The sequence below is a fragment of the Mirounga angustirostris genome, unplaced genomic scaffold, assembly GCF_029215605.1.
Source record: "Mirounga angustirostris isolate CCGP_5_RB_7025 unplaced genomic scaffold, mMirAng1.0.hap1 SCAF_10, whole genome shotgun sequence".
Lineage (NCBI taxonomy): Eukaryota > Metazoa > Chordata > Mammalia > Carnivora > Phocidae > Mirounga > Mirounga angustirostris.
Genome location: NW_026991718.1, coordinates 30,178,043 through 30,300,384, shown reverse-complemented (window position 1 = coordinate 30,300,384; position 122,342 = coordinate 30,178,043). Strand labels below are relative to the sequence as shown.

The 122,342-nt window shown below is 44.8% G+C and overlaps 1 long non-coding RNA gene across 6 annotated transcripts; it reads right to left on the bottom strand.

The window, feature by feature from the left end:
* Positions 1–32,767: 32,767 nt before the first annotated feature.
* On the bottom strand, positions 32,768–117,562 carry LOC123850993 (uncharacterized). 6 transcript variants are annotated; one of them, XR_010405521.1, is made up of 10 exons: positions 116,366–117,562; positions 115,942–116,001; positions 109,356–109,555; positions 65,674–65,793; positions 50,208–50,262; positions 49,572–49,695; positions 48,274–49,370; positions 46,142–46,400; positions 43,790–43,899; positions 32,768–35,175 (listed from the first exon to the last, which is right to left on the bottom strand). It is a non-coding gene; the product is annotated as an uncharacterized LOC123850993 (long non-coding RNA). The 6 variants fall into 6 exon arrangements; XR_010405524.1 differs by lacking the exons at positions 49,572–49,695; positions 50,208–50,262; XR_010405519.1 differs by lacking the exons at positions 48,274–49,370; positions 49,572–49,695; positions 50,208–50,262 and adding an exon at positions 46,749–46,919 and having other exon boundaries at positions 116,366–117,561.
* Between the last annotated feature and the right edge of the window lie 4,780 nt (positions 117,563–122,342).

Genomic DNA, 122,342 nt, shown 5'->3' with positions numbered 1-122,342 from the left:
GAGAACTTAGTCTTGATTACTAAATTCCCCACCAATGTACTGAATGGGATTAAAAACGGATCACTCCTATTTATCAAAAAAAAAAAAAAAAATCTTGCTCTACGAAAAATTAAAAAGCTTATTTTATCATCTATACAATGCTATTTGCTGATGGGGATTCTATAGGATCCTTGAGACTATAAGATGTTTTTGAGTTTTAAGCAAGCTGCATTAAAGAATTAAGCCTAGCCATAGCGACAGTCATTTTATTAAAACAAAGTTATATTTTGGAAGACAGCAGGCTAACACTTCTAAGATTTGAAACTAGCTAGAAGAGCACCCCATTCCAAAAACCACTTTGACTCTTATTTTACGGTTTGCAAGGATATTACAATATAATGCTAATATTTGTTTTGTTTGACCAGGATACAATCTACTGTAAACGTGTTATGCAGGGTGATCATAGGGTTTTTTGTTTTTGTTTTTTTAAATAAGATTTGGATACAAATATGATTTGGATACTGTCTCTTCTATAATACTTAAAAAGCTTAAAGCACCTTGCGATTAAAGCTTTTCCAGAAGCAGCCCACTGAGTTGTTCACTGCTATGTCCTCAGTGCACAGCACAGAAGAGATCCTCAATAAAAATAGGGAGTGTGAGCTAAGAACAAGGCCTTACCAACTCTTTGCTCCAAAAGGAAGATGGCAGCTGGTACTGACTTGTTCTTCAAGTCCAGGAAGTAGGGTAAGATAGCCGGACTCCTGTACGCCTACATAACATCGGTCCCTCTCCCTGCTGCCAGTATTGTTGATTCTGTTCCTTGCTCAGTAAAAATTATCTGAGAGGTAGAAACTGAGATAGTGGTAGCCATTGACGTTTGGTAAAGTTAAAACTAAACAGCCCAGAGAGGAGCAACCCTTGCCAGGTACTGTTGTAGGGCTAACCTAAAAAAGAAGAAATGACTCCCCCACCCTTGCTCGAGTGTAGCATCAAAGGAACTACTAAAGGGGGGGGCGTGGAAAACAACCATTAGGAGTTTCAAAGTTTCTGTTTGCCATAGACAAATGTTTGTGTTCCTCCAAAGTTCATATACTTAAACCCTAATCCCCAAAGTGATGCAATTTGGAGGCAGGGCCTTTGGCAGATAATTTGGTTACAAGGTTGGAGCCCTGTGAATAGGATTATTGCTCTTATAAGAAGACTAAGAGGCCAGAGCTGTCTTTTTCTACCATGTGAGGATACAGTGAGAAGCCAGCTGTCTGCAACCTGGAGAAGGACTCTTACCAGAACCCAACTACCCTGGCACCACGATCTTGGATTTCCAGCCTCCAGGGCTGTGAGAAATAAGTGTCATTTAAGCCCCCCAGCCTATGGGAATTTGTTATGGCAGCTGGAACTGATTAAGACACTTTTCTCCAACACAACTAGCACAGTGCTACAATGATCTGGCCCTTCACAATTTGTCCTCACCTGCTTCTCCAGCTTTTCCCTACTAGGCATCATCCTATACTTCAGCTATAGCCAAACTGCCTTATCATCTTTCCATAAGCCATAAGCTCTTCAGGCTGCTCTCTGTGCCTAGAATGCCCTACTGTTTACCGCTTGTCAAAAACCAATTCATCCAGTTTCATCTGCTTCCCTTGAGAAGCTACTCTGTACTCTCCTCCCCAAAAGATGTATCCATCCATGCCCCCATCAAAACTTTTGTGGAAAGATAATGATTAAACAAACACAAAACCCCTCCCTTCTGCCTTGCAGACGCCTCTCTCTTGTACATTGTGTTATTACTGCTTGGTCAGTGACTATCGGGTCTTTGAGATTGGGACCCTCTTCAAGGCAAGGATGTATCTAGCTTGGTATCCTCAGTGCGTGGCACAGTGCACATACTCAATGTTAAATAAATATTTTGAAAAAAAATGTTTTGAAAGTAATATGTATAGTCAAGAGAAAAGCATTAAGAACTTTGTAGTCCTTCCTGTGGTAAAGCATGTGTTATGGGTTTATCAGGGTTTTTTTGTTTTGTTTTGTTTTATTTTTTCATTTCTTGGGTTTTATCTAAGTGGTTTTGTTTCCAGGAAGCAACTGAATGACCAAGTTGGTTTTAGCCCTGTAACAGTTATCAATCTACTCTATAGTTAACTATTCTTATATTTCCTTGTATAATTATTTCCAAATCTTTTTATCACCTATCAACTTACTCAGGGAACAGACCATTAAAGGCAAAGAAACTGTTTAGTTAGAAGGCAATCAAGGGTTTTGTCTCCATTTCCTTGAGAAGCTATACTCTTATTTTGTTCTAGAAATTTCATCTGGATTTTACTTTAAGGCTCAGGAATTGGTGATGGTCAGATATTGCCATTTACATTCCAATCTATTATATTTTTGCTCTTGGAGTGTTCTAATTTACAACCTGAATTTCTGTGAACTGTAGGTTGAGCTGTAAATATAATAAGTGCCACCATGTCACCACCAACTCCTACCTCAAAACAGCAACACCTACCTTCTTCTCCAGGCCGGAGTCAAGGAAGTATTTTGTTGCTAAATAACTGAAGACATTATTTTAAAATTAAGAACACACCCACCATGAAGAGAGAGAGGGGTCCATGGCTGGCTGCACAAAGAGCAACATGGAGGAGCCAGTCAGCACAACTGAAGCTCCAAGTTTCCCAAATCAGACCTGGAGACCAGAGGAGAGCCAACAGCAACAACGGCCACAGCAAAAGTACTGATTGCGTCTTACACTCCATTCCTGCTTCCTTCTTCAGATGTGAATCCTCTTATTCCATTGTCCCAGCAGTCCAGCGAGACAAGTAATGTTTCGGGTAGGGAAGCGGACGCTTGCCGAGGTGAAGAAACTTGGCCCCAGTCACATAGTCAGTTTTAGAGGCAATAATCAAACCTAGCTTTGTCTGCGAGCTTTTCCTCTCAACCACACCCTGTGAGGCCGGCCATCCTGATGCGTGATAGAACATTCGAAGGAGGCTCATCAGAACACCTCTCATAAGCACATCCCAGAAGTCTGCAGGTGATATTGTCCTGTCTGCATCTCCCAAGTCAGTTAATAATGGGGTTCAGCCTTGACTGCTCCTCTTACAAGAGGGCCTGAATATCCAGATCAGAGTACTCTACCCCATGGGGAGCGTCTCTCGAGGGGTTAACCATTATCTTTAAGCCACAAGGTACATACAGAATTATGGTGGATCTAGCATGTTCAGGTTAGGCTAGGAATAGACTTGGGGAAAAGAGGAAAAGTAATACTGTGTCTAATGCAAGTGGGGTGTTTGGGGGGCATTTTTACTTTTAGGGGACCCCCAGAACATAAGAAAATTACCCCCCCAAATTATGAAATTACTCTGAGATTACTATGACTAAATTGGACCTTCCGAGGGAAAAATGCTTTCTTTGGAAAAGGCATAAGAGTAAGTTTATTAACTGTTTCCACAAGAGTAAGTAATTAGTGAATAAGCTATTAATCACTTAAATACAATACAATAGTTGATCCAGTATTCCTGTGCTGAATAAAACTTAAATGGTGTTTTAGAAAAATACATAGGAAAGAAAAATTAGCAACAATATTTATGTAATACTACTTAGCAATCCAATGTTGAAACCATTTATTAAAAATATGATGACATCATTGAAATATGGAATTCTTATTAGAAACTTCCTGTTTGGCTAGAAAAATTAAGTTTTTGTTCAGTGAAGAAACAGTCATTTTCAGAAAGGCATATACTTTGCCTGATTGATACCAACCTTGCTTGATGATCAGCAGTTTTTCTGGGACACTTGAAGATAGGAATGAAATTTCTTCAGTAATTGCAGAAGGCTTTTTAAGTCACATTCTTACTCTGGTTTCCTGTAGACAGCCTGTTCAAAGCACAGCCTTGGATAAACTTGAAAATGGAACTCAACAGATTCAGAGTAAAGAGGAATCTTGCCCCTCCCTTCTGCATGTTTTCTTCATCTTGAGAGAAAATGTTCAGGGACATTCTTGATGATTTGTATGTCAACTTCACAAGCCAAGGTCAGTTTCCTTGTGGCAGTTCAAAATAAAGTCAAATGTTCATCAGTTAGGCAAAATATTGTTACAATACATGTATGTACAAATTAGGTAAAATACCAGGATAGTTTCAATTATACATAAGTAGAACAAAAGATTTCATTTTGAACTTGGGTAGTAACTCAATTTTGTAAAAGGTTCTGCTGGGGAAAATTTAGGTTAGCAGTTTCCCAGACCCACTATCCTCAGACTACATAAAGACAAGTTATTTTCTCCTTCGGAGCAGATCTCTTTCAAAAAATTGTTCAGTAGAGACAGCCTCTTGTATGCAAATAAATCTATAGGAAGAATCCCCTCTTGTGCCCCAACAGAGACACATTAATTCACCAACCATTGTTACAACTTTTTCCATTTTATAAACTTTAGACTCCCATCATTACACTTAAGACACATAGAAAAGTGAATCTAGAAAAAGAAGAAAATTGAAACTCACCACTGTAATGATTTTAGAAGAAAGCTTGCCTCATAAAGCAAGTGACTAACCCAGAGGTATTAGGATCCAAAATAATTATAGTTTGTTTGGAACTTGGAATATATCTTATGAAAATCATGCTATAAATTGTGATTTGTTTTCTAGGTAACCCCATAAAATCCTTCATAATCTATACGAAAACATACTATATGTTTCAGCTGAATTCTCACTCAGAACTGTTGATTTCAGGATATCACCTATCTATATAGCTTTGGCCTTAGCCGTTTCCACTTAGGAAAAAAAAAAGTGGACTTATCCCAGCTGGTTGCAGCAGCTAATAGCTGTCCAATGAAAAGAGAGACCCCATCTTCCAGCTATGGTATCTGATTACCAACTAATTAAAAAAAAAAAAAATTCATCCTACCTCCAACCACAGCCTCTGCTGAGTTTTCTAGCAAGGAAAGAACTATCCGTTCAGCCACGGGGCTCTTTGATTTCTCAACTGAGGCAAAACAACTGTTCCATGCTCCTTAAAAATAATGATAATAATAATAATAAAAGACAATTCCAATAGTAATGACATTTACTCTCTCTTTCTCTCTCTCTCTCTGTAATGGCAAACTCCCATTTCTCAAACAGAAGGACACTGGGAGGAACTTTTCTTCTAGATGTAATGACTGGCTAGTCACTCATGGTGTAAGAAGTATAACTCAAGGGGTGTCTGTATTTAATAAATGAAAGACTGTTAAACTAATTTTAATCCTGTAGATATTCACATAGAAAAATGCAATACAACTTTATAGGGCGACAGTAATTTCAAAAAAAATAATTAATTATGAGAATCCAACTTTCAACATAAAGGCACTTCTTTTCCTTTGCTAAATATTTGCGATTGTGAAGACATGACCAAAAATAAGTAGCATTATTTTCTCCCCTTTTTAATGTGTAAAAACTGTAAAGATCTTTCAACAACATGGCATCATTGCCACCGTGGCTTAGGTTAGGGCTTCAAAGGCATCAAATGTCTAAAGGAAAATGAAAATTTCAATTGATCCAAATATTTTTAAATACTACCACCAATTATCCTTCCTAAAAAAACTTCTTAACCCTGCCTCCCCTCTGGTGTTTCTCCCTTATCTCACACCAGACACTACCAGAAACTGTAAGAGAAAATTTCCCACTGAAAGACTTCGCTTCCTGCTTCTCCAGCCATTTATCAGCCCAGGGCAGAAACCACTCAAACTGCTCTCACGAAGGGGACAAAGGTCTCCTGATTTCCCAAATTATCGCCTTTGAAGCTCTTTGGAACAGGGTTTTCCAACTTCAGTCCTGTCGACTTTGACTTTTGGCACTAGAGAATTATTTGTTGTAGGATGTTTAACATATTCATGGCTTCCCTCCCCCCCGGCCCCCGCCCCCACCAGGTGCTGGTAGATCTAGAAGTTACATGTCACATCATGGAATCTAAGCCCTTAATTAACAGTGAGTAGCCAGTCAAACACACGTACATTTTTCTAAAGAATTAAATACTCCGCGGGCAGGCTTGTTAAGCAATGCCCAAACATCAAACGAATGTGATATGAGTTCTTAATTTCTAAGTTTAGATAATTTTTCTTAAAAGCATGGGCCATGTCTTATTTGTTTTCTATCCTCAATACTTGACATTCACTAATATATATCTTGAATGAATAAATAGATCGATGGATAAGTTAAAATGCCTTGGCATCTGAATTCTTTACTTTTCAACCTGAAGTTTTGACAAGTTTACACATACGTAACCAGCCTACGTGACTGTTTAAAAAAATTTTTTTTAATTGGTTAATGCCAGGTAAGGTAGGTTACAGAAGAGAAAGGCCCATTTGGTCATGGAATATGGAATTGGAGGGAAGCTGAGAAAGGAGAACTCAAGTTTCCAAAATTAAATGGAATTTTTTGACCTCACCTCAGAGACCTAAATTTTGCCTAAAGCTCACTCTGTTTATCAAACTACTTTTCTCATCAGAATTATACTACCCAGTGTTTGTAATTCTTTCTAAATATGCATATACTTCAATAAGGTTTACTGTCACTGGTTTCTGCTTTGCAAAGCCCACTAAATCTTTTAGGTAGCATTTATAATTAAAATGGTAAACTGAAAGATTGGGATATTTATGTGCATATACATCATCTGGGTTGCTTGCTTATTTTATAGATTCTCTGACCACAAAGACTTCAGATTCTTAGCTCTGAGATGGGGCCCAGAAATTTGCATTTCACAATATTATTCTGACTTGATGTCGCACGGACCACACTTTGAGAAACTTTGCTTGTAGCAGTAGGGATGGTGATCTGCTGAATTTCTAAAGTAAAAATGAGGTCAGGCAACCTTATACTGGAGGAACCACTGTTAAATCTGTTCTTTATTTATTTTTGGTATTTTATGCAAAAGAAACCAAATGAAATTCAGATTTGGGAAATCGAGTGCTTCATTAGAGGTTCTTCTCGCAATTTCTCCTGTGAGTGAGAAAAAGAGAAAGAGAGAGGGAGCACAAAGATAAGAAAGGATAAAAAAAATGGCCCACATTTGTTACCATTCTCAAGATTCCAACTCGAAGGGACTATGCCTCTTGGTACTTTTTGTTTATCCTGTACAGTATGGTTTAAGGCACTTATTAGACTACTTTTTGAGATCATCAATTAGATCATTAAAGGGAATACACAGGGAATATCTTTAAGAGTTGTGGAAGGAAGAAGAAAACAAAGAATGAAAATCTACGTGGTGACGGGGTCACAAAAAATAGTAGAGAAGCTCTCTACTCTGTGCTCATGTGTGTTTACAATATCCAAATATCCAGGATAAGAAGGAAGTCATTTATTTGGTCTGTCATGGTACTATGCAAGAGCCATCTAAAAGCACTGCAAACAGAGCTCTGGAGAAACCTCTACCAGGAACAGATCCAGAATGGGACGCAAGGCACTGAGGGGATTGGTACTGAGAGGACAGGGGAGCTGGGAGTCAGGCTTGTGGACCCCCAGAGAGAATGAAGCATTTACCTCTGGAGAATGGGATGGAGGGGAAAGGGAAGAGGACTCTAACACTAAATCCAGAGAATCACAGCAGGAAAATTAGAGCACAAACTAAAATATTTTTATTCTATTTTCACAGCTTATGGAAATTAGTTCTCTTTCCTATGACTTTTAATTACTGCTTGGCTGCAAGTAATAGAAAACCAACTTGACGTGTCTTAAACATGTAAGGTTTTTCTTATCTCACATCTCAAAAAGTCTGGAGGCCTGATTGAGTCAGCATCTCAACAGTATCATTAGGAGCCAGACACTTCCCATATTTCCAGGCTGCAACCCACAGCATATTGACATTCAACCTAGGCCTGCATCCTCATGTAGCAAGATGGCTGCCACAGCTCCAGGAATCATACCCTCTCACAAGTGCTTCTAAAGGCAGGAGGGAAGAAGGAGACTATCCTCCTGCATCTCTTTCTTTTTATGATTAAGGAAAATTTCCCCCAGATATTCCTTACGTCTCCATGGCCATAGCTGCTCATACCCATGCCATCGTGAAAGGGAGCTGTTTTAAAAAGACAAGTAACGTCATTTGCGCCTCTGCTGTAGCAGGTAGACTCTGTCAAACAGCCAGAATAGGGAGGCTATTGTGCAAAGAGACTTGTGGGTGAGCAAACAAAATTGCTTCATGAACAGATCTGGTGTCTCTCTTTAGATGTTTCAATACAAGTGAGTCAGATTTCTAAACCTGGCTTCGTATTAGAATAGCTCAGGCCCAGATATTTCCTCTCTCCTGAGAGTAATGCTGGCCAATTAACTCTCTTTAGGGAACAGGGCGCCTGATCATGAGCCTGCTCTCCTGCTAACGTGCTTTCGCACTTGAAGGAGCAATGCCTGTATGGAAAAGGAGAATGTGTTCCAACATATTATGTTGCCAAAAACATAATTAACAGAGGTCTAAAAATATAGCAGGTCAAGAAGGAGCTGTGTTTTGTATAAATCACATCTGTATTCATACAAAACCAGCTTTTGCTGTTTTTCCTCTGTACACATATAAACAAATTTCCGGTTTGAGGTGCTCCATGTCTAATGGCACTTTAAAAAAAGAGAAAAAAGATTCTGGCTTTTACCTTCACAAACTGTGTGGGAGTTAGGGAGTCAGTGCATTCTTATACAGATGACATCCTTTAGTAAAACAAAATATTGCTATAGAGCAGATAAGACTTTCAGTTGTAAGATTCAAACATGCAGAAATGTCACTTGCTCTACTAATCTGTAATTGAACTCAGTGGAGGATCTTTCCATCCTGGCTAGCATTGCAATGGAAGAGATCAAAACCACCTACTCAAGGTAACTCAGCTACTTCTAGATTTTAAGTCTGGGAATCTTCCACCATGATGCACCTTCTCTCCTTCTCCCTGAGGGTGCGCTAAGCTCTTGGGGAGGCTCATGTATCATCCTGGCACCTTGCCAGTGTGGCCATTCGCTTCTCATGCCAGGGAGCTTGTTTCTGCCCCCCCCCCCCCCCAGCCCCAACCCCTACCTCCACTCCGTCCTTGGGTTTAGGCTCTGCCTTCAGCTGCTGGTGTCCCTGGCCTTTGGTTTCAAGGTCTAGCATTTTGTTTCTTTTGGGTCCCAACCATAAGCTTTTTCTGCTCTCTGGCCCTCCCAGCACTCTGCTCCCCACCTCCATCCCTAGGGGTTTCAGAAACTCTTGCCCACTCTCCTACCTGGGTGGGGTCGCAGAACTTTCTGGGACAAGCCAGCCTATTCATAAAAATAATGGTGACACAATAAAGCACAGATATCTAAAGAGAGACTTCCTGACCATGAGATTTTCCAAATCGCTGCTTTCTCTTAATACAGTTGCGTGCCAGTTGTGATTATCATAGAGGGAAATTAGAAATCAGCCTTGCTTCCAACAGCGCAAGCACTGCCCTGGGAAAGCAGGAAGAATTCGATCCTCTCTTCTTAGATAAGGGAACAAAGTCTGAGATAAGATAATGTTGCCTTGGGGAAAAAAAAATGTTTGCTTTCAGTGGTTTTCCTCCCGGGAGCCTGACTGGTCTGTGGGGATTCAATCCTCCGCTGAGTCAGGGTGGGGTTTTGTGCCAGGGAGCTGTGCCTATAAAGCATTCAGCTTCTGAAACAAATACTGAGTCTCCCCACGAATCAGCACCCGCCAGGCCCCGAGTGGCGTGGGGGCTGTGTATTGAAACTGAAGTTTTTGTGTTTTAAAAGACAAAGCATGGAAAGAAAAAGCTGATGGATATAGTTTCACAATTTCTTTTTTTTTTTTTTTTAATTTATTTGACAGAGAGAGAGACAGCGAGAGCAGGAACACAAGCAGGGCGAGTGGGAGAGGGAGAAGCAGGCTTCCCCGCGGAGCAGGGAGCCTGATGCGGGGCTCGATCCCAGGACCCTGGGATCATGACCTGAGCTGAAGGCAGACGCCCAACGACTGAGCCACCCAGGCGCCCTATAGTTTCACACTTTCTAAATGTTCTTTCATGCAGGTTAAAGGAAGAGTTTTGCATGGTGATCATCTATGTTAAATAACACACCATCCTGAAGGTTAAAATTTAAGTTAGAAAGGAGTTTTTGCATGGATGTAGAGCTAGGAGGAAGTTTTCTGGGGGTGGTAGTGGCAGTGGTGTCCATCATCTTGGGCCGGCTTGGTGGAATAAGGGTGGGAGGGAGAGCTGAGAGGCTGTTCTGCTCTGACATCGACTTACTTTGTGGCTTTAAGCAAGTCACCTAAAGGATCGATGTCATCGGTGAGTCAAGGCCCTAGCCTTGACGTCGTATGGAGCACCAAAGCAGACAGACCCCTCCGTCCGGATGCCTGGAGCGTCGCAGAAGGACGGTGCTCCAGAAAGAGCAGGTGGGACTACCTTGTGCCTTGGTGAACCTGCTGGTGACCCATCAGAGCTGGAAGAGGCCGCTGAGATCATCCAGCCCACCCCCTTCATCTGTCAGATGAACCCAGAGAGGGGAAAGTAACTTAGCAGGGTCACCTAGCCGGTAAGTGCAGAGCTGGGCCCATAACTCAGGTCACATAGTTGCCAGGAGGGTTCCGGTGTCCTCTAGGTCTAACAACGAACAGGGAGTCTATTTTGTGGTTAGAAGCAAGGCGAGTGTGCTCACGGTGTTCTCAGTAACATGCCAGGCTCTGTGTCCTAGAGAACAGAGGGATGACTTAAGGAAATATCCCCAGTGAGCCAGGCGGTGGCTGCTTCGGGTGTGCGTTCTGGTCAATTCCGTCATCCCTAGGAACGGGCCATCTCACAGGCCTGGACTGCCACCTTCAAGTAGGAGCAGCCCAAGGAGGCTCCGTGCTCCTCACCCCAGAGATTTGGCTGGGAGGGCAGGAGGAAGAGAGCACTGAGTGAGCAAGGCGGGGTGGAGGGTCGGAGCGGAGGTCGGCTGGGCGTGCAGACGTGGGCGCACGCAGAGGGCTTCACAGCTGAGCGTTATCAAGCACATCACATGTTTTTTGCTTCTTTGTCTGTTTTGTTCCCCTGGGGTGCTTTGAAGAGCTGCTTTGAGGGAGTCAACTGTTGCATCTGAAGCTTGTAACGATGCGACACCGGATTAGGAAGCACAGTGTTCTCTAGATCGGGAAGCCTCAGTCCCCAGACTCTGAGTGACAACAGATGAATGTGGGGAAAACTGTATCTGGTCAAAGTGTTGGTGAGGCAAAGGCCAGAAGGGGAGGGAGCAGGCCAGAGGGAGAGCACACAGAAGGAGGGCTCCCTCTCCTGATGGAGCAGGTCTGTGGCCTACCTGACTGACAGACAGGAAGGGTGGGTGATCCCTGGGCTGAGGGTTCGAATCCAGCTGCTGGGCCAGGGCCCTGACGGGGTTTGGAGAAAACAGGAAGGATGGAGTCACACTGGACCCTTTTCCAGGCCGTTGCAAGAGGAGTCTTTGGGCAATGGATGCTTCCGAGGACTCCAAACGACTCTGCCCCTAAGATACAGCCCATTGAGTCCTAACAGGCCCTGGACTTCATAATAAATAATAACAAATATATTTTTTACGTACTTCCATGTGTATGAAACGTGATAAGCATTTTTTTCATGCTCTCATTCGATAATCACAACAAACTCGAGTTAAATATAGTCCTCATTAAACAGGGGAGGAAATTGAGGTTTAGAAATGTTAAAACAATGTCCTAAGACTACCAAGCATATAAGCAGGCAGAGATTATAATCCAATTCCTATTCTAAATTCGTTTTTAATTATTATATTATACCACCTTCCATTGGGCAGGCTATTGGCTCCTGGGGGTGAAGCAAGAACTTATTCACTCAAGAGGGGTCGATGACCATGTACAGCAAACTCAGGATCCTAACGGGGTCTAATCTGGGGACAGAGATGGGGCAAAGTGAGCGGGGACCCTACATACTTGGATTCTGCCCCTGGGGTCTGGTCCAGGCTCTTCCTTTGAGTGACACCAATTCTATGATGTTTCTGAATGAACTTGCCTGTTCCAAGCTTTACATCAGGAATCAGAAACTCCGACCGACTGAGGAAGAGAAGGATGGGGGAAGGCGAAGTAGCAAGACACTGAGGGTGTTCAAGCAGCCTCAGAGCATTCATCTGCCTCAGGGCTGCATTTCTCTGCAGCTTTTGATTCTTACCCTCTTAATAGCTCTGGCCTTGTGGAAGCCAAAGGGCAGGAGAGAATGGTGCAGGAGAGCCCAGGATCAGGGAGGGGTCTAGTTAGACCAGATGTTTGTTCAGGCAGAAAAGGAGACCCAGTAATTTGGGCAGGTGTGTGCAGATGGTGAGACCAGGTGGGGAGGCAGGATACAGAGTCGGGCATCTCCACGGGCAGGGAGAACCAAGCTGCAAGAGGGTCTGGAGCAGGTAGGTGGGGTCTTTGGGTCCATGAGATCATCTCTGTCAGGAGGAGCATGGATTACGTTATAGGCAAGTAAGCCGGGCTAGAGCACTAGGACTTCAGATAGAAATACTAGACAATCTGGTGGGCCCTAGATACTGTGTTTTGGCATCTAGTTCAATTGTACAAGTCCTTAGAGCTGCCACCAAGCCTGGACAGACCACTGATCCCAAGACAAGTCTGCACTCTTGCCCATCTGGGCTGGTTTACTCTGCTCAGTTTGGTTGGGAAAACTGGCCACGAGAGGGCAGTAGGGAGCCACTCCTGAGGTTGAGTAAGGCGGGGGACTGGGTGCTCCCAAACCTCCGCGGGACATTCTGATTCAGTAGCAGGGGGGTAGGGAGGTGGGGGGTAGGCTGGCAGACTGTAGTTTTAACCCCCGGCCCGCCTGACTCTGATGAGACAGCTCCACAGCTGATGAGACAGCTCCACAACTATTCTGAATCTTCTCATCTTCAGCGACCTTAACCCAGGACGACAAATATGATTGTCGGAGCATCGTACCTGTTCAAATGTTTTATTGAGAAAATAGATCACGTAACAATGACTATCTAAAACATATGTTCATTTCAACGAAGAAGAATAAAGGGAAGAGCTGTGCCCACACCTGCTAGGTTGAAACGTAGAGTGTCGCCAGCCCCTTAGAAGCCCCTGCGTGCAGGTCTCACCTCGCATCCCCTCCCTCCAGAGGTAACCATGATCCTGAGGTTTGTAGGAATCGTCCCCTTCCTTCTCTTTAGAGCTTGACACCTCTGGGTTTCTGGTATTCTTTTTAATCCCCAAATAATAATGGGCTGATTTTGAATTTTTAATAAAATCATTTTTTTTTTTTCAGTTAACTGTAGTTTTTTGAGACAAATCCATATGGACACATGGGTTTGTAGTTCATTGCTGTGTAGGGACATGCCCACCTGGATTCATTGCCTCTCTGTTTCTTGTTTTTGTTCAAGTAAACCCTACCCCTAGTGTGGGGCTCAAACTCACGACCCCCAGATCAAGAGTCACATGCTCTACTGACAGCCAGCCAGGCACCCCCCAACTCCTCTCTCGATGGACACTTACAGAGCTTCTACGTTTCTCCCTCTACATTTCTGTGAATATTCCTGTACCTGGAGAATTGTGCAAGAGTTTTTCTAGGGCATACATCCAGAAGTAGAATTGCTGGGTTTTAGTATGCATAATAAGCACTAACCATAAAAAATAAAAAAAGACTGATAAATCTTTAAAGATAGTGAAAAGGCAAGCCACATCCTGGGATAAGATGTTTGTAATACAGAGTACTGATAAAGCTAATATCCAGAGTATACAAAGAATCATGAATCAGTAAGGAAAGGGGAGACAACCTGGTAGAAAAATGGGCAAAAGTCAGACGTGCTTCAGAAACAAGGGGATCCAGAAGGCCGCTAAAAATACGGAAAGATGCCCAACCTCATTAGTTATCAGAGAAATGCAAAGTAAAGCCACAAGGAGATATCAGCACATAGCTTATGGATTGTTCAAAATGAATCAGCCTGTATTAAGTGTTGTTGAGGTTGTGGGACAATAGAAAAACCCATTCATTGCAGAAGAAGTGGTAGAATCACTTAGAGAAACACCAGCATTATTGAACTAGTCCTCTCAAGGCTCTGGCCTTACGGGATAGGTAGGAGAATGCAATGGAATCTGAAAAGCCAGATGTACATGCTGAAGTAGGGCCATGAAGGGAAACTCGTAGGGGGGATCTCTAGGAAGCTCTCGCCTCCATGTAGCTATGGCCTCTGTGGGTTCGCAGCCGAGCATATGATGGGGGGCCTGGGGCTGCGATGGCTCTTCCTGTCGTCTGGAAGAGCTAGACACCTAGCGCAGGGGAGAGAAGCCTACCTGGATGGACGCTACAGGGCACCTTATCAAAAAGACTGTCAGAGAGAAATGGCTCTTGCTTTGCTTACTCCCACTTCCCACATCTTGTCCAAGTTTGTCTTTTGGCCAGCTCTAACCAGGACACACAGGAAAGGGGATTCTGGGAGATGTGGTTTCTACTGTATTAGTTTTCTATTACTGCTAAACTTGGTGGCTAACAATGCAAACTTAGTAGCTTGCAATTCTTGAGGTCAGAAATCCAAAATATGTTCCACATGGTTAAAATCAAGGTATTGGTGGTGCCCCACTCCCTCTGGAGACTCTAAGGGAGAGTCTACTTCCTTACCTTTTCTAGCCTCCAGAAGTGACCTGCATTCTTGGCTTGTGGTCCCTTCCTCCATCTTCAAAATGTGTCACTCCAACCTCTGTTTCTGTTGCCCTATCTCCTTTCTGTGATCCTCCTGCCTTCCTCCTATAAGGACCCTTGTGATTATATTGTGCCCACCTGGATACCCTGGGATAACCTCCCCATCTCAAGACCCTTAGCTTAATTACATTTACTAAGTCCCTCTCGCCATGTAAGGAAACACATTCGCAGGTTCCAGGAACTAGAACATGGGTGTGTCTGCGGGGTTGTGATCCAGACCACCACGGCCGCACAGCCCGGCCGCCATCTTACCGACTGGAGCCTTTTTTACTGGATGATTTTCAATTTGCTCACCGAGGTTCTCCTAGCATGGCTGTCTTCTTTCTGGGCTGTGTTAGTCTGGTAATTTATAGATCCTCTGGCTCATAGATCTGTCCCATGTTTCTTTCCTCTCTCAAGCCCTGCTGCTGTCTCACATTTTGGCACACCCAGCCATATCCTGAATGTATGGAATCCTGGGACTTCCTTTTCACCTCGTTTTGTTGAAGGTGTCCTCCACATTTTTTCTTTCGTCATCCTTGTAGCTACGTCTGCTTTTTATGATCTGGGGATTAAATAAAATTCTACTGCCACCAATTCTTGCTCTCGGAATGGTCTGCATTCGTGCCATGGTTTTGAACCCCTGGGTAGAATACTATTTTTTTTTAATGAAGTTAGAAGATAGGTATGATGATAAAGATTAATGAAGGTTTTGAAAAGACCTTTTCTAAGGATGGATTTCTAGCCACTATCTTCCCAAACCATCCCCTAAAATACGGCTCAGCACTAAACTTCAGAGCTGAATAGCTACTTATACTACTAGAAATAAAATTGGATATGAGGGTTATGTGGCCAAGAGATCCCTCCATTATGGTCAGAAATGAAATCACAAAGGTCTAGGGTCAAGATATTTTTTCAATTGAAGTATCAGTTTCAAATACCGATTTTAAAGATTCTCAAACAAAGTGGTTTGATTTCTTGGTGTCTTATAAGTGTCTGGCTTCACTTCATCCCAAGTGAGATTTTAGACTATGAACCACATTGTAAGAATCCCTTGGACCACCCACCTCGAAACTTCTGCTTGCAACCACGGAACACACACACACACACACACACACACACACACACACACACCACCCCCACCACAACCACGCCATTTGAAGTGTCTGCTTAGCATGTGACCGTCTTTGTGGTTATAATCATCAAATAACTATTTCTGTACCCTTTTTATGGAGAGTCCAAATCTCTAGCAGAAAATACTCTTCGAGCAAAACCTACTCATTGCATTTGGGCAACCACAGACCACCTGGAGGGCCTTCAAAGACCAGAGTTTCAGAAACTACAATTTAGAGCATAAAAAGAATCATGGTGCCTTGAGTTGAGGAGAACCAAAAAGATACCTGGTACTGGCTCAGCCCAAATTTGAACACAAGCAAGGCACACAATGGGTACTGGTTTAGATATTTAAAAAAAAAATGTCTTAAAGGGATGAACTATGGAACCCAGCTGTCAGCTAGGACCAGCTGTGCCTTGGGGATTTAGGCTGAGCTCCTACATTCACAAATGGTGCTCTGTTTTGTCTCCCCCTCAACGTGGAAACTCAGACCCTTGGAGACTTCTGTAACTAGTCCTTCTATTCAATTATCTCTAGAAGTTAATAGTGTCTGGGAGGAGTCAAAGGGGTCATCGGATGCCACACCCCACACCCTGACATCTCCTATATCTTCTCTTCTCCTCCTCCACCCCCACTTCCTAACTCTACCTCCCTCCCTCCATGGGGAGCAGACAACCCCTTCTCCTTGCACTGCCCGCCCATCCCCAGTGGCCTCGTGGCCTCAGCACCAGTCCCCCCCCAAACCCGCCCCAGACTGATCTGCTCTGAGTGGCCCCATTGAGTATTTCCCCAACGAGGATGGGCCTCCCGAGAAGAGGAATTCACCTGCCAGCCGCGGAAAGAACAGAAATGTCTTCACCTCCTGACACATATGGCAGGCAAAGCAGTCATAAAACCAGGAAACTACATGAAAAGTTACTCAGTCTCTTCTTCCACAGAGGAAAATCCACACAGAAAACCCAGACAAGTGAGGACAAATGTGAGAATGCCTGAAGGCTTTTCCTAATTCCTTCCCTTAGCAGGCTGAGCAAACTTGCATCGCCCGAATTTGTCGCCTCTCCCAGCGGGCTTCCATCAGAGTGCGCTGTTCTTCTGCATTCTTTCCAACTCCTGGGAAATCTTCCCCGTGAACTAAATCTGTCATCCTATTCTTTCTCCTTGCTTATGGGTATACATCCAACGAGTGAATTTTCTACTGCTGGGTTTTGTGTTTATTTCACTTGCTGTTGAAAAGGCAACATTGCAATGAACTGTACTTACCCGTTGAGAAATCAGTAAGTTCTTACAACAAAAGAAGGATGGGTTCCTGTATGTTTTATTAGGCGTTTCACGCGTCTATGTATCATTTTACTGACAAGACAGCAAGCGCCTGAGACTCTGTCTTACATTTCCTTGCAAACTCCACCTCATCTAGCTGTCTCAGAAAGGAACAGACAGGGACGCCTGGGTGGCCCAGTGCATTAAGCATCTGCTCTCGGCTTAGGTCATGATCCTAGGGTCCTGGGTTCGAGTCCCACACCAGGCTCCCTGCTCAGCAGGGAGTCTGCTTCTCCCTCTGCTGGCTACTTCCCCTGCTTGTGCTTGTTCTCTCTCTCTCTGACAAATAAATAAATAAAAATCTTAAAAAAAAAGAAAGAAATGAACAGACATCACTAAGCTTCACAGGGCTGCTTCCCACTAAGTCAAACAAAAGAGGGCCCTGTCTTTGTTCAAAGGACTTTAAGAAACAACATAATATAATAGGAAACATTGGATTTAAAGTCTGAGGGTCTGACTTCAGAGGGAGTGCGGGCAGGTAATTGCAACTCTCTGAGATTCTTTGGTTTCCTTGTTTGTAAAGTGAGTAATAATCATTACTGCCCAGTGTGTGGTTGTTGTGAGAAGTGAATACAGTTGTGCCCCTGAGAGTCCCGTGCAGACTGCTAAGCACTGTACAACACTAAGATATCAAGCCAGGGTTCAGCCATCAGTACAAGTACCAAAGAGGATGTAAAAGGAAGGAAAAGTGGATCCAGTTAATTCTCTGAGTCTTCAGGTACATTTCTGTGGACTTGAGCTTCAAATCCCTTCCTGCAGCTTGAATTTTGATACAAACCTTTCCTTTATCTCCAGTCGTAGCCTTGAGTTTGCAATGCATTGGCCACGGCCTGGGTCAACTGTGAGCAAGCAGCTTAAACTCAGCCCTCAGAGAGGAACACCCCACTGAGCCATGGATTGTCCAGCTCAGATGTGTTCGCCTCTCCTCGGCTGCAGACTGCAAGCCTGTCCCTGTGGCTCGTGCCTTTTCCTGCTTTCCCAGGCCTTGCCTGAGCAGCATACCGGTGCAGAGATGGAGACACAGTCTGGGCAGCCAGCTGGGAAATTTCAGGCCTCAGCAAGTCTTTATCTTCGCAACCAGCCAAACCCTCCGAGGAGGGTCACCTCCATATTCCACTGTGGACTCAAGGAGGTTGGATTGCTGATTACGGCAGGGGCCTGAGCAGGGTGGGCATGGCAGGGACTTACCAAGTCTACAGGGCTGGGTTGGGTCTGGCAGTCCCCTGCTGAGTCAGTCCCCTTTGTTGCCATATCTGGGAGATCCAGGAGGAATGAGAAAGGACAGAAGGGTCTGGACAGTGAGGTGGCAGGGGAGCCCTTCAGGGAAGTATGCGAGCAGCCATCTACCCACCAGTAGGAAAGTATTTCAGTTAAGGCCTGGAATACTCTTGCAGGGACACACAGGCTGAATACCAGTCCAGGGATTGAGATATCATCTAGTCCGTCCCCTTGGCTTCACCCATGAGCAAATTGAGTAACTAGGCCAGGTCACTTTCCCAGCAATGGTCTTTTTGCTACATTCTCTCCAGCCAATTGTCCTCAATCTTCTGGACTTCAAAACATGGAGGACTGCAGAGCGCCAGGTTTCTGTGGCAACCAGAAAACAGATGCTATGCTGGGACAACCCTTTAATCAATTAAAGTCTTGTTACTGGTGCCTTTGATTTGATTTCCTGACACTTCCTCTTGTTCCTTCATCAGTAATTCACATCAACACAACTTCGGGAAGCAGCTACTGGGTAGAGTGGGCTAGATTCTACAGGAGCTTCGGAGGACCAGAGAGCCTCTGGCTTTAGGGAGGCTACAGGTGGGAGTAGACAGTGGTGTTGTCTGAGGGCGCCCAGGAATTCCTAAGGAGCTGAGCCTGGAGAGGGGAGGAGCATTCGGTCAGGAGCACCCACAGCAGGGAGCCCCAGTCTGAAATGAAGACAAACAAATGGAGCCTGGCAAAGACATGCTCCTTGAAGAAAAGATGTGTCTGTAGATTCACAGGTGGAATTAGGTGAAACCAGGGAACTCAGCACTGAGAGCAGATACAAATGATAGCAGGTGGGTAAGGCAGTAGTTTTCCAACTTTTCTTAGGAGCAAACCTTATGCCAAAGCTGAAAATATGCAATAGATTAAGGCAGAACTGTCTGTGTGTGTGTGTGGGGGGGTAGGATGGAGAATATCGGGGGAGGGCAGGGCCGTGGGAGCACAGTTTGGAAACCACTCATTTAAAAGAAGGCCTTTAGGGGCTGGCAGATCATGCATCGCTCATGGACAGGTCACCTCATTCCAGGATCCCCGCAAGGAAGGCTTGATTCCTCCAGCTCTGAGAGATTAACACAGGTTGGAGACTGGCGTCAGGAGACTGGAGTAAACAGCAAAATGTCAGCAACTGGGTTTTCAATGGACTGGACTCTTTACCTATTGTCCCTGTCGTTAAGCTACATGGCAAACTAAATCATAATCAGAAAGCACTTTACTACCTCAGTGTAAGAAATCATGGTCACTCACTGGTCTAGAAATATTTGGTCTGTATCTTCAGCATTCTCTTTCTATATAGATACACATCTGTGGCAGGATATAACCACAAGGAATCAGTACAAGGGGGAAGTAAAGAAATCAAATCTTTAATTGCATCAAGCTAAAATATCCTGATATTTTTATCTTGTAATCCAGTGGACTCCAAACGTTATGGAATGTACAGCCCAATCAGCAAAAACTGTTGGAGCGCATATCCCCAGTATATGTATATTTATTTATGAATTATATGTACCTTCAACTGATATTTTGAATATTAAATAAGAATACATTTAATTAAAAATGAAAAAATTCTAGTATTTTCTTTCTTCATAACTGTGGAATAATTAAAAGCTCTTTGATGACAGAAATGGAGTCCATATCCATGGATTTCCTATGTATGAACCTCTTCTCGGTGGAAAAATTCAAAACATTCTACCGAACACATAAAGTGTGTTAGCTTTTCTTTGGCGGGCCATATCAGGATCATCATCTACCTCACTTATAATTATTGTCACCACAGTACGAAGAAACTGTGATCCAAAGCTCCTAACTTGTGCATGTGCCCTTCGATCTTATCTAACATTGAAGAACTTGCTGTCTTCCTTCTTTGCATGGAAGTGCTACGATTGTTAAAAATACTGAGGACGTCAAACAAATAAGCAAGTTGGCTGTCCAGTTCACATCTACAAAAGCTGGGACTAACTAATGTGGTTTCTTACCTTGCAGAAACATTATGAGCTCCTGTCACATTTCAAACATTCCGGAGTCGATAGAGTTTTTCCCCTCGACCACCATCATACCTCATCAAGAAACAGTTGTTTTTGGTATGGACCAGCCTCCATATAAACACATAAGAAAGAGAATGATTTGGACTGAACATACTGGCCTCAATGTCATTCCGTTTTTACTGTATCAGTAAGCACGTTGCGTAGTTCAGCCAAATTTTTAAGGATTTTGAAGATTATCCTGATGAATAAAGCAGTGAACTGATTCACCGTCACTGGTGCAAGCTTCTTGGTACCAAGCGAGTATGAAGAAGCTTGTCTAACCTAATCGATCAGCTTCTTTCCCTTTCCTACCGGTGCCTGGGTCTACAGGCAAAGACTTTCACCTCTTTTTTATTTCCTATGTGGACTTTTATGGTCTATACGGGTTTTCACATGTCAAAGAAGGAGATAAAAGAATGTGGAACAACTTTCTCTCTCTCTCTGAATTAAGCCTGGGTTTTAAGCTTAGTGTGTTGCTATAAAATCCTATTTTGAGTAACAAAAGCTATTATTCAAAATATCAGATTTTTCCCCACTTTGTGTTTCTGCTGTAACAATCTTAATCCTAGAGACAGATGCTACCTCAGGCTGTCCAGGGAAAAAGGACACGTACCCCCAAAACGTAGAGAGAGAAGCACAGCATCATTTTCAGACTTCTGTACAGAGCCCCGTCAGTTGGCCAGAGTTTTTGCCGTGTACTCTGCAGACCCCGTTTTGCTGGCCTTTCGTGGTGACACCAGTGACCACGTCACGCTGTGGCTGGCTGCCTTCCGAGGACTTTATATCTGGGGTCTCTGTCGTAAGGAGTGTTTCCCCCTAATGCTGCAGTTGCCGTGGTTCTGGGCTTTGTTCTTGAACCTCTTCCTGCCCATTGCCACCAGGGACGCTCTCACCCACCCCGGGGGGAGTCTCCGATTCATGAATGGTCTGTGTGTGGAATGTCTGTGAGCCTAGCATTTGAAACCCAGAACTCCTTTTTCTGTAGAGAGAATGTTGTAAGTGTTTGTGGGTCTCCAGGTCAACCCACAAAGACTCACCCAACCCTCAGTACAGGTAATGAATTTTCCCTTTGCTCCTTTTATATATCATAGAATTATAGACCATCAGAGCTGAAATGGAATTTAGAACCTTGTGTTATGCACTGCTAACAGAGTTGTTTTCCACTGGATTCTATTACAAACGCCCCACATTTCACCCACCTTAGACGTTAAGTAGGGTCCTGAGGTCTAGCCTGGAAGCCCAGTCATCCTTTACAACATCACATAATCACGAAGCAGGAAGGGTCTTGCCACAGAGAACTTCACCTTGGCCACTTTTCTCTATAGCCTTGGAGGCTACACCACGAGGGCCAGGTCTGTGTCGATGGTGTCCCTACACAGACATGGCCAATACTTACGCACCTTAAATCAATGGGATCACGGGAGCCACATCAGGAAAACCAAAGGGCTCAGGTGTGGAAGCAAAGGTGTGAAGGAACGCCTCCTGGCGTTTACTGAGCCTGGCATACTGCCATCCCAGGGGAGCCTTCATCTTCCTGTCCTCTCTGAAATGCTTTTCCCCAGATATCGTCGTGCTGCGCTCTCTCACTTCATCAGCTCTTGGCTCAAGTGTCACAGCTCCCGAGAGGCCCTCAGTGGCTCTTCTACCTGAACCAAACCTTCCCAGCACGCCGCTTTCCTGTCCCCTTGGCTTTGTTCCATAGCGCTATTCATTTGCTTATTAGTCAGAATCCCTGCTTGCCATCCTCCCTGCCCCCTGCCCCCTTCTCCCCAACTCACATGTCAGCTTCATGAGGGGAGGGCTTTATCTGTTTTGTTTACTTTCTACCAGCAGTGCCCAAAACGGCTGTCTATCAGGCACATAGGAGGAGCTCAGGAAATGTACTTGTTGTAGGTGAAAGGACCAAGCGAGTAAGCACTGTCCCAGGTGCTCTGTGCGTGTCAGCTCATTCAGTCCTCAAAGCGGTTCCGGGTGGTAGGTTACTTCTTTTTTAACACACGAGTGGCAGAACACCCTTAGGTTTAAAAACAACTTTAGCAACACCGTTTTGTGATTCATATATGCATTTTATCAGTTTCTAATTGTTGGTATGTTTGAATTTCAGTAAAATCCTCTCACTTTCCCTACAGAAGACATTTGAATGAAAAGAAAGTCTCTCTGGACTTCGTTATCAAAAAGGGGGAATGGCACTTTACTGGGGTTTGTCAGTAAGGACAACTCAGTTCAAGCCGATAAACTGAACGATCGCTGTTGCTGGAGGGGGTAGAACGTAAGGGCTTTGTCCTCAAAGACCTTGTGGAGGCATCATCTCTTTGTCCTGGGAGAAATAATATGTTACCATTTTTCATCCATCCATTCATTCATTTAACGAGCGTGAGTTCTGCCCTTGAGGAATTCTATCCGTGTGAGTTCTGCCCTTGAGGAATTTTATCCCAGGAAGAAGGAAGTTCTGTAAAAAAAAACTTTGATGACACAGTAAGATAATAGTAACAGAGAGGTCTGTGTAAAATGCTACAAGGACACGTACACCTGCATGCTTATCATCCTTTTCATCCTTCGTTATGGTCAGGGTTACGTGTCAGACTCTCTAAGAGTCTTCCTGAAATTTCTTTCTTTTTAAAAAGATTTTATTTATTCATTTGAGAGAGAGAGAGAGAGAGAGAGAGAGGCAAAGAGAGCACAAGCAAGGGGAGAGGCCGAGGGAGAGGGAGAAGCAGACTCCCCACTGAGCAGGGAACCGGATGTGGGGCTCGATCCGAGGACCCCGGGATCATGACCCTGAGCCTAAGGCCGTTGATTAACCATCTGAGCCACCCAGGCACCCCCTGAAATTACTTTCTTAAATATACGTATGTATAGCACGGTCAGGTGAACTTGGCACATCTATGCGACGAGATACATGTGTCAGACCCCAAAGCATGGGGCCCGTATCAATACATGATGGCCCCTAGAGTGAACCTCCACAGAAATATATCAGAAGGGAATTCAGAGCCATGTTTTGTGAGTTGACATGTATGAGAACAGCTTCGGAACCAGATGAAAAATTGGGTTTAAACCTGGTTCTCACTTAGCTGTATAATCCTGGGTATGGTGTCTGCTATCTCAGAAGCTCTCCCTCTCATGGAATTGCTGAGAATTCCTCGCACAATCTGATACTTAGCGTGTGTTCAGTAAATGTCAGAACAAAGCTACCTTCTTCCGCTAGCTCTGGGGTAAGTTTTACATACATCATTTAATCAACAGAAGGGCCTTATAATTATTCATATTTTATAGATGAAAATCTGAGGGTTGGGCCTCCTGGGTGGCTCAGTTGGTTAAGCGACTGCTTTCGGCTCAGGTCATGATCCTGGAGTCCCTGGATCGAGTCCCGCATCGGGCTCCCTGCTCGGCAGGGAGCCTGCTTCTGCCTCTGACCCTCTCCCCTCTCATGTGCTCTCTCTCATTCTCTCTCTCTCAAACAAATAAATTAAAAAAATAAAATAAAAAAAAGAAAAGAAAAAGAAAATCTGAGGGTAAAGGTAGCCATATATCTACTAAGTGGTTTAGCTGAGAGCCCATTTTTTCCTCTTCCAAAGTTAGTCCTCTTAAGCATTACACAAGTAATTATATTTCAATTTCATCTGGTTCTTTCTGTAAGTTGCTTAAGGAATTCATGATCTGAAATAAAAATGTGTGTACCAGAATTTATATTAGTTAAGTCGCCAGGGGTACAAAATTGTCTTTCCCGTACTACGGAACCCCTAATTTTTGTGGACAAGTTGTTGCAATGCTTTGTGATTTTATTTCTTGACAGTAGATGGCGCTGATGATTGTCAAACGAGACCAAGAAGTGGCCATACACCAACCCCCTTAGCCATTAAAACAAAACAAACAACAAACAAAACCTGAAAGACATATATAAAAAAAAAAGGAAGATTTTCATTCCAACGAAAGGTTGAAATTAAGAATTTGGAACTGCCATGTAACTGAGCTAGATGTATATGTGATCCATGTGTGTTTAATTTGGAACTCTAGGGGAAATCTCCTCGGCTACTTGCAAAATTTCATTAACAGGATTAAAACAGAATATAGTAAAATTTAATTATCCAGACAAACAATAAACTTAGAGTTACTTGTCAGATTTTATTTTCTGTACCATAATTTTAGGGAGACATGAATATTAAGATAACTATGAATGCAGTTAAAAAATATATATATATAAATGTATATATATTTATATGACTTCCAGAGTGCTGAAGACAGTACAGAGAAATACAGTGGTCAAGATGAAAAACAAAACAAGACAATTTAATTATATGACCCTCAGGCACGTTAACGTTTTGGGACATAAATTTCCTCATCTTGAAAACTGAAATATTTCTTACTTCATTCACAGGACAGTTGCCTGGATAGAAGCCAGTAAACGCCTTAAGAATGATCATGTCCAATTTCCAAATAAGCCTTCATTGATATTTTCCATGCATTCAACCCAACCTCCTACAGGCACAACCTTCACACAGTGACACCGAAATTCAGAATAAGACTTGAGTCTTCAATTTCCTTATTGGTCCATGAACAATTTAGTAACCTTCAGTGTATTAGATTCATGGAAGATGAGGGACTAAGGTATTGTCAACCGTAAATGGAATGTTTAGGTTAATATTCAGCTATCCAGAAAATTAAATAAAAGAACCCTGAATCCAAAGGATATCAGTTCATTGGTGTAGCCTACTTTCCTCCCCATTTTCACTGTCTTTCCCATCTGCAGGTGTGTGTGTGTCCCTGGGATGCACGTTTGTGGGATACAGGCTAAGCCGGGGTCTACTTCAGCTGCAGAAAAGATCATAGCCCTACAGAAGCCTATGTGGGATTTCTCCCTTGACTTTCACAAGAGGTGTAGACATTCCCTCTGCTCTTCTCCTTTTTTTTTTTAATAGCTTATTGAAACATCTTTGACATATAAAAAAAATAGACACTTCTCGAAAGAAGAAATTCAAATTGCTAACAGGTTCTCGGCATCTTTAATCATCAGAGAAATGCAAATAAAAACCACAAGAAGATATCACGTCACACCTGTCAGGGTAGCTATTATCAAAAAGAGAAAAGATAGCAAGTGTTGGCAAGGATGTGGAGAAAAGAGACCCCATGTGCACAGCTGGGAGGGATGTAAATTAGTGCAGCCGTTATGGAAAATAGTATGGAGGTTCCTCAAAACATTAAAAATAAAATTACCATAGTACCCTTTGTTCCTTTTTTTTTTTTTTTAAGATTTTTTTATTTGAGAGAGCGCACAAGAGAGCATGATGGGGGCCTCCATCTCAGTGACGCTGAGATCACAACCTGAGCCGAAATCAAGAGTCAGATGCTTAACCGACTGAGCCACCCAGGTGCTCCCCCTCTGTTCTTCTTTTAACAAAAGGTTCACAAATATCTGTGGATGATGGTAGGTATTATCATTTCTGCTTCAGGAGCCCTGCGTGTCTCCTGGCACTGGTTCCTGGGCCTCAAGTTGCTTTCCCTAGAAAGAAACATCCTCCACACCAGGGACTCCAGGCAGCTAGATTCAGCTTCTCAATTCCTGTCAGGAGCAAGTGCCCCATCTCTGTCCCCCACTATTTGATCTGGGCTTTGGGGACATAAAGCGTCCTGGCCAAGGCCAAACAGTGTCTGGCTGGCTTCTAAAAGCACAGGGGGCAGATTCTTCTTGCTCTTACAGATTCTATCACTTCCTCAGACAGGACTCCCTGCCTGGTCTCCATCTTACTCCCCACCCCAGGGAATATTCCCTAGAGCCTTCCAGAATTTGTGATTAGAGAGCTGTTTCTGTGGTTATTTCCTCCCACTAGACCCGAAGGTCCCTGGGGGATGTGACATGAGTCTGTCTTTTGTCCTGCTGTGTCCTCATGCCTGGCACAGGGCCCAGCACAAAGTAGGTGCTCAGTGAAGAGCTGCCGAAGGTGTGAAAGACTGATCGGCTTTGACTTCCCTGGAAAGGGCTGGCAGGCATCTAAGGGTCAAACGAACCCACCCACTAAGCGCCCACTAAGCGTTTATGACACTTCTCAGGCTTTTCAAGAGTTCGGACTGGTGGGGGGAAAGGGGAGAATTTCTGGTTGAGAGAGGCTGGGTTTGGGGGCCTCCAGCCCCCCATGCTCTGATCTCTCCAGAACCTTTCCTGCTAAACCACCCACCCCCCAGAGGGCCCCTTCCCCCTCTTTCCTTCATTGCTCCCTGTGGGCATGGGGCTGGCATGGAACTTGATCCTATGTAAGAGTCTGCTCTAACAGGAAGCAAATAATGTTCCTCCCCTGACGGAGGTGTTTCCTTCTTAAAGAAGTTACAAAGGCTCTTTTCAGAGAGAAAGGGGGCGGGCATGGTGTGTGGCCGCCCTGCTGCCTGCCCCGTGCAGACGGAAGCATGTTCCGGAGTCAGGGCCTCTGAAACGAGCCCCGAAACAGAGTGGCCCAGGCTCTCTGAGCCTCGGCCCCTTTATGGGCTGGTTACGAGCATCCCCCGAAATCCCCTAGCGTCGTTGTGAATCTTTTTCTTTTCTCGGCTTCTGGGATCCCGCAGTCTGGGTTTTCTTCCTGTTTTCTCGAAGTCCCCTTGCTGGACCCACTTCCTCTTTGTCATCTCTTCCCTGCGGGTCCCCCAGACCTGTCCTGAGGGCGACAGCCGCACTCACCTTGGGATGAGCACACTGAGTTTCCTGGCCATCAGTTCTTTCTGTGTCCTGAGGAATCCAGAGTCTTACAGCTAACTGCTGACTCTGCGTCCCACCAGGGTGCCTACTAGGTGTTCCGCACTAACTGGATCTAAAGCTGAGCCCTCTCTTTTTTAGAAGACTACCTGTAATGAGAAACAGAACCTTAATGTAGACCCAATAGTTGACACCATGTACAATAGTGAAAAAACAGGGGCCTTCGTGTTAAAGGTCGGAAAGAATGGAAGGAGGCAGCCATCTTGATGCTATTTTGACAATGATGAGGAGGTTCTAGCCAATTAAATAAAATGAGGGGAGAGGCTAGAAGGAAAGAGGATGAAAATTATTATTTGTAGGTGATATGATTGTCAATACTGCAAACCAAAGAGAATCTAAAAGAAAATAATATGAAAGAGCTATCAGGTAAGAGGCAGTCAGAAAATAAATATGCATATATTAATACCTTGCACTAGTTTTAAAAATTCAAAATATAATGACAAAGATGCCATATATGGCATAATTCATTTCAAATATAAAATACCTCAGAATCAACTTCTCAAAGAGATGTGACATGTACATTTTGAAAATTAAACATAAACTACATTTAAAAGCAAATGACAAATCAGGAAAACAGTTTCCAAGTAAATGACATATCAAATTTTCCTATCTCTAATATATAAACAGCTCTTACAAAAAAAGAAAAAAAGTAGAATTCCAATTAAAGATGGCAAAGGGCAAATGATTCATAAAAGAAGAGGTAATCAGGGGCGCCTGGGTGGCTCAGTTGGTTAAGCGACTGCCTTCGGCTCAGGTCATGATCCTGGAGTCCCGGGATCGAGTCCCGCATCGGGCTCCCTGCTCGGCGAAGAGCCTGCTTCTCCCTCTAACCCTCCCCCCTCTCATGTGCTCTCTGTCTCTCTCATTCTCTGTCTCAAATAAATAAATAAAATCTTAAAAAAAAAAAAAGAAGAGGTAATCAATAAGTCTATTAAAAATGTTTGGCCTCATTAGCCATCAAAGAAGTACAAATTAAAACAGTAAAATGTGATTTATGCCTTGTCAAATTATAACCTTTTTCTAAAATATTGTCAGCATTGATAAGATGTGAAGGAACGGGCATACTTATATGTGGCTGGTAGAATGTAACTAGCTGTGATTTTCCTGAGGACAACTTGATAGTATGTATCAAAAACCTTAAGCCATCCTTTGACCCAGAAATTTCACTTCTAGAAGTATAATCATACTCATTATAAAAAGCTTTGCTAGAACCGAATTTTGATATGGGGAAAATTCTGGAAACAACCCAAATGATGAACAACAGGGGACTCGTGAAATGGAACTATAGTTCATCCAGAATTAAAGAGACCACGCAGCATTACACATGACATTACAGAACACAAAGCTGAACTCTTGTTCCCACCCTCCCTGTGCTCCAGCTGGCCTTTCTCATAATCTTCCCCACCTCAGTAAGTGGCTCAGTCCCAAAACCTTGCAGTCATCCTTGACTCCTCTCTTTCCTTCATAGTCTGTATCTAATCCACAGGCCTGTCACCTCCACCTTCAAAATGTCTCCCTTTTCTGACCTTGTCCCACCACCCTCGAACACCCTAGGCTTGAAGGAGACCGAGCCACACCACCTCGCTCCTGGACCACCTCAACAGTCTCTGTCTTTCTGCTTCCATTCTTGTCCTCCTATAGACAATTCTCTGTAGGGCAGACAGACTGATCTTTTTAACCACCAGAACATGTCACCCCTTGCTCGCAACTATCAGGGGCTTCCCTCACACATGGAATAAAATTCAAACTCCGTGCATGGCGTAGCCAGCTTCACCAGCTCTGGCCCCCGTGTGGCCTTCTGACTTCAGCTCATATCTCTGTTCTAGCCACGCTGACCTTCTTGGTATTCCTCAGACTCACAGCCTTGTTACTGCCTAAACTTTGCACTGTTGTTCTCTGTCTGGGGTTCTCTTTCCCCAGTTCTTCGCATGGCTTTGTCTTAAAAGTGCAGAGAGAGGTGGGGTGCCTGGGTGGCTCAGTCGTTAAGCGTCTGCCTTCGGCTCAGGTCACGATCCCAGGGTCCTGGGATCGAGCCCTGCATCGGGGTCCCTGCGCCGCATGCATTGGGCTCCCTGCCCCACATGCATCGGGCTCCCTGCTCGGCAGGAGGCCTGCTTCTCCCTCTCCCACTCTCCCTGCTTGTGTTCCCTCTCTTGCTGTGTCTCTGTCAAATAAATAAATAAATAAATAAAATCTTTCAAAAAAAAGTGCAGAGAGAGGCTCATTTGACCCCTAAGTAAAATAGCTTCCCATCACTCTCCAGGCCCTCATCTGCCTTTGTTTTTTGTCACTGTACTTATGACTCCCTGCGTTAGGAGTTACCTGTCCTTAGGTGAAAGCTAGTTGAAGGAGAAGAGGCATTTGTTAACAGACAGGAGATCAAGGAACGGATAGGAAGGCTGAGTGGTTCATAGCCAAGAGCAATGCGTAAATCACACCGCTTGGTGAGAACCCTATTGCCCTGCTGCCAAAGGGCATGTCACCAAGGCCACTGTCCCAGACCCCAGCTCTGCTGTACCCACTACAACCTTCCTCCTACTGCAGACGCTGGCCACCAGCCGCAAGGATTTTCTGCAGGCCCTGTGTCCTTGAATCCCTGGCTCCTGACCCAAGGTATGGGCTGGTATGTCTGATTGGCCAAGCCTTGACCATGGGTCTTGGCTCATTCTACAAGGGAGGCTGGTCAAACTACCATCTGGAGATTTCTCTTTCTATGTAGTGGGCCATGGGCTCTGCATCCCAGGATTCCACAAAGTACAGAATGTCCCGATATAAGATGGAGTTTCAGATTCTAGGTGGCCAAAAAAGGATGACAGATATCTCTTGCATTAGTTGGCTTTCTACTCTATGTTTATTTGTCTATTGCCTATCTCTTCTGCTAGAATAGAAGCCTCACTAGGTCAGGGACTTTGCCCTTTCCTCTCTACAGCCCCCGAGTCCGGAACAGTGACTGCAGAGAGGTGGCCTTCCATTAACATGCGTTAACTGAGTATCAGATACTATATTGAAAGTGTTGGCAATCCTAACGATTAAACAGTCTAGTTGTTATCATTCCTCCTTTTGGTGGGAGATGCTCCTGGCCCCCTCTTCTGGCCTGTTCCTCCTCCCCTAGCTCCAAAAGCAAAAGCAAGCCAGTCTAGCCTGATATGGCTAGAAACCACATTTGTAGGTAGAGAGTATCAGAACTGAGTTACATTGTAGGACGACACCCAGCTGATGTCACAAATTGTTTGGTGTGGGGGAAAAACCTTCACACATTTGGTGACCAGAAATGTTCTCTGTGTTAAAGTCAAGGAGACACACAAGGAAGAAACATTAGTAGGTAGAACTGGGTTTTTCCCCCTACACAGAAGGAGGAAAACAGCTTTTTCCCTGACAAAGGACACCGGAGACATATGGAACTCCAGCATTTGGTGGTGGGGAGGAGGGTGAGATGCAAATGTTTTCTCTTTTAAAGAGAAAGAGAGAAAATGATAGTGAAAGTCGTTTCTGGGCTGGACTGTCCGCAGGAGAGGGATGGGTTGAGGGAGGAGGGAGAAAGGGAGTTGCGGGGTGGGGGTGGGTGAGAAAGAGGAAAGGAAGGGAGCTCTCTGAGGGAGAATCAGGCTGCACATAATGTCGAAGGAACGCTTCCTATATTCTATTTATAGATTCTAGAGACCTGCTAAGAAGAGACAGTTCGAGCTGGTTTAGCTGTGTTAAAGGATTACTAATTACAGTCATTTATGAGAATCGCCGCTTAGCATTTCTAGCTAATCACTGTGCAGGCAAGTATTATCTATATTGTGACTATCCGCCAGAGTGTCTTTTGTTGTAAATTTTATTTGATTGCAACACCTGCTCATGAAGATTCCCTCTGTTCTGGGGAAGCGTAGCCGCCTGCTCAGGACTGAAACAAAGCAACCCGGAAGGAATGCTTTCTAAGAATAAAGGGAAAAACATTCCTATAGATATACCACATAATTTTTGTTACTTGGGGTGATGGTTGGTAGAAGAAGATCAACAAAGCACTGAGAATTTTTTTTTTTTTTAATTTTTGCTGCTTCCTATATCCCCATTCTCTATTCTCATCACCACACACACACACACACACACATACCACTCTTTGCACACTAGGTCCATGACAGATTCAGAAACTGGAGCATGTAATCTACAAACTTATCCATTATGGTGTTTTGCAGATGGACAAAGTTGCTTTTACCATTTAAAAAAAAGGGCCTCCTACTAATGGTCCCTCAGGAAATCTGTGGCATATTAAGCAATGTGGGGTTTGGATTAGGACAAGAGAAGGTTAAATTAAATCCAAGCAAAAACATCTTGACTTGTAGCTTAGAAACGTGTGCAGTTCCTGACTTTAGATTCAGTTTTGTGAAGTAACTTTCCAAAACACATTTTGTGGGTGGGTGTCCATGTGTGGCCCCATGAGCCACTTGGAAAGAAGCATGGCCCTCGCTCTCAGCAATGCCTGCCACCACCATCTCTCCATGGAGGCGATAAACCGGGGCAGCTGACCAGGGCTTCTCTACCAAGCTTGGAATGCAGGCAGGGAATTGCATACATAGAAAAAGAAAGCTGATTGGAACCACTTAGTTCCTATGTACATTCATCAACTTCTATCCAGTCAAAGTTTGGCATCAATGCTGGGGGATCAACCTTTCCAGGCCTGTTGTTCAGATGAAGACATTACAGAACACAAAAGGCACGTCAAGTCCTCCAACACGGCAGCAGGCCTGAGATAAAAACCAGACTTTGGAGTCAGAGTGGGAACAGGCTATACTGTTTTAAAATGTTACTTACTGTTAAAAAAAAAAAAAAAGTGAGGAATCGGGAATCAGAAAATTAAATATAAGGGCAAGAGTTTACAAATGAAACATTTTCTTCTTAAAAACACTACTTCCATGTAAAATTGTGGTTTGACCCTTAGTTACCCACCAATAACTGGGTTATTGGGTAAGAACAAAATGGTGAAAACTTAGAAGTCATCTGGCGCAATTCTCATCTGATATTTGAATCCCCTCTTTGTGCCCCAATATCTTGTCATCTTGTTTCTGCCTCAAAACTTTAAGTGGCAGCAAACCCATTGCCTGTTGGGGTAACCTATCTGTCTCTGGAGCGTGCTGGTCGAGAGGCAGGACAGGCTGCAACTGTATCACTCCATAGTCCTAGCCTTTTGGAGACACACAAGTCCAATCTCTTTTCCCTGTAAGCCCTTCCTTCACCATTAGGAAACCCCAGTCACACATGCCTTTCAGGACCCCAAGTCTACAAATACTCCTGAGTCATGGTGTCAGGCTCCCTCACCAACCCTGCTGTCCTGGTTCCAGTTTGCAAATGCTCCTCTTCCGTGGGATACTGGCAACCAGAGCCAGCCTGAGGCCTGCCTGGGCTTAGTCGATATCTGCCATGTTTTTACCACCCAGCAACTTTGGAACACCCGCTCTTAGGAGACTGGTTATACCTAAGGAGGAAGTCAGAGGCTTACTTTGTAAGCCTCCCCTGCAGCTAAGGTTTGGGCATGTGATCCAGACCCCTCTGATCACGTACAACCACATGAGACCATGATTCTCCAGCTACAGATGGGAAGAAGGACTGCAATGAGGCATTCTGGTAAGGGTAGATGCAGTGACTTCCAGCATTTCACAGACAGGGCTTATGAAGTCCTTTGGTAGAGCCCAGAAATCGAAAGATGAACTACTATGGTAGGCAGGATAATGGCCTTCCAAGGATGTCCATGTCTGCGTCTTTGGAGCCTGAATATGAATATGGGACCCATGTGGCCCATGCAATAGAGCTCAGGACCTTGAGATGGGGAGTTATCCTGGGTCATCTGGGTGGACCTGATGTACTCTGTAGAGTCCTTGTAAGGGGGAGGCAGGAGAGTCAGAATCAGAGAAAGCCATGTGATGACAAAAGCTGAGTGAGGGAAGGAGATGCAGTGATAGAAGCAGAAATCAGAGAGACAGATTTGAGGGTATTCTTCTGCTGGCTTTGAAGATAGAGGATGGTGCCATAAGCCAAGGGCTGCAGGCACCTTGATTTAAGCCCAGTGAGATCCACTTTGGACTTCTGACTTCCAGAACTGTAAGAGAATAAATCTGTGTCATCTTGGACTACTACATGTATGGCAATTTGTTAGGGCAGCAACAGGAATCCAATACCTAGATGCCTAAGTCCTTAAGGCCAGTGGTGGCAGGAAAGCAGAGTCTCCGTGAGAGGGGCTGATGCAATTCGGGTGCCTCTCTTACTGCAAAACTTGCAAATCTGATTCTCTGGCCCTCCCAAAGACTCTATCAGCTCTCTCCTATCATTTGGCGAATTCATCTTCTTCTTAAACCAGATCGAATACATAGGATCTGGGGCTTGCAACAAGGAATCTGGTAGCCCTGGCAACCCAGCACTCTACATTTGTCCTTTCTCTTTTATTTCTGGATGATCTCTCAGCTCCACCTTTGCTGCTCTCTCACTCCTGCCTTCGTTCAAGTTTCCACTAGTCCTTACCTAGACCATTGGCATGCCTTCCTAACTGCTTTCCCTGTCTCTGGCCTCTTCCCACTCCTCCACTTCCTCCACATTCCTGCTGTGTCATTATCTTTCTGAAACTTAGCCACAGGACTTCGTTGCCCTATTGAAAACGCATCAGTGGTGTCCGGTTGCCAACGGGATAAAGACCAAAGTCCTTATATGGCTTGGAAGGACCCTTATCACCTTGCCTGAACCTGCTTGTACTGTCACTAAGAGCAAAAGCTATGGTGTTAGTGATGCCTGATGAGCTCTAGGACCTTGGGTAAGTGGGGCCTCATCTGTAAGGTAACCACAATAACATTGGTAAAATGGGGATTTAAGAATTCCTAGCTCATTGCGTTGTCGTGTAATTAAAGAGATAATGCATACAAATGTACTTGGCTCAGTGCTTGGCATATAGTGGGCATTGGATTATACATGTGTGTGTGTGTCTGTGTCACTTCCCATCTTGTACCACCAAATACTCCCCATATTACCCCTGCATTTTCATGCTGATATATTTTTTTTTAACTTCAAAGTTTTTCCTTCCTTCTCTTTTGCTTGGCAAACTATTGCAGGATCGAGCTCAGATATTACCTCCTTGTGAAACGTTCTTTGATCCTTCAGGCAAGGTGGTCAGTCCCTACTCCGAGCGCCTGATGTGATTCTGTGGCAATGACTTGCTTTCACTTTCTCCATCGAGAGTCTTTTCCATTTTGAGGTTGATAAAGCCCAGTGTGGCATCCAGCAAACAGGAGCCTCTTGATAAATGTCAGGTGAACAGATGAATGGAGCAATGATGAAAAGGAGAAGGTTGGAACCACCACCTGCCCGTCTGGAAAGTAAGATTTGGCCGAAAGCATGGGAGTTCAAACCTGAAACTTCCCGTGTTTGCATAGCAAACCTATGTAGGTGTTCTAGATAGGCTTCAAGGAGGTTGAAGATTATGGAATGGGTGAGTCTGAGTTATTATTTTACACAGGATTTTTAGGCACACAAAAGAATTGTTTTAAAACCATGTTTTTTTAGAGAGGAAGTCGTCCAGTTGCTATAGGCAATTATTTACTTAATAATTCCAAGTGTGGGCAGGGCAAAGCTTCAGGGGTAGAGGCCACTGCCCAGTGAGGTTCTAGCTGAAATTAAGACAAAGCACCTCAGAGCTGAGCGCCAGTGGGAGAAAGATATTGCTGGGCACGCAACTATTTACATGCTTGTGTACGCTGAGGTGCATCTGAGTGATATTTGATCACTTTTTCACAGAAGTCATCAAGAAGTTTCAAGCCATCCAATGTATCTGTATTTTCAATGTCAAATCACAAAGTAAGATTTCTGAGAAAAGGGTTTATTTTGTGAGTCACTTGGACTTTCCAACAAAGTACACAAAAATGGAGACTATTCCTTCAGGACCCTAGGAGTTGGCCATACACATGTAGTTTACAACTCCTCTGGGCTCCAACCCACAAGGGGCCCTGTTTGTCTCCACAGAGACATTTTCCACCGGTATCAACTGCAACTAGAACCATCGGTCTGCTCTTCCCTTCACCCTGCTGACATTAGCAGCAGAGCCGCATTCAAAAGTTCAGAGACAAGTGAAACTTGGTTGGGGTCACTCAGGCCACAGAACCTTCCTAAGAACAAAAAAACAAAAGGTCATGACCTTGGTTACGCCTAAAGTAAAGACTTCCCTGTTTCAGATTATAAACTGGTTCGGATGAAAACCGGCTGATGTGTGGACAATCTGATGGGTTCAGTAGGCCTTTCAACCTTTGTAATTATCTCTTTGCTAAAGTAAATGTTAGCATAACCATTGGCATTTGGTAAGTTATTCTGTGCTACTCAAGATAGAAGACAGATAAACTTTAATCATTTTTTGAGTAGTTAATATACATTTCTTATCACAGAACACTATTCTTTTTTTTTTTTCCTCACAGAACACGATTCTGTTTTGTTGCTAGGATGTATAGAAATACATTCGTACACAGTTAAGTTCAAATAATTGCACGTGTATGCAAGTTTTTCTGTTTTCCACTATGTGCATAGTTTTTTAAAACATGGCCCTCCTTCGAGAGCAATCGGTGACCTTCCCTTGCAAGTCTGAAGATAGGGCAGTGCAACCCAGCACTCTACATTTGTCCTTTCTCTGGAGAGGACAAATGGAGAGGCCGGGCTGAGGACTTACTGGGGAAACAAACCAAATTAAAGACGAGTGGTTCTGTAGGGACTGCAGGCCTCTTGGGGTGTATTTTTTTTTTTTTTAAGATTTTATTTATTTATTTGAGAAAGAGAGAGGGTCAGAGGGAGAAGCAGACCCCCCGCCGAGCAGGGAGCCCGATGCGGGACTAGATCCCGGGACTCCAGGATCATGACCTGAGCCGAAGGCAGTCGCTTAACCAACTGAGCCACCCAGGCGCCGCTCTTGGGGTGTATTTTTGCTAAGACTGATTTACATGTCCTCTACTCCAGCAACATGAATAGTACCACTTCTCAGATTAATGAGAACAATTTTCCCTCAAACGATAGAAGACATGCCATTTCTCAATAAGGAGAGGACCTGTCAAAATTATGCATAAATAAAATCATAACTAGAGGGCCTCCGTCATTTATAGCCATTAATTTCTTCCATCCTCTTTGAAAATCCCGAGGGGAAGAGGCAAGTGACAGCAGTTCACACACAGAGACATGGGCGTACCAGGGACTCCGGCCAACTCGACAGGATCTAAAATAGTCCTTTGGCAACTGAGCAAAGAATGGATTCCAGGCCCCGAGGCAACTGTGCACATCAGAGGAATGGGTTCCCTCCCTTGGGCTGGGGCAGAAGCTAATCTTGCGGTCTTCCCCAACACGGCAGCTCTGCTCTGAGGGCAGCCAACTAAGGCTTGACAAAAGCCAGCTTGGGGAGCAGCCCAGCCCAACCTCATACCCACACGCTGCTACTGAAAGTGTTTTAAAGATTCATAACATCTTATTGATGCTGCTTAGCAACAGCAACTGTCAACGTTCTCCTTCTTTTTGGAGTAGGCAAAACCAACCTCCCGTTGGGGCTTGACCCATAAATAGAGGTGTCCCCACCCTGGGCATGATCAGCTTGTGTGTGAGTTGCCTGAGACTGGTCTATTTCACATTCAACAATCATTTCCTGAGTGTTCACTATGTGCAGGGCTCTGTACAATGGCTTGGGGTAAAGTTCAGAGAGGAGTAATAATCATTAAAAAAAAGAATAGCTCAGGGAGGTGTAATAAAAATAAAAAGATTAATTCCAGTGTATCACACCCCTACAGGCTACAGGCCCCCGGGCTGCACTTTACATAATTGGCTCATTGGGTCTTTGGAACAACTCTGCAATTTTATTTTCATTCCTGTTTTATAGATTAAGAAACTGAGGCTTAGAGAAATTACGTGACTTGGCAAAGCTCGGCATATCAAGGTTGGGAAGGGAATTGATTCAGAGGTGAAGGGGGCAGTCCTTGAAGGTTGTTAAGCACTGATGTGACCTGATCACAGACTAAAGAAAAGAAGTACATAGAATCGGGGTGCCTGGATGGCTCAGTCGTAAGTGTCCAGCTCTTGATTTCAGCTGTCATGATCTCAGGGTCCTTGGATTGAGCCCCACCATGGGGGGTTTCTGTTTGAGGGTTATCTCTCTCCCTCTCCCTTTGCCCCTTGCACATACGCTCTCTTTCTCTCAAATAAATAGATCTTAAAAAAAAAAAAAAGAAGAAGTATGTAGAATGGCAATAGGATAAATGAAAAGGTGGAAAAGTCAGCCAGGAGATCAGTTAGGATTTGGTGGAAAACATGCTAAAGGTTGACTTGCAAATCTAAACAACATGCATATATGTTTTAAGAACACAATCATCCACAATAAAAACTACAAAGAAAAGCCAGGTAATTACAAATCCAAAAATTCAGGCCAGTAGATACTTCCGGGGAACATGAACAGAAAAAGGGGAGGAGGACATAATTAGAGTTGAGGTTTCAGTAGGCTTAAATTGTATTTGTTTTTATTTTATTTATTTTATTTTTTTAACTTTATTGAGGTATAATTAATAAACAGACCTGCAATCTTTAAAAAAAATATATACAATCTGCTAAGTGAAATAAGTCAAGCAGAGAAAGTCAATTATCATATGGTTTCACTCATTTGTGGAACATAAGGAATAGCGTGGAGGACATTAGGAGAAGGAAGGGAGAAATGAAGGGGAGTGGAAATTGGAGGGGGAGATGAACCATGAGAGACTATGGACTCCGAGAAACAAACTGAGGGTTTTAGAGGGGATGGGGGTGGGGGGTTGGGGGGTTAGCCCAGTGATGGGTATTAAGGAGGGCACGTTTTGCATGGAGCACTGGGTGTTATACGCAATGAATCACGGAACACTACATCAAAAACTAATGATGTACTGTATGGTGACTAACATAACATAATAAAAAAAAATAAAATCCTAAATCCAAAAAAAAAAAAATACAATCTGATATTTGCTATACACACACATTGCAAGAGGATTCCCACCAACAGATGAGTTAGCAAATCAGGCATCTCACATATTCCCTTTTTGTTTTTCTTTTTTGGTGAGAACCCTTCAGTTCAACTCTCTTAGCAAATTATAATGGTACAACACAGTATCCCTGAATGGCAGCCACAAAGGCAGGGCACCAGGCATGTGTACAATCTCATCCTAGAGAGATGTTGGCGATCTGGTTGCTACAGTTGGGTTGAGTGGAGGGAGAAGGTGGAGGAAGTGCCCACTGGTCTCCCTGGGTTCCAGGGAGGGTTGCAGCTGGCCCTGAGAGATGTGAGAGATGCGTGCAGATTAGAAACTGGACCCTCAGATAGTCTGTTGTACAGTAGGCAATCAATCCCCTTGCAAGGAAAGACTGGGAAATGGGCTTTTCTGCCTGCTCTCTCTGGGCTGGGCTCTGAGCTGACAACCTCAGCGAGTGCTCACGTGCCTATGAAGAACTGCTTCTTTGTTTTCTAGAATCCTATGGGTGTCATGAATGCAAGCACCATTGACTTTTCATTGGTATCTGGGGGCCCATCTCTCTGGTGGGAACCTTGAAAGTTGTGGCACCAGATGTGGGGTCCAAGTCCTTTCCTCCCTCGGGGAGAAGGTAGGAGTTGAGGATCCCCCTGATTGTATGGCAATGTGCCAGGGTTGGGGTTTATGGTGAGTGTGTGTCCCAGTCTCTCCCACCCATTTTGATGTGGGCATTTTCTGTCACATGGTGTGTAGGAGTCATTCAGCTAGTTTCTGGATTTCTCTCAGAGAGAATTGCTCTGGACGTAGCTGTACATTTGGTGTATCTGGGGGAGGAGACTGCTCCGGAACCTTCTATGTCACCATCTTGATCCTCTCCTTGCTTCATTCAAACAGTAGTTAAATGCTCTATGTCTTGTGCTGTTTTACAGGCACATGGGTGGTCAATACATTCTTCTTTGAAACCCTATGTACTAGAGTTCACAACTCTCAGCTCAGAGTGCTCTTAGTGTCTCAGTAGATTTTTCAGTATCCTGAGACAAAACCAAATCCCTAATAGTTTTGTTTTTAAGTAGTTAGGTCCAAATAACTTCAAAGTAATGGATTATATGATGTCTCTTAAGCATTTAAAATACCCAGTGGATCTCCTGTGATTTCACTGTGGTCTTCCAGATGCCTCAGCACACAATATATCATCCTATATGCTCATGTGTATGAAATGTTTCAAAATATATATATTTTAAGATATAAGGGCCTGTTCAAAGATGAGGCCAATGGAGACATGAAAGGGGCATAGGATTTCCTTGGCTTGGTGACTGACTGGATGTGGGGAGGGGGAAGTCAAAGACCTTATTAGAGTGTTGAGGTAGAATGTTGAGAAAAGTGTAAAGTCAGTGGTAGATGACTGAGGGATTATAGGAAGAAATAAGAGTAGTTTGGGACCTAGTGAGTTTATGGCAGCTGAAGATATTCAGATTTCCAGAGATGGTTGAATAATTGGGACAAGCTTATGTTCCAGAGATTTGGACCCAAGAGACTGATTTGGAGACCATGTGAAGATAGCAATGAAGCTGGGGGGAGATGACCCGAGGGCAGAAGGTAGGAGCACGATGGGACCTGAGGGCGGAGACCAGGGAAGCACCCACATGTTTGTACAGGAGGAACGAGAGAAGCTTGTCAGAGAGAGTGAGAGAGGAGAGCAAAGGGTAGGCAGCTTCAGAGAAAGCAGGGGAAGGTACAGGGAAGATTGCCAATGGGGCCCAAGGCTGCTGGGGCACTTCGAGGAGGAAGATGGATAAAAGCCACGGGAATGGACAATCGGGAAGTCATGAAAATGAGATCATGGATTAACTTGGCTCTTTCAATAAATTTGAAGGTAAAGAGAAAGTTAGAAAATTCGCTTGAAGGGATGAAAGGGGTCAAAGGACTCTCTGTGGTTGTTGCTGTGTTGTAAGGAAGCACCTTTGCTGACCTATAGGGAGAGAGAAGGAAGCTTTAAAGCAGAAAAATAGAAGGGACGATGACTGGAGCCAAGTGCAGAGAAGACAGGAGGAAGCAGGGTCAAGAGCATGGGTGGAGACTGGTGCTCCTTCCTCAGAGACTGGCGTGGGTCCAACGGGAAAGGCGGATGGATGACAGTCAAGGGAAGAAACATAGAGAAAGGTCCTGCCTCATGGCTTCAGGTATCTCAGGAACGTGGGAAAAAAGCCTGAAGGAGATAGGTTTGGTTGGGGGCTTGGGGAAAGGTTTGGGCAAGCCGGGATCAGAGAGGCCAGAAATCAACCCAAGCAAGGTGTTCAAAGGATCCTCCGGCAGCCATGAGGCCCACACGGAGCTTCCACGGTCCCTGCCTGGTGGCTCCAGTGGGCTCCGCTCTGTGGCTGTCTTTGGTCAGTGCTGAGCATATCTGGAGGGAGGGCAGACAGGCCCCGGGGGGAAAGGTCAGGGCTGGGGCAGCAGAGCTCAAGGGCACGAGGGCATCACAGAGACATCTGACGATCATCTGGGAGTGAGGGCCCTGAAGCAGGGAAGGGCGGAGGGTCTGACAGGTGTAAGGAGGGTGGCGTGGAGGCTGGGGAGGGGTGAGATCCAGGAGCTGTGGAGGCCTGAGGCCGTGCGGAGGGGTGCTGCCCAGCTGCCGGGGTGCTCAGGTCCACTACCACTTTCCCCACGCTCCCCAGCCCTCCAGCTTGCAGGCGGTCTCCACCAGCAGTGGCACCGGGTGTGGAGGAAGGGGAGACTCAGGCCACTTCTCACTTTTCCCCCTCCTTATGGCATCACTGGCGGTGGTGGTGTTTCCTCTCCGGCTCCTTGGCCCTACAGGGAAGCCCTAACCCTAACCCTCCATGGTCCCGGCTCCCACCGAGCAGCCCCAGCCCGGTGGCCCTGGTTTCTGGCCTGGTTATGCCCCCTCTCCTGCTGATCTTCCAGTTCTAGCCGGGGTCATGGGTTACAGCAGCTGTGAGCATCTCTACAACCTGTGAACCAGTTTCCTGGTTGAAATATCTAGAGAGGTTTCTGTCTTCCCAAGTGACTTTCACAGATACATTGGTATAGAAATGAATAACAACAAATAACTCCCTTTTGACCTGCTCCCATCTCTTTTTTTCTTCCTTTGCCTCGAAACAAGTGAGGAAGAATATGTAGTTTTAAAATTATCCAGGGGAGCACAGTAAAGGAGAGTGCAAGTGTGGACGCCGTCTGCACAGAGTAGGGCAGGGAGGGGCATCCTGGCCTTGGGTTAATTGCAAGAGCCCGCACAAGCTTCCTTGCCCCCTTTCTGAGATAGAGGCCATGTGGACACAGAGCAAGGGGTGAGTGTGTGGTCATCTACACAGCCCTCTGACCCAAAGTAGCTCCACTACCATAGGTCTTGGTACCTGAAATTCCTCTCCCCTCTGCCCTTTGATTCAAGTTACTCTGCATCTCCAGGAAGCTTATACTTAAATAGAGTAAGTAATAAAACAAAGCCACTCAATTAGACTCAGACGGACTGGAGAAGTTGAGAAAAACTTTAGGGAGTTTGAGTCTGTAGAAAGTTTGGGTTTCTCCTTTATATTGTATCGTAGAAATTTTGGGTTTGAACAGGCAGAGAGGAAGGGAGAAGGCCTTCTAGGAACAATCTGGGTGGAGGGTGCCCACAAGGACCAAAGTACAGAGAGGCACAAGCTTGCTGTGAAGAGACAGGGAGCACTCCCCCTGGCTGGTGCTTTCAGCAATAGGGAGAGAGAACTTCAGACAGGTCAGCTGGAACCTGTAGGACCTTGACTACCAGACTATGGATCTCTAGCCTTCACTCAGAAGGCAATAGGGAAATAGTCAGAAATTTCTGAGTAGAGCGACAGCATGTCGAAAGTGGTTATGTGAGGAAAAGTCGAGCCCTGAGCCTGGTGGCAGTGTGGAGAATGGATCAGATGCAGGGAGAAGCTGGGGACAAGAAGAGCGACAAGGAGGTCGCTGTAATAATCCAGTGGTGTGGTGATGAGGACTTGAGCTAGAATAATGGCAGAGCGCCAAGAAAGCGAAGGGGGTGAGAGATATCAGGAAGAAGTATTCCATAGGATTAGGCTGATGGCATAGGAGAGTTCTAAGAGATGGATGTGATTCAAGCAAGGTTGATTTGTTGGAAGCACTTCCAAAATGTGCACTTTGTTATGAATCCACCGATATTTATGACTTCTCAAGTGTCATTACCTAACTCATTTACAATCTGGAAATTCACATCCACTTTATCCATCATGTGGGGTTGACTCTTACTCTATACGTCTTCACAGATAGATTACCTGACCCTATAAAGAAGTTTTTATATCATGATAACATGTAGTTATTTATTTTACTTTTTTTAAAAAAAAAAAGACTTAACAGAATCCCAGAACTCCCAAATCCAGACTTGGTCAAGGATTACTAGAGAAGCTCAGGACTGGGAGGTAAGCATGAGCTCAGTTTGTCCAGCCGGAAGACAGAGAGCACTGATCCCCAGGCTTGCTCAAGCCACGTGACAGCTCAAAGCCCAGGCTCATCCTCCAGGGATCACTCCAGTGCCACGCAAGGGGTCCCTGCATTATGGAGGAAGGTCATGTCTCCAGAAAAGAAGACCATAATCCTGGTTATTCTGTGCCTAATCTGGTGGTCAATAACGCCCTTCTTAAAATTTCCAAAGCTCCAGCCAAGGCATTTAGATTTCAAGTGTGAAATAAACAGACCATACTGGGTGTATAAATGTAAGGATATCCTGGAAAATATATGATATAAGTGATAATGAGAAAGAGGCATAATTTTATCCAATTTGTGGAAAGAGACAGAAATTCCATTACCTTCGATGAAAGATTTTCTTCTGTGCAATTCGTAAGTAACAATGCCATGATCCCATGGTCATTGCTACTCTTACCTAGAGAGTAATTTCCCCACCAGTCTCTATGACTATACCCTCAAAAGCAGAATTTCTACTTAAGCAGCTTGAGATGTGTGAGCAGCAGGTACTACTCAGCCCGGTGAGCTTCCTAGAAGCCTCCACACTTATCCCCCACATGGAGGCGGGGCGCCAGAGCTGTGATGCTCCTGGCAGACCCCATCAGTTCACTGACCTAGTTGTCAGCCAACTGCCCAGCCCATTAACACCCCTCTCCCTGTCCTGCTTTCGAGTGTTCAGGTTCTCAGTTTCATTTTCCCATTTCTGTCCTTTCTCCCATAAGACTCAATACACTGTGTTCCCTTCTAACTTTGACCTTGGTGCTTCTGGGTGACATTCTGATGCTCTACTCTGGCCCTGCTTTCTATTTTCAGAGAATATTGAATTTATTCAAGATTAAAATCCTAATAAGTTGCTCCCCTCCTGATTTGAATGTACACTTCTGGCAAGGTCCTGGTATTGAGGCAATGTGCCCACTCATTTAACAAATGTTTAGTGAGCACCTACTAAGTACAGTGTGCTGGGCAAAATGCTGAGATACCAAAGTGAAAGTTAATCCCACCCCCAAGGAGCTCTCCAGCTGGAAGGCGTAGAAAATTATAACACATGAGCACATCCTGGCCACAAGAATCTCGGTTGATTTGGCTAGGAATTTGCTGCCGTCAGTCCAATCCCAAAATAAAACACTTAAAGCCAATCAGAAGGACTAGGCAAGAGTAAAATCTGTTGTGTTTTGGGGATCAGGAATGATTTATATTCTTACTTAAAATTCACGTTAATGTTAAAACAATATTTTTAAGTAAATACAAAAACAAATTTTGGATCATGTCTGCTGTGACCAGCAACCCCGCCACTCGCCTGCTATTTCCGGTGGAGATGTCTGATGGATGAGGTCAGACTTCCAGTCAGAAGCTGGGAGCATTACTCGTCCCCCCTCCGTGGACACTTCTCTGCCTGGACTGGGCTGCAAGAGCCCCCAGAAAGGTTCCAAATGAACACAAGATGAGTTACAAAGATTCTTTCTTCCACTCTCCTCCACCTCCCTGTCTCTCCTTTGCTCACTCTCTTGTCTTCACTCAGTGGCTGCTTGTCTACCTTTGATGAGCCCAGCCGTGTGTTGGGTACCAGGGTCGACGCAAAGGCAACGAAGTCCCTGCCTTCCAGGGCTGGCCAGAAGTGAGATTCCAGCCATGACCTCTGGGTGAGAGCATGGGGAAGGTGGAAAGGGCATCAGAGGGCAGGCCTAGGAGGGAATGTCTATGCAGCAGGAAGGCAGTGTGTAGATGTCCTAGTGTCAGTGAATGGGGGCCCGGAGCCTTGTCTCCCCCTCAGCTTGGGAGCCTTGGGAGGCTTTTGGAGGGGTTAACTAAGGTGCATGTTATGTAACCAGGGCCACTGCCTCTCAGGGAGTTCACAGCAGGACATCTGAGTCCTGTCAGGGTTTGCTCTGTAGCGATTTCCAAATTAGGAAGCCCCACTAGCCTGGAAACCCGGGAATGCAGGAGGAGAAAGAGGCATGGCCCAAGGAGGGGCTGAACTGATCTGCCCCATAGCCTAGAGAGGAAGGGCCACGAGTTCTCTCTCTGCCCAGCACTCTGGTCACCCCCTCCCCCAAAGGCAGAGGGGACTTGTATCCCCTAAAACTCATTTTGTTTAACTTCTGACAATGAGGGTGTTTATCTTTATTAAAAGCATCGGGAAAGTACATGTGTAGCTTCATGAATTCTAATTCTATCTCATAGTTTATGATAGAAGACGAGTCTCTTTTAAGTTATTGGTGCCAACAAGCAAATTAAGATGGGTTTGACCTTCATCTGGTGTCAGGGATCCAGGCTCAGGCAATACTGGCCAATGATTATCATCTGTGGTAGAATTTAAAGTGGAATTTCAATTCATGAATCGATTATTGGCTGTTTGGTCTTAAAAGAGACAATATACATATTTTTACATGGTGGCTCAGAGACAAACAGGTGCTAGTGTCTTGGTTTGTTTCATGGTGATCAGTAGGTTAGGAGGGGTGGGGAGCAGGAAGCAGGCCAACACTCCACCTGTCCTGAAGCCAGATGGCAAGAGACGCAATTTGTTGGGTTGAAGGCCCCCAGGCAAATGTCTCATCTCTTCTGCCATCTTCCTGTCTTGCTATGTGTCCAGGGTGAGCCTCCTGCCTTGGCCCCCAAGCTCTGCAAGGGTGTTCGTGTAGGGCATAATTTCTGCTCTCTGTCTCCTTGGGTCCCTGAGAAATGGTTAATTGTTTCCCTGAAGGTAAGAAGCACAACCTCTCGGAAGAATTTGGGGAAACCTTCCCCGGCCCCAGCCCACCACACTGGATGACCTGTCAGGCTGTTTTCCAGCACATACTTTGTCCCTTGATTGAACTGCTGCAAACCCACCCACCAGCCCTCTGCCCCGTGTAATGCAGCTGGAGTGAGCTGGGTGAGCCTGGAGCCTGGGGCGTGAGGGGCAGCAGTGGGAAGGAACAACTGAGAGAGCTAGGGATTGAGCATGAGGATTTCAAAGTCAGGTTGGGGTTCAGGCTGAGTCAGAGGACTCTGGGAAACCATCATGGGTTTCAACTGAGTGGCAATGTTGGATTTGCACCTGGAAAAGCTCCTTCTGGCTGGTGTGGAGATGGGGTTGGAGGCAGTGGGAGTGGTGACTGGCAGACCCGATAGGAGGAACGTGCAGCAATCCTAGAAGACAGCACGGCAGGGGGAAGCTGCCGTGGTGCTCACTCCGGCCCCCTCTGCTTGCGTGCAGCTGGTCTCCCAGGTGCGGCCCGGACCGGCCATCACTCCCACTGCCGGGATCATGGTCAGAAATGTTCTGTGACCTCCTCTGAGCCTGGCTGGGCTGGGGGCTTAGAGCAGAGGAGGGGAAGAACAGGGCTATGTGGAGAGATGAGCAGAGCAGTTTTCCTGTGGGCTGTGTTCTTGGCCTACTCTCTGTCGGTCGCCAGGCTTTGGCAGACGCCCTGTGGCAAGTGGGGAGGAGGCTCTTGCCACTTGTTTTCCATTCCCAGACTGCCTTACTAAATGTTATTCTTATTTCAGGAAATGGGTTTGAACTTTCCTAGACCCTCGGGGCCCAAGATGGCAGAGCAGACTTGGCTGCGTCTGAAAGCCTCCTGAAGGCTAAGGTGGCTGTTGGGGTCTCCTGGCAGACTTGCACTCCCCAACCACAGCACTTGGCCAAGTCACTGAACTTACCTGGACCTCTCCCTGCTCCGAGGAGAGTAAACACGTGTCTATAAATTCTCTCCATGGAGTCCATGCAGAGCAGTGGCCTCAGGGCCAGGGACGTGAAGATCTGCCAACAGGGAGGGAGGAGCAAGGCGAGGAGGGCTGAGCGGGGGCCGTGGTGGCAGCGCGGGCTCAGGGGAAGGAAGGCTTTGCTGACTGGCCATCCTGACCTTCCAGCGGCAGCACCTGACCCACCTTCCAACATCGCTCTGGTGGTTGGAAGCACCTGACAACAGAGTGTAGAAAACATGGAGGTTTTTTTGTCCAACAGGTTTATTTTCATGTTTCAGACTCTGGAGGAAGAAACACATTTGCTCCCCTGGCCCTGCCATCTACCTTCCCCCGACCCAAGGTGACTGTTTTCCTCTCTGTGCCTCCCACCCTCAGATAGGCTGCCTGCCATCCTACCCTGCCGTGTGTCCTGGAGATGTCCCAGGAGCGGCATGCGTTGGACGACGCCGGCTGGAGCGGAAACACCATTCCTGGCCCTCTGCTCCGCTACATTAGCTTCAGCCAGTATTTCTTTCCCTTCCTTTTACAGGTTGTTGGCCCACAAGACTTGACTAGAAGGTACCTTGTTTGTATAATGAAGGTTCAGGTGAAAATGCAGCCTTGGGGTCCAAGTTGGGGCTTGACTCTCAGAGCCCCCGTGACCTTGTGTGTAACGTCGAATGTGAGCCTTGGGAGCTCCCTCCCTGGGTCCTGTGCCTGAGCAGCCCAGCAGCTCCAACAAGAGGTATGGATCCTGCCAAGGAAAGATGGCTGAGATCCTGGAGGGCAGCCCCCGGCTGCTCCCACCTCCCGGGCAGGAGGCACGGGATGGACAAGAGCTCTGTAATCCACGGCAAGCCAACTGGATTCCTGGGGCTTGCGGTCCCCTGGCCATAGGACTTGCATGCTGACGTAAGCAGGATAAGGTGCTCTGTAATCCAGTCCTGAACCGCATGACACAGGCTGCCATGATCAGAAGAGGCATGGGAAGGGGTAGGTGACATGGCAGGAATGTCATGGGCCTCTTGGGGTCAGGAGGGCTGGGCCTCTCAGGGTCTGTGCTTGGAGAGTTTTAAGTCTACGGCAAAATGCAATTCTTTTGCCTCTTTTGAATCACCAGTCACTTGACACAGGATGATTAGGAGGCCTGCACTCGAGTTCTGGCTCTACCTTTTCCAATCTTGAACAAATCATCACTGTCTTGTGCCTCGGTTTCACTAACTGGAGTTAAAACACAACAACAACCAAAAAACCCCAAATAGCAAAATTTAAAAAATACCACCACAACTAGCTACTAAGTACTAACAGTATCATAATATGGGAGAATGTATAAGCTTATTATAATGCTACAGCATAATCAACTTATGGTGCACAGTTCTGAGCTATATCATAGATGCTGGAGAATATTAGCTTCTGATCTTCCCCAAACCAGCAGGTGCTCCATAAATTCATGCAAAACCACCTTGGATGCTTGGATGATGACTGGCTTTCCTTTAATGGCTGTCATGGTTTGGGCTCCCAGTGAAGCAGACTCTGCGATGAAATTTAACATGCCAGATATTTATTTGGGAGTTTGTTTTTGGAACAAACACCTGTTGAAGGGAGGGGACGAAAGCAGGAGTGGCCAGAGGGGGAAGTCATATTGCAATGCAGACCCATGATGACCTCAGCAGGCCACACAGGCTCTGGAGCAAGAATGGCCTTCAGATTATCCCATGTTGTGCCAACATGGCCAGGTCTTCCTGCACCGATCTATTGTTTTATTTTGCTTTTGTTATATCTTGCCCCTAATTGGAGAACCTGAGCATAGAACAATGGTGACCTGCCCAATATTGGAAGAGGTAGGGCCAGGACTCAAACCTAGACCTACTATTGCATGTCATGTGATATGTCTACAACGAAGTGCCTTAATCTCTTGTTTTATCCACTCATTTATTCAATAAATAGGTCATATGCTTCCTTTTCTATAGACACTGGTGGTTAAGAAATGAATAAGGCACCATCTTATCTGCCATGCTCTCACATTTCCCCCTCTCTGTTACAGTTATAGACTTATTTTCCTACAAAGTTTATTTAGAGCTTCTCTGATATCAGTGAGTGCTTCTTACCCTTTGATATGCTTGTGAATCTCCCAGGATCTTGTCAACATGTTGACATGTTGCAATGCAGACCCATGATGACTCTGAGTCAGCAGGTCGGGGGGCCTGAGTCCTGCATCAGGATGTGATGCTGTTGATCCTAGGCCACTGTGAGTAGCAAAGGTCTACTCTTCAGAAACAATTTCTACTTTGGTCTCCTGAAGTCAGTCTCCCCACTTACTCTCCTCTCTGCTGAAATGTTGGGTTAGGTTGTGGCATGTATCAGAAAGATTCCATCCAGTGATAGTATAGCATTGTGGCTAAAAGTATTGGCTTGGGTGTCAAGCTGACTTAGCCTTGAATCCTGGCATCACCTCATACATAGAATTTGGGCAATTTCTTTAAGCTTGCTAAACTTCAGGTTTTTCATCTGAGATGAGAATGATAACATCAGTTACCATCTGGTATCTACCTTATGGATTGCTGTGGGAATTCAATGTGTAAATGCAGGTATGGTGTTTACCATAGTTCCTCGCACATAGTGAGCACCCTGTAAATTCTTACAAATATTAAAATACCAATATTTTTTGGCTGCCTGCAAGATGTGGATCCTAAGCCGATGGGTCTATCCACAGCTGAAGAATGATTTGCATTCACTGGAGGGGTTACAAATCATTACAGGGCTTGACAGTCGAGAAAGGGTCTTTGCTAATCTTGCCCCTGGCTCTTGCAGAGGGCCCAAAATGCTGCCTGGTTTCCTCGTCTGGTGTCTAAGAAATGACATTTAATGAATGACTTTCTGTTGTCAATACTTCTGAGTAACTTTCTGGCACCAGACAGCGCCTCTTGTGTGTCCAACCTGGAGTGAGTAGGGGGCTTCCCGAGCCCTTTCTCTAGTTCCTACAATGGTGGTAGATGCCACTGCCTCGACTCTGACTGTCCGGAGAGGTAGCGATGACTCTCTGTCTGTAAGAAGTACTTAGTTCTGGACAACCATACTTGTTCATGTGGATCCTGACTAATGACAGGGACTGGACCATGAGCTGACCGCTGAATATGCCTTAAGATGGCAGGATTGGGACCAGAGAGCATCCCAGCGGAACCCACTCATTTTGCTTGGCCAAAATCTGTAGGAAAATGAAGAAATGTTCCCAAATTAGTGCACAGCTCCTTCCCAGTGCTGTTGATGTGACCACCCTCCGCTATGTTTAAATGCAATTTTTTTTTGTTTTTCTTTTTTTCAATACACAGTTGCTGCTACTGCTAAATTATAGCTTGTGTATGTGCACGTTTTCCCCACACGTGTAGGTGGGAAACATGTTACTTACTAGTCTAGCAGTTGGTGTATCTCCAAACACATTGAGGTTCATCTCAGGGAAGACTCACAATGCAGGGGTAGGGTTGATGTTAATGCATAGGTTGCTTCTGATTTTGTTTCAATCAAGAAACAGGCTGCCATAGTAACACATTTTTGGGCTTTTATTTCATGGGGAAAGTAGAAAATTGCCTTGTGAAGATAACTCCACCCAGTAATTATTCACAGAGTTTCAGGTACTGAAATTCACCATTTCTGTGCTTTATATTAATAGCTTCTGTAAGCTAAAAAAAAAAAAAAAAGTGTACTTCATTTTCCTTCTGCCAAAGCAAGCAAACAGCAGTGGGAAGACCAAACTAAGAAGATAATCTACTTGAGGAACTTTAAACAAGGGAAAAGAGCTTTCAGATTCATGGTGCAGAACCTCAAGAAACAAGATTTAACAAATTTAAGCAGCACAGGTTTAAGGACACTAGACACACAAGAGGGAAAAAGCAGAGTGGGCTCTGACCTGAGGGAGTATTGTGGGGGGCAGGACACAGATAAGGAACAATTCGACAAATAAGTTAATTAAATAACTTCACCTCCTGATTAGGACTGTAAAAAATAACAGGAAATGTACCGAAGAACAACAGAGGGCACCACCTACTTTGGATGGGGTGGCTAAGACGGACAATCCTGAGAACGAACATTGAAGCTGAGATCTGTGGAATGAGAAGAAACAAGGATGTGTTCTCTTTCTCTGGCGATTGAGTTAATGTTAACGAAAAGGATGGAATAGATAACTTGCCACTTCCCTGGCCAGGCCAAGTTCCCTTCTTCTCCGTGCTTGGGAATGACACTGCAAGGCTCTGTGCAGGAGCTTGCCCAAGCCCTTTGAGATGGGGTGGGTCCCCACCTTCAGAAGCAGCAAACCATTTCAGAGGTTAAGAAACTTGGCCAGGGCTTTACAGAGTGTAACAGCCTTGGTTGAAGAGTCCCAAGTCAGAAAAATACACACATTGACCACTTCAAGTTTTCTGAATAACTGATGTCAACTTTTTTTTGACCAGCGCCCACTTTACACACACTGTGGAAAAATGTAAAACAGTTGTAGAGAAAGTTAAGTGCATCCAAATGCATGCATTTGACTCAGCCATCTGTAGTCTGATCTGGGTATTAAAGTTGTGGTATCGGTCCCCTCCACTTCTCTATTCCTCTCGGTCCTCTGTTGGTTGACCCATGGAAGATGTGCTGCCTACTGGTTCCAGAGTTGGGCTCTCCTCTGGGTTCCTGGATTGGTTCTTTGGCTGGTGGTAGGGCGAGGATGAGTCTGAACCACCGTTTCTCACTGCACAGTGTGGGTCCACTCCTCAGCCTTTTGCCACCCTGGTCTCTTATCCTTGAAGTGAGGACTTAGAAGAGGCTGTATCAGGATGGCCTAAGTCCCAGCTATTTTCTACACCACCTGACTGAACCATACTAGGGAAGTTACTATCTTTGTTTCTGAACTGAGTGGTAGAAAATCAGGCTGTCTCTCTCCATCCCTCCCCTGCCTCCCTAACCCCCGCTCTTCCCATGTTGTTCTCTTTCCATTTCACCTTCTCCCATACCCTGGCACCACCAGGCACATCTGCCAGAACAGTGGGGAGGAGGAGGGAAGATGAGCGGGGACATGTTAGAAGCCCTTGATTGCATAGAAAGAGAAGAAGAAGCCCCCCAGAGTGAACTCTCTATTCTTTTTGCTTGCCTTCTTAATGAAGATGAGTGGAAAGTTATCATAAAGGTTTTGTTGGTTTGCTTCCTCTTAGAAACCCTATAGTGGGATATAGACCTTTCCCTTCTTAGCAGTGAGCTCTCTGTCCAGCCTTGCACTGGGTTGCGTTGGGGGCGGGGTGCCCAATGCACACGGAAAAGCCAGAATTCAAATCCAGGCTTATGTGGCTCTGAAACCCATGTTCTTTTCTCTACATGATGCTACCTCCACTGTGTACCATATTTTAGAGTTGGAATATGCTTTGAAAAAAAATTCCCAAACCAAGAAAAAGAACAGAAGTACGTGTGTTGTGGGATAAGGAGTGGAGGTGGGTTCATATTTTTTAAGTCCTTGCACAAAATCTAGGTAGAAGAAAACAAATGGGGTGAATTTGAAGGAGCTAAAGTTAAAATAGTTGAATTGTTGATACTAATACTAGGTGTTTTGCCCAGGGGCCTTGTGCTGACCACAAGTAAGTGGAATAAAAACTCTAGACCCTAGATCTAGATCTTACTTCCACTTATGATAGACGGCTCCAGTGTGTGTTTTCTTTCCAATATGTCTTTATAGCATGCCTATAAAGTGTGAGATTGCAGGGAGAGGGCAGACCTCTGTGCAAGACTGCAGGAGGAATGTCGCTGCGAGAACTCGAAGCCATGTTGAACTGATAGCATTCAAGGCTCAGATCTCAAACCACCACACTGGTTATACAGGAGAACCAAGGATGAGGTTTTGATTCGGAGAGCAGATATGGGGCAGAGTGGTGTTAGTGATGGGGGAAGGAGACAGTGACAAGGTAGAGGAGCTGCCACTGGCAGAAGTGAGAGCACCATCCTCTTTCCACTCAGGGATCCATTAGATTCTTCTTCTCATCCTTGTCATTAAATATTGCCCCATCCGGGACACCCAGTTCCCTATTATCCGATACATCTGACTGATAGGCTCAGATTTTTTACAAATTCTTCTTAGAGGCTGAGTGGTTTCCTCTGACGAAGCCAGTCAACTGATGAGAGTAAGTTATGTGATCTGAGTAAAGATATGTTGAGTCAGGGTATGAGCTGAGGTTGACTCACTGGGGTCATATGTTAAGGCAATCTGGCTGTACATTACCAGGAAGTGCAGAGGCCAACCCCATCCCATTTTAATCAGATTGGGTCTTTAAATCTATGGCCACTTCACTCAATTAGTTAAGAGGCCTTTCGAAATATTTTATGTGTTCTACTTCTATCCATTTTCTGCTTATTCTGTATGACTATTTAGTGATGACAGTGTGTAGCTAGGTGATTTCCTATTGCCAAAGGGAAGGACAATGGGGCAGAGAATATTGTATATATGTAACACAAGATGACAGTGACTTAAGAAAAAATTAAGAGTTGTGAGAATTTAGCTAATCTTTATGGGGTAATAATGATGATGATAATGATGAAGACTACTGACACTATTTAGTGTTTGTTATGTGCAGGACACTGTGCTAAGTGTTTTACATGCTGAGTAGGATTTAAACTTGTAAGGTAGGGCAACAGCATTCCAGGCAGAAGGACCCACATGAACAAAGGCATGGAGAAGAGAAGGCTCAGGACACATGTACAAACAGAGCAGTGTGGCTAGAATGTAGCATATGTGAAGGGGAATAGGGGTAACGAGGCAGAAAAGGTAGCTGGGGTGTGGAAGATCTTCCTTCTATAGGTGTATAGAGTAGCCATGGATTTTGAGTGATTTCTATGATTGCTTCTGGTAGAATTTGCATTTTCTTCCCTTGTGCCACTGTACCCTGTACAGTTTGTAGAAACATCTGTAGTTTTTGTATGTTTCCAGGTATGCCCCTTTGCTTAGTTATAAGCCTCCTTGAGAGCAGTGCCTGGTGCAAAATAGGCTCTTATGTGTTGGCTGAGTGGCTACAGTGAATAGAATGAACAGAGGACGAAGCAGCCCAAAGGCAAAGAGACCAACAAGACACAACATGGACAAAGAAGGGTGAACTGGGATAGCAGTAACATGAATTGAGAGAGGGAAGCCTGTAACCTGTGAAAGGCATTTTGGAAATTAATGTCGGCAACATATAGCAACTTTGATTTGAAATATGTTGGGGCTGGGATAGGATGAGGATAAGTCAAGGGATTATCAAAGGCTCCCACAGGATATAGTGCCAAGGTAGGCAAAAAGAATTCTACTCAAGGGGAAGGGGACACTAACCCAGAAGATGGGTGTCTTGCTCAGCTGCTTCCTTCACCTAAAATTCCCCCCCACTCCCCCTAAGCACTCCAATCATTGCTATCCTTCAGGATCATCTCAAAAGCCTCTGTCTTTCTATATACCCCAAAGCTTCTCTGTCTCTTGGTATGATCATTCCCTACTTTCTGCATCTCTCATTTGGCATGTTCAGTTTTGTATTATACTTATTGCTTTTCTTACCTCTCCCTAACAGGATATATACTCCCTTTTTTCTGTGCTCATACAAATTTATTCATTGAGTGGAACAAACGCCCTGATTCCAGGGCTTTACCTTCAGATCCAGAGAAGAGAGGAAGTCAAGAGTGACTCCCAGGTTTTGCCTGAATAATCATAAGGGCAGAGTTACCATTAACTGAGATAGGGAAAACTAAGGATAGAGCATGATTGGTAGGAAAGATCAAGAGGTCAATTTTGGACAAGATATGTTTGGAATGTCTATTAGACAACCTATTGGAGATGTTGAGAGGGCAGTTTGACATGAATTTAGAACAGAGGAGAGAGTTACAAGCTAGAGGCATACATTTGGGAATTGTCAGCTCATAAATGGCATTTAAAGTCTTGAAACTAGATGAAATCATCAGTGGACTGCATGTGGTTAGAAAGGGAAGACACCCAAGGACTGAGCCCTGGGGTACTCTAGAGTTTGGGGAGAAAAGGAAGAATGAGCAAAGGAGAGTGAGAAATGGCTGATGAGAAAGAAGAAAAACAAGGAAAATGTGGAGTCCTGAATGACAAGGATTCCCTTCCTGGAGAAGGGAATGATCTACTACACCCCAATCTGCTAAAATACCAAGATGCTGACTGAGAGTTGGTTAGCAATGTGGAGGTCATTGGTGACCTTGAAAAGAGTGGTTTTGGAAGAATGGTGAGGGCAAAGGCTTGATTGGACTGTGCATAAGAAAGAAATGGAAAAGGGAACTGGGAGGCAGAAACTTTCAGAAGTTTTCTGTAAAGAAAACAGAAAAGTGAAGCAGTAGATGAATAGGAAGAGGAATTGAGGCTTTTTTAAGATAGGAGAAATAACTATATTTATACCGATAGGAGTAGTCCAGAAAAGAGAGTTCGGTTAATGCAGGAGAGAGAGAGAATTACTGGAGTGATGTCATTGAATAACTGAAAGGGAATGGGAGCTGGTGACAAAGTGGAGGGACTGACCTGCAGACACAGATGGTTTATCCATAGTAACAGGAGGAAAGGTGGAGGGGAGTTGCTGGTAGGCAAGTAGATGTGGAATGGAAGTTTGTGGAAGTTCTCTTATGTCTGATTTCATTTTCAAGAAGGAATGAGAATTACCTGGGTGCCAAAAATAAAGGGAAAATGTAAGCCTAAGAAAACAAACTTGTATGTTAATACCGCAGCTAGTGTGGGGAGGTCATGGGAGTCGGTCAGGTTCTGCCTCGGGTTGGATTTTAATAGCCGTGCAGGGACAGAGACAAGATTATGGGCTGCCACAGAAACTGGCATGTCCGCTTAAAACCCAAACTCTTAAAAGACATCAGTGAAAGTTTGGACTAGAAAACATTCTGCCCTGTGGGCCAGGGAGATCACAGGGATGCTCATCTAGCTCTGCTGAGGTTCTGAGTGAGGAAAAGCACTCTGGAAAATGGAAATCCCTGGACTGAGCTCCTGGCAAATTAGTAGTTCAAAATATGCAAACACCATGGTACAGATGCCCCAAAGCCAGAGCCAGTGATGCCTATGAGGCACCTACAGAAGCAAAAGAAAAACAAATTACTCCTATTCCTCTTCACATCTCCCTGGAGGATTGCTCCCATAATCAAGGCTGAAGGGGATTCTCACAGAAAACCATTCCCACTGAGGATGAACTCACAGTGGAAAGTTATAAAACACAGGAGGTTAAAAAAATCCAACATGAGTGAGAATAAGAAGACCCACCTAATAAGAAGATTGTAGGCTCAAATACTTCAGATAATAGAACAGTTGTCTAGAGACTTTAAAATAAGGGAATTTAAATGATTAAGGGCATAAAAGAAAAAATCAGAAGCATGAGAAAAGAACTAAACAATGAAAATAGAATTTCTGAAAGTAAAAAAGTCATTAATATTAAAAACTCAGTGAACAAATGAAACAGTAGATTAGATATGGCTGAAGAGAAATCAACAAATGAAAAGATCTATTTGAGGAGAATTAACATAGAAAAATAAAGAAACCCAAACTATGAAATAGACATGAAAAGCCTGGGGGAGAAAATAAGATGTCTAACCTGTACCTAATAGGAGTTTAAGAAGAGGAAAAGGACATTTTAGTTAATACTAAAAATACCCTAATGAGTGGGAATTTCCCTAATTGATGACATGGCATAAGAAGTACAGGGAGTCCCAAAGAGGATAAATAAAGTCAGATTCACACCTAGATGCCTCGGGGTGGAAATGTGGAACATCAATAAAAAAGAGAGGCTCTTGAAAGAAACTCAATATAAGAGACAATTTATAAAAAAAAAAAAGGAATATTTAGACTTATAAGAGACATATTACCAGCCACAGTAGAGACTAGATGACAGTGGAGTAATACACCAATGTACTGAGCAGAAACAAAAACCTTACTAGAATTCTACAGCTAGCTAAACTGCATGCAAGAGGGAAGGTAAAATTTTGACGTTTTCAGACAAAAACGGGAAGAATTCACTGTTTGTAAGTATTGCTGAAAGTACTACTAAAGGATAGGCTCCAGAAGGAAGGTAACGTGTAAAAGAAGCAATGGTGTCGATTTTATTAGTTTTGGGATCTTTTGGTTATGTTTCCAAAATGAAATAAAAATTCTTTATCTACTTATGTATCTCTATCTAACTATGGCAATATAGCTTCTGGCTGCTGCCTTCATAGATCTTCAAAAAATTAGGTCCTAGACTTTTGGTTAATTCTGAAGATTAATTACTTCACTGAGACATGTTCTTTTTTTAAGAAAAAGGAAAGAAAGAGGAAAAGCAGAACCTAGGAATCAATCCCTTGAGAATTACTCTGGTCAAAGTTTGTGAGTCTCAAAACTTTTGAAAGATATGATTCCCGAGGCAACCTCCGGCTGAAAACCAAAGACTATTACCAAAAAATTACTGAAATTGTCCACAAGCAGGTGAATCACTCATTTAGAAGGCAGCCAAAGGCTCAGGAGACCTTGCTAACTCAGATGAATGAGTTGAAAAGAAGGCTAAGCCTTTGGTTCACATATTTCATTTCTCTGACTAGATACTTCTCGGGGGGGTAGAGGGAAGTGACTTTCTGGGACAGTAAAAGTTTGTAAACATATGAAATTCATGGAACATTCCTAAGGAAAGTGTAAGAGAACATTTTTGTGTGTGGAAAATGGGAAGAGGGTCTGTAAAAATGATGGATGCTGGGAAACTGATGTTTAAAAACCTGTAAGGGATATAAAGGTACCAATAAAGAGAACAGTACCATACTGGGAGATGAAATGTGGCAATAAAAATCTCTATTCGGGAAAGGAGCTTTCCAAGGAGAGTCTGTAATTCTATCATTTGGCAAGTTGGAGCCCTCTTTTGGGTTGCCAGGAAAGATGTTTAAATCATGATTTTTATAGTTTCCTTCAATGGAACTTCAGGAAAATAGCCAAATATGCATGATTGAATATGGATTCAAATCTGATGGGCTGAGTTGTGCACTATATTGGGACTTGGATCTCAAGTTGGCGCCTTCCTTAGGTTCTTGGGTCATCTTTCATCCCGAAGATTTATTAAGTCTGACTCTGGGCCAGGCAGTGTGCAAGTTGTCCAGCCGTTCTACTTCATTTCTCTGGGCCATCATTCTCGTTAGCTATCATTTCACAACTCTTCTCACTCTTCTATCTTCCAATACTTTATCTATCCTGTTCTCCCAAAGCTAATGGCCTTTCTCCTCATCTCATTGAGAAAGCGGGAGTTAGCAGAAGAGAACTTTCACCATTTCTGCTGACTGTATCTACACGACCATGCTCAGCCTACTTTCTGGTTACAGTGAATTAACTGTCTCGGCTCCTATATGGAGCCAAACCCTCCATAGGATCACTGGATTCCTTCTCCTCTCTTCAACTCAAGGACATGGGTCTAGCCACTGTCCTCTCTTCCTACATTTTCTGTACAGGGACTGTTTCCAACACAGTCAAGTATCTCCATTGATTCATGCATACTTCCAGTTCCAATTTCTCTGCTCTTCTATAATCATCAACATCATCATCATCATCTTCTACAAAGAATTGTCTGTATGTATAGTTGCCACTTCCTCTTCTCCCATTCTTCCTTGAAAACTTTCGACCAGACTTTCATCTTCACAGCTCTACCAAGACAGCTCTTGCCAGATCCACTGACGACTTTCATGCTGCCAAGTCCAATGGTCAAATCTCAGCCCTCATCATTTGACACAGTTGATCACTCTTTTCTTTTTGAAACAGTTTTTTTCACTTAGCTTCTAGTTCACCACTTCTCTTGGTTCTTCTTCCTATCTCAGTGGATGCACTTTCTCAGTGTCCTTTGCTTTATAAGGTTCTTCATATTCCTGATCTCTAGCTGCTGGAATGTCCAGGACTCAGTCCTGGGAACTCTCCTGTAAGAATGATCCCTCCAAGATTATCTTATATAGTCCCATGGCTATAAATACCATCTCTCCATTGATTCTTTCCAAATTTATAAATCCAACCTGACCTTCCTCTTGAACTCCAGATTTCATCTAGTTTCCCACTTGACATCTCCACATAAATATCCAATATGAATGTCGAACTACATTTCCAAAAACCAGCTTTTTATTCCCACCCCTACCGCCAATCTGCTTCTCCCTCAGTTCTCCCCACTTCATTTAGCAGTGGCTCCTTTCTTCTTGTTGCTTTGGTCAAAAGTCTTGAAGTCTCTTTGACTCCTTCCCACCTCTCAACCCACTTCCAGTTTGTGGCAAATTCCATTGGTTTTACCGTCTAAATATATCCTGAGTCTGATAACTTCTTATCACCTCCAGTACTACTACCCTAGTCAGAATTACCATCACCCCTTGACTTCTAACTGGTCCCCTCTGTACACTTGCTCCCCTGCAGATTATACTTCATAGAGCCATCAGTCATTTTTCTAAAATGTAAATCAGACCACTTTCCTCTTTTGCTTGAAACCCTACATGACTTTTAGCTCATCTAGGTAAAATATTCAATCCTTACCAAGGTCCTGCTTCTCCTCCTATGTAAGAGGATGTTCCGACTCTGACCTCATCTCCTCCCTCTCTTCCTTTCTCTTGCTCCATGGCAGCCAGGATGGCCTGAGCACGACCCCAGCTTTGCCTTTACCTTCAGCGTTCTCTCTGCCTGAATACTCTTTCTCAGATACTTGCATAGATATCCCCTCTCTTCCTTCAAGTCTCTACTTAAATGTCACCCCCACCCAAGAGGCCTTTGCAGACCATCCTATGTAAATGGCATCCACTCCCTGTCATTCTCTATCACTTATCTTGCTATACTGGAATGTCTTGAGGGTACAAAATTTTCTTTGAATTTCAGGATAGCCCTTACTCTCAATTAATTAAAAACTTAAAAACATTTTAGGCTTCATTGATTTGGGACTCTGATAATTTTGGGTGGAGTTAAAATTTTATATCTTTGCATCACTTCTTTTTTATATTTTTTCCTCTAAATAAGTGCAAACAAGATGTGAGAGGCTGTTGTGTGTGGTGGAAGGGCAATTGGACTGAGATTTAGGTGGTCCAGATTCTAGTCTGAGGTCCACCACCCAAGACTGTGTGCTCATGGGCCTGTTGGCTGACCTCTCTGGTCCACTGACCTCTTCCCTCCCAGTTCCTTCCTCTGTAAACTGAGGATGTACAGTCGTGCTGCCCCTGGGAAATCAACCTGATGCTCTGAGTAAGCACCATTTACAATTAACTCGGTTCCATCCCATCCCATAAATATATGTCAAACATCTACCCTGTCCAAGGCATTATGTTAATGACAATGAGAAATAAAGGTACCCTTACCCTTACATCATAACTCATAAGGAACCAAAGACCTTGCATATTAGAAATGAAGTAAATATATTGTTAAAAAATGATGTAGTAGGGTTTGGGGCCCTATCTTCATTTTTTTTTTAAGATTTTATTTATTTATTTGACAGAGAGAGACACAGTGAGAGAGGAACAAAAGCAGGGGGAGTGGAAGAGGGAGAAGCAGGCTTCCCGCTGAGCAGGGAGCCCGATGCGGGGCTCCATCCCAGGACGCTGGGATCATGACCTGAGCCGAAGGCAGGCGCTTAATGACTGAGCCACCCAGGCGCCCCTATCTTCATTTTTTTTTTTTAAGATTTATTTATTTATTTGAGAGAGAGAGCGTGTGAGTGGGGAGGGGGGAAGGGGCAGAGGAAGACAGAGAGAGAATCTTTAAGCAGACTCCCAGCTGAGCACGGAGTCCAACATGGAGTTCGAGCCCATGACCCTGAGATCATGACCTGAGCCAAAACTAGGAGTTGGGCGCTTAACCAACTGAGCCACCCAGACACTCCCATACCCTCATCTTTAGATGAAGAAACTGAACTGATGCTCAGAGAAGTAAAGTAATTTATTCAAGAACACACAGTTAACAAGGAGTAAGGTTGGGGCTTTCCAAAGAAGTCAATAAGTTTGTTAGTTCCAAAGACAGAATTCAGTTTGTTCCTCAATTTAGCCACTTAAAAATATCAGAATATAGATTCCAAAGCTGAATGCTTCTTTTCTATTTTGATAACATTTAAGAAGCTGTATGAGAGGTCTCTTTGGGAGAAGATCCTTATATTTTTGCAGCTTGATAGTCTATCTCTACTAATACATAAGAGCAGGCAGGATTTAAATGCCTAAAGATGAATAGCCTGTCACCTGTGTACACAGTCCAGTGTTGGACAGGATGAGCTATGATTAATTTAAATCAATAACTGAAAAACAAGGCAACCACCACTCCACCCATCCCAGAAGAGAGGATCGTAAAATTCACAAAAGATACCTGAAACAGCCCATAAAAAAGTCATAGTTAATGCCTGGGTCAACACAATCCACCTTTGGTTTAATTTACAAAAACCATGAGAAAGAAAGCCACAGGGGTCTTGACACACCCATCCTAACTATGAACAAATTTCCCCCAGACAATCAGGGACCACTTTTCTAAGGAATTCAGTTCCTTGACCTTGACCTTGCTTAGTGACTTTAGAGTGAAGAAGAAAATGACTGCCAGATTGAAAGAGAAATCCTTTGATTTTTTGGCCAGACTCTGATCAGCAGAGAAATAAGATAATAATGCCTGTTGAGTAAGCACCCCCGAGGAGCCTTCCCTCATCTATAGCTGTGGGAAACAAGGAGTAGCCATGTGGAGAGGGCCAGGCTGCTGGAGGCTTTGCAAGGCCCGTCTCCAGGAAATGAGGTCACTGCCTCTGAATAGGTGTTAGCTAAAAGGGACCTGCATCACCACCTGTTGACCCCTTCGCTTCATAAACAGCACTGGTCCAGCATTATCACATTGATCTGGAGGGTAGCATAGGCGTCAGTATTTCCATTTTAGATGAGAAAATGACCTCAGACAAGGTTCAGTGACTCACCCAAGGTCACACACAGCTAGTCTGTTGGGGGAGAAGGTGCCTGAACTAGAGTTGTAGCCCCTGAGTTTGGTAACTGGCCATTGCTAATCTTACAAACTAGAACCTGAAGCTCATCAAGATGAGGTAACTTCCCAGGATCACCTAGGCAATGAGCACCAGGGTCAAGACTTGAGAGCAGGCCTCCGATTATTGAGCAAAGCTAAGGTGCGCAGTCATTGTCCACCGCATGGACACATGTCTCCTAGGGCAGCATCCTATTTCCTGCTTTCCTGTCCCTTAAATGTCTCAGAGATTTGCCTACTTGCCTTTTCTACTCCTACTACCTGTTTTCCCACTTGAAGTCTGATGAGGAAAATGCCACAGAACCTTGACACACACACAGTCCCTTTCTCTTCTTACTCTGAGAATCAGGAAACCCTTTCAGTTTTGTTTTCAAATTTAATAACTATGGAGAAAAATAAGGCAAGTTAATGAGATACCAAAGCTTCCAGTTAATAGAAAATTTTAAAATAATGGTAATCATTTTCCTAGGATAATTACCCCAAGGGCTTAGCATAGGGCCTGACCTTCTAGATGCTCAGTCAGTGGTAGATATCCTCCTCCTTATTCTAACTACTCTTGGCCATTCAGCAATTAGAAGCATAACCAGTCTTCAGACTCCTTGCACAGTGCTCTATTAGAGTTGCTTTCCTAGGTTGTGACGCTTGAACTAGGCAGGGGTAAGAGAGAGGTTGTGAACTCGGAGGAGGGGTCTATGAGATTAACAAATGAGGCAATGACAGTTCATCAGCTACTCAGGACAGGGCATCTAGGGAGGGTTCCTGTATTGGGTGCTGGGGAATGCACGACTCAAGTGAATTGTATATATTGCTTGGCTCCTCGACAGGACTGAAAAAGCTAAAGGATTTATTTAGCTGGAGAGGAAAGGATTGATGAGATTGAGACAGAAACTATCCCTTGAGCTGTCTGCTCTGCCAGGGTGCAAACCTTTTTCCCTTTGGGTGCAGAGTGAAAGGAGGACATGTTAAGAAAGGAAGATCTGGGGAGTCTGGAAGGGATTGGAGCCTGGAGGAAAGGAAAGGCGCCTTCCTTAGCTCTGGCCTGCTTCTAGAATATACCTCATTGTATACTGGCCAAGAAGTTGCCCCACTTCCCCCAACCATGCCCTCCTCCTTGCTCCGATGTGCATTGCCCCCACACCCTTGAATTTATTCCCATCTCTGTCCCTGATGGCTGCAAAGCCCAGTGATTCCACGTTTCCCTCTGCTCCTCCCCTGCAAGGCTTTTCCAAGCCTCCCCTCCCCAGAGTGACGCCCTGCCCTCCCCCAGGCTGGCCATGTGGAGTCTGTCTTTTTCCTCCCATCTCTTTACACTTGTGTATTTGGTCTTTGACGCAGGGGCTGACCCCACATGTTATATTACCGTGTGCGGAGAACATTCTGCGGGCGAATGACTTACAGCACATGCTTTGTCTTCTGTTCTTTCTATTAGGGGCATGATTTAGAAGATGAATGTTTATAACATGACCCAAGGAATTTCATCCTCCTCTGGAAAACTGTGTAGGAGAGAATCCTAATGGAGAAAGAGTAATGTCTTCTGGGCTCCTGCCAAACGTTTGGACTTGCTATAAAAAGCCTCTGCGCTCACCTTTTATTGTTTATTGTAAACTCGCTACTTCACCATAGTTGCTGGCTCTTTCTGAAGGAAGAGGTCACAAATAAGTAAGCATCTCCCTGGTTTTCACAGAGAAACAAATTGCAATTGCAGCGATGATGTATTAATTCTGTATTAAGTGCCTTTTTGACCAGGCACCTTAAAAGGCTGTGCATTTCTCCTCTCCTGCATCGCACTGGGGTTGGGGGGCAAATCTGAAAGACTAATCACATTGAAGTGCTGGGGATATGGAAGAGCAGGTCCTTGATAGTGGAAAACAACTCGGGAGTGTCTCCCTCCTGCAGGTCCTTGGGGAGGCGGGCTGGCATGCTGGAAAGGCACAGGATTTGTCGTTAATCCTGGTTCAATCGCTTGGGAAAGTGACGTACCCAGGCTGAACGCCTCATTGGCAAATGAGGGTAATAACAAGTACTCCTCAGGGCTATTGCAAGGATTAGATAAAATAAAGTATCGGGGGGCGCCTGGGTGGCTCAGTTGGTTAAGCAACTGCCTTCGGCTCAGGTCATGATCCCGGAGTCCTGGGATCGAGTCCCGCATCAGGCTCCCTGCTCAGCAGGGGGTCTGCTTCTCCCTCTGACCCTCTTCCCTCTCGTGCCCTCTGTCTCTCATTCTCTCTCTCAAATAAATAAATAAAATCTTTAAAAAAAAATAAATAAAGTATCGGTAAAGAGAATAATAATAATAAAAATACTTCCTGCTTTGTTTCCCTTTGACAGATTTCTTGCCTCATTATGACTCTGGGGAAGGAAGAGAGTGGATGCCGCTTCAGGAAGGAGAAGGGCATATTATGGGAGAATCCCTGTCAGAGAGGAAGGGGAATTGAAACTCTCGAAAGGAGCCTAAGAAATAAAATAATTTGAAGGCAATCCTAGTGAAAAGAGGTTTCCCAAGACTAAGGAAATGCTAAAGCTCTTTAAAGAATTCCTGTAACAAACACGACATCTCTCAAGTGATGGATTGGAAAAGGTAAAGTGCTAGCGTAATGATCTGGGGTAAGGCATAGATTTTCTCCAGAAATGAGGCTAACATGTGTGAACTCCAAGATTTCCTAGGGCTTTGAGAAGATTGTATGTGCCCTACGTGAAGCTGTCCCATTGGGAAAAAGAACCCCACACAATGGCTATGGAGTAGACTCAGTCTAGGTGTGGGGGAGAGAGAAGGTCATGCCTCTGTAGTGCCAGGAAGCTATGTAGTAGACATGTAGCTAGTTGTTCAAAAACAAGTGAACATGCTACATGATAGAGCCAGCAGTTAGATGCCCAACACCCAAAACCAGACCAATTGAGGGGCCCCGAGCTGGAGCCAGTAATCAACAGACCATGAGTTTCATCAGCCATGAACTTTAGTCACAGACATCACACAAGCACCCAGGGAACAGCCCTGGCCAACCACACTGGGTCAGAGACCCAGCTGGTACACCGTCTTCCTCATCACCTTGAGGACATTGGGCATCCCTCTTCAGCCAGATGCCATTTTGGTTGAGGGAGGCAGGAAACCTCGGTGGTAAAACATTTTCCCAAAGATGGGCATGCACCTTGAAGAATCTCTTTAAGATTTAAGACACTGTTTTGAACCCAAAGATTCCTGAAAATGGAAAATTTTCTGTCCCCTGTTGGTCCCTCCCACCCCTGGGCCCAGTAGGATGGGGACTCATGCAGATTTGTCGCAGAGATTAGTTACAGAGAAATAAACAGGCCTAATAGACTTCTACACTATATATTTAAACCTTTCTCTGAATTTAATAGCATCACAGGAGACACTCAATGCATGTAAGTTAAATATAACGAGAGTATCAAATTGGGTGGAATCCCACAAACTGAAAAGATACATGTCTTAACTAAAGTTACTTTCAAAGAAGCTCATCATTCCTGGTGCTAAATGCACCTAATACACATTAGGGAGAAAGTTTGTACATTTTTGTTGGTCAAAAGATGATTTAATTTACTGTAACACGGAAAGAAAAGAAAAATGGAAATATTTCCTAACATTATTTTATTTTATTTTATTATTTTTCTGAGGGGGTGGTGAGGGGCAGACTAAGAGAATCTTAAGTGGGCTCTGTACTGGGTGTGGATGCAGGGCTTTATCTTATGATCAAGAGTCAGATGCTTGACCAACTGAGCCACCCAGAAGCCCCTCGGTTAGTTTAGTTTTTATATTGAACATAGTTCAGATTTTTTTCTCTTGCTCCATAAGTGTGAAGGGGGTGAAGACATCATAGTAATGTCCCCTTTCCAGTGCAATGAGATTTTCACCATGTGGTATTCCTCACCTCTCTCCTTCCTAGCGCTCGAGATTTGGGATCATCCACCTCAGCCAAACGCCTGTAATTTTTGCTACTGTCTCTTTCCACATTCATTCTAGACTTCTTCCTATTATTGTTCTTCCTATTGTTTTGTCATCCCTCTTCACTTAATTAGTCCAAGTGTCTTCTGTGAAAGATAGTATTATCTCCCTCTTGCAGATAAGGAAACAATGAAACAACAGACTTAAGATATTCCTAAATATTTATGGTACATAAAATGATGAGAAGTTTGGTATGATCCCCCAAATCTTGTGAAAATCTGATTCTTAAAGGAGGCCTGACAGCCAAAACTATAATCTGGGAGGCGAAGGTAGATGTCAGCGTGCCCTACCCTGGCTTCTCCTGTCTTGGAGCTCTAGGAATCAGGCTGAGGTATGGTGGAGACAGGAAATATGTCTGCCCAACCTGCACTTTCTCCTTCAGAAATTTCCCCAAAGAAGATCACCAATGAAGGCCAGTCACTGACCCATTTTTAGATATCAGGATTTCATCTCTGAGAAAGAAAACCACAGAAGGGGTCTTTTTCAAGAAGCAGAAGAGCTATACCCCCCTTCCCATCATCACAACAGAAGGTGAGGATTGAAGTTCTCAAGGAACTTCCCCAAAGCCTGAAGCAAATCACAAACCTGCAACGCTGCTTAGAAGGTGTCCTTCAAATCCCCAGCGTTCCTCCAGATCTGAGCTCCATCTCCAGCTATGTCCAAGGCTTGACAGGGATTGTGGTGGTGATGGTGCGGTTACTCTTCCTTCAGACCAAGGTTGTTGAGAGTTTTAAACATATTAGTGCCAAATTCAGCAATTAAAAATCTAATATTAGCTCATCTTCAATCCACTTCACCCAGAAATCCATTTCATAAGAGGAAACATGGAAGTGATTGTACTCCCTACCACTCTGAAGTGAGCAGAGAATGGCTTAATGGTGTTTAAACTTTTTTTTCCCCCAAAGGAAATATTACAGGGAAGTTCAATACATACAACAGCAAACAGCCAACAACTCTGGGTGAAATAAAGGGCTGACAGGAGCCCCACCCTCTGTTCTCACTCTTTCTGCCCTTCCCATATCCCTGGGACATCCCTTCTGAACCCCATGGGCTCCACAGAGCCTAATTTGGAAATCACTCCATATATAAAGAATGTGAGCGAGAAAACCACACGTGAAGACTTATTACTAAGGGTTCCCATAAGCGTCATGGTTTTATTTTGGGGAATTGTGGTTCATTAACCAAATAGGAACTTACTGCCATTTTTGCAAGGGTACTTTATCCCAGGAAAGCCACATACACAGAATAGATGTATTGCATTGCCACGGTGGCCATTTTAAATTTTAGTAAATACTGCCCCTTTGATTTGGTTCTGCTTAAATATGCAAATAAGGCACATTTTCATTGACCCAGAAACTGTGGTAGACTTAACAGGAGTCATTAAAATGTTCAAACACAGATGTATCTCAGGCAACTCCCAACACAGACAGTTTGAAAAAGAAGCTCATCATTCCTGGTGCTGCGAAGTATAATAACAATAAAAAGAACCTAACAATTCAAGATAAATGAAGAGCTATTGTAGGACAACATGTGATTAAAAGCCAAAGCCATTGTCCAGGAAATAACCGCTATACGTACTCAGTGCTAAAACTACCTTGGATCACAGTGGCATCCTGAATACAGTATCCAGAAAAACAAAAAGGTCAACTTCCACTCTATTTGGCTCTGGTCACGTCTCATCTGGAATGTTGACTTAGTTCTGGGTATCTCGCTTTCAGAGGAGCGTGGTCCAAGGGTAATGAATGGACTCTGAGGTGAATTCTTGTTCACTGAGGAAGCGTTGATAGAATTGTAGCTGCTTGCCTGAGAAGGTAGGGCATCAGCGTGATCTTTTACTTCGCTAGGGGTTTTTGTGGAAAAGAATATGGCCAATCTCTCTCCAACCTTTCTTCCCTTCCATCCTTGCTAGTCACCTCTCCTTAGAGGGCTAGCACCAGGGGGTGCCATTTACACAGATTACAACGTCAGGGGAGTCCCTCAGAGCCATGCCATGTGGTGGCTGGGTCACGGCCATCACAAAAAGGATGCGAGTTTTTAATACGTGGCTCCAGAAAGGTAGCTGAAAATGCCAAGACCAGAAGACAAGGGGAGTGAGACTTTGGTTTAGGATGAAGACATTCTAACAGCGGGAGAAGACAGAATGGCAGCTCTGGATGGAAGTATTTGGAAAGGGGTCTTGCAGAGGGGAGCCCTTGCTTCTAAGCTTGATAGTAATGGCAGCAATCGGTGAACTGCGCTTTGATGATGTGACTGGCCTTGTGGCATGTGACTTTTTCACAAGTGTTCTCCTTCTTACTCATCACTACAATACTCCCAGGCAGGAACTACAATGATCTTTCTTTTATAATGGAAGAAATGAAGCTTGGACAAATAGCTTTACTTTTCTAAGGTCGTAGAGAGAACCGGGAACGGAATTGGCATTTGAGCTCAGGTCTCTGACCCAGACTGTAAACTCTTAGCCATTATCCACACTGACTCTCAACAACCAGTTAACAAAATCGCTTCTTTCTTCGTGCGTTCGTCTGCTTGATGGCAGCTACACTTGATCTACAAATCAAAGTGGATCTGGACATCGTACATCCAAGAGTAAAAGCGTTTCTGTGGAACAGAGGTAGGTGAGGCGGGTCTGCCCTGCTCTCACGAGTCGCCGGCATCTGCGTCTTGGACCCGGGGGCGAGGCGCACACCTGGGCTCCAGATGGGGAGAGCCGTCCCGCACACGGCGCGCTGCCAGATCCAGTCCCCGCACTTCAGGGACCCCGCGCAGGAGAGATGCGCAAGGCTCCCCCTGCATATTTTTATGTTGTCATTTCCCAAATGCCCTCTCCAAAAATAACACCTCAAGGAGGCAAGATGTGGCCTCAGAGGATATTTCAGCGCCCCTGGGGAGAGCTGCAGGGAGCGGAGGCCATCAGAGCACCCTCGCTGGCCGCTGTCATTTTGGAAACGCGGAGCGCAAAGGGAGAGCCCGAGCCCTTCACTCCGTGTGCAGCGACCACCGCCGCCCTCCCGTCGCTGGAGCTGCCTGGAAGAGCGCCGGGAGGCCTCCCCGAGGCTCTGTTAGTGCGAACACAGATGCTCCTTCCGCACGCACAGCTTAGGTGGCCACTTCCAGGGGGTGGAAAAGGAGAATCGAAACCTTCCTGTTCTTGCCAAAATAACCATGTGTAGGTCTTTGTTCTGCAAGTCTCGGGAACACACAGATTTCCAAGCAGTGGGAACCTCCTGTCCTGTTCGGTCTTTGGACAAACTCTTGTTCTGCCCATTTCACCCCAGTTTCCTGAAACCCTGGCTGTAGGGCTCCAGTAGCTGGAGCCCGTGAGAGGTTCCTTTGTAAGGAGAGTGTTCACAGCCAAAGCCATCAAGGCAGGCAGTGAGGGACATTGGGCTCTAAGCCAATGACAGCCGTGCCAGGTATTGCCTTGGCTTTCTTGGGCTGAGGGGTCAGCCCCTGAAGGTCTGCTCGCTTCATCTGGCTCCTTTGCAGGAAGGAAGGGGGTAGAACCACTGTCTGTGGGCTGCAGTGAGCACTGCCTGGCTGGGGGAAGGATGGCAGAGGACCAACCTGTTGCTGATCCAAATGTTTAGGGTTTCTTTTGCCCCTTAAGCTGATGGAAGAGAGAAGCTGCAGAGCAAGAAGACTAATCCCCCCTAGCAAGTAATCCAAACACAGAAGCCAGAAATCCCTGTTCCAACCTTTCCTCCATTTTCCCTCTTCGTGAATTTAGGGCATTTGCCAAAGAGAGAAAAAAAATGGAATGAGATGGATTTAGAGAAGAGAGAGCCACCAGTTAGAGAGTTGTGTAGAGAGGCAATGTGATAAAGTAAAAAGAAAAACAGGCTTGGATCAAGAAAACTCAGATTTGGCTCTCGTCTCTGAGCCTGGGGGGCCCTAAGCAAGTTGCCTTTCAGCTCCCAGACCTGGGTCTCTAAGGTCCCTTTCAGCTGTAAGACTAAGACCTAAGAGTTCTTGGTTATATAAAGAGAATTCTTCCAAGACCATAATTATTCCGCTAATCAAGAACTATTTACTAAGTAATTAGTGTGTGATTTTCTGGAGATAAGAGCAAGACATGGTCCTTATAGGCTAGAAAACTGTGACACAGACCAACAATTAAGCATGTGAGAGTCTAAAAATTCTACTAGTTCATAATATGAGTTAATAACATTAATACAGTACCCCCCCCCCCCCCCAGCTTATCCACGGTTTTGCTTTCTGTAGTTCCAGCTACCCATGGCCAACCATGTGGTCTGGAAGCAGATGGGTCCTCCTTTCCATGTACGGTCTGTAGGTCAGCAGTAGCCTAACGTGACATCACAATGCCTACACCATCCACCTCGCTTCATCTCATCACGTAGGCACTTTATCATCTCACATCCTCACAAGAAGGGGAAGAGTAAATACAGTAGAGTAAGATATTTGAGAGAGAGAGATCATATTCACGTAACTTTTATTAAGTATATTGTAAAAATTGTTCTATTTCATTATTGTTGCTAATCTCTTACTATGTCTAATTTATAAATTAAACTTTATCATAGGTATGCATGTAGAGGAAAACAGAATATGTAATATTTGGTACTATCTGTGGTTTCAGGCATCCACTGGGGATCTGGGAACATCTGCCCACAGATAAGGGGAGACTACTGTATTAAGAATTTAATAAGCCATGGGCATCCCTCGGTGGAGAGGCTTATATTTTCTGAGACTGCCCATGTATGTGGCAATGCTTCCTAACCCCAGGGCACACATCCTAGCTGTTCTAATTAACCAAGATGATATTTTGACCATCTTTTGCCTTATTTCTTGCCTATCTCTCAAATAGTTCAGAACTTGGGTGGGGGGAAAGAGGTATATATTAATTTCTTAAATAAATCCCACCATGTCTCTTTAGGAGCGCCTGGGTGGCTCAGTCAGTTAAGCATCTGCCTTTGGCTCAGGTCGTGATCTCAGGGTCCTGGAATCGAGCCCTGCATCAGGCTCCCTGCTCAGTGGAGAACTTGCTTCTCCTTCTCCTTCTGCTTCTCCCCCCACTTGTGTTCTCTCTCTTGCTTGCTCACTTGCTCTCACTCTCGCTCTATCCCAAATAAATAAATAAATAAAATCTTTAAAAAAATCCCATCAGTTCTCTTTAAAAATGGCATTTTCCCCTACTGGGACTGTATAAAGCAAAAGAAACAAGAAAACACTACCAATTCACTCCCTACCCATATTATCCCAATGTTCTACTACTACCCTCATTATAATGCATTCACTTTTTATTGAAACAGTAATTACCAGACCATTTGTAATCCATATGTTTCTACAGGACTGGTAACCAGAACTTGAGGATTAATGGCGAGAGCTATAAAGAAGCTTTTGGACATTTCCCCCGAGAGCCTCCATGAATAGCACCAAGATGAGTAGTAATGGCAAGCTTCCGTGCTTCCCGCTGTCGTGTCCGGTTATGATGCCTTCTTTCCTAACTAGAGGCCAGGAGAAAAGGCTTTTCAGATCTTCCAGAGCATGTATGACATGAAGAGCTCATTCTAGTAAAGGGAACCAGACCCCTGTCATCTGACACTAATGAGGTGCCCTTCCCTTGGCTTAAAGGGATCTGGAGGAGGACGAGCAGATAACCTCCAGCCTAAATAAGTAAAATCATCACCGCTCTGGAATCTCTCTGAAGCATGCCCAGTTACAATGAGGAATTCCACAGGGCACGTGTCCCTCTTGGACTCCTTCCAAAGGAGTAGGTTATCAGAAGGACCTCATTATAACACGGACCCCAGGGACAGTGTTAATCGGCAAGCTTCAGGGTAGCTGGTAAAATTCTGGTGCTAGTCAGTTAATCACTACATGCCTGTTCATACAGTTGAGCCTCAGTCACCTCGAGAAACAACAGCCCAGCCTGTCACTCATCTATCCCTCATTCCTTTGTTGGCCAGCTAGCTTCTAGCCTGTCCACAGGGCACTTCTGAGTGTCTGACAAAACGAGCCTTTTCCTCAAAATGCCTAATCCAGAGGATTTTCTCATGATCTGTTGCTTTTTGTTACCTGTCCTTGTGCTTCATGCCAGGCTCTTGGCTGACTGAGGTTGCTGAAGGCACGAGGATCCTGCCAATGGGCTCGGCTCTCCCACAGGGCTCAAGACACCCAAGTCAATGTCACCACAGTGAAAGGAAGAGCTCAGATGGCCAAGCTCAGGTGGTAAAAGGCCTTCAGAATCTGCCTGGAGGCTCTCACTGGCTTTAGATTGGAAACCATCTTGGCCCCGTCCACCAGGGCAAGCGATTTAATGACAGCTTGAAGAGCACTGAACTTAAACAGAAAGATGAGCACAAGGCAGGAATTTGGACCCCGGAAGAAGGGCCTGAGCAGGGATTATTTTTCTATGGTCTTTGATGAGAACAAATGAAGCTGAGAATTTTCCTTTTGTTCTTCTGGCATTGTTTACTTTCTTTTTATTATTCTGAAGAGCACTTAGAGCTCTGGCAGTGTTTCTGTCCTAAAATCTTATTGTCAGAAGTTTATTTTTCAGCTGTTTCAAATCATATCTGATGGAGTGAGTGCTTTGCCTGGGCTCATCGCTTTATCTAGGAAGAAATAGAGTTCACCCTTTTAAATGACAATGCTGATTGTCTGCAGCTTTAAGTTTTCTACACTCAAGCTGCAGGCTTCACTTAAAAATCTGTTTCCCCTCATCAAAAGGAGCTATGATGGAGCTCCTCACTCTGCCGGCGTCCGGGTAATGACCTAACACGGTGTTTTGGCCTATCGCTGCGTTATGTCAGATTTTCACTGTCTGTGGAGTAATTCTTTGTCAATGGTGGTTTTGTCAACTGTGGTTTTGAGGCAATGGGGTTTTATGCTTGTGCTTGAAGTTTTAAAAATATACAAGCTTTTAACATGGGCAAAGTTTAATTCAGTTCTCTTCAAAAAGTAACCTAATTTGCTGTTATTCCTCCCCCTCCGTCTGGGCATGTGTGGGATGGCGTGAGTAGAGTTGATGCACTACCCTTCTGGAACATGGACAGAATATCAGCATGGAAAAATTATCCCTTCAGCCTTGTGATGATTTGTGAAAAGCTCAGATTAATTTAGCAGGCATTTTCCTGACACCTGTGGAAAGTCAGCGTGTGCGAGGGGTGCAGCGGAACGGTGATGAGGCCACCCTCTGGAGCAAGACCGCCTGTGAGTCCCAGCTGCTTAGCTGTAGTGGATTGAACGCTGGCCCTGACAGATCTGTGGACCTCCTAACCCCCTGGAGCCTGTGAATGTGACCTTATTTGGGAAAGGGGTTTTGCAGATGTAAAACAAGAAGGATCTCTGAGGTGAGAGCATCCTGGATTACAGGGGATGGGGGGGGGGGGTCCTTCATCCAATGACAAGTATCCTCATAAGAGACAGAACAGAAAACAGACTCCGAGGGGGAGAAGGCCCCGTAAAGACTCGGGTGGACATTGGAATAAGGCAGTCACAAGCCAAGGAACCCCTGGAGCATCAGACGCTGGAAGAGGCAAGCCAAGAGTCTCTGTTAGAGCTTTTTGGGGAAGTGTGACTCTGGTGATAGCGTCACTTTGGACTTCTGACCCCAGAACCGTGAGAGAATAAATTTCTGTTGTCTGAAGCCACTCAGTTTGCAGTCATTTGTTACAGCAGCCCCAGGAAATGCACACACAACCCTTATCAGCTGGGTGACCTTGGACAAGTTATTTGACCTCCATAAATCAGTTCCTTCAAAGGAAAGCTCTCGTCCCAGGTCTGCTGTAAGGAAAAACTGCTTTCACTTAGGTGACTGCCTTAGAACAGTGCCGTACCTAGCCTGCTCTAGACGAGTGGTATTTCTGTTCAGTAAGATTCAGTAAGTGCTGGGGGCGCCTGGGTGGCTCAGATGGTTGGGCGTCTGCCTTCGGCTCAGGTCATGATCTCCAGGTCCTGGGATCAAGCCCCACATGGGGGTCCTGGCTGGTTCAGCGGGGAGCCTGCTTCTCCCTCTGCCTCTCCCCCTGCTTGTGTGCTCTGTCTCTCTCTCAAATAAATAAATAAAATCTTTAAAAACCAAACCAAACAAACAAAAAAGATCCAGTAAGTGCTGGTTGAAAGAATCACCATTGGAGAAATAGAAAACTTCCAGAAGCAGCAGCTTCTGCTGATCTCAGTGCCTCCGCAATAGCTCCCAAAGAATATGAAAAAGGAGCAGGATTCCCTGCAAGAGCCATGATTTAAATGCCTCTGAACCTGAGCGGTTTGGGAGAAGGAGGACTTCTGGAAGGTTGTGTGCTAAGATTTTACAAGTACGCCTGTTACAGACTGTGTGTATGATTCCTCCAGTCTCCTGCTCTCCATAAGGTTTGAGCCTCCTGCCTTGGTGGCTGTAAGGACTCCAGCCCGGGGGCAAGGGACAGCTGCTGCCCCTTTGCCTGGAGCCAGGAACCCCGGTGGGGATTTGTGAGGGCCCTAAGGGGTGGACTGGGGCCTAGGAGGCACTTCCTGTCTCACATTCCCCTTCCTGTTCCCAGGATCACAGTTCTATTTTGCTATGAATCCTGGTGTCTTAGTCCGTTCGGGCTACTATAACAAATATCACAAACAACAGAAATTTACTTCTCACGGTTCTGGAGGGTGGGAAGTCCAAGATCGGGGCACTGGCAGATTTGGTGTCTGGTAAGCGTCCCTTTCCCAGGGGGTTGCCTTTTCACTCTAACCTCACCTGGTGGAAGGAAGGGCTGAACGAGCTCTCCAGGCCTCTTTAATAAGGGCACTAATCCCAATCGTGAGGGCTCCACCCCAGGCCTAATCACCTTCCACAGGCCTCACCTCCTAATACCATCACCTTGGGGGGTAGGATTTCAACACACGAATCTGGGGGAAACAGCCATTCAGACCATAGCACCCAGGAAGGCATGAGTCTAAAATGAGAGTGTCTTCTAAGAAGAAATCCTAGATATAAAACCCCATATCAGGGGAGACTCAGGAGGTTTTAGAGCTCAGGAGGTCATTGCTCGGATGTTCATCACGTTTAGATCATTTCAAGCAACATTCCCGTTTTACAGATGAGGAGAGCAACTCTCAGCAGGAGCTGACCCCAGTGGACACAGACTCTGGTGGCAGAAGCCAGCTCTATGTCAGACCCCCTGCTCTAGGGATGTTTGTTCTAGTAAGTAGACCTGGGTGGGAAAGCTGTGAGGGACCAGAGCAAACATTAGGACTTGGATATTTATTTCCGCTAGCCCTACGGCTTATTCTGAGCATTGCCCAAACCCACGTTTGGTTCTGTTACAAAGTGGGCCAACTCTCAGCTCTTCCAGTATCTCCCTGACCCTCTACAGTCTCCAGAACACAGCCTGCATCTGTGGAAGTAGGCATGTGAAATTCAGCCCTGGGCTTTGTATCTCTGAGCATGTTTTCTAAAAGCAACACAACACAACTTCCCGTTCAGGATCATTGGGGGAAAGTAGAGGACCCATGCCTAGGACAGCGCCTGATATATAGTGAGTGGGAGGTAAACATTAGCTATTGTTATTTTTATTTCTACTCACTATGGCTTTGCTTTGATGGAACTCGGCACTATAAAGTGAATGTCATAAAAATGGTCTACCGGAATAGAAGTTACGAGCATGAACTCAGGAACCAGACTGCCTGGGTTCAAATCCCAGTTGTGTCCTTATAAGCTATGTAACTTTAGCTATATTATTTGATTTCCCTGTGCCTCAGTTTCTTCATCTATAAAGAAAAAAAAGCAAGGTAACAATAATATGTGGCATATGGAATTGCAAGGATTGAATGAATACATGTAAACTTCTTAAAAGGGTGCTTGGCACATAGTATGTGCTCAGTTAAGTGTTTACTATATTTTACTTACCCCACAGGATGGTGGTGAGACTCAAATGAGATGCATATTTAGAAGCCTCCAGTGTATTCAGCTGTTATTCATCACTATCATCATCATCAAATGACTGAACCTCTCCCCCCGCCGTGGTCTGCCCTTGTATTTGTTTAACAGCTAATGCTTACTGAAATGCATTACTGATGCATTTATGGAAAGCAGTGTGCAAAGTCTGTTTACTTAGAACAATACTGAGCTGGAAGCTAGGTTTTCAGGAGTTTTCTTACGGAGCTTCTATCCTGATGCTGGTGAATCATTTAAGGTGAGACTAGTGCTCTGGAGGGACACATCTGTGGAAGACCCTAAGTGGAATGGCTGTGTGGTCCCCAGGGTTTCCTCTTTATTGGGAATGGGCTCAATGCACAGTGCTGGAGATCCAGAGGCCATGTCTGTATAACATGGCCCTATCCCCTGGTTGTTGCTGACCTACTCTGTGGTGGGCCCCAACCCTGTCCCCAGTCCTGGATCTGAGGAAATAGGATCAGTCCATTTCTGGTGGCACAGCTGTGCAATTTGAGGTGGGGAGTCTCCAGCTGCCAAGTTTCCAGCCCAGTCTGCAGTAGGAAAGAAAGAGATTGATATGCAGGAAAAAACAGAGTGAGCACATGGGGAGGGCCCTAAGAACATCTGAAGCCATGGGGCTTCATTGTATCCTTGCTCTTACCAAGTAATGTGAGAGAACCTATATCCTTCTAATATAACTCGTTTGGCCTAAGGGGTATTTCTGCTGCATGCAATCAGGAAAATCTTCCTCTTCCTCCTAGAACCAGCCCAAGTAGCTCCAGTTCTATAAAAATTTTTCTGACCCCCTCCCCCACCAAGCCTAGTCTAACCTCCCTCTGCATGGCACTCCCTAGACCCCTTACGGCACTAAGCTTTTTAAGGACAGTGTCTGGGTCTTATTTGTCCCAAATTTCCATCACCTAACCCAGTGCTGGGGCTCAATAATAGCTTGACCTTGTTTTTAAGTGAATATGTGAACGAGGGCATGCAAATGGCCTCTGACTGACAGGTCAGATTATCTCTATGATCTTCCCTAAACTGGAGACTCTCTGATGTGATCCTAGGTTCTTTGTAAAGGCAGACTCTGAAGGGGCTCGATGGAAGGTTCTAGAACTCCAGAGGTTGACAGTCTCCATTTCATACTATTCAAACTGTACTTCCTCATCGACGTCTTTCCTCTTCCGTGCCCCAGGCTGTCTCCAGCACCACTCAGGTGGTTTGGCATTATGAATCACTAGCATCCCTTTTAGGCTTACAAATGGAGTAAGAAGAGATGATGAAGGGAGAGAGATGCTGAAATTGAGAGCTGACTTCAAGAAGAGGTAAGAGGAAACTCGTGCTGCATATGTGTGGGAGAGAAATCTCCAGAAGAAGAAGTGGACTGAACTACAAGCTATGAAAGTCAGGAGAGGAACTGGTACCTGAAAGAACCGTGGTTGATCAGTCAACTCAGTGAAACAACTAAATTGACTGAAGCTATAAGATGTTAGAATTCTCTGTTCCCAGTAACCTAAAAGTTACTTTCATCTGCTTAGCTTGATCCTGGGGAACAGCCTGGCCAGGGACAACCTGGCTGCAAAGGGGCACGGATGACTAAGTCTACTCCCCTCAGGGGGAGAGATGTGGGGCTTTGGGCGATTTCTTTGAAGTCCCTCTAGAGACTTCTAAAGATTGTTAGTGGCATCTGGTCTTTAATCCTGGACATCAAGCTTGTTGATTCTTGCCTCAGACCATCTGTTTCTCAACTTTGCATGGAACTTTTCCTTTGTGACAAGTAGGGAAAGAAATACTGTATTTTTTCTTTCTTTCTGTTCTGCCTTCCATCCCAGTCACAGCATTAGAAAGGGAGAGTTTACTTGCCTGCTGATGCTCTGAAAGATTAGACACAAAGAAGTGCTGACCTTGCTACCTATAGGACGTTTTCTACAGGATGGGTGCCTTTGTACTTTAGGCTGTGATGGGAAGTCAGGGCTACTGAATGCACTCTTGTGACCATTTAATGTCTGTGCCCAGAGCACTGTTTGCACTACTTGAAACCCTCCTAGTTGGGAGGAGAGTGACTCCGGGACCTGTCTACCTATTTGGATTCCGACTGAGCCAATTCCTAAGCAAGTGCATGGACAAGTTAGCTAACCCCTCAGCTCCTAGCTTACTAAGTAGGATAATGGGAGCACCTACCTCACTGAGGCATTGTGAAGGTCTGCCACTTAGTAAACTCCCGTACATATTAGTTATCATTGTTATCTAATATAGTGATAGTATTTCTGATATTAAAGTGGGAGCAAGGGCGCCTGGGTGGCTCAGTTGGTTAGGCGACTGCCTTCGGCTCAGGTCATGATCCTGGAGTCCCGGGATCGAGTCCCGCATCGGGCTCCCTGCTCGGCGGGGGGTCTGCTTCTCCCTGTGGCCCTCCCCCCTCTCATGTGTTCTCTCTCTCATTCTCTCTCTCAAATAAATAAATAAAAAATCTTAAAAAAAAAAAGAATTAAAAAAATAAATAAATAAAGTGGGAGCAAGCTTTGCACTTGCCAGAGAATTTGTGGCAAGAAGGATGCTAGGTAGTCAAACAGGTCTTTCCTTGAGTTTATCCCACTCCAAAGAATTCAGTGTTGTCATATGTGGGACATGAAGATCAGGAATGGACATTTCCAAACTGGGGAATCCCTTAGGGACTTTTTCTCCATTGCTGTTCATATGGCTGTGCCCTCAGTTTTTAGTCACCAAGGTCATTCCAAAGCAGTCAGGAGCTGGGGGACCATTGCTCTATGGCAAACCCAGTGCCACCCTGATCCAAGCTTCTCCAGTGCTACAAACCCTAGTGGGAAGTGGGACAGTTGATGCAGGCTTCCCTGGCAAATGCTTGCTGGGCATTGTGGAGACACTCCACCTCAAGGGGGCTGCAGACACCACTCTGGCCACCAGAATGAAGGCTCTACTAACGGAGCCACCCTTCTGGACAAAATGGCGGCTCTCTCACTGAAAGATGTTAGGAGACTGATTTTTTTTGTCCCTTTGCTATTTATTGCATGAGATTTCAGAAAATGTAGCAAGTTTATAGAGACACCATGAAATTGTATAAGTAAAATGAAGTCATATCTGGGAAAGATATATCAAAGAAAATTGAACCCCAAATGTCTAAATTGCAGTTCATACTCAGCCAAGAGTCCCATTGAATTAAAGCACAGACTGCATAACTATGTACACAAAATGCCTTTAAAATTCTTCCATAAATTTAGGGAAAAGGAATAGTCTGTTTAGAGCTACTAAAGCAAAATTCCTTACTGTGGATTTATAGACACTAGTACAAGTGGTCCCCAAACACCCTTTTTAATTTTTTTTAATTATAAATAAGAAAGAACAGATTCTACCCTCACAACTTCCACTCCAGTGCTTACAGCCTCCAGGCACAAAGGACAGAGTTCTTGGAAGAAAGGAAGGCTGAATTCCAGGTCTCTGACCATGAAGTTATAGTCTAACTGAACATTAATTACATTTTAAATCCATTACATTTTTCCTTTGAAATCCACATATTATTCAACATCTTGAATGCTTCCTGTTGAATTTGTAGAAAAATTCTCCCAGAACTTTTAAGACTTTATTATAATAGTTTTCATTTCTTAATTTTCCTTTTCAATTAAGTGAGAGAATCAAGTTGAATAAACAATAATATATGTCATCCACTTAATACAGAAATTCTGAGAATTGTAGCTTTCTCTTGGTGCTTGCCATCATTATGAATGTTGAAATCAAGCAGTTTCTACATCCAGACAGACCAGTCCTAGGCCATGTCAAAAGGGGCAGTGTGTTAGTCCTTGCTGTAGGAGAGCTCACTGCTGCTGAGACCCACATGTGAGCAGTGACCCTGGGACATGGCTGGAGAAAGAAGAGGCAGTGGCTATCAAGAGCTATTGTTAAATAGTTGGGGGCCACAAACAAACATCCATCCAACCAAGTCATATCTCCCCTAATACCTGCCATCAGCAAGAGTGATAACATGGAGATAGCCATGCAGGCTGCACAGGTCCATTTGCCATCTATGAGTATTCCTTCATTACAGCTCTTAATGCTACTGAATTCAGATTACATGACATGGAAATGTGTGGGATGAAGGAAGACTGGGAGGGGAGGATCTACTCTCAATCCTACAGCCTTATGATAGATTGACTTGTCTACATACAAAGTAGCTATCAAGTCAACTGAGACCATAGGAATTATATAAAGGTACCCTATCACTGCATTGGTAAAAAGAATTCACAATCATCATTTCATAAATCTTCTCAGTAATGCTGTGATGTGCATAAGCATTATTATTCTCAGTTTACCAATGAGGAGAGAATCTCAGTACTAAATGTAGGAAAAGGGCTTGATCTTGCTAGCAATATAAGAAGTGTGCATTAAAACAAGACAGCTTATTTTACTATCAAACTAACAGAGATATGCAGACCATCAAATCAGCAATATATATATATTTTTAATTGTCTTATGCTGGCAACATTGCACTGGGATGGAAATTCTCTTTCTACTGGGGGAAGTACACATTGGCTAAGCTTTTCTGAAGAGCAGTTTGCAACATGCATCAGAACCTTTACAAGTATTCATACCTTTGGATGCAGTAGTTTAATTTCTGGGATTTCCTTCTAAGGAAGTAATAGGGAATGTGAACAAATTTTGTCTACAAAAATATTTTTCACAATATTCTTTATAAAGGCAAAAACTTGAAAATGACCTGAATATTTAACCATAGAGAAATAGTTCTGATACACCTACATAATGGACTGCTAGGGAGCCCCTAAAAGTGATGACTGGAAGAACTTTAATGACATGAGAAAATGTTTAGAATATAGTCTTAAGTGAAAGAGCAAGATAAAAGACATAATAAAACACAATCACAGTTTATGAAAACATGCATGTAAATCTATTCAAACTGGACTGGAAGAAATAGAACTGTAGTTATCTCAGGTTTCTGGGTTATGTGTAATTTTGGATTTTAAAAATACTTTTCTGCGTGTTCCATATTTTTAGAAGGAGGCCGTATTATTTTTATAGTCAGAAGATAACCACAGCAAAAGATCTTAAAAATAAATTAAAATGTAAAAGAAATATGCTCAGAGAGATTAGTTGACTTGCCCAAGTTCACACAGCTGCTTGGCACCTGAATTCAGCTCTTCTGACTCTAATCCCAACATCTCCTTACCCATACCATGGTGTTCCTGAACACAGCTTGAGCAACACATCATTGATGTTTGAGTCATTAGAACACACACTATTCATGGAATTATGCTAGAGTCCATTAACTACTTTGATTAGGCTCAGGAATACAGGCAAGCTTTGTGGCCTTGCTCAACTTTCCAAGTCTTGCAAGTTGCTGACATCCACATTCAAAATACTCAAGTATGTTAAACTCATTGCTGGGACCCAGTTTCCAAAATGTATTCCCTGCACTAGATGTGAAATTCCCTTAACACAGACAGCCATAGAAGTCTGACATAGAAGATGACCTGGAAAGCTTATTTATTCCAGCCACTTCCAAACTGGACTAAACAGCAAAATTACCAGGACGATTTTCTAAAAATACAGATCCAGGTCCCACCCTAGAGATTCTATTTTTCTAAGTCTGAGGCGGAGCCTTGGCCTCTGTATTTTTAAAAGCACTCTGGACAGGAGTCTTTAAACCATTCTGGCATCTTTAGACCATTGTAGCCAGTGGCAGAAATGTGTCTGAAGAGGCCCCTGTATGCACAGTGAGTCACAGGTGGTGATTCCACTACTTAAGTTTTGAAAACAAATCTTCCTCAAAATGAGGATTCACTTAGAACTTGAGTATACTGGCTGCTGAGTCCTGTAACCACCTGGCTCATCACTGAATTGTCAGTGGAGAGTCACCTTGTCTCCCCTTGCTTCCTGTACTGTTTATCTATTGTCACTTAGCAAGTGACACCCAAAACTTAGTGTCTTCAAACAAAAACATTTATTATCTCATAGTTTCTCTCGATCAGGAATCTGGGCACGGCTTAACTGAGTGACTCTGGGTCAAGGGCTCTCTGAGGCTGCAGGAAAGCTGTTGACCAGGCCTGTGGTCTCATCTGAATGCCAGAGAAAGGACAAAAGGAGGAGGGAGTCTGTTTCCACGCCCACTTATGTGGTTACCGGCAGGTCTCTGTCCTTCTCTGACAGCCTAACTTACAACACAGTGGCTGACTCCACAGAAAGAATGATCAGAGAGAGTAAGATCAAGAGAGTGGGAGAGAGAGAGAATGAGAGAGAGGGAGTGTGTATCCAAGCCAGAAGCCCCAGTCTTTTTATGATCTACTCTCAGAAGTGACATCCCATTGCTGTTCTGTGTTTGTTAGATATAAGGCAGCAAGTTCAGCACACAATCAAGGGGAGGGAATGACCCAAGAATATGAATACCACGATGTAAGAGTTGCTGGGGGCCATCTTGGAGGCTACTTGCCACATTGCTCCTAGGCAAACAGCAGAGTTAAAATTCTGTACCAGCCACCTTCACTTTTATCCTTCAATGTCTACTTGGTAGGTAGGCAGAGGTGGGGCTGAAGTGAACTCTGCCTAGTGATGGCAATTCAACCAGTGGGCCCAAAGCAGAAAGAGAACAAACCTTTGAGTTTAGTGTAGGCCAATGCCTGAATTTTCACACATACAGCATGAGCTATGGATGTCACCTGAGGTATCAATGGAGAGACTCCGTTAGTGAACAGGGTCATGCACTCTGTTTTTGTCTTTTATTTATTTTATTTTTATTATTTTTTTTATTTATTTGAGAGAGAGAGAATGAGAGAGAGAGCACATGAGGGGGGGAGGGTCAGAGGGAGAAGCAGACTCCCCGCCGAGCAGGGAGCCCAATGCGGGACTCGATCCAGGGACTCCAGGATCATGACCTGAGCCGAAGGCAGTCGCTTAACCAACTGAGCCACCCAGGCGCCCCTTGTTTTTGTCTTTTAAAGGAGTGTACATTTCAAATGACCTTGGGAATTATTATTTTCAACTCCTATCCTTTTTGGTTCTAACTTGCGCAACAATACTCAATATTCCTAGAAAACATAGGACTGGAACTTCATGTCCTGACCTCAAATGCAACTTTCTCAGGGGCTAATATAACCATATCTTCCAACCTTTTTGGAAGATAGCAACTATTGAGTAAAAATAAATATGTTTGTTTATATTTTATACCTATATATGCATACATACACCCCCTCACACACACACACATACTTCATTGGGACCATCTGGGGCACCTCGGTTTACCCCACTCTCTCCAGGTCAGCCTTGGTAGCAGAGCCTTCTAGTAACGTGGACAAAGCTAGGCATGCAGACACAACTGGTTGAGCCACTAGACCTGCCATCTAAAGTTAATTTCAGCTTGCCATCTGTTTGCCGGCTGATCACTGCGACAGCATCTTCCAGCATCTCAACTTGCTCTTGGGCCAGAGCCACACATTAAAGCGGCAAGTACAGCTGCGCCATGGCTGCTCTTAGGATGGGGTATTTTCCATCTCTCCCTGTGAAATCACTGGTGAGGAAGGAGTCCCCATTGTCATTGCAACTGCCAAGACATCTCATGCTAACGAACTGTGAAAGGGAAGTCACTAATAATAAGAAATCCCTTTTTATGGTCAGGGCTGGGCCAAGGCCACCAGACAGGCGATCTTTTTCCCATGCTGCTGGACCACTAGGAGACGTTCTTAACAGCTAAGACTGATCCCTCAGTTCATGGGGGGGGCGGGGGGGGGCCGGGAGAAGGACAGGCCCGTTCATAAGCAGTGCCCAGGGACTTTGGGGATGTTGGCATCATTCCATAAGCCACTATTTCCTTCCTCCTGAACACCTCAAAATTTTAGAAGGGAGTTTAAATTAGCTTCAGAGCAAAATAGAAGGGGAAATACTTTTGGCAGATCACCTAGGAAAATGAAAAGTAATTCCCAGGGTACCTGTTTGAGTTATGGAAAGTCACATAAATATTGCTGTCCCAATGGAGCCCCTCTCCATCCCTAATTCAAGCCAGCTGATGGCCTGACGACCTGCATGAAGGAATTGCCAAGGGAAGCACTTGTAGTCCGATGGAAAGACCCCTGCTCTGGAGTCAGAGAAACTGCTTCCAGGTTTCACTTTTGTTATTTCCTGGCTCTGTGACCTTGTGGAAAACACTGGCACTTTCTGAATTTCATATTCTTATCTATGCATCATTAACTACTTCATATGATTGTTACGAAATTCAGTGAGGTTATAGGCATAGAAGGGATATTAAAGTAATGTCACTATTACGAATATGTTTTTTTATCATTCTGTCCCTGTGGCAGAAATTCTGCCATCAGATATGACTCTCTGGTAAGTCGCTGTTGTCCTGGTACCCTCGTTTAAAAGCAAACTTTTTTTTTAAAGGCAACACAGAATCTGTGAGTGATTAGAGAATAGATTTTGTTTCCCCAGTAAATAGGTGTTTTTAAGGTACTGAAGGAATGAGGGTGTGAGGGAACAGGGATTTGGGGGAGCATGGATACTGTCTGTATTTTTTTTTGAAATATTTTGTTTATTTATTTGAGAGAGAGAGAGAGCAGAAGCAGGGGCAGAGGGAGAGGAAAAGCCGACTCTCCACTGAGCAGGGAGCCCCACATGGGGCTTGATCCCAGGACCCTGGGATCATGACCTGAGCCAAAGGCAGATGCTTAACCGACTGAGCCACCCAGGCGCCCCTGGATACTGTCTTTAAAGAACAGAAATGTGGTGGGGTATTTGCTCTTAATGTGGAACCAGAGGCTGGGCGGTTCAAGGATGGGAAGGACTGTAGGAATCCAGCCAAAGGACTCCAACGCTGTGGGGTGGGCCGTCTATAACCGTGTAGTGGCACTGAAATATCAAGGGGCTGGTTTTGTTGAGAGGAGCAGAAATGACTGATCGGATCTGGAATGATCCTTCAGTACAAGGCAAGGAAACAGACAAAAATGTGCCGTTAGAATGACAGGAATTATCAGAAATATATTTCAACAAGCTTTTCTCCCCGTCAATGAGACTCTATTTTCTAGGAAGTGTCACTTCACTGGAAAGGGGTCCCAAACCAATTTCTGAATTTCTTTCTATGCTGTCTCTAGTTCTGCTACACACCGGGGGCTCCCTCAGCCTTTGGGTAGGGTCCACTTGAAACACTCCACCGAAATAGGATCTTCCTGTCCTTTGCTCCTGTATCACTAATGTAGGTGAGTGCAAGGCTCAGTGTGAAAATGATTAAAAAAAAAAAAAAGCCTCTATTTACCAAGCATAGACTGTATGCCAGGCACAGTGCTACGCTCCCTGCATATATTATTTCATTTTTTAAAAATGGCTTTATTTATATGTATCAGTGTACAATAGGCTACACATATTCAATGTGTACAATTTGCTAAGTTTTGACCTATGTATACAGCCAGGAAACTATCACCACAATCAATAATGAACACCCCAATCATCCCCAAAGTTTCCTGATGCCCCTTTTTAATCTTTTGCTTCTGCCCCTGCCTGCCCCATAGCCCCATGCTCAGATAACCAACTACTCATTCACTTCTGTCCCTATAGATTAGTTTGTATTTTCTAGAATTTTATATAATTGGAATCATTCAGTATGGCCTTTTATTTGTCTGACTTCTTTACTCAGCATAATTATTTTGAGATTCATCCATTCTATTATACTTAATAATATAGTTCATTTTCTACTGCTGAGTTGTATTCCATTTATATGGCTTCACCTTAATTTGTTTATCCAGTCACCTACTGACAAACATGTGGATCATTTCTAGTTTTAGAGCACGGTGTGAGGCAAGGATTATAACTGAGGTCACTTGTTTCCATCAGTTCCTAAAGTGGAGAGTCAGAAAATCACTTTTGGTAATAGCCAAAAGTCCAAAAGTTTAGTCTAACTTCCTTGAAGAGATCAATCTCTTTCCATTAAGAGTCCAGGGATCTAGGGGCGCCCAATGGCTCAGTTGGTTAAGGGCCTGACTCTTGATTTTGGCTCAGGTCTAGGATCTGAGATCAAGCCCCATGTCAGGCTTTGCACTTCACGGGGAGTCTGCTGGAGATTCTCTCTCTCCCTCTTCCTCTGATGCTCCCCTGACCTCTCAAATACTTAAAAAAAAATAGAGTACAGGTTTCCAAATACTTAAAAGTATCCAGTTCAATCCTATCTCAGAGTACTCCTCACAACAAAGGGTTGCTGACAGCTGAGTTAACAGTACCCATGGCAGGCCGGTCCAGGGCCCTGAAGTGGGGCAGAGCTCCAGTTCCCTGCTTCCCCAGCAACCTAGGCATGAGGGCACCATCTTGATTCAGCATTTGGAATTCTTTAGGACCAGCCTTATTGACCTCCATGCATTCAGTGAAGGTGGCTCCCCGTCTGGCTGGCTAGGTTCCTTCTCATTAAAGCTCTTCTGATTCCCCCATTCAGCCCCCAGCCCATGGTATTAGGCTGCCTCAGGGAGGTGGAAATAGAAAAGGTTCTGAAGTCAGTCCCCTTATAGGCATGAGCAACAGAGGAATAATGCCTGTGGGAGGTGAAGGCCACAAAAGGCAAAGCTCGATTTGGGGACCACTGCTGGCAGAGGTTTCTTCTCTGGCAGCTCCCGTGGGTGCTTGTGGTACAGATTCAAGGGAAGGTGACCTTCCACATACTCAGCTTGGGTGATTTTGTAACCTCAATCACCTGAGCCACAATGATCAGCTTGTGGTTTTCAGTTTATCACATAGTCACACCTCAGGGTGAACTAGCTCTGCATGAGAACTCATTGCCTTGTCAAGACCCAGAACCATACCTTCCCCCCACTGTGTCTCAGTGCTGGGCTAGGGTCCTATTATATCTTGAACTCAAGGAAATTATGCCAGCAGCCTATAACTGGCTTAAAAATCTGTGTTCTTATCCCCACATAGCAGGGGTAGGAATAAATTGCTCTATAAATGACCCTTGAGTATCAAGTAGTCAGCCAAGCAGGAGAGATAGTTCTGCTAGTCAGAAGCATAGGAACTACTATACTTCCAAATACTTACAAGTGACTAGGGAATATGTTCTAAGACTTCCAGTAAATGAAACAGGATAGAATGGAACCCTACATATACTATGTTTTTTCCTATACTTACACACCTATAATAAATTTTAATTTATAGATTAGGCAGTAAGAGGTTAACAACAATAACAAAGGATAAACTTGAAAAATTATAACTATACTATAAGTTTACTTATTATAACTATACCATAATAAATAATTATGTGAATGTGGTCTCTCTCTCTCTCAAAACATCTTATTATACTATATTCACCTTTCCTCTTCTTGTGATGGTGTAAGATGATAAAACACCTACGTGATGAGATGAAGTGAGGTGCATTACATAGGCAATGTGACCTAGCCTTAAAGGGCTACACCTGACCTTCTGATGATAAGTCAGTAGGAGGATCACCTGCCTCAGGCCACACTTGACCACGGGTAACAGAAACTGGCAATCGAAAGAAAACCCAGTTAAGGAGAGGATGACAGTAGAAGAATATATGTGCTATGGTGAGCACTGTGAATTGTGTAAGACTGTTGAATCACAGACCTGTACCTCTGAAACAAATAATACGTTATATGTTAAAAAAAAAAAAAGAAGAAGAAGATAGCAGGAGGGGAAGAATGAAGGGGGGGAAATCGGAGGGGGAGACGAACCATGAGAGACGATGGACTCTGAAAAACAAACTGAGAGTTCTAGAGGGGAGGGGGGTGGGAGGATGGGTTAGCCTGGTGATGGGTATTAAAGAGGGCACGTTCTGCATGGAGCACTGGGTCTTATATGCAAACAATGAATCATGGAACACTACATCAAAAACTAATGATGTAATGTATGATGATTAACATAATAAAAAAAGAAGAATATATGTGTCTACACTGTATGTGTCAGGAACATACTGTGAGGAACATGTTTGTTGGGAACATATATGTCAGAAGGACATATGAAAGAAGGTATATATGTCATGGAAGGAAGGGCCTCTGCTCTTCTAAGCAAGTTACGTCCTGCTTCTTGCTGGGGTGTGTGCTACGTGGAATTGGTCTTTCCTAGGGACTTCGGTTACCGAGTTCAAGAGCTGCCAAGAACCAGGTTGGCCGTGGAAACCTTCCCCAATGCAGAGAACTTTGTTCTTAGGAACAGGGGCTCATCCTGGGCTGCACGGCTTTGGGCAAGTCAGTGTCATCTTTGTGTCTCAGTGTTCTCATCAATAAAATAGGGAAAATAACTAGTTCTCTGAGGCTTTATTGTGAGGCTTTAATGGGATGATGTACATAGGGTTGAATATGTGTCCGTTGTGCTGCAATGGGGCTGACTCTTACTCTGATGGTCCTCCCAGCAATGTTCAGGGGCACACAGAGGGTTGAAATGAGTCTCCTCTGTGGGTCCCTAGAGTTTTTCCAGAGGAGGAGAGCATCTGGAAGTCAGGACTGCACCAATGAGATATTCGTGTGTGTGGATAAAGATTGTTTGCCGGAATCTACGGGTGCAGACACGAAGCATCGTTAGTCTGGCTTCTAGAAATTTTCTTTATAAGGATGTTCATACTGTATCCAGAGCAAGGTCTTTCTTTGCCCATGTGAACGGAAATTACTCTATTAACATGGAGAATCTACAAGGCCAGTTGTATATAAAAGAGTTTGCATTTGTACTCTTTGTACTCTGCTTCTGAGAGCAAAACATTCCTCCATGGCAGCAATAACTCCCCGAGATATTAATACTAGACATCCGTATACCCCGTTCCACACACACATACACACAAGCACATACACACCACCTCAACCTGCTATACAATAATTGAGATATCCTCTAGAGAAAAGACCCAGATCTGAGACTTCAGGGCAGGAATGCTCCCTTCACTTAATACAAGTTCACTTTTGTATGCGTTCTCCTTACCCTCTCCCCAAAGTGCTATAAGATATACCTGGGACTCCATTTTTTAATGACTTACCAAGTCACTCAAATCTCAGCCATAAATGGAAAGTGCTGCCTTCAATGAAACACTCAGATCTCATTCATATTAATTTTGTTGGTCTTCACCATCTTTTGGGGGGGAAGTGTTCATTTTTACCATGCTGTGCCAGCTAGTCCCTCCCTGCGCTCTGCCAGCTTGGTTTACAATAAGCTTCCTCCAGCAGCCCATCTGGAAGTGAATTCATTCTCCTGTCTATGGGTGAGCTTGTGTACATGTACTCTGTTTCCTTTTATTAACTTAGGGACAATTTCTCACCTTGTTTTCTAGCTTTGCAGCCAAACTGAGCACAGGGCTCCTATTGATCTTTGTGGCCTGGAGTTGGGTTGCTCTCAGTGAAATGAAACATACTCAGATTTGTCCCATGGAGCATGGAGCAAGCAGAGAAATGAGCCATAAATTCAGGTGTACCCAAGTAGAGGCTACAGTTAGATTTAGTTCTTTCTTTGAGTGCAGGCCAAGTGCTGTAGCTGGGCTTGAACTGGGCAGATTCTTGGAGCTTATGCTAGGAAACATAATTTCTATCATTCGTCCTACTCGCATGAGTTCTACTAACAAAAGGAGCTACTGCTGCAGAATGCGTACAACCCAGCTTACCTGGGATATTCCCTTGAGGCTAGGTAACTTGGAGGTGGGAGGAAATGTGGGAAGGGAGTGGTTTTCTACTCTACCTCTGTGTGCTTAACATCACTGGGCATATCTGTGTAAGGGAAAAGAGAAATGTCCTTATTCAACTTTGCAGGTGGCATTACTGTGTATTTGATATGGTTTCATGTTCCAAAATCAATGGACATCAGCAACTTTTAGGAGGGATTTGAGCTGCATTTCTGCTGTTTCTGTTAGGTCAACACAACTGAATGAATTCTTAACTCTCTTGTTGGAGTATTAGATTTGGGACCCTAATTCGTGCTCACGGTGGTGAATCATTCTGTTTTGGGGGTGGGGCTTCACCTGGTGGTGCCTCCATATTTATGCAGAGTGAGTGTATTTCTCACCTAGAAATAGGGAACCAGCCATGCCAACCAGTGAGGCTGTAAGCACTTGGACCTTCAGATTAATTTCCAAAGAGATTAAATTCCATAAAACTTGTTAACCTCAGAATCTTGCATGTTGAAAAGAGCAGAGCCTGCAGAGGTCGCTCATTTTAAATATTTTTCTTTTAATTATTTTTTCAATGATATAAAAAGACTGCTGGCTGATTGTTTGTTGTTTTTTAGTGAAACTTCTGTGAGGAGAGTCAAGGTAGAATTTCCTCTCTGTATTTTGTTTGCTTCCTTTCTTCCCACTTCTCTTTGCTCATCTTGCCAAAACTAACGTTTCTCTATGGCTTTGGTATGCTTTATCCTCTAGCAGGACTTTTGATCTTTATAGATTTAAAGTTTGGAATAAGCTTTGGTGGCCTTGAGTTTGAAAAAAAAAAAAAGAAACCCTTCTTAATTTCCTTAATGTCTTCCTCTTTTTGAACTTGTCATTGCTCAGTAATGTGGCTTCCCTTATGTAAGATCCAATTAATCAATTCAAAACAGTGTTGGGCAATTATCCGATGAATTTTAAAAAAGTATAGCTAGGCTGAAATAAGCTTTTGAGAAGTCATGAATCCCCCATATATGACTCTCAGACCTCTGCTTATCGTTACTCCTGGAACCCCAGCTTGGGAATCTAGATGGGGCCCTGAAGCAGGGAGAGACTCACATCCTTAATTCTCGTTGATATTAGTCCAGCAATTTCTTGAACCACTGTAATCTTTCTTTTTTCCTCAATCAATTGTTTACCCTTCTTTAGAACTAAGGGAGGTCTAATTTCCTGATTATCGTGCAGCATTTGAAGCATAAAACCAGTAACACCAGTGTTCATGGCCGATCTCCATGTGGCCAACACCTGTGTCCTGTCCCAGCTCCTGGGCTCATCTTGCAACACCCTGCAAACTCAGACCCTGATCATGAGAGGTGAGCTAAGCGTGTGGGTAAATTGAACAAATTCATTCCACTTCTGTAAACCTACCATCAGGGGAAATCAGGCTGTTTGAAAGTCTTTACCAGGCTATTTCGAGTTTGTATTAAGAATTGTGAAAAAACGGACCTATCTAATAACCTCTCCGAGTTAGGTCATTTTTTAAAAGACAAAAAGCAGTTTACTTTTGCTGAAGTTGCAAGGTCTTCAGTTCCTGAAACCCCAAAATCCCCTTACTCTGATTAGACTGGTGTTTATTGGTCAGGGTTCTGAGCTGCCAACAACAGAATCCACTCCGGTTAGCTTCAGCAGGAAAGGGGTTTATTCCAGAATATCACAGGAACCCCAGGGGAGTCAGAGAGTAGGCTCTGAGAGCTTCGAGAGAAATGTCTGGCCACAGTGTGGGACTTTGTGGAACAAAGTTGCCTTTGGCGTCATTGCTTTGCCCAGTGACAAAACTGGGATGGATACGAGAAGCACTGCCAGGGCTGATCCTGAATCCAGTGCTGATCCTGAATCCAGTGCTGATCCTGAATCATCATGCCAATCTCTCTCCATTCAGCCAAGCCCTCCAAATCCAAGGCTCTCGTGGGTGGAGCTGACCTATGAAATCCAGGTTACCCTAGCTACAAGGGAAGCTGGGTACACAAGATTTCTAGATTCTATTTTGGGAAGATGCAACTTATAATGTCAGATATTACCAAAGGTAAAGAGGGCATCATCAAAATGAAAACCTTTTGTCTTTCAGAAACCCCACCGTAAAAATGAAAAGACGACCTGCAGAATGGAAGCAAAGTTTTGCAAATCATCTATCAGATAAAAGTTGGAAAAGGATCAGGATAGACATTTCTCCAAAGAGGGTAGATGAATGGCCCATATGCAAATGCTATATCCTCAGCATCATTAGCCATCAAGGAAATGAAAATCAAAACCACAAAGAGATAGTACCATGCACCCACTAGGATAACTATAATAAAAATTCAGATGATAGCAAGTGTTGTTGAGGATGTGGAGAAAAATGAACCTTCACACATCGCTGTTGAAAATGTAACACGTTGCACCCACCTTGGAAAACAGTCTGGCAGTTCTGCAAAAAGCGAAGCATAGAGTTACCACATGGCTCAGGAATTTTACTTGTAGGTATACACTCAAGAGAATTGAAAACATAAGTCCACACAAAACCCTTTATATGGATGTTCATGGCAGCATCTTTCAAAATAGCCAAAGAGTAGAAACAATCCAAATGCCCATCAGTTAATGAATGGATTAAGAAGTGTGGTATTTCAATGGCTATTTTTTGGCCATAAAAAGGAACGAGGTAGTGATACATGCTACAACATGGATGAACCTCGACAGCATTGTGCTAGGTGAAGGAATCCAGGCACAGGGACCATAAATTGTCTGATTCCATTTATATGAAATGTCTCTGAGCTAGTTTGCTAGGGCTGCCATAAAATATTGGTGGCTTCACCAGCAGAAATTTAATTTTGCTCACAGTTCTGGAAGCTAGAAGTCCAAGATCAAGGTGTCAGCAGGGTTGGTTTCATCCTGAGGCCTCCCTCTTTGGAGAAGATGGCCATCTTCTCCATCTGAATTCATGTGATCTTCCCTTTGTGCCTTTGTCCTAATCTTTTGAAGACATCAGTCATATTGGAATAAAAACCACCCTGGTGACCTCATTTTAACTGAATTACCTTTTAAAAGACTATGTCCAACTACATTCACATTCTGAGGTACTGGGAGTTCAGATTTTAACATATGAATTTGGGGGAACCATGACAGTCCATAATAGGCAAATTTATGATCGAGACAGGAAATGAATAGATTAATGGCTTCTTGGGGCTGAAGGGTGGTGGGAGATATTGGGGGATGATGACTCGGAGGGGTGCAAGGTTTCTTTTGGGGATGATGAAAATGTTCTCAAATTGATTGTGGTAATGGTTGCAAAACTCCGTGAAGATACTAAAAGCCATAGAATTGTACACTTTGAATGAGTGAATTTTATGATTTGTGAATTAGATCTCAATAACCCTGTTATAAAATAAGAAAAAAAAAAGATATTAGGTGGCCACAAATGAAGAACGTCTATTACAGCATCTTAATGCTACCCTCAGCTGAGAAATTGAAGAACAAGCCAATAATAACAATTCATGGTCTCCAAGGATTAGGCTGAAGTGTTCTCTCTCCTCAGCCTCAGTCTCAATCGACTTGACATGCCCGATAAGAGCACTGGCATTGCCGCTCTTTTTCCATGAGGCCAGTGTCCTTCTGGAGTCTTTGGGAACAAGAGTGACCTATCACTGTTATCCCTCTGGCATCTCGGATAAATGTGGCTGCCCTGGGGAGTGCCCCTCTCCTTGGCCAAAGCTCCGAGCACTTCCCTGAGAATCTATATATTGTAAAGGAGGATAATCATCTCAGGGATACAGTTTTTTCAACCTGGAATATTTTTATTTCCTAGCTGAGAGTTTTTCAAAAGTGTTTAACTTAGCCCCACAAGTATATGGTCAATTAATCTTTGACAAAGGAGGAATGAATATCCAATGGGAAAAAGACAGTCTCTTCGACAAATGGTGTTGGGAAAACTGGACAGCCACTTGCAAAAGAATGAAACAGGACCACTTTCTTCACCATACACAAAAATAAACTCAAAATGGGTTAAAGACCTAATGTGAGACCTGAAATCATGAAAATCCTTGAAGAAAGCACAAGCAGTAATTTCTCTGACATTGGCCACAGCAACATTTTTCCAGATATGTCTCCTAAGGCAAAGGAAATAAATGCAAAAACAAGCTATTGGGACTACATCAAAACAAAAAGTTCCTACACAGCAAAGGAAACAATCAACAAAACTAAAAGGCAACCTACGGAATGGAGAAGATACTTGTAATATTGTAAATGATATTTCTGATAAAGGGTTATTATCCAAAATATACAAAGAACTGATACAACAAAACCCCCAAATGATCCAATTAAAAAATGGGCAGAAGATATGAACAGACATTTCTCCAAAGAAGATATCCAGATGACCAACAGACACATGAAAAGATGCTCATCATCACTCATCATCAGAGAAAGGCAAATCAAAACTACAGTGAGATATCACCTCACACCTGTCAGAATAGCTAAAATCAACAACACAGGAAATAACAGGTGGTGGCGAGGATGTGGAGAAAGGGGAACCCTCGTGCACAATTGATGGGAATGCAAACTGGCGCAGCCACTCTAGGAAACAGTATGGAGTTTCCTCAAAAAGTTAAAAATAGAACTACCCTATGATCACAATACTGGATATTTACCCCAAAGTAGAAGAACACTCATTCAGAGGGATACATGCGCCCCTATGTTTATAGCATCATTATTTACAATAACCAAACTATGAAAGCAGCCCAAGTGTCTATCCATAGATGAATGGATAAAGAAGAGGTGGTATATATACACAATGGAATACTATTCAGGCATAAAAAGAATGAAATCTTGCCATTTGCAACAACATGGATGGAGCTAGAGAGTATAATGCTAAGCGAAATAAGTCAAAGACAAATATCATATGATCTCACTCGTGTGGAATTTAAGAAACAAAACAAATGAGCAAAGGGAAAAAAAGAGAGAGGGAGAAACGAAGAAACAGACTCTTAACTATAGAGAACAAGCTGATGGTCACCAGAGGGGAGGGGGTAGGATGGTGGAAATAGGGGATGGGGATTAAAGAGTACACTTATCATGATGAATGAATGAATGAATGAATGAATGAATGAATGAATGAATGAATAGAACGTGTTGAACTTAGAAAACTGTCTCTGTAAGATTCAACGGAGCCTGCTCTGGTTAGGTATTTTGACTTTTTATAACATTATCCCTTGATCCTTATTGGACCCTCTTGCATTACAGATCTTTTCACTCTTCATCACTGTAACCTCACTCAGACTCTAGTCACTTGCTAACTGTGGCTCGTGGCATTTACTTTTTTCTCCCTATGAATTTATTTGAAGCTTTAGTGAAGAATTATGGACTCGGGCTAATTATTCTGCATCTTCCATGCACTTAAGCCTGAGAAAGAATCTTCTCCATCTTTAAAAAGAAAAATAAAGCTGCTTAAAAACAGACTATGTTCTGTTCATTGAACTTCCCTTAATCCAAACTATGAAAGATGAGTTGACGGGCCTTCTTGTCAGCTGGCCACTAATGGCCATTCTCACTTGATGCGCTCAGCTGAACTGAGGAGAAGGAACATGGAGGAGTGACTGGGTGGCCAAATCCTCTCAATTCAGCCCAAAATTGCAAAGGAATTTCTCAGTCCATTTTCTTTTTCTTTTTTTAAGATTTTATTTATTTATTTGACAGAGAGAGAGAGCATGAATGGGGGGAGCAGCAGAGGCAGAGAGAAAAGCAGCTTGCCCGCTGAGCAGGGAGCCCGATGTGGGGCTTGATCCCAGGACCCTGGGATCATGACCTGAGCCAAAGGCAGCCGCTTCAAAGACCGAGCCACGCAGGCGCCCCTCTCAGTCCATTTTCTAATCTAAACACTTCCCTATACATGCCCGATGGAGGGAGGTGCTCTCTGTGAAAAAAAATGTAGATATATCAAGAATATGTGAATAAAAAATAAATGTAAATAAAGAACCTAGGGAAGCAGGGATTGATAGCCAAAGATGGCTGGGGAAGGAAGGAGGAGCAGCAAAGAAACACCCTGATGTGGGGTTCCTGACCTTGAGTGAAGGACTGTTATCTGACTTACAGCTGGTGTGTATTAAAGGAAGACTGTATGGCATTTATCACCTAGATTTAGGGGAGCGATTTTAGAGAGAATAGCTAGATAGTGATTACAAATTATTCCAAACAAATAAACAAACAAAAATTTGCTGTGGGTGGTTCTGTTAGGAAGGGAGGCTTTATTTACTGGAGGATAGGGAGGTTAATTAAGAAGTAAGGATATTTATAAGTAAGATGCTTAGCGGAGGTGGTGATGTCCTTATCATTAAATGTTTCTCTGGTATAAAAATACTTTATTGGCACTTACAGAGAAGGTTGATTTTCATGATCAGGCATTTACTTATTCATTGCAAAATAAAGCTTGCGTGTGTGTGTGTGTATGTGTGTGTATGTTCCCAACCAAAAATCAGAAGCAGAGCCTATATTACTTAGTACGTAGAGATTCAAAGCCTGGATGGATGGGAGGATGGATGGGCAGATGAATAGATGGAAGTGTGGATAACTTGTCATGACTGGAACCTCTAATTCTAGAAAGTAGAAGGAGAGGATTCACAAGGATTAGAGGAGTATCACTAAAAAACTTTTGCAAGAAACAACAACAAAAAAGTAAAACACAGTCCCTGCCCATAAGGACTCTGTCACCTAGGAGTAAAAGGAAAATATATATAGAGAGAGAACCATTAGTGACAGGACAGCATTACATTCAACAGCCCAATGTAATAATGTCTTCTTTGTTAAATAAATAAAATCAGAGAATATTATATTAGCAGTATTCTTTCCTCTCCCATAATGAGAAATTCTGGTTTATATGAATTTACTTCCATGTTCTTTTCTGGCAGTTCTAAAGCTTAATTTCCAATTGTTGATGTATGATGTAGTAGTTAGGTTTGTGAAGGTTGTAAGCATAGCAGGGTAAACTGAGGCTTTTTTTTTCCCTTGCCCCCTTTCCCTGGTTTTTCAGTTATGGGGGAAAAAAAAAAACCCTCAATAAACAAAGAAAAAAAAAAAACCCAATGCTTAGGGAGAAGCAATTTTAAAATGGAACCTCTATATTTACCTAATATAAGAAAACTTTATAATGGCAGATAAGGCCAGAGCTCTAGGTTCTCATACATAAGAGTCATGTTAAGTTACTAAAAGGCCTGCAATGGAGCCCAGTTGAGAGTCTCTGCAGAGAAATGAATGCCCACAGTGAGATGTGTTTGATTTCAGAAATCTGGGGGGAGTCGTCTTAGTACAGAGTGGAAGCCCCCTTACCTTTTCTCCAGGGAGAGGATCAGAAATCCTCCCCTCTCTCTCTTCCCAACTGGGGCTGGGCCAGAGGAGGAAGGACACAGATGGAGAGTGGAGAAAACTGACAGGTCCATACTGGGACCCAGCAAGAGCTGAGGGTAGCCAGACAGGGCCAAATGGGGAAGCCATTAAAATTCAGACTGAGGACTTTCCCCATGATTCATCATGAGAGGGAGTTCTTGAGTGTTCTAGTCTTAGTTTAAGTGACACAACTTATTCATCTCATTTAACAATCCTTTAGGTCATTTTTCAAGTGACTGTTTTTGGCAACAATGAAGTTGGCAGGAAGTAAGGAGACATAGGTGTGGAGGGAGAGAGAAGAGGAAAGAGGTAGTTGAGAGAGTGTGGTGTTCGGTAGACAATATTTCTAAGGCTAAAGAAAAATATCTTGACAAATTTACTCACTCTCGTAAGCAAGTTTATCTATTTTGATTCCCCTGGGACAATGTCAGGCCCTCTAAATGCAGGAAAAGTGAAAAGGGGAGGGCAAATGAGTTCTCTTACTTCTGTGGAAACCTTTAGCATTGGCTCCATGGGGAGGTAGATGGCAGCCATTACTGCCGTCGAGCTGAGTGGTTTCCATCCTAAGCTTGGACCTTATTAGCTGCTCATGGCAGCTGACTTTGGTTCACAAGTCAGCTATCCCACCTTGGGGGAGGCGAACCCCTTGAGTGAATGTGTTTCAGAAGAACATTCCGTCAGGGGAGTGGAGACTGATGGATGGTATTAAGGGCCTCTGTGCCAGACGTTTTTATATATGTTATGCCATTTGGTTCCCCCAATAACCCCATGAAGTTATTATTTCTCAGTTACAGCTGCAGCCACAGGCTGAGAGCACCGCGGGTCACCAGCCAGAAAGCAGAGAAGGAAGGATTTGAGCCTGCTTCTCTCTCATTCAAGCCCAGTGCTCCAACCCCCCCATTACTGTGGGCTGGAGGTTAAAAATGAACAAACTGCACAGAGGAGCTAGGGAGGAGGGGGAGGAAACACCAGGATGGGGGATTCTAAGGGGAGTAAAAAAAGAGATCTCAGAGGTTCATCTTGTTTAGATGAAAAATTAGATCTGGACCTCCCATTCATGATCCCACGAGACTAGTCCACATGGAGCGGAGGCTGGTGAATGTGCCGCTCTCCTCCAGAATTCACGTTTTCTAAAAAGAATTTCTCTCTCAGTCCCTCTCTCTCTTTCCCAGCGAGTGACCCTGAAGGAGTCCTCATGATGATATGAGCATGCTGGATGGCTTCGAGAGTCTTAATCCTGGGAGATTTATGACTGTGACTTCACTATGAAAACAACACTATTTTCCTCGACCTGTCAGGGGGCAACAATTAGAAGAAGAATGTGAGGTTTACTTTTGACGAAGCATGTGGCTCATAATAGAGCCTCTATTACCGACGGGGTGAGTTGTGGCTAAAATATGAAGGCCATGGGCTAAAAAGGAAAAGAATAAAGAAAACACAACAGAATTCCTGTTATTCCCCTCCAGAACAAGGAAATAAAGGATAAGCTTTAGGAATAGAATATGATACATTTTTGTATATTTTTTCTGCATTAAGATGCAAGTTACTCTGCACTCGCAAGTTGGTTTTGTATCAGTGCTCGTAGGGTGGATCTATTTTTCCCTGTTGTTACAACAACATCTCAAGAAATGCGTGACAGGTCTTCAGAGAATGCCACCGATTGCTGAGTCACTGCAGATAACTGCACACTAATATGGATTGCACAAGGACTAGCTTTGATCACAATCTGTGCCCATCAGGATAATGGGAGGTCCAGTACACCGGCCAGGTAGGTGTAATGGCTTCAGGCGGTATTAAGGCCCCCACAGTGTGAAGTCAGTGCAAAATAGCAATAGAAAAACTACAGACTGAAAGGTTGATCAGTTTGGAGGCTGTGAAGCTCAGGGTAGTAGCCTCAGCCCAGGAAAGAGATAGACTCAGATAGTCCAAGGTCATGTGATCAGAGCTAGCAGAGAATCTCAGAAAGGGTCCTACAGGAAATGAGAAAAGCTCCATAGGAATTGGTGGGTTTTTTAGGACCTGGTACTATGTGTCCCTTAAGAGCAGAAGCCATGTGTTATACCCCATTCCATTCCCCCAATATCTACTATAGAGCCTCACTCTGGAAAAATGCACATCAAGGGTTGATTGAACATGTGAACTCTTTGGTCAATATTTATACCCCTATGTGGCCAAAAGGAAAAGAAATCCCAATGAGAAAAAGTGGTCTCATGGCCTTTTCAGGTGGCAAAATTGTCCCCAAGCCCATGACCTTTCTATTTCCATGGCTGAAATCAGCATAGCTTTCTCCACCTGGGTTAAGGTCAAGTCTGGTTGGGATGGGGTAGGTGCTCCAGTTTCTAAAACTGGACTGGTATGGTCTAAATTTAGTAACTGACCTCTTTTTCAAGATAGACCTTGACCTTGACCTCTTTTTCAAGATAGAACTTTCTGCTCTAGAGATGGTTAACACTTGCCTAATCTATTCCAATCCATTTTGGAAGCACATCTAAGCCAGCACACGTGATATAGAGTAGAATGGCAGGATCCCTATCTGAGGGTAAAAAAAAAAAAAATGCTTTAATTATTGTGCAGTTTTGCCCTTCTTTTCCCCAAGCTTCTTCAATAATTTACATGCATTTCCATCAGTTCTTATCATGAGTTGTTTTAATTATTTGATTCTATTCATGTCAACTCTTGGTGGATACAAGCAAAGTGTAGTGCTTGGTACATAATAGGATATCCATAAACAGTTGCTGATGATGAATCAAAAAATAATAAATCAATGAGATTATCATATGACCTTGGATAGAAAGCCAGATCATTCCAATTTCAATCAGCTCAGTATATACTCTTCTAGATAAACAGGGTTTTGCAATACTCTTTCCACATTTGTTAAATCTTGGCCTAATGCGTAAATTCAGAATGTCTTGGCATTTTATTATTTTATGGTCATCCCTACTGTGACAGCCAAGCTCCTGACAACTTCCTTCGAGAAAGAAGTTGACATTCAGCTGTGTGAAGTGCAGTTAGCAGGCAGCCTCCATCCCAGTGCCTTTGGATTCAACCCACAGCGTTAGAGCTGATTTCATGCTCTGCTGCAGCCCCTGGGGCCATGAGTGAGCCTTTGGGGGAGGGGCACTACGGCATGGCCATTTCTGTCCAATGTGGGACTCCTCTAATGGACAATCTTTGTTCTAGCGTTTCTATTGAGTTTGCCTGAGGTTTTCCTTACCCAATTTTACTCCGCCCCCCCTTTCATTTCAGATAATCACCAGCTGAAGACCTTCCCTGCCCAATGCCCCCTTTACCTTTCACAGGCTTATCTCCCAGTAAACGCCTTACCTGCCATCTCTTAGCTCGGAGTCCGCTTCCCGGAGGATCTAAACTGACCCCCCTACACAATACCTCATCAGATTTGTTTTCGTCCTTAAATATGATGGGGAGATTTTATTAACTTGAATGTTTAGTGTCTCCCCACCACAACTGCAGCCTTGTGGAAATGCGTCCCAAAGAAAACCGCTTATCATGACAACAAAGCCTATTCCAGATTGTGTTTTCGGGCCTCATGTTCATGCAAAAATGTCATCTCATGGGGGTGGCTCAAGGAGAGAATGGGGCATTCTAAGTCAGTGCCCCCCACACTAGCTGTTCTGCAAGCCTTCCCAAGCTTGGGTCATAGCCCAGAGGAAACCTGAGTGCTCCTCTGAGGGTGGGGAAGGGTTCCGAACATGTGGGGAGGTGATAATGAGAGCAATCATGTTTGAGTGAGGTTTATGAGGGCTTTCCGATGGGACCCTTGAGAAGTCTAGTGCTTTTCTTCCACTTGGCATTTTGCATTTTTGGCACAAGATATGTTAAAGCTTGGGATCTCACAAGCTATTTGTTTTGCCAAAGAACCAACTATTGCTTCAAGTCCTATGTTCCCTCATCTCCTATTTGCTTCTGCCTTGCCAGGGAGATTGCTCTCATGTGGCTTCTGGTAGCCCCAGTGGTAGCCAACAGAGACAGGTGGAAGTTGAGTGAAAGATATAGTCAAGAAAATCAAAGGATCTGCATCCTATTATTTATGCACTTGCTGCTTGCAATCTGGCATTCTTGCTGACTCTATTGGAACCCCTCTCCTTATCATGGGGTATACCAGCTAGACAGTAGACACATACTTCTCCCATTATATAATGCCTTAATGCTGGGCACTGAAAATATCAATTCCTTCAGCTGTGACTTTGGGTGCTTAATTACATGGAAAAAAGGAAAACATTAAAATGCATCCATTCAGACATGCTTTAATTTAATGCATCAATAAGGTAGGCTGGTGTACCGTTTCAAGGAGCAGAATGCCTCCTCCAGGGAGCCTTCCCTGACCTCTCCTTGCCTCCAGCCCCTTCAGTTGTTCACCAACCCTTAGTCCCTGTGTAACTTTAGTTGGTTTTATATATTTGTATGCCCTGTCTAGGAGTTGAAAAGAACTGGAGAAGTTCTCATAAAGAGTAGACATATTCTAAGCAGGCATTAGGTTCCAAAGTCAGCATGGAGGGTGAAAGGAGTATTGTTAATATCGCCTTTGGAAGTTCTCATATGACAGGCATTTGGGATGTGGGGCAATAGGTAGACCCATGTCTCTGGTCTCACTCTTATCCCAAGGCACAACAACCTTATACATGGAATGGCAGAGAGAATCATCTATACTACTTAATTTTTAATTTTTATTTTTATCAAGTGTAGTATTTTATCAAATCAAACTATTCTACCAGACTGGTTAAAAAAATTATCAGTACCCCACCTTCACTTTCCCTTCCCTGGAGGCAATGATTTTCCACTTGAATGACTGGCTCTCCACTTGCATTGCTACTTCTTGGTTTTTCATTTTTTAGGCCTTACTGGTTGACTTTCTGCCATAGAAGATAGAGAATTTAGTTCTCTTTCATCCCCTTATCCCCCAACACATATCCTTCCAGTTCCCCCATTCTCCCACTGCAGTCCTATTATAGTTTTGGTGAGATCAATATTCAGTGTTTACATTTTTATGACTATGTAAATAATATTCACAGCTGAGCTATTTGGTAAACTTAGTTTCCTTTCATGAACAACTTTTTATTTTCCATGGAGCTAATAATTATCATATATATGTGTGTGTTTGTGTGTGTGTATATAGATAGATATATCTATAAATATATATAAATATAAATAAATATGTGTATATATATATATATATATATATTTGCCTTTTGTTTGCTTGGTTTTCTATGCACTTATGCTAATGCAACTTCAAATTCTCTACCAGTTGTCCAAATCTCCTGCCAGTCTGCTCAAACACATCACATGGTCAGTGTTAGCTTTGAGAAATATCCTGGAGCCCTCTAACTCGTTTATGGGGTCTGGTTACCCTTCATAACTGAATCACAGCAGTTGTCCTGGGTCATGCTTCCACATCATCCTGGGAATATCATGGCCTCTTTCTTGAGTTGGATCTCCTCTTTCCTGTACCCCATGTCTTCCTCTTCTTTGTCTCAGTCCCCCATTGGGGTAGAATACATCCTACAAAAACTCTCTGAGAAAGGGTGAGGAGGAAATTCATTTTTTTAAATCTTAGATGTCTGAAAATGTCCTCCTTCTATCCTCACCTTTATTGATGGTTTGTCTGCCTGTAGAATTTTCTGGTTGCAAATCTGCTTTCAGAATTATGAAGGAGTGGCTTCACAGTTCTAACTTTCAACATGGCCACTGAAAAGGATGATGTCATTCTGATAACTGTTTCTTTCTGTGTTTTCTCTCTGAAAGCCTGTGGGATCTTAACTTTGTCCCATGTGCTCTGAAATTTCACAATGATTTGCATTGATATGGGTCTATTTTTATTCATTGGGCAGGGCACTTGTTGTGTCCTTTCAATATGGACACTCACATCTTTCAGTTCTGGAAAGTTTGTATATATGTGGTTATGTATTTGTCTGTCTTTCAGTTCTGGAAAAAAATATTTTTTTTTCTTGATTTCCTCCCCTCATTTTGTCTCTTCTTCTCTTCTTTTTTTCTGGGACTCTTACAATTTGCATATTGGACTTCTTCGAGTCATTTTCTACTTTTCTTAAATCTTCTCTCCTATTTCCTATTTTTTTGCTCTATTGGTTGGAAGATTCTTCAACTTTATCTTTTAACACCTCTGCTGAGTTCTTCATTTTTGCTCTCATATTTGTAACTTCTAAGAGCTCCTTTTTTCCTCTGTGAATGTTTCATTTTAATAATGTTTCTTTTTAATCTGTTTCAGGATTGAAATGTCTTATCTCCCTAAAGATATAAAGACAGAGTTAGGAGATACACACACACACACACACACACACACCCATTCTCTTCTTTACAAAGTCTCCACTTCCTCGAAATTGCTTCATTTTTTTAAACTTGTTTTGCTTTCTCTTTCATGTGAGGCTTTCCTCATCTATGTGATGGTCCTTGGTTATCTTTACATGTTTAAGGCTCTAAAAAGCTGGTTGGAAGCTTTAAAACATGAGTGGCCTTGATTGAATGTTAACTTCCTCATAGGGTGATCTGGCTGGAACCCCAATGTCAGTTTCTTGGGGTGCTTCCTCTTGAATTGGTCAGGTTTTTCAGATTAAACATGTCTATTCTTTCGCCTGGAGAGTGAAGATCTGGCTGCCAGTGTCCTGGCAGCTGATTGCTTGAGATTTGGTGGGATAAATTGGGCTCCCTTTCCACTTTCTCACAGCTGTCCGAGGATTCAGCTTGCTCAGGCTTACCGTCATTCCTTTCACCATGTTGCTACCATGGTCTATTTTCCTATTTTTCTACTCTTGTTGGCTTATGCCTTTAAAAAATTTTTAAGATTTTGAGAGGTAGTGAAAATAGATGTATGGATTCAACTGATCATCTTAATCAATTGGAATCCACTATTGTCTTCTCTCATTTTTGGTTAGCCACAACAACAAAAAATTGGATTTGTTTAAGTTATAGGCTCATATGCTTTGTCTCCCCAGGGATTATAGTGATATTTGTTGAGTATCCTCTAGTTGACAGTTATTTTTCTCACTCTCGAACTTACTTGGTTTTCACTATGACCTAGTACGGTAGCTATTCGTCCTCATTTTTAAGTATGAGAAAACTGAAAGGTTTTCTTATCCAGGTTAAGAAAGGTTGAGTCTTATCCAGGCTCCATAGTTGGTAAGGAGCTGAGACAGACTCAAAACCAGATTTCCTGGTCCGAATCTGACTCTTCTTTTATCACCTACATCAGGCTTTTTTGGCAAACACTTTCTGTAGTCAACAGGCAAAGCACCCTCTCTCAGCAGGGGACAGCTATGGTAAGAAGTTCCTCCTGATTAACAGCTGAAACCTGTCTCTTTAACATCTTCCCATGGATCCTGGTTCTGCCACCTTTGGCTACATAGTGGCTTTGGTTTTCCTTCCCCATGGGAGGCCTTTCACTATGTGTATTCAGCTGTCATGGGGTATAGGTGAAGGGCAATGGGGCTGTAAAAGTTAAGGAACTCTGAAGATAAGAGGAGTGCTGAAGTTGTCCTTGGTCATGGCCGGGAGGTGTGAGTGAGCTCCCAGAATCCTCCAAGAAAGACGGTAGTAACTGATGAGAGGTGGGCAGATCCCAGCAGTGAGGAGGGCAGAGAGGTCGTGGTGCATCTGAGTGGCAGGAAGCTCAAAGGAGGAGCTCTTGCCTATGGGTGGAGAAGCTGCCCCTGCCTCCTGGCCTCAGCATTAGGTCATAAAAAATTCATGTGTCAGATAAGACACAGATGTGGAGGAAACAGTGGGTATATAGGCTGAAGATGGGGAAGAGTTCAGTATAAGGGAATAAGGTTCAAATAAGGTGAAGTGAAAAAGAATTGAGAAGAGAGTTGGTGAAAGGCAGAGTTGGGGAAAAGTAAGCTCAGGACAATTCCAGGGTGTATGTGTGATCTTGAGTCAATGAAAAAACATGCAATTCCTCCACCCCTGGCCCCAGGCAGTTGAAGACAACACCAAGGCAGCCCGAGCCTTGCTACTGTCTCTCCCTTCTTCCAGTGGAAGCGTAGACTGTGGGGGAAGCCTGTGTCCTCACCTGTGGCATGCCCAGGCTTGCCACCTGGCCCACAGGGTTCTTTCTTGTCCATCACTACCAAAGGCACTGGATAGAGCATTTGGTCTGAAGCCAAAGCAAATAGCAGCTGAGAGACACACAACAGTTGGTGTCTGGCTCAGATGGCTCTGGCGCCTTCCTAGACCACCCCCCTTCCTCTGAAGAAGTCTGCCCAGCTCGATGAAAACTACAACTGACATGTGTGCAGTGCTTTGGGATTTCACAGGCACCTCCACATATGGGGTCTCATTTTATCCTCCCAAATGTGCTGGTGGTAAGTTTCATGATTCCCATTGTACAGATGAAGGAACGTCCAGCTCCCTCCCTTATAACCAAGTGACACTGAGTAAGTCATTAACTCTCTCTGAACCCCAGCTTTCTTAGTAATAAAATGTGAATAAAACTTATGCAAAAGTTGTTTTGAGTGTTAGATAGGATGACGTATGTACAGGGCTCATACAGAGCCGGGATCCCATAAATGATCATTCTATATTCCCACTTAAATGATTTACCTCAGTTCACTCAGCCAGAGAAAGGCAGAGCTGGGGTCCCCATCTGTCCTTGCCACTAAGGGGCAGGCCATTCCTAAAGGGTGAGAGGAATCATTTATAAAGACAGCTTTAGTGACTGTGGTAGATTCTAAGGATGGCCTCCATCCCTAGGTGCATGCTTCTTTGCAATGTGAACTTCTCCCTTCCAATAAAAGGTGGACCCTATTTGCCCTCCCCCTTGAAGCTGGGCTGGCTGTGTGACTTGTTTTGATCAACAGTATGTGGCAGAAGTGACCTTAGACCTTGAGTGCCTGTTCTCCCCTTCTTGGTGCTCTGTGATTCCCATGTAAGGAAGCCCAGGCTGGTCTCCTTGAAGATGAGCAACCACATGGAGAGAGAACTCCAATCATTCCGGTGACTCAAGCCATCACCACAGAAGCACCAGATGTGGGACTGGACAGCTGGACCAGGCAGCCCCTGAGTTGTCATTTCTTTGCTCCCCAACCCCTCACTTGCAGCTCACTACAGCACACATGACCCCAGTGAGACCAGCAGAAGAACTGCCTGATTAAGCCTGGCCCAATTACAGACTTTTTTTTATTTTAAAGATTTTATTTATTTATTTGACAGAGAGAGACACAGCGAGAGAGGGAACACAAGCAGGGGGAATGGGAGAGGGAGAAGCAGGCTTCCTGCTGAGCAGGGAGCCCGATGCAGGGCTTGATCCCAGGACCCTGGGATCACGATCTGGGCCGAAGGCAAACACTTAACCAACTGAGCCACCCAGGTGCCCCAATTACAGACTTCTAAACAAATATATGATTTTTGTTTTAAGCTACTAAATTTGGAGATAGATTGTTGTGCAGAAATAGATAACTGAGTCCTTAAATAAGACACTAGGAAAGTGTCTATAAAATTGCATAGATACTGAAGTCAGGTACAAAAGGTACTCTTAACATCATCTTTCTCATTTAAATTACTTTTGATCCTCCACCATTTTGTAGTCCTTTTGACTAAAGTTGGAACTATGAACCTGATGAATTCACGAAGACCTACTCTTCTGGTACATGTAATTCTTTAAATAAATGGACATGGTATGATCTTATATCTGGGGCTCAGGCTCAGAGTCTCACTGGTTCCCACCTCATCTTTCTAACCAATCAAGGACCAAACCATATATGCCTAATAGAGGGTCTTGGGAATATTCCCAATGTCAAGTTGGGAGTCTGCAGTAAAGCTTGGGACCAAAACTATGCATCTTGACCCCCTCCAGTCCGTTTGGCCACATGGTGAGAGCATGCTTGCCTCTTCATCATCCAATCAGCATCTCAGAAACCTCTTAATTGTTCTGGAGCAAATATTGCTTAGAAAAGGGCATGCAGACACAGGGAGGATGAAAACAAGGTATTTCAGGATAGGCTTAACTGAGGACTCCAGCCCTGACCCTGCCTGGATCAACTTGAACGTTTCAAAGGAACTTTGTTCTGAAGGGTTTGAGATGATTCCAGAACAACTTCACAACTAACGCGAAACATCCAAAGCAAGCTGTTCTCTGAGCAAGAGCCATGGTGTTCTTTTCAGGTCATGTGGCAGCTCCTGGCCTGAATTTGCCCAAGAACAAGTGGGAAGACTGAAGTGACTTCATGCAGCGGAGAGCAGACCACATTCTCCCTGCAAGCCAAAAAAGAGGCTGGCTTCAGAGAAATTAATCTGCGGGCCAATGGGAACAATGCTAGTAAAACATTCACCTGCTCATCAGCTCATCAGCTCATCTTTAAGTAAAGTGAGATGGATAATGTGAGTCACAAGCCACCTGCGAGGTCTACTTTGCAACCTGGGCAGGTGGCTGTGTAGATTCTAAGGTCCCTCCCTCCCCTTTCTTAAGCTGAGTCCTGGTGGCCCTGTCCCTAATGTACTTGGATCTATTTCCCTCCATCTCTCTCATACTCCTTCTTGTTCTCTTGGCCAACAGCAGCAGTAAGGCAGAGGAGTCAGGAACAGCTGAAATGAGTTTGGTTTCTGAGCTCTGCTTTCTCTGCACACTCCCAATGTCCGTGGAGAGCAGGCAGGAGACAGGCAGGGGTGGCAGGCTGGGGACCTCTGCTGCTTAATGCTGGGTGCCCAGAGCTGTGGTATGCAGCCCGCTTGTCCAGCCCACAGGTGGTCAATAGCATTTATGGAGGCCCCGAGGGGGCTCTGGAGGAAAGCACAGACCGCTCGAAAGGACACTAGGGATGAGGAAATGTGGCTCCAGTGCTGACCTGCTGCCTGAATTTACGTGGATTAGTAAATGAACTTTTTGGGCACACTTTACAATATGCTTTCAAAAGTACTTTTGATTAATGATGTGACATGTGTGATATACGATGTATTATTCCTATTTAAGAGATGGAGAAGCTGAGGATCAGAGAAGCAAAGCCATTTGCCCAAGGACACATGGCAAATGGAACCAGAATCCAGTGCCTCCAACCCCTCTGCTTCTCCCACCACTCTGCCACTCCTTGGATATTAACTTCTCTGAGCCCAACCTCCATCACTATTGAAATAATGACAATTTTACCGGGCATTTTCTCTGCGTGAGGTAAGCATGTTACCCATGTTAGCTCATTTAATCCTTAAAAATAACCTATGGGCAGAAACTATTTTTATCCCTGTTTTAGAGATGAGAGAGTTGGGGCTTACAGAGATCAGCAACGTGCCCAGCCAAAGCCCAAGTTCTTAGCCACCTCGCCATATACGTTCCCATTGGTGCTTGGAATGATTTTCCCCACCCACTTACCTCACCAGGCAATACTGATGACAAAATTAGATGATGGATGTGAAAACACTTTTTGAAAGATAAACATACGAGGCACAAATATAAGGAAAAAGAAGAAATCTCTACTTCTGTGGATCTTATACCATAACAAAGCCCAAACTCACTTCCAACAACCTGACATAACAAGTCCTCACTGACATAAAGCAGCAGACGCAGTTCCAGAAAGGAGTTGCAAGGGGAGGGTGATGGAGGTCAGAAGCCCCAGTCCTGGAGGTGACTTCAAAGAGGGGAGTTTTGCTTAGGTTCCTGGCAATAAGGCAGGGCACCGAACATAAGAGATAAGAAGGATTCCAAGCAGAAACGTTGGCCACCAGGCTGCCCTGTCCAGGGCAAGGTAGGCAGGAGTCCAGGCAGGGACGGAGATTCTAACAGAAGTGAGTGGCAGCATGCTTGAGGCCATAGTGATGAGTATGTGTGCGTGTGTGTGTGAGCGTGTGAGCGTGTGAGCATGCATATGTGAGAACATGCATTCCTGTGTGTGGGTGTGTGTGTGACAGGCAGGGCCACTCATCCCTACCCTCTGCAGTGTTATGCGCAATAGCTTTCCCCATTATCTCAAACACAAACCAAAACTCATCCTCCACTGAGCCCTTCTTGCTGCCACAATCCTTGATCCCCCACGGAATCAAAATACACTCTCTGATCTTGGCACAGACTCTTGCTCTCACTTGTGGGCCTTTGCTATGGACTTTTATGTCTCTGTTTATTTTGTGTGTTTCTTGAGTGGCTCATGCCTTTAAAGGAAATGCACCAGCCTTGGCCTGTCATTATGGCCCTTTGCTGGCCGCGGGCTCTGCTCTCCCTGTTCCTGGGATGGCTGAGCCTGGGCTTTTAATTTGCTGTGACAGGAGATAATTGTTGCTTGAGTTTCCACCTCTGAAAATAAACCAGGGTGGTACTTCCCGGCTGGGAATCCACAGAGGCAAGCTCATCCCTGGGGCCTACGCCAAGAGAGGCTTAGCCAGGGCTAGAGTGGCTGGTCTCAGTGTCCTTCACCCCCTTTCCTTTTCTGGATTTCCAAACATACAATTAGTGTTTTCTTTAAGATCTCAGGATGGCAAAGTTAAGAAAGTGCAGGGAGATTTTCTGATAATGTGTGCAAGAATTCTAGAGGTGGGATTCTGCGAGATTTCAGACTCTGAGGATACTAAACCCTCCACTCTGGCCTAATCCCCAGTTACAGCTGCAATCAAGTTCAAGCACATCATAGCCTGCCCACCAGGGCTACACTCCATGCCTTTTTCTTCTTTTTAAAATATGACATCATGCATAGACATAGCTGGGCCAAGTCCCACCAATCAAAGCAGTCTGAATTATAAGTCGGGTCATGGGCTTTGGATAAAAGGCAAGACCCTTCTTATCTATAACGTGAGGTATCTGGAGATGACCTGCTAAGGTTACCTTTGGCACAAGGAACCATTTCTCTTGGACTCTACTCACGGGCTTGTCTCACCAGAGCTGAACTGAGCACAAGGTATTACGAGGCCTGCATGGATCATACAAGTTCGGATGATATAAAGATGTCTGAGAGGCTCCCTGCTCAGCAGGGAGTCTGCTTCTCCCTCTCCCGCTCCCCCCTCTTGTGCTCTTTCTCTCTCTCACTCTCTCTCTCAAATAAATAAATAAATAAATAAATCTTTAAAAAAAAAAAGATGTCTGAGAGTCGTAGTACATTTTAGCTATGTCTTAGGACAAAGATAACACAGAAGGAGAACTCAGAGGTAGGGAAGCTCATGGTGGTAGAGAAAAATGTATCCATGAGGATACTGGCCCATATGTTCTGGAGCCCGCAGAAGGTTCCTCCCGGGCTTCAGGTCTCTCTGTTCAAATCCTGTCCCTCTACTCATTAGCTGTCTGACCTTGGCAAAGTTCCTTAACCTCTCTTAGTTTCCCTGTCCATCACATGGAGAAGATAAGAGACCTGCCTCCCTGAGCTGTCATGAGGTTTAAGATAGATAGTATAAGTATGGTGGTATTTGTGCAGCTCACTAAAAAGTCTTACCTTCCTCCTTTTAGGCACATGGTGAGACTGCATTTCCCTAGCCCCTTGAAGTTGGACTTACCCGTGTGACTTGCTTTGGCTGGTGAAATGAGAGTAGAAGGACTCTGTGTTGCTCTGTGCAGAAGCATTTAATAGCCAGTATAAGACACTGTCGTGAGCCCCCTGCCATGGCAACGAGCAAGGCAATAGATGGAGTAGGTAGAAGTTCTTTTATTCCAGGTTGACATGTGAAGAAATGTGGAACGGAGCCCCCTCGCCAACCTGCAGTAGACATTTAATGAGATCAAGAAGTAAACTTATTATTAGCTACTAAGACTTTGGTGGTCTTTGTTATTACAGCATAAACTGGCCTACCCTGACTTTAATAATATACATGAAGTGACTCGCATAGCCCCTAGAACATAGGAATCTAATAGTAAATGATAGTTCCTATGTTGATTCTATGACGAAGGTCAGGACCACTATTGTTTGAAGCAACCACACAGAATCCAGCATTGTTCTGAGCAAACATTTGTACACTCTTTTATAGTGCCGCTGGAGGAATTCAAAGTCATTGAAAGTTACCAGAACCCAGGAAAGCACGGTGTCAAGGAAAAATGAAACTCTTTCTGGCAACTGGAAAGGGAAGACCACTATCTGCCCAAAGTGTAGAGTTGTCGTGATGTACTTCAGTTTCACCAACCAGAAAGTAAGTAGTGAATGACTAGTTCCTGTCCCCACTCTCAGGAAAGTTATTTCTGGGGCATAAGCCTAATGTACTCTTTGCTCAGAGTAACAGGTAACAGATGCTAGGTACTTGATTCCAATATTTGGCATTGATTACTTAATGTAGACACCAAGATCTTTGTTCATGCCAATACATGTCATAGAAATATTTTCCTCTTAAACTCAGTAAATTATAAAAGTATGAGAATCTCAGTTACATTAGAGTAAAGGAAGCCACAGTTAAAGAAGCTCGTCATTCTATCCCAGGGAGTCTCTAGTGACAAAAGAGTTTATTACAAGTGTGGAAGAGGCAATGCAGGCAGGAGTTAAAAGCATGACCTTGGATGCCCATGAGATGTAGGTTCACATCCCCGTCCCTTCACTTACCCTAAGATAGTGTGTGCTCAAGAACCTAGAACTGTTTCTCGGATACGTAAACGGTAGTCATACACGATGGGTTGGTTGATAATTTTTTATAGTTCTATTATTGCTTTAGTCACTTATTCATTCAAAAAATATTTGCTTCAATCTTTTTCCCGTGCCACAACCCCATTTGATTTTCCCAGCAACATTAGGGGATCAGTAATACTGTTCTCATTTTATAAGTAATTAAATTGAGGCACAGAGACAGTAAGAATCTCAAGACCACATAGCTAGTTAAGTGGTAGAGTTAGGCTCTAAGCCCAGATGTGAAACAGAGAAGTCCCACGAAGTCACAGTCTACAGAAAGGGGCACTTGGGGGTAAATTCCAAAAGCCACACACCTCCTAGAGAGAAAGAAGAGGATCTTTTAATACCGCCCAGCCCACTCTGAAGCCCAGTGAGCATGAACTTGATGGGGTATTTAATATAGAAAGGTATGCTGACAAAGAGTGTGAGTCATCTCCTGAGCATAAATACCATCTGTGTAGGGAATGTGTGGTTAAATAGGGGAAATATGTCTCATTAAAAAGTATCCAACTCCCCTGGAAGCCATGCAGACCCAACATGGCAGCTGAGGACCGGCGCTCCTTGCTCTGTGGCCCAGTGGGTCCCCAGAAGGAGCATGTCGACTTGGGGCTCTAAACCAATCTTTCAACATGAGTCTAAAGCTTTTCCAGTAATGTAAAAACTCCCTTGGGCCTCTTACCTTCTCACACCTTCATTACATAATAAAGTGACTCTAGGGGCACCTGGGTGGCTCATTCGGTCAAGCGTCTGCCCTTGGCTTGGGTTGTGATTCCAGGGGCCTGGGACCGAGCCCCACATTGGGATCCCCCCGCTCGGCGGGGAGCCTGCTTCTCCCTCTCCCTCTGCCTGCAGCTCCCCCTGCTTGTGCTCTCTCTCCCTGTCAAATAAATAAATAAAATCTTAAAAATAAAATAAAATAAAATAAAATAAAGTGGTTCTACCTCAGAAAAATCGTGGTTAGGAGGGGATTTTTAAGAAACCGGTCAATTCACAATGCACATAAAGAGCACATAAAGATCGCCAGCATTCCCTGGACCCGTAAAGGGCCAGGGTGTTTCATGAATTCGTTTTATGAATTTCCTTGGTAAGTTCAGGCTTCAAGTTTCGCTAGTTGCTGTCAAGCTGGAGAATTAGGTGCATGCATTTCATGGCCTTTCATTCGCTGGTCCAACCAGTATTGCTTGAGCACCCCCGAAACACGAGTATGGTTAGGTTCTGTGAGGGAGGCAAAGATGAATCTCCTGCCCTGGGAGAGCTTGCCGTCTGGGAGGGGAGAGAAGGACCCCCAAGGGAGGTTCTAGAAAGGGAGGGCCTATCACAAAGTACTAGCTGTCCAGAAGTGAGAGGGGCTCTGGGGTGGAAGAAGACCACAGCCTTTGCGTCAGGTCTTAACAAAGTACCCATTTCACGGGTGAGCCAGTGTTCTCAGGCATCCCCAGTTTGATGTTATCAGTGAGGCATGTTAACATGAACACCTACATTGCAGCACCTCTTGGCCCTTGCCTGCATGCCTACCGGACCCTGCACTGCTGTCAGAGCCTCCCCTGGGCACTCGCCTAGGAGCCCTGTGCTCATCCCCGGGGAGGGAGGGAGCTGGAGCCCTGTGACACAACCTTCTACTCTCATTTCATCGGCCAAAGCAAGTCACATGGGTAAGTCCAACTTTAAGGGGCTAGGGAAATGCAGTCTCACCATGTGCCTAAAAGGAGGAAGGTAAGACTTTTTAGTGAGCTGCACAAATACCACCATACTTATACTATCTATCTTAAACCTCATGACAGCTCAGGGAGGCAGGTCTCTTATCTTCTCCATGTGATGGACAGGGAAACTAAGAGAGGTTAAGGAACTTTGCCAAGGTCAGACAGCTAATGAGTAGAGGGACAGGATTTGAACAGAGAGACCTGAAGCCCGGGAGGAACCTTCTGCGGGCTCCAGAACATATGGGCCAGTATCCTCATGGATACATTTTTCTCTACCACCATGAGCTTCCCTACCTCTGAGTTCTCCTTCTGTGTTATCTTTGTCCTAAGACATAGCTAAAATGTACAACTCTCAGACATCTTTATATCATCTGAACTTGTATGATCCATGCAGTCCTCGTAATACCTTGTGCTCAGTTCAGCTCTGGTGAGACAAGCCCACCCCTGGGCTGTGGGACCTCCCAGGTCCTGTCAGATGCTGCCTCTGTTTCAGCACGGAAGTGTGAAGATTGCCCTGCTCCCCCAGATTTCACAAGATGCCTCAGCAGTGGAGCCCCTCAGCCTGACTCACCCAGTCTTGGGCTCAGCCTGTGGTGCCTGAGGGGAGAGAAGACCCAAGACTAGGCCCCTGACTCTGCCTGTGTCCTGACTTAACCCCACCCACCTGAGCCCAGACGCTTCCTTCACCCAAAGCCAAGGGCCCGTGCACATCAATTCCTTCAAATAAAGCCTGGGACTGGGGAAGTGACCTCCCCTCCAGTGGCTCTGTAATTCATCGCCAAACCAGGGGAGGTTGGAGAGAAGCGAATGTAAACTGGATGGGACAGTCGGCGTGGCCCAGGACTGTCTCAGGGGAACTGGGACTGTCGTTGGGAACTGTGGCCGCTCTTGCTCCCCATCGCAAGGCAGCTGTGCCCGCTACCCGCCCCCCAACTCTGCGGACTCAGTGTTTTCCTGGTACTGCATTTACATTTGCTGGCCCAAAGCGGCAAAATAACACCATGACCAAATTTCAACTGTCTGCCTAGAAATATAAGACAATTACCCAGGGATATGAAGGGCGGATTGGTGTAGAGGTTTGAATTTCCACCACATGGACTCAACCACCACGGAAGCCGGCGGCCCCAGTTTAGGAGCGAGCTGTCTGCAGCCCGGCTGATGGCATTTTTGGGGGCCGAAGAAGGAACTCCTCTCAGACCAGGGCGTGGTTATCCTCATTTGTACTGAGAGGCTGCGGCCCATTGAAGGGCTCTTAAGACCAGAGTCATCGGTTGCCCGCTGACACCTTGACAAGCCCTCCCCCTGGATTGAAGAGCACAGGGTGTGTAGACGTTTGCCTTGAGGCCGGTCCAGCAATCTTCCCCTACAGCTGGGTTTTCTCTGAGGAGACAGCTGGTTAAAGCTCAGCCCAACACTTACTGACTTTTCTGTGCTTCTGTCTCCGGGGAAATTGCAGTCACCAGCTTGAATGGACGAATCAAGACCTATGGCTCGCTGTCTGCACTAATCGCCACTTCACCAGAGATCAAAGCCGCGAGGCCGTGGAGACAGGCTTTCGGCGGCTTTTCCTGCATCCTGTCCTGATCAGAAGGCTATAGCACCTGAATGTCATGATCAGCTCAGGGACTCTTCACTTCAGCTATTTGGTACCAGCCTGTGGTGTATTCTATGATTTCACGGTTTGAGTCTAGGCTTAATCTGCCTTGCAAACAACCTTGTGATTAAAAAAAAAAAAAAAAGCCTTCTCCATGTGAATCTATGAAATGGAAGGAGGGGATACTTGGGAAATCCAAAAGGCCCCCATCTAGTCCCGGGGATAGACAAGCACATGGTGAGGAGGAAGCGCTGGGCCCGCCGGGTGAAATGCAGCCCTGCACAGTGGGAATGACTGGGATCCTTTGGCACCAGCTCTCAGGAGAGGTGTCCCTGGGCCATGCGCCCCTGTCCCTGGCCTCACCCTCCTAGCTGTGAGAAGGGCACCCATGGGATGCCCCCAGACAGAGGAACCTGTAGGGCAAGGCCCAAATATCAGGGCTCCCGTGATCTCCCGGCTGATATCCTGAGAATGAACTACAACCACTGTCGAAGCATTTGGATCTTTCTATGCTGCCCCCGTGGGGGAGAAATGTCTATTTTGCACCTGTACCTGCCCTTCATGTTCAGGTGAACTGGGCACAAGGGCAGGGCTGAGCTGGGGGTGGGGTTGGGGGGGTGGAGGGGGTGGGGAGGGGGGAGGCAGAAGCTCCTCAGAGGAGGGTTGCAGACCAGCTTTTCTGGACACTATGACCATAGCCCCCTAGGAGCCCCACGGTATCAGCTTTCTCTCCATACACTACCACTTGCCTGAGGGCTTCCTGGATACTACCCAAACTCTGGTGCCAGGCACTGCCTGCCTCACCCTTGCTCTGCCACATGATCTCCCAGGGCCTGACCTGGCCTGCCTGGTCTCCTCTCGCTAGTACCTTCCCCATAGTGTGTACGTGGCACTTGGACCAGCAGGTCACCAGGTGGGTTCCAGAGGCCCCTAGTAGCAGCTCAATAAATATTGGGTGGATAGAGGGATGGATGAGTAAGTGAGTGGTAGAATTCCGGCTCCACTTCCTCCCAAGTCAGACTGGGAGGGTGAGGGGAGTGGTTTGAGCTGCCCACCACCCACTCCAGTCTGAAGACTGGGAAGAGAGACTTAGAACCAAGGGAGCAAGAGGAGGCTCCTTGCTCGGGATGCTTTCCCCAGTGCTGCTGCCATAGGGTCAGGGCATTCCTCTCTTGTCAGGATGCGGGAGGAAGAGGCGTCTTCTCTCAAGCCCTGGCTAAGTGCAGACAATCTCAGCATTTCTCCTTTTGGAGCCTGGATAGTGTCAAGGACACAAAGAACACAAGTGATGAGTGTTTCCCTGACTCTCAGAGCTCCCTCATTGGTTGTCTGTGCTGGGATGATGCCCCTGACTACATGATCCCTACAACTGTCACTCGGTTCTGAAGAAGAGGAGTTTCCACACACCCAGACTCCATCCAGGGCACTAACCTGTTGCACTCATGACATCACAAAATAAGGTTACTAGTGCTCCAGCCTCCTGACAGTAAGCCTGCTCAGTTCGCCTTAAAGACAGAACTTCTTGGAAGCTGGGTGTGGAGGGGGATGTGTTAAACCAGGTGTCTTCTGAATCCTCCAGAAAATATGATAGCCAGACTCACCATGCGGAGTCTGGTAAGTGCCAGAGATGGAAAGGGGGGTTGGTTGGGTGGTGTTACGGTCAGTTACGAAACTACAATACAGGGGCGCCAGGGTGGCTCAGTCGGTAAGGCGTCCATCTCTTGGTTTCGGCTCAGCTCATGATCTCAGGGTTGTGGGATCAACCCGGTGTCGGCATGCTCCTCGCTCAGGAGGGAGTCTGCTTCTCTGTCTCTCTCCCTCTCTCTCTTTTTCTCGCTCCCTCTCCCTCTGCCCCTCCCCCACTAGCTCTCTCTCTCTCTAAAATAAATAAATCTTAAAGAAAAATCTTCCAATACAGCCCGTGTGTCCCTGACTTTTCTAAAAGTTAATTCATAAGACCGACAGTCCAGAAGAATGTCTGACAATGGCAGGGGCTCAGTAAATAGTTGTTGATGGACTGGGACTGCATTGTCCCCAGCTTCCCGGGCGCCTAGTGGTGCAGAACCTTCTTCCCAGAGGCCGAGGCGGATCCCAGCCACGGCTCTGACCCACCCCGGGCGTGAGGCACAGGTGGCCTCTCCGCTTCAGACATCCATACCCCACACTGGCCGGAAGAGAAGCTCTGAATGGTCACTTACCTGTGTTTTACCATTAAAAAGAGCAAACTCTGGATAAGAGCTCAGAAGGTACTTCCTTCCCTGTGGAAAAATGGGCTCTGCATCAGGAAGCAAGCTCCTTCTTTGCCCAGAAGATTCGTAGTCAAATGCTTCTGGGGGAGATGATACTACTCCCATGGTCAGAAACGCCTCCGGCCTCCCTCGGGGCTTCACTGCGATCGGGAGGGACGGCTCCGGGCAGCCCGGTCGGCCCCCTGAGCAGCCCGAGGGGCCCTGGGCAGTCGGCGCATGCGCGCCGGGCACAGGCCGCCATGACAGGTGAGGGGGGTCCGAAGGGGAGGCAAAAGGGGACGACTTTGTGGAGGCTCGGGCTCGCCAGAAACCCGCACCTCGACCCCAGCCTAGTACTGGGCGTGACCCACAGGGCAGCTTCAGGGCATCTCACCAGTGTCCTCCAGCGGGGCTGTTTGTCCCACGCGGGCATTTCCGGCACGCCTCCGCCCCCGACCGCATCTCGGGGGGCCGCCGGGCGCCCGCGGAGCGACGCGGGACGGCGAGTCGGCAAGCTGGCATCCTTAAGGAGGAGGTGTTCGCGAGCGCCCGGGGCTCAGCATTCCCTCCCCGTCGCCTTATCCAAACTCCAAGATCCACCTTTCCTAAGAAGGGGCTTCGCCAGAACAGCTCAGCCTGAGCTCCTTTTGCCGTCCCTGCCATGTGGGCAGCCCCTGGGTGACAGCACTCACCGTCGCTTCACGGGTGGGGGCACCGTACTGGTTGCATGAAGGTCACCAAGGGAGTTTGTTACAAATCCAGATTCCTAGGCCCCACCCAAGGCGTTTCCTGTGGTGGCGGTGGGGCAAGGGGAACAGCAACTCGTATTCAGGCTCAATCTCAGGTGCTTCTAGGACGCTAGGGCTGGGAATCACTAACAGTTAGAGCATAACAACTTTAAAAGTGTGTTCAAACATCCCTGCCTCTGTTAGGACCCGTGGAAAAGTCAATTTGACCCCCACCCCGAGACTGTTTTGCTCCCTGACAGCTTTAGAAGAAGCAGTTCTCTCTTTTCCTAAAACAAGGCTGTTCCCTGGCTTCTTTATACGCCCTGGACCAGCCGGAATCTGTACGGGGCTCCAATGCAATGTGGCCAACAAACCGCCTTCCTAAGCATTCCACACTCCCACGGATGCAGCTCCCAGCACGTTCCCAAACCACTGGAAATGAGTGAGGAGTTTTCCTTCAGGGCTCACCGGATCCCAGAAGCTTCTAGAAGGGGTTTTCCTGGGCTAGCAAGCACTGATGGCTCAGGAAGAGGTCAGACTTGATGCAGATTGCAGAATAAACTGCTGGAAGTGGCTAAATTCTCCAGATCATGTGAGGGACAGACGTGTGTCTTAAAAAAAAAAAAAGAACAAATCAGAGTGAAGCCAGAGCGTATGTTGCTAACAACAAGACTGAATTAAGTTCTTGGATTCTGCTTGTTGCCAGTGCTGAGGCAGGAAATAATTCATTTTCCTTTAACTAATCTTCTGTTTACATTATTTCGTTTGCGCCACAGGACCGGCTCACAGAAGGCCTGTTTCTTTGTTTTGTTTTGCTTTGTTTTTTAGTCCTCGGTCAGTAGGATTTGGTCCCATTGCTCCTCCGCCCAGGGAGCCCTCTGGTGAAAGCCATTGCTGGTACAACACAGGCACCAGGAATGAGGGAGGAAGACAGCAAGGCCAGCCGCAGGCCTGGTCCTGCAGTTGGGATAGCACCTGCCCTTTCACCAACACTGTCCCTGCCCACTGCCAGCTGGAGCCCGTAGGACTGACCTGGGGGTTGGGGGTGGAGGGAGGGAAAGGAGGAGCCCTGTCTGCCCTTGTCACATTTGTACACCCTGTTCTTGGCAAGGGGTTAATGAATATTGACTACAAGAACGATAGGGTGAGGAAACAACAGATGATTGCCAAAGGGGGCTGGGCACACTTCTCTATCTCAGTCTCTTCACGCACTTATACATACAGTGCAGTGGGGTGGGGGGACGAGGGAGGGAAGGCGACTGAGAGAGGGAGAAGAGGAGGAGATGGGGGGCAGGAGAGACACTGAGAAAAGCTCAAATCATAGATGTTGCCAGGGGGTAAAGGGAGGGCCCCGTCACCATGGCTTGGAGATGCCAAGCCCATCAGCTGCTCACTTCACTTTATCCACTTCTAGGCTGGAAAGGCAATGTCTGCCCACCTTGCTCCTCACCCATGGGCTCTGGCCCCCAGCATGCCCCTGGGGAAGCAATGTGAAATCCTGCTTCTTTCCTGGGTTAGTTCTTTTTCTCTTTAAACTCAAGAAGCCACTGGTTTGGTCTCTGGTTTGCCCACTTCGTGACATCTGGGGGCATGAGAGGGCCCCACTTCTTCTCAGTCTTGCCAGTCAAGGGTGGGGAGAGAGGGTCCGGGAGCCAATGTTCACAGGGCAACGAGGGTGGTATCCAACACATGTGACCCCTCCCTTCCCGAGCTGCACTCTTCTTGGCAGAGGCGTGTCAGGACAACGTCCGCTTCGTCCCTCTACGTGCTCATGGCCCTATGGCGCGGCGGATGCCCTCAGTGAAAAAAGCTGCCTTTCTCATGCGCAGTGGAGAGATCCTACTTTATATACATTTTTCTACTTTCAAATAAGAGGAGAAAATTGCTGTTCTTTTGGCTCAAGCAAAAATAAAACAGCGTTTTGGGGTGTTTTTTTTTTGAAAATCCTATTTAAAGGGTTCATTATCTTACAGGCTGCTAACTATATACTCTGAGCCACACTCAATAAAAGCTTCATATAACTGTCTTTGAAATTAACAGCCACCTCTTGTGCTTCTCAAGTTATTAAAGACGTTGGCATGGTGGAGAGACTGTAAACTTTCTATACTGGTGATTAGTCAGCGGGACCACATCCCACCAAATCCCCCAGGGCGCTCCTAACAAAAAGTTCCTTGTGACCCAAGCACCAATTTTTCTTTCTTGTCTGCTCATTCTAATTCCACTCAATTACTCCTGAGCAAGCTGTTTTATTCCTGTCAACTCATGTTATTTACTGGAGCCTGTCAGGAGGACTGAAGTGGAGGCCGATATTATGTAGGATGTTTTGAGACTCATTAAAACACTTTAAAAACAATCACCTATTGTGATAGTCACAGCCCTGTATAGGGTGGCCTTGCCTGGGCCATTTGGAGCCTGGATCACTTTATTTATATGCTATTAAAAGTTTCAGATTAAAATGGTTTTTCTTGGTACAAAAATTTTGGACCTGGGAACCCAGGACCTGGTCTGGGTTTCTGGAGGCTTCTGGGCAAAGATTCGAAAGTAAACAGATTAAGTGTGCATGTGTGTGTAAGGGTGTTATCCAGGAACAGCTCTGTCTCTGACTAATCGGCTGAAGAGGAATGAGGGTCAACAGGCAGCCCCAAATATCCAGAGAGGCTTGCCTTCTGGAAGAGAGGGCAGTTTCCCTGGGAGAGTGTGTGTAAGAGCAGTCTTCCTCTGAAGATGGAAAGGTTCCCTGCTGTGTCACTCTTGGTACATCACTATCCCATCATTATTTATATATTCACTGAACAATTTGTAGGAACAAGGCACCATGCTTAGACTTCCTACTGGTGTAAAGCAGATAACTTCATAAGTTCATGGTCCTTGCATCATCCGATGAAGGATCCGCTTTACTGGCAGCGGGCAGAGTGTCAGGTGCCAGGTGAGCACGTGCAGCCAGCTATCTGAGCCGGTGAGGGATCAGAACAGCCTCATTCTGTTCTCCGCCCCCCCCCCCCCAGCTTCCTCTTGCCTCCCACTGTGGCCTCCCGTGCTCCCGCTGTTCATCCTCCTCTCTTCTACACCTTCCACCCCTGGTGACCACGGCAGCCTAGATAGCTACTGGGGATGGAGGTTGACTCCTGTGCTCCAGGCACTCAGAGTCCACCACGGAAGCTGCGCTCAAGGTGGGGTGCATGTAGGGAATTTTTGCTTACTGAGTACCCAAATCTGGAATTCAGATTTGGGGACTCAGGAGACAAAAAGGTCTCCTTTCCTCAATGATTCTAAGACGCTCTGTGATTTCAGTGGTTGCTGTAGTCTCGAAGCAAGGCTCAGAAAAAGCCCAAGTCAAAACAGAGTGCATCACCTCACACACTTCTAGGACATGGTTTTCCCACAAGTGCCTCATCTGTTCGCACCTATCATCCTCACCCCGAGCCAGGGGACGGAGGGGGTCAGCCCGCAGCAGCATGGGCAGGGGACGTGAGCCTACAGGTCTAAGAGCTCTGTGCCATTGGGCGCGTTAGCACTCTTTCTTCAAATGCATGAAGAGAAGGTTGAGCTAGACCAGCATTCTGGGCTCCAAGAGATGCCAATCTGAGCTCCAAGAGAAGTTGCTCTCCAGTCAGACCCACTGAGGAGACACTGCCCGCTATGTCCCCAGTTCCAAGACTCGCATCCGCTCCCATGAATTTAGAAAGAGCTGTGCTCGCTGACATCCAGAACTCTTCCCAGCTGGAAATTCTAGGATGCAACGATTAGGTAATGTGAATACCAAAAGTTACAAGACATTTGCCGGAGGCAGTGGTTTCTACCCTGGCTGTGCGCAATAATCACTTGGGGAAGATACGTGAAAAATAAAACCCGCAGACCTCTCTCTCTCTCAGCCCCCGGGTTGTGATTCATCAGGTCTGGGGTGAGCCCAGCATCTGCATTTCCAACAACTCCCCAGTCAGCTGTGATGGGTAGCAGACATCACACTGAGCATTTGGGGGCCCAGTTTAGAGCCAGATGCTTTCGCAGGGCAAGGAAATGAGGGAAGAGCTAAAGCAAGTTTTTAAATTGCTCACTTCTCTTCACAGGAAGGCTAATGGTGTTGGCGTTGTTGTGAGAAGATACTTCACCCGAAGTCAACAGTCTCAGATGCAGTGAGGCAGAATTTGTTTTGTTTTGTTTTAAACCTCAGACTGACACTCAGACTCTATCTTATGGGCAAACATCTTCTGGCTTAACTGGTAGGTAGCCATTGCCTGGAGCCAGAGGGAAAGGGGGGTGTTGGCTGCCCACCCCAGGAATTTTGGGGACCTGAGAGGAGAAGAGCCCCTGTGAGACATGGCCTTCTCAGTGTCCCCTGGCTACAAGACCCAGCCTTCTGTCCAGGGGCTCAGAGTTTAGGACAGAGAAAGCAGGAGGTCAGGAACAGGGCCAGAGCAGCTTCCGAGGCCAGCGAGGCTAGTTCTTCCAGGCCAGGCCGAGTTCCTCAGTGAGGAAACACTGCTGCTCGTGTATCCCTGGTCCTCATATGCACACACACAGGAGAGCAGCTCAGCCTCCTGCCCGTGGGGCAAGTGCCGCCTGCTGACTGAGAGAGTCTGGTATCCTCAGGAGGACAAGCCAGAAGTGATGACTCTTTCATAGACTGAAGTTCAAGGTGAAGAGCAAGCCCAGAAAATAAGTCTTATTACTACTCCCTCACATATGTTCTACAATCCAGACACGCTGGATGACTCACTGCTGTTTATATAGATTGTATTCTCCTCCTTGAGCCTTAGCTTCTATTTTTCCTTCCCCACCCCTGTCTGTTGGACTCCCACACATTCTTCAAGGCCTATGTCCAATGCCTCCTCCCCTGATGTCTCCAGAAGATGCAGTGATATCACTCCCTTCTGGAACTGGCAGAGTGTATTGTTTGTACCAATCAGATGGCATTTTTCTTACACAGTTGAGTTTTCTATCTCCCTCTACTGTAAGCCCCTAGCCCTAGCATGTTTCAACATTGTGCTTTCTATGTAGCAGGGACCCATTGAACGTTTATGGAATGGAAAGTATTTTCCTTGCTGACAGTGCTTCCAAAGCATCACGGCCCTTGCTACCTGCTGACGGGCTACCCTTGGACCTGCCTCCATTTCTGCAGCACTGTGCCATCATCAAGCATGTGGCGTGACATTGACAGAGCGGGGGCGGGGGTGGGGGGGTGCTTCCTGAGCAGAGCCAGCATCTTGACTGGAGGGTCTGGATTCTTTTGAGTTCCAGACCCCACATGGGGTTGAAAGACACTCCAGTCTCCCTTGAATTTGGAATCTTCCTCGAGAAATTATGAAAAAATGGAAATTTATTCCACTGAGAATAGAACCTGGGTGCATACATGGATCACATTTTGCAACAGATGGGTAACTTATCTGATCAATAGGACTGACCATTTGTCATAATGTAACACATTATTTTCCTTCTTTGTTATCTAGAGTTTTCATGTTTATAAATCTTAGCTCCTTAAGAATGCCTAAGTTTCCTGATAACAGAATAAGTGACTTGCACAGTGGTAGAAAAGCCACGGGTGTTAGAGTCTGACAGATCTGGATTCAAAGCTTGGTTTCATAGCCAAGCACCTCGGGTGGGCTGCTGTACTTCTCTGAGCTCGTTTCCTCACTTCTAAAATCA